The sequence below is a fragment of the Pleuronectes platessa genome, chromosome 5 (assembly GCF_947347685.1).
Source record: "Pleuronectes platessa chromosome 5, fPlePla1.1, whole genome shotgun sequence".
Lineage (NCBI taxonomy): Eukaryota > Metazoa > Chordata > Actinopteri > Pleuronectiformes > Pleuronectidae > Pleuronectes > Pleuronectes platessa.
Window position 1 is genome coordinate 28,575,539 of NC_070630.1, and position 117,775 is coordinate 28,693,313.

At 41.3% G+C, this 117,775-nt stretch overlaps 5 protein-coding genes across 12 annotated transcripts; 2 read left to right on the forward strand and 3 right to left on the reverse strand.

The window, feature by feature from the left end:
• Window positions 1-4,362: 4,362 nt before the first annotated feature.
• On the reverse strand, window positions 4,363-7,124 carry LOC128439755 (uncharacterized). Its single transcript, XM_053422143.1, has 2 exons — window positions 4,777-7,124; window positions 4,363-4,593 (listed from the first exon to the last, which is right to left on the reverse strand). Exon 1 carries the CDS (start codon window positions 7,122-7,124, stop codon window positions 4,917-4,919), a length of 2,208 nt encoding a protein of 735 aa, XP_053278118.1. The 3' UTR covers window positions 4,363-4,593; window positions 4,777-4,916.
• Window positions 4,695-32,382, forward strand: sgcg (sarcoglycan, gamma). 3 transcript variants are annotated; one of them, XM_053423444.1, is made up of 9 exons: window positions 4,695-5,896; window positions 15,264-15,486; window positions 20,235-20,477; window positions 21,523-21,627; window positions 25,345-25,432; window positions 28,313-28,432; window positions 29,834-29,906; window positions 30,189-30,312; window positions 31,068-32,382. In XM_053423444.1, exons 3-9 carry the CDS (start codon window positions 20,283-20,285, stop codon window positions 31,233-31,235), a joined length of 873 nt encoding a protein of 290 aa, XP_053279419.1. In that variant the 5' UTR covers window positions 4,695-5,896; window positions 15,264-15,486; window positions 20,235-20,282; the 3' UTR covers window positions 31,236-32,382. The 3 variants fall into 3 exon arrangements, with proteins under 3 accessions (XP_053279419.1, XP_053279418.1, XP_053279420.1); XM_053423443.1 differs by lacking the exon at window positions 4,695-5,896 and adding an exon at window positions 14,958-15,078; XM_053423445.1 differs by lacking the exon at window positions 4,695-5,896 and adding an exon at window positions 14,958-15,078 and having other exon boundaries at window positions 20,276-20,477.
• A 1,094-nt stretch (window positions 32,383-33,476) lies between these two features.
• sacs (sacsin molecular chaperone) lies at window positions 33,477-57,454 on the reverse strand. 2 transcript variants are annotated; one of them, XM_053423618.1, is made up of 10 exons: window positions 57,305-57,454; window positions 57,012-57,121; window positions 55,797-55,947; window positions 53,494-53,584; window positions 53,333-53,418; window positions 52,630-52,741; window positions 52,222-52,368; window positions 49,809-51,294; window positions 49,462-49,553; window positions 33,477-45,981 (listed from the first exon to the last, which is right to left on the reverse strand). In XM_053423618.1, the coding sequence occupies exons 2-10, from the start codon at window positions 57,032-57,034 to the stop codon at window positions 34,436-34,438; spliced, it is 13,734 nt and encodes a 4,577-aa protein (XP_053279593.1). In that variant the 5' UTR covers window positions 57,035-57,121; window positions 57,305-57,454; the 3' UTR covers window positions 33,477-34,435. The 2 variants fall into 2 exon arrangements, with proteins under 2 accessions (XP_053279593.1, XP_053279592.1); XM_053423617.1 differs by having other exon boundaries at window positions 57,207-57,454.
• A 4,746-nt stretch (window positions 57,455-62,200) lies between these two features.
• On the forward strand, window positions 62,201-80,703 carry tnfrsf19 (tumor necrosis factor receptor superfamily, member 19). 4 transcript variants are annotated; one of them, XM_053422451.1, is made up of 9 exons: window positions 62,201-62,519; window positions 63,157-63,241; window positions 63,544-63,696; window positions 67,710-67,888; window positions 68,079-68,164; window positions 75,385-75,549; window positions 77,890-78,015; window positions 78,201-78,303; window positions 78,752-80,703. In XM_053422451.1, exons 2-9 carry the CDS (start codon window positions 63,176-63,178, stop codon window positions 78,954-78,956), a joined length of 1,083 nt encoding a protein of 360 aa, XP_053278426.1. In that variant the 5' UTR covers window positions 62,201-62,519; window positions 63,157-63,175; the 3' UTR covers window positions 78,957-80,703. The 4 variants fall into 4 exon arrangements, with proteins under 4 accessions (XP_053278426.1, XP_053278425.1, XP_053278427.1 ...); XM_053422450.1 differs by having other exon boundaries at window positions 62,202-62,519; window positions 77,887-78,015; XM_053422452.1 differs by having other exon boundaries at window positions 62,205-62,519; window positions 63,583-63,696; window positions 77,887-78,015.
• A 410-nt stretch (window positions 80,704-81,113) lies between these two features.
• On the reverse strand, window positions 81,114-117,110 carry LOC128439926 (mitochondrial intermediate peptidase). 2 transcript variants are annotated; one of them, XM_053422449.1, is made up of 19 exons: window positions 116,403-117,110; window positions 115,794-115,967; window positions 113,176-113,264; window positions 112,904-112,990; window positions 112,691-112,751; window positions 112,329-112,511; window positions 107,560-107,716; window positions 107,271-107,319; window positions 106,790-106,850; window positions 106,497-106,549; window positions 102,216-102,369; window positions 101,982-102,059; window positions 100,831-101,038; window positions 99,351-99,460; window positions 99,125-99,199; window positions 97,728-97,844; window positions 91,911-92,032; window positions 89,862-89,935; window positions 81,114-81,421 (listed from the first exon to the last, which is right to left on the reverse strand). In XM_053422449.1, exons 1-19 carry the CDS (start codon window positions 116,547-116,549, stop codon window positions 81,321-81,323), a joined length of 2,100 nt encoding a protein of 699 aa, XP_053278424.1. In that variant the 5' UTR covers window positions 116,550-117,110; the 3' UTR covers window positions 81,114-81,320. The 2 variants fall into 2 exon arrangements, with proteins under 2 accessions (XP_053278424.1, XP_053278423.1); XM_053422448.1 differs by having other exon boundaries at window positions 112,691-112,754; window positions 116,403-117,109.
• Between the last annotated feature and the right edge of the window lie 665 nt (window positions 117,111-117,775).

Consider the following 117,775-nt stretch of genomic DNA (forward strand, 5'->3'; position numbering starts at 1 on the left):
CGGCCAATTTTTCTAAATATACGGCAAAGCTCTGCGAGCCTCACGCAGCCCACAAGGCTGTGATTGGTCTGCTAACTACTTCCTTTCCGGAGTAGCATTTCCGGTTTCATGCCCCATAATACCAGCAGAGACAACAGAAGATTTAGAAGAACGAATATGGATCAAATAGAAGAGCGTTTGGCAGAAGAGATCCGAAAGCATGACCACTTGTATAACCCGTAACTGACTGGTGGATTTATCCGCCAGAAAAAGGCTATGAGGAGCCGCCGTGGCGATGTAAATAAACAGTCGACGACGACTGCAACACACAATGAAGGCGTCTCTAAGGCCGTCTTTGACAAAAAACATTACTCCTCCTAGTTCGGGCGGGGAATTTAATTGTAACACGCGCAACGCTTGGATAAGCATGAATGAGAACGAGTCCTTCAACACAGAGGCGTGAAAAGCCGCAAACGCAGTTGCATAAGCATGCGCCGGCCTTAAGCGTGAATTCTGGGAGCGGAGTGCTCTAGTGGGTTGATAGGGTACTAACAGCTCTTTAAGGTAAAATGGTGCCATATTATTCAGGGCCTTGAAGGTGAGGAGGAGAATTTGTAATTCTATTCTAGATTTTAGCGGAAGCCAGTGTAGCGATACAAATACTCTTTTCTTGGTTCTCGTCAGCACACGTGTTGCGGCATTTTTGACAAGCTGTAGAGTCTTTAACGACTCACTGCTGGAGCCTGATAGTAATGAATTACAATAGTCCAGTCTCGATGTAACAAAGGCTTGGACTAGTTTTTCTGCATATTTTTGCGAAAGGACATGTCTAATTTTAGAAATATTATGCAAGTGGAAAAAGGCTGTCCTACAAATTTGTTTTAGGTGTGAATTAAAGGACAAGTCAGGATCAAAGATCACTCCCAAGTTCCTGACTGTTTCATTGGAAGCAAGGACAATGTCGTCTAACGCAGCTACAGTGCCTTGCATAAGTATTCACCCCCCTTGGACTTTTTCCCATTATGTACTGTTACTAACTGGAATTCAAATAGACTTAAATAAACTTTTTCCCGTTTGATCAACAAAACATGCATAGTACTTTGGAGGTGCAAAATAAATTTTATTGTGACACAAACAATAATGAGAACAAAAAAGTTGACATCTGTTGGGTGCATAAGTATTCACCCCCCTGTGTCAATACTTGGTAGAACCCCTTTCGCTGCAATTAGAGCTGCAAGTCTTTTGGGGTATGTCTCTACCAGCTTTGCACATCTAGAGATGGAAAGGTTTGTCCATTCTTCTTGGCAAAAAAGATGAAGCTCAGTCAGATTGGATGGAGACCGTCTGTGAACTGCAATCTTCAAGTCTTGCCATAGATTCTCTATTGGATTGAGGTCTGGGCTTTGACTGGGCCATTTTAAGACATTAACATTCTTTAATCCAAACCATTTCTTTGTAGCTCTGGCTGTATGTTTAGGGTCATTGTCCTGCTGGAAGATGAACCTCCGCCCCAGTCTCAAGTCTTTTGCAGACTGCATCAGATTTTCTTCAAGGATTTCCCTGTATTTGGCTCCATCCATCTTTCCCTCTATTCTGACCAGTTTCCCTGTACCTGCTGAAGAGAAGCATCCCCACAGCATGATGCTACCACCACCATGTTTCACTGTTGGGATGGTGTGCTCAGGGTGATGGGCAGTGTTGGGTTTTCGCCACACATAGCGTTTTGCATTGAGGCCAAAAAGTTCAATTTTGGTCTCATCTGACCAGAGCACCTTCTTCCACATGTTTGCTGTGTCTCTCACATGGCTTCTGGCAAACTCCAAACGGGATTTTTTATGGATCCCTTTCAACAATGGCTTTCTTCTTGCCACTCTTCCATAAAGGCCAGATTTGTGGAGTAGACGACTAATAGTTGTCCTGTGGACAGATTCTCCCACCTCAGCTGTGGATCTCTGCAACTCCTCCAGAGTAACCATGGGCCTCCTGGTTGCTTCTCTGATTAATTTTCTCCTTGTCCGACTCTTCAGTTTGGGTGGACGGCCTCCTCTTGGTAGGTTTGCGGTTGTGCCATATTCTTTCCATTTTCTTATGATGGATTTTACGGTGCTCAGAGAGATGTTCAAAGCTCTGGATATTTTTTTATAACCTAACCCTGCTTCATATTTCTCCACAACTTTATCGCTGACCTGTTTGGTGAGCTCCTTGGTCTTCATGATGCTGTTTGTTCAGTAATGATCTCCAACAAACTCTGAGTCCGTCACAGAACAGGTGTATTTATACTGAGATTAAATTGCAGACAGGTGGACCCTATTTACTAATTATGTGACTTGCAAATGTGACTTGTGAATGCAATTGGTCGCACCAGATCTTTGTTAGGGGTTTCACAGTAAAGGGGGTGAATACATATGCACTCAACACTTTTCAGATTTTTATTTGTAAATAATTGTGAAATCCATGTAATATTTCCCTCCACTTCCAAATGATGCACTATTTTGTGTTGGTCCATTACATAAACTCACGATGAAATAAATTTTAATCTGTGCTTATACCATGACAAAATGTAGAAAAGTCCAAAGGGGGTGAATACTTATGCAAGGCACTGTATATCATGAGATAATGTATCTCTAAGGTGTTTAGGGCCAAGTATTATAACCTCTGTTTTATCTGAGTTTAATAAGAGAAAATTGCGGGTCATCCAGGTTTTTATGTCCTTGAGACATGCTCGAAGTTTAGTTAATTGATTACTTTGTTCAGGTTTTAATGACAAGTATAACTGGGTGTCATCCGCATAGCAGTGGAAATTTACCGAGTGTGTCCTGATAATGTTTCCTAGTGGAAGCATATATAATGAGAATAAAATTGGGCCGAGCACAGAGCCCTGTGGAACACCATGGTTAACTTTGGTACGCACAGATGACTCATCATTAATTTGCACGAATTGGGAGCAATCAGAAAAATAAGATTTAAACCAGTTAAGGGCGGTTCCATTAATGTTAATTAACTGTTTAAGCTTTTGTAATAAAATTTGATGGTCAATTGTGTCGAATGCTGCACTGATATCTAACAGAACGAGGACAGACACAAGTCCCTGATCTGTAGCTAGAAGGTCATTAGTGACTTTTGCTAAGGCTGTCTCTGTGCTGTGATTGGCTCTGAACCCAGACTGAAAGTCTTCATATATATTATTTTCCTAGAGAAACTCACACAGCTGATCTAAGATACAGGTTGTTGGTTTAGAACCTGAGATCATTTTGGTAAACTGATCACGAGTATTTGGATTATTAGTGCCCGAGCACCGAACGGTTGGAGGCCCTATTGAAATTGAAGGCAGTATTAGGGCCCGAGCACCGAAATCGGTGAGAGGCCCTATTGAAATTGAAATGATTATTATTAGGGCCCTATTGAAATTGAAAGGATTATTCTGAGCGTTTTTCAACGTGCTCAAAAAGTTTTAAAAGTTTGCAGTAAATTAGAAATTGGTGAAAATGTACGTATTCTGGAGCATTTGGAAATGGGCGTGGCAAAATGGCTCAACAGCGCCACCTACGGAAAACTTTTCGTAATACTGTCTGACCGTGGCGTGGTGTCAAAGTTTGATGAAACGCCATCAAAACACAAGCTTCTGTATCTCAGACATATTTGGTCCAATCGACTCCAAACTAGACACGTAAGACAAGAGTTGCGATGTGAAGACATCTATACAAAAATCGTGATTAAAATCACAGCGCCTTCTGGTGGCAGCAGGAAATGTCTTGTTTTTGGTATGTGTTACACTTGGAAGTATTTCTCCTCATCCACTTTGCGAAACCATGTCAAACTGTGTCAAATGGGTCTCAAGACATTGATATTGTAGGCATAACGCCGGGTTCACACCGGACGCGGAAGCGACGCCGAAGCGCGGCGTAAGCGCTAATCCCTGGTGCGCCTGTGCTTGGCTGTTCACACCGGACGCGGTAGCGCCGCCAAAGCGCCACGCATTACTAATAATATCACATACTTCTGCTGTTATCAGTCTGCAGTAAAAACGGCATTTAATCATTTATTTCAAGCATATACTTACTTGTTGCTCCAACATTAACTGCAACAGCGTCCCAACATGTGTCTTTTTTGGTGTTGTCTTTATACAACATATGCTGAAAATCATACAACTCAAGTTACTTCTCAACTTCAATTATTAATTCAATGTCATCCATGTTGAAGAACTTCTCCGCTGTTTGCTCCGTTAAATGTCGGGTGTCGAGGGTAAATTACGTATTCTCCACTCAAGCCTATGTGGAGAATACGTAGCCCCCCCCCCCCCCCCTCTCTCTTTTTATCTGTATGACTGCTTGTGTGGCTGTAGTGGATGGGCAGAGGGGGACATTTAATAATGTGTATAGCGTCCGTTTTCCTATAAAAGGCCGCTAAGAGGCTTAAGTGGGCTCCAGGCTGTTACGCGTCGTACAATGAATCCAAGTCCGGTGATGAATATAGTTTGAGAATTTTATTGCTGTAGACCGAATGACAATTGATGAATGCAAACATGGTTGTTTGACGATGACGACGACGACGACGACGGTAAACAGAAAATATAATCAGGTGCGCCACTAACCCCCTTTCTCCCCCTCCGCTGATCTGACTGCCCCGGTATATAGATTAAGCCACACCCATGTGTCAATCAAACGGAAGTGCCATGATCCAAAACAGTGTGACTAACCTTTCAAAGTAAACAATAAACAAACAGACCAAATATGCATTTTGGCCCCTACAATTCCGGCCCCTAATTATTATGTTTCAAATAATAATTACAAATTTGACATAACAATCAACATAGTATGTAAATATATTTTCTTTCTTCATTATTTGTAATCCGATATACGTTGTCCAAGGAAAGAGTGATTAATCAAAGTCAAGTGTTCAGGAACAAAGTCAAGGGGTCAAAAGTCAGTTTGCGTCAGTCAATGATCCGCTGCCTCCAGTAGTAGGCAGACTTTGGTGATGGGCCTGGTCAGAAATCCGGTCTTTGACTTGATCCGAAGCTGACGTACAAGTCCCTTTTTGTCCATAATGGTCTCCACAATCCCTCCAGTCAACCAGGAGTTGCGAGGCGCTGAATCATCCACAATGATGACGATGTCTCCTGGTGTGAAGTTGCGTCTTATGTTGGACCATTTCTGTCGTTCTTGCAGTTGGGGAAGATACTCCTTAATCCACCTTTTCCAAATCCTTTCCTCCTGTTGCTTCTTTTCTTGATCCTGTAGTTTCCTCTTTGCCTCACATTCTTCCACCTCCCGTCTTCTCACTTTCTCTTCCTCAATTATTCTTTCTTCTTCCTTTCTCTTTTCCTGGGCTAACCTACACTCTTCCTCTTGTCTCCTGATACTCTCTTCTCTCCTCCTGTCTTCCTGGACCCTCTCTTCCTCCATCCTAATCCTTTCCTCCTCAACTCTCTTTCTTTCGTGTTCCTCTCGTCTCTTCTTTTCCTCCTCTAGTCTCTCACGCTGTTGTTGTTCTTCTCTCCTAACCTGCTCCTCCTCTTCTTGTCTCTTCCTCAAAATCATTTGCTCTTCCTCCCGTCTAACTTTCTCTTCTTCAATCCTTTTTCTTTCTTCAGCCTGTCTCCGCTTCTCCTCAGCCAACCTCTCAAGAGCTTCTTCTTGGCTCCTCAACCTCTGCTCTTCCTCTCGTCTAACCTTCTCTTCTTCAATCCTTTTTCTTTCTTCCTCATCTTGTCTTCTTTTCTGCTCAGCCAGTCTCTCAACAGCTTCTTCTGGTTTCCTTTCATCTTCTTTTCTTCCCAGAGGTCCGTTAACTGTCCAGCCGAGCATTGTTTTGACGGCATATGGTCCATCTCCCACACTCCTGATGACTTGAAGTGGTTCCAGAGCCTTTGGTACATCGGAGCCAATCAGCAACTCAATCTCACAGTCCAGTTCAGGTAAGTGAATATTCTTTAAATGATGCCACTGATTGATGTCATTTTGATGTGGGATGTTCCCTTTGTGCACAGGCATAGTCTTCTGAGTGTACAAACATGAGAGATCACAGAAATCAGTGCCATGAAGTCCTGTAACCTCTAGGCCTGAAACAATGCTGGTTTCAACGACCTTCCTTTGACCCATTGTTCTCAGAAGAATATTTGATTTTCTTCCCTGGAGATTGAGCTTATTCATTAGCCCCAATGTGCAAAATGACGCAGTGCTTCCCGGGTCAAGGAATGCATATGTATGCACTGTTGTATTCCCCTTCTTGGCCTTTACTTTCACAGGCACTATGGAGAGTTTGCAATTGTCTTCACCGGCCCCAGTAAGACCACTTGTCTGTACCGAGGCTATGGCTCTGATGTCAGCTTCTTCCTTTGTTTGAGCTTGATGTTTGTCCATTTCAAATCTTCTTTGGTGGATATGCAGCATCTGAGGATGCTTCAAATTGCATATGTTGCAGCTGAGTCGCTTCCTGCAGTCCTTGCTCATGTGTCCTTTCTGCAGACAACCAAAGCAGGCTCCATTTTCTTTAAGGAAAGTGATTTTCTCATGATGTGCTTTCTTTTCCAATAGGAAACACACCTCCAAAGCATGTCCACCCTCACAGAACAAACACCTTTTTACAGCCGGCCAACTCTCCATTTTCCTAGGTCCATTTCCATTTTTCTCATGTGCAACTGTCACAGTGGTTGCAAATGTACTTCCTTTGATTTTTGGATGAGGTGGTTTTGACATAAAACCTCTTCCATCCTTGCTAGGTGTGGGAGTGTCTCTGATGTCTCCAAATACTGGATCAGTTGCAATCCTCACCTGTTTTTCAAGGTAATTTACCAGATCCCGGAAGGTAGCTCTTTGGTTGTACCTTTCCTGAAAATCACATGCCACAGATCTCCATTTATCCCTCAGTCGATATGGCAGCTTCTTAATTATAATTAGCAGGTTAGCAGACATGTTGAGCTCTTGCAAGTTGTTGACATCTTCCATGGCATTGCAACATCCTCTTAGAAACAGAGTGTATGCTTGTAGTGTTTTTGTGTCATCTGGTTTAATTGACGACCATGAAAGAGCCTTCTCCATGTAGGCTGTAGCAATTTTATGCTCGTTGCCAAAGTGCTCCTGCAGTAAGGATTTTGCCTTCCTGAATCCTCTATCTGCGGTCATATGAAGGCAGCTCCTCACCATTTCTCTTGGTTGTGGTTCGGTATATTGTTCCAGATAATAAAGACAATCTGTGGGGTTTGGGTTCTTGCTTTCGATGTTGTGTTCAAAGGATTTTATGAATGTTTGAAATTGAAGTGGGTCACCATCAAAACGACGAATCTCCTTCTTGGGCATTAAAGAGAGAGACTGTTGTTGAATCATTAATGCAGTGATGTCATTTTGCTTTTCCATGATGTTAAGCATGTTGCTCTGTTCACCATTGCTTGGAGCAGGCAATGTTGTTGGTATTGTAACATGTGCATCCATAGTTAATGTATTTGACTGAATTGTCACTGGCACTGTGGAGAGAGATTGGGTTTGATTAATGTCTCCGTCAGCAGTGGCAATCATTTGTGTTTTCTTTTCACGTTGTTTTTTCTCCATATACGAGTTCATACCATCTGACACTCCTGATCTGTGGCTACGCACACCAGATCTACTTGAGGCTCCAAGAATCTTCATTTTTGCCATTGTAGCAGCAAGATTTCCATCCAGCTCCAGTTGCTCTTTTTTCCTCCTTAGCTCCTCCTCTTGTGCTTCTATGGCATGTTTATCTTTTAGCATTTGTTGTATTACAATAAGAGCAGCCATTTCAGCCTCAGCCTTGATGCATGCAGATGAGGTGGTGGAAAATCTTGAGCATGAAGAATGTGATTTGTGACTCCTGTTGGTAATATTTGACACACTGTCGCTTGGCTTTATTTCATCCTGCATGTCAGATATTGCTTTATTCTGTTGGGAAGGAATGGCAGCTGGAACATCAGAGTGTGGTATATTTTCCTTTAATTCAACAGGTGCAACAGGTGCTCCCTCTTCAGGTGGAATGGGAGAGATGACTGATTGTGCAGCAAACACATCTTCAGTCACCTTTCTTGCTTGTTGAAAGTGTCTTTCAATCTCAGAGAGCCATGTCTTTACATCATCACTGAAGTCTGTGTTGTGTTTTATTATGCGTCCAAACCACTCCTTTTGTGTTACCTTTTCCTCTTTGGGAAGTAAAACAATCACTGACTCATGTGCTGCATTTGCATTTTCATACAGTTGTTTGAGTTCATTCAGTTTGAATTGCACTTTCTTTGCATTTTCATCATTTTTCATGAGCCCTTTAATTTCACGTGAGAGCTCTTTCATTTTTTTCACATTAGATTGACATTGCTTTTGAAGAGTTTCCATTTTGCAAGCCAGCGCTTTGGCTGTAAGCTTGACCGTTCTCTTCTCCGTAATTTCCATTTCATTTGAGTCACTCATTATGTGAACTTTCAACGTGCACAATTCACCAAAGCACAGAGCAACACACACAATGCAATCTGCAATGACATTGATTCAGTCACAATGCGATTTTCAACACAACAGCACAGCACAGCAAACGGCGGCCACTGCTCATCACGCAGTCCTCCAATCAGCCCAAACAATTGCCGATCGCGACAAACCCAGCACGCGCAACACAAGCCCAAACAAACAGTCCCCAATGGACAAAACGGCAGCCTTTCCAAACTGTGTTCAACTTCAAACAACTACACAGAAGGATCAACAAACATACCGATTCAGTTGGCTGTGATGCGCTGCTGTCACTTCCGCGTTACACCGCTGCTGCAGTCAATTATGTGTCTCTGATCCCAGGCGTCCGCAGAAGAGTCCCCTGTTGCATAGTTCGTTCCGTCCAAAACATCGAGATCCAAGCGATAAGAGCAACGTTGAATCCCGTGGTGTTTTTGGATTATTTCTGTTTACTAAATATAGCGTCCGTTTTCCTATAAAAGGCCGCTAAGAGGCTTAAGTGGGCTCCAGGCTGTTACGCGTCGTACAATGAATCCAAGTCCGGTGATGAATATAGTTTGAGAATTTTATTGCTGTAGACCGAATGACAATTGATGAATGCAAACATGGTTGTTTGACGATGACGACGACGACGACGACGGTAAACAGAAAATATAATCAGGTGCGCCACTAACCCCCTTTCTCCCCCTCCGCTGATCTGACTGCCCCGGTATATAGATTAAGCCACACCCATGTGTCAATCAAACGGAAGTGCCATGATCCAAAACAGTGTGACTAACCTTTCAAAATAAACAATAAACAAACAGACCAAATATGCATTTTGGCCCCTACAATGTGGTTGGTAAAAGTGGTAAAATTAAAACTCCAGGACAACAGAAGGGGAATTCAAAGTATGGGATGCATATTTGATAGTTTATATCATATAAAATATGTCATCTATATCGTTTGAAATAATTTTTCAGTGTGTTTCCTGTCGCGATACGCTCGCGTCAAGTGGAAAAAATAGACTCGACGCCGAAACGATCGCTTCACGGCGCAAGGCAGCCGCGGCGTGGCGCAGCGCTTCAGCGTCCGGTGTGACCGGCACAAAGGTTTAACATGGGAGTGGATGGGAGCCAGAGGCTTGGCGCTGCGCTTACGCCACGCTTCGGCGTCGCTTCCGCGTCCGGTGTGAACCCGGCGTAAGATTACGGTGACTTTTCATCATGCGGATTATTAGTGGCGTGGCATCAAAGTTCATCAGCTCGCAATGACACACAAAATCTATGTAACTTCCGTGATAATGGGTCCATCTGCCTGTGTGTAACAACATCCCCCCCCGAAGATATTCATATGGTTTTAAGGAATGGGCGTGGCAATAAAACTGACTAGCGCCCCCTAACGGGCAGCCCCGGCACTATGATTGGCCAACATGTACAAAAATCTATTTGGGCATGTGTCTTTTCATAACAAACAAATAAGTCTCTTGGATAGATACAGTGCCTTGCATAAGTATTCACCCCCCTTGGACTTTTTCCCATTATGTACTGTTACTAACTGGAATTCAAATAGACTTAAATAAACTTGTTCCCGTTTGATCAACAAAACATGCATAGTACTTTGGAGGTGCAAAATAAATTTTATTGTGACACAAACAATAATGAGAACAAAAAAGTTGACATCTGTTGGGTGCATAAGTATTCACCCCCCTGTGTCAATACTTGGTAGAACCCCCTTTCGCTGCAATTACAGCTGCAAGTCTTTTGGGGTATATCTCTACCAGCTTTGCACATCTAGAGATGGAAAGGTTTGTCCATTCTTCTTGGCAAAAAAGATGAAGCTCAGTCAGATTGGATGGAGACCGTCTGTGAACCACAATCTTCAAGTCTTGCCATAGATTCTCTATTGGATTGAGGTCTGGGCTTTGACTGGGCCATTTTAAGACATTAACATTCTTTAATCCAAACCATTTCTTTGTAGCTCTGGCTGTATGTTTAGGGTCATTGTCCTGCTGGAAGATGAACCTCCGCCCCAGTCTCAAGTCTTTTGCAGACTGCATCAGATTTTCTTCAAGGATTTCCCTGTATTTGGCTCCATCCATCTTTCCCTCTATTCTGACCAGTTTCCCTGTACCTGCTGAAGAGAAGCATCCCCACAGCATGATGCTACCACCACCATGTTTCACTGTTGGGATGGTGTGCTCAGGGTGATGGGCAGTGTTGGGTTTTCGCCACACATAGCGTTTTGCATTGAGGCCAAAAAGTTCAATTTTGGTCTCATCTGACCGGAGCACCTTCTTCCACATGTTTGCTGTGTCTCTCACATGGCTTCTGGCAAACTCCAAACGGGACTTTTTATGGATCCCTTTCAACAATGGCTTTCTTCTTGCCACTCTTCCATAAAGGCCAAATTTGTGGAGTAGACGACTAATAGTTGTCCTGTGGACAGATTCTCCCACCTCAGCTGTGGATCTCTGCAACTCCTCCAGAGTAACCATGGGCCTCCTGGTTGCTACTCTGATTAATTTTCTCCTTGTCCGACTCTTCAGTTTGGGTGGAACCGCAAGCCTCCTCTTGGTAGGTTTGCGGTTGTGCCATATTCTTTCCATTTTCTTATGATGGATTTTATGGTGCTCAGAGAGATGTTCAAAGCTCTGGATATTTTTTTATAACCTAACCCTGCTTCATATTTCTCCACAACTTTATCGCTGACCTGTTTGGTGAGCTCCTTGGTCTTCATGATGCTGTTTGTTCAGTAATGATCTCCAACAAACTCTGAGTCCGTCACAGAACAGGTTTATTTATACTGAGATTAAATTGCAGACAGGTGGACCCTATTTACTAATTATGTGACTTGCAAATGTGACTTGTGAATGCAATTGGTCGCACCAGATCTTTGTTAGGGGTTTCACAGTAAAGGGGGTGAATACATATGCACTCAACACTTTTCAGATTTTTATTTGTAAATAATTGTGAAATCCATGTAATATTTCCCTCCACTTCCAAATGATGCACTATTTTGTGTTGGTCCATAACATAAACTCACGATGAAATAAATTTGAATCTGTGGTTATACCATGACAAAATGTAGAAAAGTCCAAAGGGGGTGAATACTTATGCAAGGCACTGTATGCTAGACCAAACAGAAAGCCCGCCAGTTTGTGCCACATTCACATTTTTACTTTGATGTACTTGTCCCAGGGCTTTCATGAGATTAACTTCAAATTGAGATCAGTTTCATCACAACAAGATGGAGATACAAACTGATTTAGAGATAGATTTTTCGTCAAACCGTGGCGTGGCGTCAAAGTTTGATTAAACACCATCAAAACACGAGCTTCTGTATCTCGGACATACATTGTCCAATCGAGTCCAAACTAGACATGTAAGAAAAGAGTCGCAGCCTGATGACATCTACACAGAAATTATGACTTGAAATCACAGCGCCCCCTGGTGGCTACAGGAAGTGGCATGTTTTATACTTTGATGAACTGCTCCTGGCTGCTTTACAATATACAGCTCAAAAGAGCTCAGGCAAGTCATTGGATCATGGTCAGAATTGTGACGTTTCCTCAAACGGTGTAAACATTGATGTGCGGCGAAGGATTTTCCTTCGCCAAAGGACACGATGTTGTCATAACTCCACTGTGCATTGTCCTATCATTATTAAACTTCATCCTCTCCCTGATTTACTGTTTTCCAATAGAAAGAGAAAGTGTTACAGAAAGTCATACGATGAGAGTAGGCCGTATGTCATGAAGTCCCCTAGCACTGTCATGCTATCCCACATGGAAGAGAGGCCAAAATTTGTGACAGAACTCCAAATCCGGAATGTGCAGCTGTCAACAGACTCATTGGACAGAGCAGGTGTCTTTGCCATGTATGTTCGAAACTCTAGGTGTCACACAAACCTCACCACAGTTTGATAAAAGATTTAAAAGCTTTCTGCAACTGAGCAATGCCAAACAACACCTCTAAAATGTTATATTGTTCCACTAACTATAATTCCTGACATCTTTTGTTGTTCTTGTGAATGATTTTTATCTACTGTCACGTGACCAGTGAACAAATCTAAATTTTAAAAGAGGATTTCCAGCATTTTATGTCACAAATACATTAAATGGTTACATTACAGAACCTACATCTGTGCGGATCTGTGTGCACTTATGCTTGTGTGTGGTTTGTGTGTCCACTGCGGAGCAGACAAAATATTATGAACAGGCAGAGAGGGAGAAGCAGATCCACTCTCAGCTCTTCCCTGAGTGATCAGCCAATGACAATTATGTATGTGCTGTGTACTATGCTCACATACAACTCATACATGTTCATATCATCTTACACTCAATGATGCAACAGCGTCAATGCAGCTGATATCACATGGACAGTCTGACATTGTTTGTCTTTGTGTAGAGGGTAAAAAGATCAAGAGGATGAGGAGGAAGGATCTGACTATGACTGAAGATTCTGCGATTTGAACTCCCCAGGGAGTGAGAATCATCTGAAGACCTTCAGCTGTGCTCCTTTTATACCTTCTGTCCACTAAGTGGATCTTTTTCAATAAATCAAGAATTTTTAATGATTTCCTCCAAACTCATTTTGATCCAAGTCAGGAGAGGCGGTGGACTAGTGGCAGAAACTTGGACTATGGACAGAAAAGGTCTCTGGTTCGTCTCTGGTTCGACGCCACGGAGAAACAACAAAAAGACGCACCTGGATTGATATGTCCAAAAATCCAAGAGGATTCTCCCTACCCTGTCTAGTGCCCCTGAGCAAGGCACCTTACTCCCCCAACATCTGCTCCCCTGGCGCCGTACATGGTCGCTCACTGCTCTGTGTGTCCTTCACCAGATGGGTCAAAAGCAGAGGTTCAATTTCCCTACCTGCATGAGTGTGCCTGTGCATGTCTGTGCATGTGTTTGGGACAAATAAATGCATCTTAATCTTATTCATCAAGTACAAAATCAACTTGTGTTTTCAAATTTCTTTTGACTTTGACATGTGGATGAAATTGAAGCATCTTACAACATTTTCAGTTGGTCATAACTCAAAACCCTGTCATCTTTACTCACATATATCGAAAACAAATGAACGCAAGAAGGAAGAGAACTACACTAATCACTTATGCCTTTCAGAAAAGCTCCATCAGCAGGTGGCAAAGGAAAATAACTTTCACTACTATAAACCGCAATGTAAACAAAGCACTATTTGAGTAAAGATGTTTCAACTGGGCTTTATAGGCTGCACTGCAAAAGAAGGAATCCATTGCATTTCTGCTTCATGCTTAGGTTTATTGTGCATTTTCAAGATCATCCATCCTCCAGTATTTGTGACATTTGATCTTCCAACAGAGCACCTTTCGCTCATCACTGGGCCAGAACTGGATCCTCTTAGTTCAATGAAAACCAGAGGAGGGAGGAGCGAGAGCAGAGATTGGTTAGACTATGTTATAACCTGACTTGATGTGCAGTTGAAAAGAACAGAGAAGAAGTGCCTGAAGGCACTGGGTACATTCAATGAGGCAGTTATTAGAAGAATTTTCACTATAACTTCCACAACAACAGTGTGTTTCTCAATCAAATCTATTCACACACCTTCACTATGGAACTCACCTTTTAGTTCACTGGAGTTTTGAATCCAGAATGTGGTACAGACATAAAAAGGCAGTTCAACAGTTTATTGGCAAACTGAGAAAAGTAACGAGGATCGCACGATGGGGAGGCAGACAGCGGAGGGTTGACAGTGAGGGGTCCAGTGGCCCAGCAGACAGGAGGGGTATAGTGAAGGCAGCTGACAGTAGACAGGCTAACAGGTGGTAGAAGATCAGCAGTTGGAGATTGGTCCTCTCCTAATTTTAAGGCCAAATCTAAATAACTGGAGAAAAAAAAAGCTTTTCTGTATCAATGGATCTGAAGAAGACTCGCCTTGATGTCACTGATCGTTCTCTGGTTTTATAACTTTACTTAACGAGTTTACAAAGTGATTTACAAAAAAGTCCATGGCAAAATGAGGAATCGATAAAATAAAATATATTCTGTCCAGTCCAATTTAAGAGCCAAATCATAACATAATAAGGTTGAGACCTTAAGTTTATAGAGAAAAACCAACAGTTCTTACAATGAGCAGCACTTTGGCAACTGTGGAGAGAAAAAACTCCCTCATTAACTGGGAGAAACCTCTAGCAGAACCAGACTCAGTGTGGGCGACCGTCTGCCTCGACCGGTTGGGGTAAGCAGAGAAAATGGGGAAGAGAGGAGGTGGGTGGCATAGAGAGAGAAATGGGGGTGGGAGAGGGGGAGAGAGAGATCAGGATCATCACACTTGAACTCTGTAAGACTGATTGTTGTAATACAAATAATTCCAAGTTGCATGTTATAAATGCTTTCCTGTAGAAATGCGTTTTGAGCAGTGATGTAAAGAACTTCAAAACCACAAGTCAAACTAAAGTATTTCCAACAACTGCAGCCTTCACCTGCCTCCTGTCTATAAATATGTTGTGTTTGCTGTCTGTCAGTCTGACATACTAGCTGCCCTCCACTATAGTTCCGCCCTTCCTGCCGCCTGTCACCCAGCACAGCTATCTGAACCAGCAGCTTAATTTCATGTTCAGAGCCATGACTAAAGTCCCAAATTAGACCTGGAGAGCATGGAGACCTGGGTTAGGCAGGGAAAGTGACTCACTGGTATGTATGACAAACTTCTGCCTTTATTATGTATGGTCACTCTCTCCCTCACTCCTACTCGCTCTCTCTGACTGTTGTGAGAGAGATTGAACCTCTCCACTGATGGTTATCTTCCTCCTCCTCCCCTATCTCTGTTTCTATCCACTCTCTCTCAGACACTGATGATATTCATATATTGTCTGCAGGAAGGCTCAGGAGCTAGAGAGTGTGCAGGGGGATTGGGAGCGCCGTCTTGTGGTGACTCACAAGGGGAACTGGCACAGCTGAATTTATGGCACACAGCTGTTGAGGGGCTGACAGACTTGTGAGGAGCTCAGGCACCGCCGTTTCTCAAGCTCTTCATACTAGCTTGAGCTCTGCTTACTGCAGCGTACAGGACCGAGGGCTGCTCTGCCTCGACACACGACTGTGAGTATACTCTGCCTTCTCTCACAGCAATAATCCCTCTCATATTAATATCCTCTAAAGATAAAGTTGAAGATTTTTAATATGGCAACCTTTGACCTACACTCCAGTTCTTTTTCATTCTTCCTCATTTCTTTGTGACTCATGCTGTGTAGGGTAACTCTGCTTTCCTCACAGAGATATTTTGGGATTTGGAAAAACATTTTGAGTTGCCAGCTGTCTGCAGCTTTACCATACATGGCCAGAAATAGTGAAATTCAAAAAACAAGTTTGCAACTGGTTTATGAGCTAAACCTGTGTGTCTTATGGTTGCTTATTAGTGTTGTCATACCTAAGCGGTGTATGCGTGTGTGTGCGTGTGTGTCCTTGTCCGGTGGAGCTTTTTTAAATTTAGTTTACAAAGCTGTGTCCTATTTTTAGATTAAGGCAACACAGCAGAGTGAAGACATGTCGGCTGCCACTTATGAGAGAGACAGACAGACACTTCTGCTCAGCTTTCGGTCGCTCCCCATGCTGCTGCTAGTGAACGACAACTTGAACTTTTCGAACTCATTTAAACTTCTGACATTCGATCAGGTCAAGCCTCCTCTCAGAGGAAGGGAACCTGGACTCCTGCCCAGCCCTTGCTCTTGTCCAGAGAGGTCAGAGCCAGAGCCTGGCAGGGAGCATCACTTGTGTGAGGTTAAACAAGATGGTGCCCTGCAGGATAAATAGCCCAAGAGCTCCTCGTCTTAGAGAGCAGAGGACTCTTATTCGAGGTCAACATTGATTTTGAAACCTGCATTTAGCTTCTCCTCTGATGAACAATCCCGATTTGTGAATTTTAAGAATGAAAATCCCATTTAAAAGATTGAGTTTCTATCCCCAGGCAGCTTAAGAACCTCAATGCACAACTTTTCTCTTAAGGCTGAATGGTCAGACTGTATTTCCGGTCAAAATGTGCCATAAATTGAGCATTCCTGGCACTTATGCAGCGAGGCCGTTCGGGGAGTGTTTATTTGGGTTGCTATGGAAGGATCAGTCTGCGGCTTAAGGGCTGGTGCTAACACTGAAACTGGAGCTGGAGGACGCCTTTAAAGATCCAGCCTCAGAGCAGCTTCCTCCTCCAGCTGCTGCTGTTGCTGCAAACGTACGGAGGCCTCCTGATGCTTTCATTTAAACTAATTAGATCAAATTCATTAACATTATAATGAACAAATCCAGAGCGCTTTCCCTTCTCGCCGCTCATTTGCCCAATGAGGCTGATCAACATGTTAACATGCAAATGATCTGTGGTTGGTAACGTGTGGGGATATTGGAATGGTGTCAATTTAACAAACACTGACTCTCAATGGAAAAAAAACAACTCAATCCATGTTAATGAAAGAACTAAAGTTATGACATGTTATAACTTTACCCTCTCCAAAAGTTGCTGTTGCTCTGCTGCGCCGCTAAGATTAAATTTGCCATCATGACTCAGTCTCGCATGAGTTGAGATATGGAGGGCAAAAGAAATGAGCATGTCTTCTCACTTACTCCTTATCACCTTTTGGTTTCCACTTCCCTGTGGAAATCATAATTTTCTTTTCCCTTTTCAAGCAACATCCAACGTTTGGTGGTGAAATAATGGCTATTCATCACAGCTGGGCTCTCAAGCCATGTGACAGGTCCTGTGGAGAGGTGGATTTAGTCATAGAAATACCCTGAGCCTTTAATGCATTGATATCTCCTCTCAGTGTGTACGGCAAATAGCAAGACATAAACCAGGGAGACTGTTGACCCTAACCACCTTTTCTCCAAACATCTTCTCCAGGACCACAGAGAGCCCAGACCTGAGCAGCGAGCACAATTCGTTTTATCAGTCATTCCATGCTTAAAGAGAGAATGGCATTTACCTTCATTATTTGTAGAAACAATTAATTTTGAGTATATTCATATATAGTTTTCACCGTCTTTTGCTTTTATCGTCATAAGAGTCACAGTGGGACAATGTGCCTCGCTGAACATCTGTTGATGTGAAGGAAGAATTAGTTTGTAGTTGGAGAAGTGGCTCCATTAAAGGAGGGGTAAGCGATTGTGGGGAGCGACCAAAACACTCCCTTCACTGGTCCCTCATAAGCTCCACCCCCAAAAGACATGGACGCTCATTGCCAAGGCGAACCACAGATCTCAAAAGCTTGGAAATAGCAATGACAAACATTAGCAAAGGAAATAACATCATATTGACCAAATATGAGCAAAAGTGTATGAAGGTTTGCCACAAGTCAAGCAAAAGCATGATCCCTTTCAACTCCTGGGGTCTCTCCACTGTTGAAAGGCCACATTGATGGTCGGTCTTTGCGCTTTCTTTATTTCTTAGGGTTAGTTGTAAATTGTGGCGCTTCAGCAATTATCATTTGAAGCACTACTTTAAAAATTATTGTTGTTATAACGACCTATGAGAGAGCAGCATTGGCTTTTCCAGTGGCTAAAAGTAGTTGCAAATGTTTAATTAAAAAAAACATTAATGTTAGCATACACTAATTATGTTCCTGGGAAAATAGCTATTTCCAGTTCAGAGACTTCCATCTCGCTCCCACTTCCCCTTCACCATCCATCTGTCCTGTACATGAGCATTAAACCCTTGGTGATGATTGGCTGGAACAGTGTTGTGCTGTTTGGCTCATCCAACTTCATTGTTTCCCAAATACAGTCAGGGCTGTGTGTTTCAACTAGATTTGGTTTCAGGGCACACACAGAACGTACAGCTAGCAGAGGAGATATTAGCAAAATATGATAAAAATTGCTTCCCCCCCATTTAACATAATGGAAAATGCCTCTGCTACGGCAAGAAGATGCAACACCTGTCGTGGGTGTAAATCAGCCTGGGATCAGGAGTCTGGGCCTCATCCAGTTCAGAAAGCCCAGCTGAGAAAACATGAATTCTTTTTCCTTTTGCTATAAAGCTGAGGTTTGGCGGTGCTATACATTTCACACAGATTGTTGCTGAGAGAAAGAAAGAAACAGTGTCTGATCTAAGTGTTTTATTGATTCAGAATTATCTACAGCTCACAGCATTGTCTTCAGGCCTTGTTCTCAGTGAAATCAGCCTTCTCCACAACCTGAGTCTGGTTATTAATACAGATTAATCAACAGAGAGTGACAGCTCCGCTCTCTGCAACCCTTTGAGGCTTTGTGTGCCTTGGCTCCACTGCACTCGAACACACGCTTCCTGGGTCGTTGTGAAATCTTACCCTGAGGTTCCCTGTTGTCACTGTGTTAGATGGTCTAAATCTGCTGACTGAGGGTGAGGTGTAGGGGGGCTGAACCTACGAGGTCAGACAATGCTCACTTGAACTGAATACAGAAAGTTATTGTCGTGTCATGACTTCGATCATTCACTGTTGTTTGAAATATGCTGACTTTGTCCTTGACAGCCTTCTGCTGTGTGGCTGAAATGTCCCCTGCTCTGTTGGCATTTTAGCCTTTTTGTTAAAGACTGATGGAAATGTTGTCAAGTTTTCCATTGGTGAAAGGAGAAAGATAGCCACTGGCTCTGTGTGCGAGCTCTGAGCTCATGCATCACATATTATATGTTTAATGTGTGAACAAGACATCGTGCAGAGGTGCAATTGGGCAGGTGGTTGTGTATACAATTTAGGCTTTAAGGCAGGAAAAATGTTGTCTCTAAACACTGTTAATCTCTGGAGGATGTGTGAGAGCTTTTTTTCAGAGGTGGAAAACCCACCACATGACTCAATTCAGAGGGCAGAGAGACACATTAGACCAGCAGCAGGTCTAGGATTTTTCATAATCAGGGACCATGAAGGGGCCACAATTTGTATACAGCTTTCCAACATACATTGTGCAAATACAAGGAAATACCGGTTTCGGTAACAGGTATTTTCTTGTTATTTCAGGTAACAGAAATACCTGTTACCTGAAATACCTGTTTCGGCCTATATTATACATCATGAAATTGTATTAAAAAAATCCCATTAATGTCTGATGTCTTTCTCCAACCTTATAAACACCTGCATTCAGTAACAATATTTGTCCAATGCTACATATGGTTCTCAAATAAAAATATATTAATATTTCACTCTAACTACTACCAGGCATAAATATATAAATCGAGTAATTGAGGATAACAAGTTGTTCTCTTCTTGAACTGGGAGTTATTTTGTGCAATAATGCAATAACTTTCTCTGTGTCTGTGATCGCAGAGTTTACGGTCATATTCAAAGCCTATATAAAAATATCTATAATATCAATAGTAAACCACATGACCATGTGAAAGGGGTCACTAGAAATGAGAGAGGCGTTGTAAACCAATTGTGCCATTTTCCTCAGCTCTGCAGATTATAGCAACTTTAGGCTGATATTTTAGTTTTTAAGCTTTACTGTTCTGGTTTACTCCATCGCTCTCCTAGCATTGTTACCATCTGATCCTTATAAACTCACTGCACTTTACATGTCCAGCACTAAACAGCAGTAGAATACAACTAGTTGTTGGAGGTAAAGAGACATAAATAAGAGTTACTAGTGGGCTTATATTCCGCAGGTCACCAGAAACATGACTTCAAACTCATGATAATGTTGCTTTGATGGAAATTTCATCCAAGAATATTGTCTGTGAAGCTAATCTATATGACGTTATATAACGTTATTTATACGTAACGTTATATAATGACATGGCAGGTTATTGACTCTCTGAGTCAATAACCTGCCATGTCAAGTCTTTTCGAAGTGCACTGCAGAGTAATGTCTGTTTTTTGTCTTTTCAACATCAGTTTCTATTGCCTGGGCGCCTGGCTCTGTGTGTTGTGCCCAGCCAGCAGATGGTGCGGGAGCAGTATGTCACCACGACCCAGGGCAACAGCGCGCCCAGGCCGCTGCCCGACCATGTCTACAAGATCGGCATCTATGGCTGGAGGAAGCGCTGCCTCTACCTGTTTGTCCTGCTGCTCCTCATCATCCTTGTGGTCAATTTTGCTCTGACCATCTGGATTCTCAGGGTGATGTGGTTCAACACGGTACGCATGACTCACCTTTGTGTTTTTCAGCTGAAGGATTTTGTTTTCTGCCTTTCTTGCTTTCTTGCTTTTGTTTTCAGTTTCTGATCAGTTAGGACCTGAACTAATCAGTTTGTCAGATTCACTATATGACGGATTACAGCATTACAAGATTTTGTTCAAAACAACATTTGAGCTCCACATACTGAGTGTGACATCAGAGGAAAGCGACCGCCATGTGAATGCGGTGGATTGCAGAGGTTGGTGGTAACGAAGTACCAATACATCGTTCCTGTACTTAAATATATTTTTCACATATCTGTACTTTACTAGAGTATTCATTTCCCTGACAACTTTTTACTTTTTAAATTTTTGTACTTCGTACTTCTTATCTTCTCAATACTGGCTCGTTACTTGAGCAGCGGAGGTTGGCGTAACGTGCGCCTTATCGCACGGCGCACCTCAAGTCCCCTCCGCAGGTTCACCTTCAGAAACTTTGTTTTACTTCCTCTAGTCAAGTTTGATCGTCTTCTCCGCGCTCCGCCAGGTTATACTGTGGTCTATTAGTGTTCTCAGGCAGACACAAGAGGCACCTGTTTATTCGATTGTGTTGGTTTTTTGTTGTCCCTAGAAGTTCAGATGTACTAGTCCATTACTATTCTAACCTCAGCATCTGGGGTTCCAAATTTGTAAAATTATACAGTATATGTATTTTTTTGTTATAATTTTTCAGTCAGTTGAATTAAGCCTGAAGATAACTTTGGGTTGTTTTGTGTCTGTATAGGCTATACAAAGCACTTTGCATTTTAAATTTTGGTACTTGTACTTTTACTTTTGATACTTAAGTACATTTCAATGCCGGATACTTTTGATACTTAAGTACAATTAATATGAGCTACTTTAAAGGGGACATATTGTGCACATTTTACCACAAGTTGATATGGTTCCTTGGGGTCTTAATGAAATGTCTGTAACATGTTTTGGTCAAAATACCACAAGGATCATTTTGAAGTGCTCACCTTATACCGTCCATATATTGTCTGAACACATTTCATTTCGGTTGCAGGAAGGGATGGGAAACCTACAAGTTCACTCAGATGGGGTCAAGTTGGAGGAGGGCGAGTCTGAGTTTCTGTTTCCAGTCTACGCTCAGGAGATCCACTCCAGAGAAGTATGATAATCACTCTTCGTCTTCCCACATTCTTCCTCTCTCTGCCTCCCCTTTTTTCCACCTTCTACTTCCCTCCTGGCTCTGTCTTCCAAGCTATTTCTCAGACTGATGTTTGCTCAGCTAAGTAGCCAAATTATTATTTCATCTCATTGTTTAACAAACTGAAATAAGACTGTGAGCTGGATCTGTGCAGACTGCATGTGCTATTATCACCTCGGTTGAATTCCTTGCAGAGGCTCCTGCAGTTTTGATCAAGTTGCAGTGAATGAAGTGCATTTTTCCAGCTGTACTTTTTTTGGTGATGTGTCAGGACAAACTGGATCTGGGAGTCCCACACGGTGAACGTGGTGGTGCAGTGAGCTCCCCATTAACCTCAGAGATATTTGAGGTGGAAAGTAGTTTATGGCCCGCCTGCCAGCAGCAGATGGGAACGCTTTTCTGCAGTTGTTTACATGTTATGGCTTTTCTTGCTCATAGCAGCAATTTTTTAGCATTCTTTCTGACTTTATAGGCCTCGTTAAAAAGGAAATGTATTCCTCATTAATGGATGGACACTCTTTGGATGGATCTCCTAATTAGATTCAGGAGTTTCGCCTTAGTAATGAAAAGTTAGTTTCTTGGATCATTTATATAAACAGGGCTTCCACACAGCTGCAAAATGATTTATTGATAAAGCTGGCTCATTTTAAATGTTTATATATTTTATAAAATCTCACATTTCTGGGTATTTCTGCCATGTCTGTCATATATCCTGCATATATATGCTTAAAACACAATACAACTTTCTAATAACTTTAATTCTTTTTTTTTACAAAGTTTGCATTCAAGATCTAACAAATTCCTTTATTATTTTGAAATAGGTCATGTATTAATGCTTCAGACGCCAGTTAACTTTCGGGTTGCCAGGTTGGTTTGGTTGCTCTGGTTCTCTGATTGGTGTGTGCTCTTCTCCAGCAGATCAATTATAAGTGTTAATAAGCAAATGCTCTATACAATAATACAAGCCTGCAGCTGTGAGTGTTAATATGTCTGTTGATAAACAATGACCCACTGAAGGAAACTTTTTTATGAGGTAAAGGACAAAGCTAGTTTTCTTCTTATTAATCTATTAAATCTCTAAATTTATTGACCACAAACAACCTAAGAATTTCAATTTAGAAATTTTTTAATAAAGGTTATTTACCAGAAAGTGCTAGGGTAGTCAGAAAGCGCAAAATATAAAGTACAGCTGAGGCAATAGTTGGGAAAACTACAGGTCTGACCTGATGGTTGCGCTATATTAAAAGTCAGGGGCATGGACAGTTTATCTTTAAGGTGACTTTAATGCCTGTATCAAATTTCATGGCAATCGATTCCACATTTGTCAAGATAATCCACTGAAAACCACAAAAGCTCTAAATGGTGGCGCAAGAGGAAATATGATTATAAATTACCATGGTAACACACTCTAGATCAGGGGTCTTCAATTAGTTTGGAGCTGGGGCCGGTTCTTGAAACTGAGGCAAAGTCAGGGGCCGGAGGACATGAGTGATCACGGTAACAAGAAATTACAACAACATACTGAAGGAGTCAATATATTTTATTTTGTAAAAGCTTTACGCATAGGCCCAAGGATTCAAAAATCAAACCAAGTGAGCAATAACCAAGCCATATTAACAGACAATTGGAGAAATGAAATTAACTAACAAAAACATGCACTTCATTGTACATAGCTGTACCAACACAACTTTACTGGTCATTATCCTCAATACTTAAGATTAAACTGATTTGAGTGACAGGCAGAATCAAATGTATCTCCACCAACAACATGCATTGCATGGAACTGAATAGAATTGCAACAACTTAAAAGTGCATGGTAGTCTATCAAGGAAATGTGTTTTAAAATGAGTCACTCAGTTCAGGTGTATCAGTTGTTTAGAATTTACTTAGAACAACTTCCAAGTGCACCAACAAATATAAAATAAAACTGCATAGTAGGCCTCTGAATTGAATTACAACATAACAATGCATGACAATTAATGAGGTGAATAACATCATAATTAAATCATACTGTTACAAAAATGAACCTTAATTGCTTGCTTGACTAACATGCCTATTAACTTTCATGTTATTTGCCTACATTTGCCATCTAATGAGAGAAATGGCATCTTTTTGACTTGGCAAGAGCAGTGAAGTCAGGTTTATAAGTTGTCAGGGCAATGCGCATGCAGTCATGTAGATGCTGGTGAGTAAGGGATATGCGATTGTGAGTTTTAATCGCATTCATGTGTGAGAATGATGGGGAGAGCGTGGCCTAGGGGATAGAGTGGGTGCTCTGCAACAAGAAGGTTGCTGGTTCGAATCCCACTCCATCCCATCTGCATGCCTAAGTGTCCTTGGCAAGATACTGAACCCCTAAATGTAATGTAATGTAATGATGACTCACAAGTGTATGTTGAACCAAACATTGTCAGAACAAAAAGTGAACGTTCACAGAGAAAGGATCCTTTACAAATGTCAAAATTTATTTATTATTTTATTCAATTTATTTAAAATTACGAATTAATACCTTAATTAAAAAAAAATCAACCGATGTCAGTAGAGGGGCTCCGTATGTGGCAGATAAATACGACGGAATATAATGATATACGACTAGCATAAAAACTGGGGTATTTTTCTAAATATAATAATAATAAATGTGAAACTGATGTGTATTCTTATGCAACTTTATTAGCAGCGTCCTCTATTGCACCAACAACACAACAGTGAGTAACAATGAATCAATCACAAATAAAAAACAACTATAAAGTGCATGAAAAATATATCTAACCACAACGCTGAATCAGTGGAAGCCCTGAGCCTGTTTCTCTGCAACAAGGCGGTCCCATCTAGGGCTAATAGTGACAATAACACCCGAAGTGTGTTGCTGATGTCCAGTCTACTCCGTAATTTCGTTTTGGTTGCCGTCACAGCAGAAAACTCCGCTTCGCACAGATATGATGTCAGAAATGGCAACAGAGTTTTTAGTGCTCTTGTGGCGATCTCAGGGTATTCTGCCGTGACTTTAATCCAGAACACCGGTAGAGTTGTTTTCTCCAACATACTTTTAAGACCGCCATCATTTGCGATCTCCAGCAGCTGATCTTCTCCTTGCACAGACATGCTGGATTCACCTGGTTTGTTGACAAATGGGTCCGACAAATACCGTCTGGGTTTGTGTTCAGCGAAAACTTGACGTGACCAAGACAAGCGTCTTGAAATGCGTAAAGCATGAGTCATAACGGAGAGGATCCGGTCATTTTTCAAAATAAAACACCGTTCAGAATTAGATTATAAATAAAACGGAAATAATGTAAGTTGTTTATTCTTTCTGGAACGCCTGGTACCAAATGACCCACGGCCCGGTTCAAAATAAAGCAAAACTACAAAGTGCTATGAGTAAGTGCCATTTAAGTGCCACTAAATTGTTAGTTTAAACATTTTTTTGTATTTAAAAAAAAAAAAAAAAAAAAAATTATATATTTTTTTTTTATTCAAGCACTTTTCGAGCACACTCTGGGGGCCAGTCCAAAGCAGTTTGGAGGCCGGATTCGGCCCGCGGGCCGCCTATTGAAGAGCCCTGCTCTAGATCAAAGTGAAACTGACACTAAATGCTTTCACAAACCATGTAGAGTATACCATTTGGTATCTGCACAGCTTTGGTAACATCATGCTGTGGTTGTTTTTGTTGTTTTTCAGGACTCTCCACTTGTAGCGCACTCATCTGAAAATGTGTCCCTTAATGCCCGCAATGAAAATGGTGATGTCACAGGAAGGATATCAGTGGGTGAGAGCCTACACACACACACACACACACACACACACAAACGGCCATACAGTGCTTATGCATAGCGAAGTATCCCATTGATGTATTAGGGGAAGAGTAAAGTCATTGACACACTTGTCCTGCAGCAATTTCTCATCCAACATTAAAGCGACATAAGAGGACATTTTTTCCATTCACCATCACTTAGATTCCATTTAAAACCAATTAAAGGCATCATCCCTCTCTCTACAACTGCTACAAGACCATTCTGTATAACACACAGGGCCCGAGGCCCTGTGGCTGATCATATTTGTGCATCTTTAATGGCTCACCAATGGCTGCATTGGGGTATTTTGTCATAATTAAAAGGCCAACAAATGACCCAACTAATTGCAGTGGTACACAGTAGCGTTGCGTGTCCTTGATCATTAAGCCATAAAAAGCATTGTCTGCATCCTCTCAGCTCTCTGTAAATGAAGCTGAAAAGGCTTTTTAGGAAAGATTACATGCCGGTTCTCAGTTGTAGGTGCTGTTGTGGGTTAAATATCCCACTGGCTGAGGTATGCTTTAAAGGGGACATATTATGCCCATTTCACCACAGTTGATATGGTTCCTTGGGGTCTTAATGAAATGTGTGTAACATTTTTTGGTCAAAATACCACAAGGATCATTTAAAACAGCATCCTTTTTACCCTGTCTAAAACAGCCCTCCTCAGATTGACCTGTTTTGAGTGCACGCACACACATCCAGTTTCACGTCTTAAATCGCCTTAGCATAATTAAAGTTGTTCAAATCATTTTAAGTCACTGTCCTACACATATATTTCTGTATCTGTATCTGTTTGTTGTGTTTCTTCATTGAAGTTACATTTTTCAAACTACTAAACCTTCTGATAAAGATGAACATTATTTAAATACATGCATTAGATATGTGTGTATACAGTATATAATTGTGAAAATGTGTTTATTATTCATACAGGGCATATATTCTGAGCACACACACACACACACACACACAGTGGAGGGGGCTACAGCTCTGGAGGCTAACACTGCTGCAACTTTTGCGGCGAAGTGCACTTAAAATCCCGGTTTATTTTAAAGCGACAAACGGAGGCGGCAACGAGCTGCTTGTGACTGTCACCGGTGTGCAGCTCGGGGTGCGTGGAGCAAATCTGTACGGGCCACAAAAGTTATAAGGCGCAGCTCTCTCGGGGCGACACACACAAGCTACGACTCCGAGACCACTGTTCCTCCACTCCGGACCTGAAATGGGATCTCTCCCCCCACCTCCCAGTCCGATGCATGTTCCACATGCAATACTGCTGTAAAAACGTGCACAAGCATCCATTCCAGAAAGTGCTGCAACTTTAAACACAAACTAACAGCAAGCTAGCGTTAGCTCGCTGCTGCTAACCGTAGCGGGACACACACAGGGGACACACAGGCTGGAGATTTGTCACAGATCGATAATGATCAAGGATGAAAATGAGACATACCCTGCAGCCGTTGAGACGTGTCCGGCTGTCAGGTGTGTGAAGTCAGCGGGAGCACCACCAGCCTCGCAGTGAGCCGCCCGGGTACAGCAGGGATCCAATCCGCCACCGAGCAGCCGTCTGCCCGCTGCCGCTGCCACCGACGCCGGCCGGCAAACCAGGCACTGATTGCTATGAGGCTAACGCCACCTAGCTTACATGTCACCGTCAATTACCGAAACAAAACAACAGCTTTTCTAGTTGAAGACACTCACTGCGACACAAGACACGAACTGTCAACGCTACCCTGTCCGTGGGGAGATCAGTCAGGCGGCTGCTGCTAACCGTAAACAAACACTGACAGGTCCACCAGAAGCAAGCTGCTGACATGGAGCCAGCAGCCCGACGCCATCACCTAGCGAGCCCCAGCTGAGGAGGGGGCTTTGGCTTGTGATTTACCGTGACCGCAGGCTCTGCTTCTCGGCCAGATCTCTGCTGCTTCCCTGTTGGGCTGCCACCTGCAATACTGCTGTAAAAAAGGTGCACAAGCAGCCATTCCAGAAAGTGCTGCAACTTAAAACACAATCTAACAGCAAGCTAGCGTTAGCTCACTGCTGCTTAACGTAAACAAACACCGACACGTCCCCAAGAAGTGAACCGCTGACATGGAGCCAGCAGCCCGCAGACATCACCCAGCAGGCCCGAGCTGAGGAGGGGGCTGTGGCTCTAACTTACCCCGACCGAAGGCTCTGTTTCCTCCGCCTCTCACCCCGCTCCCTGGCTGGTTAGCGTCCACCCTCGGCTAGCTCCCCAGCTAACACCAGCCACCTTGAGTTGAGGAGGGTGCTGTGGCTCGTAATTTACCCTGGTCTCCTCCTCTGCCAGATCTCCGCCTCCGGGGGGGGGGGGCTATGCCATGTAGACCGACTGTGACGTCAATTCTGGTCGTATTCCCATTTGAAGCACTCTATCGTATAGTTTCTGACATAGAGGAATCACAACAAATCGCGGGAGTTGTTTTTTTCCAGAGTTTTTGGGACGGTAGACACGCCAGATACCCAAATTAACGTGTAGAAGCAATACAAAAGTGGAATTTTCATAATATGTCCCCTTTAAATCTGCTCCTTATTGAGTATGAACACTGATGAAGTGAACGGAGTTGTGGTATAACCGCAGATATGTTACCTTTCCACCTGTTCTTTTCTGTCCAGTATTTGGTTCTTTACTCTCACATGTTGGCACCATACTTTTGTGTGTGCGGAGACTGAGGTTTCTACACAGTAAAGCTTGAATGCGTCTCATTATATCCTCTAACTATTGCAGATTTGAAGCAGTATAAGTAAGACAGAGTATTAATCTTGACGATAATATTTTTCCATGTATTATTGCCAGACACCTTCAAGTATTGCTGTTGTTGTTATTGTTGCAGGTCCAAAACAGGCTCAGGGACACATTCGAAATCTACTCATTAGCTCCAACAATGGCAACATGCTGTTTACTGCAGATGGCGACCAGGCTGTGATTGGACCAGACAAACTACGGGTCACAGGTATACCAACAGCCGTCACCCGCTGTTTCCTTGGAAATGACGCACTCCTCTTGGCAAATAACATTTGACAGATTTGAACAGATGTGAACACAACAAGAGCTCTTTGGTTTGATCTGTGCAACAATCTAGCAACCAAAGACAAAGAGAGATACACAGTCACTCATGTCGTACAGCTCAGTGGACATACCTACATATAAATGAAATGAAAATAAAATGAAAATAAATGAGATCAGTTATCAAAACCTGAGCATTCATTCAGTTAATTCAATTTAATTTATTTAGTTGAATTTTCTCAACTAGATTAACTCAAATAAATGTATTTCATTATTTGACTTTCTTAAATTTGTCAAATAAAGAGACATTTAATTTGATTTATTTTTCTGAATTAACTCAATATATTAAATTGAGTTAATTCAATCTATTTACTTTAGTTGAATTGACTCAATTCAATACATGTCAGGTGAGATCCATCACATTAATGAAGGATCCTAATCAAGTGTTTTTGAGGGGAACAAAAGCAGTGTTGCACTCAACACCACACAAAATGTTGTATCAAAGAGTAAAGTGTTAAACTATCAGGCTGAACTACCCCCAATCGTCTCAGTGTCCAGGGTGTGTGGTGGTGGTGCTGTGGGTCACTGACGACACACTGTGATGGCTGATCAATGGCCGTGTCAGCTGATGGCTTCATTAAGCCTGGGGCCATTTTTAGAAAGCAGAGCAGCAGGCAGCAGCAGCAGTAGAGGAGGAGGAGGAGGACGTATTTACTGAATAAAATCCTTGAAGCGAAGCTTCTGTAGCCACAGTTAGGTGAGAGGGTTCTATCACTGCAGCCGAGACTACTTTGTGTGCTCAATGTCAGGGCTCATTATCTTTCTCTTGTGTCTTCCTCTGTTCTTCAGCAATGACAGCTCGGATTTGTCTGTATTCATGCAAGTCTGTTACATTTTATAATAGTTGCTTAGATGAACTAAAGTTGTTGTTTGAATGACAGACCTTCAAATCTACAGCATTTGAATGTACTCAAATGCTGTAGATTTAAAAAGCTCATTATCTCCAAGGAGGTTATGTTTTCACCCCTGTCCATTTGTTGGTTGTTGGAGAGAGTTAAGGCAGAACCAATGGAAGGACCGATTTAATTTAGCTTTGTATCCTCATCAAGGGGTGGATCCAGGATTATCCAAAATTGCAAGAGGGTTTTTTGCCCCATATTTGGGTTGATTTCTCAAAGAATTCTTCATGGATCTTGAAATTGTTTTGAGTGAGTGCAATTTGATGCAGCTCTAAACCAAAATCACTAGATTCGTACATGTCAAGCTCCTCTGACTGCCGCAGAACCTGAAACTCGACTTGATCCGACCTCAGTTAAAGCATATTAATGTGTGTCTCTTCCTCCATCAGGTCCTGAGGGAGCACTGTTCCAGCACTCAGTGGAGACGCCACAGCTGAGGTCGGAGCTCCTCAAAGACCTGAGGTGAGTATTTCACCCGAGTCACTGGACAACACATGAGTCCTGCAAATCATGGGCACGTGTGAGGGGTTTTATTGGGTCAAGTCCCAACATTTGTACGATGTCAGCTGAAGAAATACAGAACCTTAAGGTTATTGACAGAGATTAGTAATATCACCTTCTTCAGCATTACCCCGTCATGACTGTGGTGCACACAACGTCGAATAATCTGTTTTTTGAAGAACAAAAGTTTGTGTTCATTAAAAAAAGAGAGGACAGGTGATATCAATGGATGTTTCTCTTTAGGTTGGAGTCTCCCACTCGCTCTCTCAGTTTCGACGCACCTAAAGGAGTTCACTTCAAAGCTCTGGCCGGCAACATTGAAGCCTCTTCAAACATGGATGTTATTCTGCAGTCTAGTGATGGACTGGTAAGAAAAAACACTTCTTCCTCCTTGATTCCACTCTGCATAATCTTTAAGACTGTTTATCCTCTGGTTAATAACAGGAACCCACCAATATGGATTTTGGGGGCCAGTGCAAATATCTACAAATACAGAAATCTGCATTGTTCATTCTGTAATCCTCTGTAATCTCTGAAGAGTTTTCTGCCAAAACAGCCTCACTTAGTGGAGTTTCACAAAAGCTGTAGTGATGAATCTACTTTGTCTTAGATCTTTACCTTTACACATCTTTATAAAACTAAAAAAGATTACTAAAATGCTGACTCCCTGACCTTGTTACTTTTTTGTATTTCCCAAAATAAGTGTTTTAGCTCTGCAGGTCTGTTGTGGTGTAGTGGAATCAATCAATGATTCAATTATTGTGATGCAACCAACAGGCTAAAGTACAGATAGCATTGTTGTCACAGGCACTTATTTTACCTTTTTACAATGTGGGTGCAGCTGTATCACATTCTTTTTATTATATTTTTCAAATGGACCAAAAGACGGAACATTCCTCTTTAGCTGGGTTTTATTTGTATTATTATTTGATAATTTCACTTGTTGTCAACCTCGTTTTGACGGACTTCTAATGTAACAAGTGAAATTCCCTTATCTTACCTTATTTAATCTTACCTTACCTTATTTTACCTTATCTTACCTTAGCAATGCACCAGATATTTCCTTGTTGATTTACATCACACCTTTACACATCCTTGCTCTCCACACTGTCCGCTGTGCAGCTGGTGCTGGATGCTGAGACGGTGCGCATGCCGAGCCTACCCCTGAGCGAGGGAGGGGTTTCTGGAAACACTCAGAATCTCTTTGAGGTCTGCGTCTGTCCCAGCGGCAAGCTTTTCCTGTCCAAGGCTGAGGTCATTTCCACATGCAGTGAGAATCAGGAGTGCTAGAGACACTCTGATAAGGTAACTGATTTTCCATCTTGGAGTAGATGCATCTTCTGGGAGGCAACAAGCGGAAACTGTTTATATCCGGCCTAAGGTTTTTTAAGGTTTATACCACAGAGAATCTAAGATTGATCCCACAGGCACATTGAGGCCTGCAAAAAGACAAATGCCTGCTGGCAAACATGTTGGAGAAGTCATGCAATGCATCCTTTTAGCTACATTTATGAAGTTTTAACTATTCAGCTGAAACTAATTGGCACTCAGAACCAAAGGTATCTTCATCAGAGTCTTGTGGAGAATGTTTTACACACGTATCATGGCTGGGCAATGAGGAGCTGGAAACAGCTTACATCCTATGCAATATTATCTTGTGGTGCAATAAAAAAGAAAGGGGACACATATCAAGGGCTTGGAAGGACACAAATAAATAGTGACAGGATGTCGACATTTTTTATCATGATTAATGTGTGGCTCCGAGCCCTTGGTATGATGTTTTTTCGTTGTGTTTAGCATGTTTTTTATTTAATTGGAGAAAATGTAAAGAATGGCTGGTCATTGTCATAGTTATTTCAGCGATTCAGAGATGGCTTTAATTAATATAAAAACCTTTTTTTCCAAATTTAGATTTAACTCTAAATTTTGTCTAATTTGCTTCTTAGGGTTGAGATTAAAATACCAAATTCATTTAGTGTAGGTAGTGTAGTAAGTCTTATTAGTGTGATTTCACATGTGTCATTATGTATGATTTTTTTTCCCAGTTTATGATTATTCTCTTTTTTTTAAGCCCTTCATGAGAATGTAATTATGCATTAGCTATAGCCCACCCCACTTTTTCCTATTATGTTGATCTGTGTGTTCCATAACCTCATCTGTAACCAGGGACAAATAAAACAACAAGCAAAAACAAAACGGTTCTATTGGGTCAAATATGCATTGTTTAAGGTCTACTTAATAAAAAAGGGCAATATTTTGCAATCATACTTACACTGAGTTTAGCATTGATTTATTAGTCTGTTTTTATCATATGAACATGGCGTTGTGTTCCCAGTCAGTGGTGATGAGTGGTTAATCTGCACCTCTATTATGGCATATTTTGATAAAGTCTGTCATGTGTATTTATTAATTGTGAATAAACTGTGATATTCTTCTACTGTGTGTGTCAGACATTTTCATCATTGTATGCTTGTTTTACTGAAGATGGCTCTCATGTTTTCTAATCAGATCTTGTGGAGAAAAATACCCTAGAGGAATTGCATTATCATAGTGAGAATTCTAAATATCCAAAATCGCTTGTTTTCTGCGGCGCACTAAAGCTGTATATTGGAGCTGGTGCAGTTTCGATCCATTTTTCCAAAATCGTTGATTGCTCTCCGGTGTACTCTAGTGGATGCAACCTGCTATACCACCTGAAAGCACAAAACAGATCGTGACCAACGAGCCATGATTGCATAATGACTGGCCTTCTTCAGCAGCAAACAAAATGGATTTGTAGAAGTGTAAATCTTTCGCCTATGGGCACACCCACACATGATACAGATACAGTATCAGCTGCCCTGGTTATGGCACAAGCCGAATGCTATTGCTCGATTTAAATAGATATCAAGATTGAGCTCAGAATTCAATAAATATATTTAATTATTTTTGTATTTAATCCTATATTCTAAGTGATTTTATTCCTAAATGAAAGCAGTTGAGTTGTTCCTGCAGCCTCTGACATTCTAATATCAATATTAATACGAAATTACGTTATATCTGAGTTGATATTTCTCTACGTAAGAAAGAAAGTAGTATATGAAATATAAAGAAATGAGGCACTGAATATGAGAATTTCAAAGTACCAACATTTTTTAAATCAAGGCAAGACTGCACTTTCTTTGTTCAATGTCCCATCTTTTATAAACCTACAAACAAAACCGACATCATGTAATTATTAGGCCTTCCTGCTGCACAGTGTACATTAACATGTATGATGCACAAGGTTCTCCAAGGTGGTTATTCTAAGAGACACCCTCAGCTGAGTCACCGAAACCTTGAGGTGTAAAAAACTATAACAATAATTATCTTTCAAAATAACAAGATGTTGTCAATTATATGTTGTCAATAGTTGCATTGTCCTTCAAATAAAAAGGAAACAAAGCTGTGAAAAAAGAACAAGTCTGATTATGGTCTGTGTTCCTTAAACCAGAAACATTCAAATTCCCAAAAATCTATGAACAGGTTTTCATGCTGACAAAACTTAACATGTTGAGGATTGTGCCCAGGTTATAGCATATATATGGCTCTTTATTCACACTGTCCTACTTGCTATTCACAAACATTGCTGAAATAAAAGTACTTTTTGAGAACTCCCTCCCCCCACAACTATAGGGCCCCAGGGAATATGTGGTTGATATGAACAATAAAGAGTTAGTGGATGGAGAGCAACTAACATTTAACATAGCCATTATAAAATATATTAAAAAAAACAACATAAAGAGTTTTCCATTCACAGTCGAAATCTCCCAAATTTGCTGGGGCAACACAAGCGCTGTACAAGTGCAAGTGTGAATACATGAGAAGTTTCAAAAAACTGCTTAGTCCATAAACAAGTGACTGGCTATGTTACAGAAAATTTACAAATGTACAGAAATCATATGAACCTTTCAAAAAAGAACATTTATAAACATGATTGTATTTTCTTGCTTTGTCAACACTCTGCATAACAGTAATTGCAGTTTTGATAGTTTGAGTTGCTCTATTTCCTTATCACAAGCGCAACCTTTAAGTACACCAGACTGGTTTTCTGTAGCAAGAAAATATATTTATATGTTTTATAAAAGATAAAGTAAAAAAAGCAGCATATATTTTAATATAACTCAGTATAACTTGAAGCAAATAGATCTGGTATATGGGGACTTTGGTAAACAAACATTTTGCTGAGGCATTTATACAGCATATGCAGATTTTGTTTACCTATTACAGCAAATCTATAGTGTAACAGCCGAAAGGGGTATGGTAGCCACACAGTTCTTTACTATGCATTACCCACAGAACCATCATCACAGGTAGAATCTGCATATGTACCATAAGCTGCCAGCTGGATTCTTCAGTTTTTATTCTATGAGATATACATGATCTGTACTGCACACAACCAAGGGTGTCCACTGTACCACAGAGGATCAATGCATACTGTTGTTGTTTCACTGTTTCCTTTTACAACAGTGCTATATTTTTTGCTGCACAAAGGTTTCAAGCTTTATGATAATCCGTGCGGTACATTCCATCACTCTCATCGCCACCTCTGATGTGTATCTGTCGTTTGGAATCTGTGGAAAAGGCAGGAGATCGGGGTAGCGAGTTCTGAGGCTGTCCACACCGTATCCCTCCAGGATCTGAACATCGTTGGCAAGGCCTGTTAACTGGGTGTTGTACTCTTCCACTTTCTGAGCCAGAGCAGTTGGTTTCACATCTTTGTCTGACTTTCCTCTGACTGCATAGTCCGCAGCTATCAGTGCAAGTTTTGTGGCGAGGTAGCATTTGAAACAAACCCACTCATTAGCATTTTTATGAAGATCATTGCGAGCAGCAGAGTAGTTTGCTCTTGCTTGCCTAAGCCACCTGCGGGCTTCCACAGGATTTCCAACTGTCTTGAAAGTTGGGGGCACGAAGAAACGATGAGAATGTGATGAACCTGCATAGTTATAATGTTCCCTGAAATGATGCTTTTCTGACTTGTGACTTGTTGCTTCTTGGTTCCACGATGAATAAAACCTTTGAAATGAGGACTTCTCTGAATGGAAGCGGGTTGATGATGTCGAGAAGGATCTCCTGGAAGCTCTGTCTGTATTTTGCTGATCGACCAAAGTCTGTTTCTCCATTCGGCTGATCTCACTCTGCAAGTGCTTGAAGACTTCAGTGGCAACGTCCAGGTTCTCAGCATTTTTGTCTGGATGCCACTTGAGATATAATCGGCGGATTATCTTCTTTCTTTCTGTTTCAGGAAGCTTCCAAGCTTGTTCAATTATTAAGGTCACTTCTTTTAGTATCTCAGGTATTGCATTAAGCTTGATCTTTTTTGGTGATTGTTTTTGAGGAGGAGGCCTGAGGTTTTCCTTGCCAGCAAAAAGAGGAGGGACCATTCGTACACCAGTAGAACGACTGTCCGGGCTTGTAGGAGTCGATGGAGCACTTGTGTCTCGAACATGGGAGCTTTCATCTTGTCTTGAAAATTTGTACAAGTCAAGGGAACTGACTATTTTGTATTCACTGTATCCAATGTCGATCTGGAAGCATTTACCAAGGAAAACTGAGTTTTCCTCCTCTTCTCTTACTACTTCTTGAACAATGATGGCGTAAGTATATGTAGGCTGGTAGGAGCCATATATGTCTCCTCCCTCTGAGTCTACAAGGTAACCCACATATTCTCCTGGATAGAATACATGCATTGGGTCCATGAGAAGTGTATGATGTATCTCGGCTGGTATGGGTGTTCCTGGAAGGGGGAGCTCAAGTTTTGAAGGTTCTGTTGCATCGTACTTAACACCGAGCCTGTCCAGCTTCTCTGTGATTCTGTAGATGTCATTGCAGCCCAGCATGGCGATTAGATAGGATGTGTCAGAAATCAAATTGTCTGTGGCAGATTTTAATGTCATAGCCAATGCTAGGAGAAAATTGATGTCTTTGCTGTCTGAATGCTGGATGTAGAGGTGAATCACGGCTGTCCCGTACCTCTTGAGGAAGGCAAGTGTTTCACTGCGGCTATGTGGGATGGGACTACATCCTTTCACTCTTAATGTTGTCTGGAGTTTCTCAAAACAAGATACTTTGAGTCCTTCACAGAGTGCTTTGCAGAGACGTATGGCTTTTTCCTCATTCACAAGGTATGCATTGTCATTCTCATGTTTCATTATTCGGATTAGTCCTGTGATAAACTGCTCAGAAGACAGCAACAGCTGAAGGCGGCCTTGAAGTGAGCAAAGAGCGCCAAACTGGCACATTTTTGGAGAATCCTCATCGAGTTGCTCCTCAAGAACGCTACTTAACAGTCTAGGCCTTAGTTTCTGTGGAAGTAGCATGATCAGCTTTGTGTGGAAAGCGTGATCTTTGCCCAGATAGCACTGGCTCATGTCCACAAGCATCTGAACTCCAACGTTACCCTGAATCCTGCTTTTATAGTGTGGTGCATCATCAAACACTAAACTGCTGCATTTTGATAATCTTCCATCATGGCTTGGCAAATAAAATAACAAATCTCTGAGATTCTCTAGGTCTTTGCGGATTTCCACTGGATCGTTATGGAGCGATTTAAACAATCCTGAAACAACCCTTTTCACAGTTCTCATTTCATTTGGGTCAAGCTGCTTGCCCTCTGAGTTTCTGTAAATTCGCCACAGCACTTCAACATACTGTTTGGTTGACACAACATCTTCTGTGCCAAGTAGTTTAAAGAGTTGATGATAGGTACCAAGCTCTAGAGGCAATTTGTACAAGTAGGGTTTGAAATCAGATTCGTTGTCCAAATTGATGACAACCTCTTCAGGTTTCAGCAGTTTCCAGCCATCTTCCACCATGACAAAGGGGACCCCACGGAGCTGGAAACGGAAATCTCTTTTATCTGCATTGAGGAACTCATAGGTGGACCTTAAAACTTTGTTCCTGGTTTTCACAATTTCATCATCTGGACTGGATATGTTGCAGATGTTCTTGCAGTTGCTTATTACTTTCTCCAATGGTGGGTCCAGACTAACAGCTAACATGTTCAGCACCTGGTCAAGCTGTTCCTGTCCAGTGACAGCGCTTCCTTCCTGGTCCTTTATGCTTGATGGTGTGGCTTTCTCTGGTAAAATTGGGGAGGATGTCCAAAGCAAGTGTATAATATCTGTTTGCTTGAATTTTGGATTAACCTGAGACCCACTGAAACGAATAAGAGGAAGTGTGCCACTCATCTCTTGGTACTGCGAATGAAGCTTGATGAGTTCTTTGGGCGCTCTCTCAGGACACAGGAATGTTATCATTGAAAGCTCCTTGAGAAAAGCACCCTGGATCAGGTCTGTCCTCTCTTTGAAAATATGGTTCAAGAGAACATCGACAATGGTTTGGACTTTTTCTTTTGTCCAGCTTTCTGTCTGGGATTTTATGCTGACCTCTTTTGCAAACTGGAGAACTTGCTGTTGGGACACTTCATGTTTGAGACCAATATTTCTCAGAAAGGTTATCCACGGAGAGAGCAACAATGTTCCATTCTTTGGTTTTGACACTTGCTCAACTTTCTTGAAAAAGTCACATGGTATGAAAGATTTTGCAGGTAGCATAACTTCAAATACCTTCACAGTCTCATCATAGAAGAACTTGGTTGGCCTAAGTCTGTTTGAGTAGTCATAGATGAATGACACTCCCTCCAGTTTCTCATAGAGCTCATATTTTATCCTGCATGATTCTTCCATTGACAAAAGTGTGTCCTTCAAGTAGACAATGTGTTCAACTTTGGCATTATAGGAAAAGCTCTCAAACTTTGGCAGTAGATGTTGAAGGTAGATTTCTATGTCATCAATTGGCAAACAGCCAAGAAAGCTGTACAGGTCTTTTAGCTGTGGACTGTCAGCAAGAAAGGAAAATGAGGATGTGTGGGCCCATTTGTCAATTTCTGCAGTAGGAATGCCTTTGGCAAGTATGTAGTTTGCCCCATAGCATGCAATGCTGATGTGTTTCCCACTAACTGATTTAAAGCACGGGAGGAGTTTTAGGCTCTGCACATCCTGTTGTGTGAGGTTAACTAGGTTGCAGTTGAAATACAACAGGAGAGCCTCAAAGTCCTTGTCGGTCAGGTTTGCTGCTTTGAATGCAGATGTCTGAATCATGTACTCCAAAGCTTTCAGAACACTTGATGGACTTTCAATGTTTGCTGTATGCTGTGCCAGAAATGGCATGATGGGATTCTCTTTGACACATATTTTGTTCACTCCAAGCTGAATGCACCCTGCTTTCATTAGGGTGTGAAAGACTTTGTCATTTTGGCCATGTGGAAATATTGCAATGTTCATCAAACTCAGAGGTAAAAGCACATCATGCTCAGGGATAACTATCTTATCTCTTGCCATGAATTTGATTCCCGGGAGCAAAGCCCAGTCTTTCAGAATGTCAAGAATTATATCAAAACTTGGTTTGTCTGTCTGATCCCCCTTAAGAGCAATATTCTCACTGATGAAGTTCCAAACATTCTTTAGCCAAGACTCACTTGGAAAGGTGTCTCTCGACTTTACAGGGACCTTTGTTCGATACTCTCTTGGAAGAACGGACCCCAATAGGTCACCAAAGCTGCTGATGTCAAAAATCTTTGCCGCTCCTGCCTTCAACAGCTTGTCGCTGTACCTGATATACAATGGATTCATGAACATTTCGTTCCTTGCTGAAATTAGCTCATGATGTGATGTCAAGAACTTTGGTCTCTTGGTATCAAATACCTGAAGCATGTTGTCCATTGTTATCAACAGGGGCAATCCCTCAATTTTGACTTCATTTACTTCGATGTCTTTGAAGCAGTAGTCAAATAGGAGCTTCAGGCTATGAACTAGCTTGTAGTTGGACTGTTGGAGGCGGCAGGGGAGTTTTCCAACATGGCAAGATGTATCTGGTGATGAGAAAGTGTGGAGAAAGTTGCAGACATCCTCTGGTGTTACATAACTGACTGGTATCCCTGCATCCTCCAGGCAGAGATAGAGATTTGCCGTCTCATCACAGCTGTGAACCAGGTTGAAACCAATATCCAGAAGCAACGTTTTCAGCCTGTACACATTTTCTGCCACAGACTTCCTCGAAGAAATGTTGTACTCTGTGTTTTTCAAGTGCTGAAGTTCATCTTGTAGCAGATTGTCGAAAAAGGCTCTACCTTTGTTTGCTGTGGATGTATTTACCCATGAAATATAAATTACAGAGTGCATGTCTGAATTGTCACTTTGTGCTGCTCGGACTACGGGAAGCAGACGCTTCAGGTCGGCATGGATACAGTTGTACACTGCTTTAACAAGGCAATACCAGTCAGACTGTATATCAATTCTGTTGGCTGGGAAGAAGAACAGATATTTCCGCAGCGTATCTTTAACAAGATGAAGTGGAATCCCTTGGAGTACGGTCATGGTGGGATCAGGGCCTGGGAAGTATCTACGCTTAAGCTGAATCAGCAGCTCCACACAGGCAGGGGCTATCAGTGATGTCATCATATTATTATTCCAGTCACTCCTCACCCCAACTCCATTGTCATCTCTCCACAGGTTTCTTCTAGCAGAGTCTAGAGCAAAGTGACCATTTACATGAAATGGTAATCCAGTCTCCAGTGAAAGGGGCAGAAAGCAGAAGGCTCTGTGAGGTTTTTTGTAGTTGTGGCTTACACATGCAGCTACCCCTCCACGTGGAAACAGAGTTATGTCTTCGTTTTTATGAGCTGAGATCACACTTTTTGAGACATTTTCAATGTTAGGGAAGCCCGATCGGTTACAGATCATCCATGTAGTCAAATTTCCATCAGTGTCCTGTATGTCCATAGTGTAGGTGATCTGTTGCACAGGGATAGCAGTCAGCTGCTTCTTTTTGGTCACACTATCAATGACTGAGGCATGAAACTGTTTGCGTTTCAGCCGATCACCATCTGTTATTTTGGCGGTCACAGAATAAAGGACTTTTAGTTCTCCTGATGCATTATCAATTTCACAGATGGATATTTTCTCCATGTGGTTGAGGAACATCAGAAGCTCTGCACCGTCAGATTTCAGCTTATCCAAAAGGTTTTGCACCATTCTGTCTGATGCAGGGACTGAGCTAATCTCTGAGGTTTTTGCCATATCTTTAGAGCGAATGGGGAATCTGAACATAGTGCTACGTTCCAACTTAAAATGAATTCCTAAGTAAAGGCCTAAGACATCTGAAAACTGAGATCTGAAGTCAGTGTCCAAGTCTCTAAACATTCTTCCAGGACTCACAGATGTAGCCCCTGGTGCATACTGTGCATGAGGATCAAATATGCACAGAATGTCATTGTTTGAGATGAAGGACGGGCAGTCAGTGATGTGATAGACAGAGTTGAATCCTATACCGTATTGACCAGTTTTGCCCGGATTTACCTCTTTTGTTCCTCTTCCAAGATTCTGTATACCTCTGACATCCTCCTCTGTGAAAGGCTGGTTGTTGTACACACAGAGTGCAGGGCCTTGCATCCGGATCCATTTATCATCGAATATTCTTTCTGTAGGGTGTGTCCTTGGATCAAACACAAAGTAAATTTCAGTAGCTTTGGCATCATCTGCATTTTGAAGAAGCTCTTTTAGCATTTCTTTTTCTGATGGGTAGGCATTGAGAATGCTTTTAATTCTGCTTGTGAGTTTTTCTTTCTGTCCAAACTCACTACCAAGTGGAGAGAAACAGACATTGGAAGCATACCTCTCCAAGGCTTTGTGACGTTTAGGGACTGCCCCTAGTTTCACAGCAACCTCTCTTGGAATATCCCCGTGACAGTATTTCACAGAAGAGTCTCTGACTTTTATCCAAGGGCAATCATTGTAGCATAACCCTTTTGATTGCTGTAATGTCAGATTGGAGTCAGGTAACATGATCCCGTCATGATTTGCTTTGCAGTATTCTTGGTTCTTGTCTCGTATCAAGCTCCATATCCCTTCACTTATTATCCTGCGACACAACTGGAAGTTATCCTCAGTGAGTGTCTTTCGACCACATTCCCGCTTCACACTTTCAAGAACTGCTGAGAAATCCTCAACTGCAAAATTTGGCTGTACCCCAACATTTTCAAATAGCTCACGACAGCTGTTTCTGTATTTGTTTGGGAGTTGATAAAGATGTGGGGCTGCATCAAAATTCAGGTGGAATGCAACTTTGGAGGGATTGACATATGTGTTCTCCACCAGGATGGAGTTGAATGCTTTCAGTTCCTCTGTTATTTGTCCTTTTGCATTCTCATCCTGTAGCATTTCTTCATGTAGATACTTATAACAAGCATTTGTTATATTTTCCTGATACAGTGTGACACCGTCAAATGATTGAGACAGTTTCTTGAGCTGACTGATGACCAATCTAATTGATGGTTTTCTTATTAGACAGAGACAGTCTTTTACAGCCAATGACATTGCACCACAGCCTTTGAAAGATGGAGAATTCTCATTGAGGATTGGCTTCATCAGACACACTGTGTCCTGATGTTCAGTTGTGAAGAGTTCTCCAGCAGAAAACATTGTTGTTGGAGAAAAGTTATTTCCATGCCATGGTAGTGAGAACCCTGCAGGTCTTGTCAGATATGGAAGGAACTTGATGTCCTGTAGCTTTTCTAAGAGCTCAGCTGCTGGTGTATCTCTTATCTTTAGTTTCTCATCAATTAGACTGAGTAGGATACTGCTACGGAAGCATGCAGCTGCATGATCACTTTCATTAAGATGGATTACAGATTGAGCTCGTTCCATCAGGTCTTCCCAGCACAGATCATCCTTTACCATACCTAATTGCACTAGCTTCACTAAACATACAGGGTTTAGGTAGTCTCTAGAACTCCCTTCAGGAAATCTTTCATCATCTGCGCTGTAGAGTTTAGCAACTCTTCCCTCCGGGTGAATTAGTCTGGAAGGCAAAACCAGTTCCTTATCAGGGCCAGAGCATGGAATACAAGGAGTAACCCGGAGGATTGATGCAAAATCTTCCAGTTTCTCATTCAAGACATAATGCATCAGGGGATCTCGAAGCTCTCTCTCAATTCCCTGGATGTGAGGGAAAAAGACATCTGAAAAGAACTGCTTCTCTGTCAGGGTGTTTTCCATCAACCTCCCCTTACATCCAGCATCATCGAATCCCTCCTTCACCCAGTCAGGTAGCTCAACAGCACAGAGGTTTTGTGAGCCACTTTTCTTGAGATATTTCAGGAATATCTTGAAAGCAGCCGGACCAATGTCTGGTCTACAGAGTAAAGCATCATCAAGAAATCGAACGTATTGGATTGACACCCAAGTGTTTCCATCTGAGAAAACCTTTGCATGCTCACTATCACTTCCTTTGGCTATTTCTTGGTAGACACCCTGGCTGATCAGTGTGAAGTCATCGTGCACCTGACTTGGATCTGGCCATGCTGCGTAATAGCTATAGTTGAGCAGTTCTCCACTTTCAGCCATTGAACGTAGCATTGTGAGTGCTGCTAAATAGGCCTGGACAATGACATGTCTCATGAACACAGAATTCCATCGTCCTTTGGTGTCGGTCTTCCAGATCTCTTTACGGTTAGAAGTCACAGCGAAGCAGCCATTAATATGGATTGGAAGGCCTGTTTTGATTCTGAGGGGTAAGTAACAAAACACCTCTCCAATTGGTGTAGCATTTATTTTTACTGTCCATTTGCGATTCTCTTCCTCTGACAACAGAACCGCCACACCTCCACAAGGCACCAGTCCAAGTCTTTTTCCACTATCACTGAGGGAAAACTTGAGTGCTTCAGTTACATCCATGCATGAGCAAATGAGCCAGTTAGTGACCTCAACTGCCTTTTGGGGCATTTCATCTGTGAGTCTTCTTGTCTGTCCCCCTTTAGCAGCCATCTCAAAGTACTGGTTAGGATCTTCCTCTGAACCTCTGAACAGTGGGGAGTGCAGGTCGACAATACGTTTGAACACATTGTGAAACTCCTCCACCATAATGCGTATGATGCAGCCAGACTTAGGAACATCAACGGGTACCTTGTTAGTGCTTGCTGCTTTCTTCATAACCTTTGCTGCAGATTTAAGGATACTTAGGGGTCCATATGAGGCTTTGCATGACCACACACTTTTGTTGATGGTCACAACATCTTGTGCTCCAGCTGGATTTGGTTCTTCATATTTCAGGTATTTCAAGACCATACTTCCAACATGCTGCGTGAACAGAATGAACCGATGGCCACATATGCTGAACTCATCAACCAGGGAATAGATGTCTGTGGTGTTGTAGTACAGAGTGCTGATTTCACTTACAGAGGATTCCTGCTCTGTTCTGAATGGAAGTCTGAACAGTGTACCATTGTATTTGTAAGGGGAGTCCTGAGCTAGAGGAAGCTGGCAGTTGAAGACATTAATGAAAGGTTTGAACTGATTAGGGAATTTTCTCAGCCTTTTCTGCTGCTTGCTCCAGTTGATTTTGATCCCTGGATTAGACCTATCTCTGATGTGCTTGCTGATGTGATTGATGTTTGGATCGAACATGATCATGAACTCTCTGCTTATGATGATGGGGATGTCAGTGATGTGATAAACTGAGTTGAAACCCAAGCCAAACTTGCCAACTTTGTCTGCTTCACATCTCTTTACTGATCCACCTAACCTTGTGATATTCAGAAAGTCTGTGTCTGAAAATAAAGAGTTGTTGAAAGACCACAAAGAGGGCCCATGACAAACAATCATGCCAGGGTCAAGGAGATTTTCCCGGATGTCACAGTTTTTTCTCATATCAATGAGGAAACTGCACTCTGTTGCACTTGCATCATCAGCATTCTGGAGGAGCTCTTTAAAAATGTCTGCTACAGAGGGATATTCCTCCAAGATGTTCTTTATTCTTACTGTTAGAGGTTCTTGTTGGCCTGATTGTTCAAAGCCAAGGTTCTCTGGGTTTATCAGCCTTGTACTCAAACATGGCACCTTCAGCCACTCTGCAGTTTTCATTGGGATATCATCGTGGACTAATATAATTGGCTCTGATGCATCCTCAAGTAAGTCATTCAAATCGTCAACCTTGATGTCACAGTAGGTGCATTCTTGAATGAGCTTCATGGCTAATCTACTTGGGTCCTTGTAACAAAGAATTGGGACATGCATGTTAGTATCTACAGGTATCTGATTGTTGTACAGCCATCTCAGGATGTTGATCAAAAGTAGGATATCATGTTTGCTTTCCTCCTTGGTAATCTCTCCCTCACATCTTTGTTGAATGGTGCAGATGACTTCAAACACATGGCTTGGGACAACCTCTTCAACCGACCCACAAAACTTGAAAAGCTTGTGAAACTTTCGGATTGTCTTTGGCAGGGAGTACAGGTAAGGTTGCAAGTCTAGATCGGGGAGAGGTTTAAGGACCGTGTGACCAGGTGATGAGAATGTCTTCCCTGTCCACACCCAATCAAAAGGCAGTGATTTCATAGCTTCTCTTGCATCCTCAAGATGAGCCTGCATAAAGGCATAAATCTCAAACAAGATCTGCTGAAACTGATACCAATCTTCTGTGGTGAATGCTTGGGATTTATGCCAGTCATTCACTGCTTTCAGGTGTTGCAATACCTGATCTACCTGTGGCTCAACAGTTAGTTTCAGAGCTTTCTTCATACCTGCAGATGTGTGTTCAACCAGTGCTACTGAAGATCCCACAAGCACTGCATGGGATATGTCACACATCTCTGACAAAGAGCAGATATTGCGAGTATCTCCAACCCAGGCGAGGGATTTAGGGTAAGTCAGAGGTCTTTCCTTGCAGACAGGTACCCATTTCCATTTTAGCAATGATTTCTGAGCATCAGCTGATTTTACCAGCTTGGTTTGTCTGTTAAGTATCTGCAGGAGTGTTTTTGCCTTTTTGATTACGAAATCCCACTCTGGTTCATCCCTGCTTTGTAACTCCTCTATCTTCTTTGCCACGTGGAGTACATCTTTTTCACTGAGCTGCACTTCATTTCTTAGTCCCAGTTGTCTGAGTGAATGAAGAAGATCTGGGGAGGATGTGAATGTAGTTGTGGGAAACCTGGTTTCCTCTTCCATGTAGAACAGATTTTGTAGAATTTCGAGTTCAGGATCAAAAAGATCAGAGACTTTGACTGAATTTCCACAAGGTAGCTGAATGAATTTAAGAGCAGAGAGCCATCCAATCACAAATGAATTTTCATTCTTTAAAAATGCCAGATTTTTAAGTGCCCAAAGCATGATTTGACATATCTCATCGGTTGTGTAGAAGCCCTTCTCAAGATCCTGAATAATAAATTTCAAACATTCTGTTGTTTTCACCTGTTCCACATTTAGCATCTTGATGAGGCGGATTGATTCTTCATCACAGCATCCCACCAGATTGACAGATAATTTCACATCTGGTGGGTACTTGGCTCTGTGATGTAAAGCTCTAGCTCCTCTCAGTGATGTAAATGCTGAGGTGCCTTCAGTGCGGGTCCCCACTTTCTCAAAGATGGAAAGTTCAAGCAGGGTATGTTTTTCCTTCTCTGTAATGTCAGACAGCCCTGCAAGAAAGTTTCTGAGTACAATCTTCTCATAGACCGAGAAAGAAACGACTTGGCTGGATAATCGCTGTGTTGCCATTCTGTTCATTATTTGTAAGAGCACACTAGGAGAGGAAGGATGGATGTACCTCTTTAGCTGAGGGTGCTGCAAGCTTGAATCCAGCTTTTTTATCACTACTCCTCCAAGCCTTTCCATGATGTCAATAAGGTTTTCAGGAAGCGTTGCCTCTTTCTCATCCACAAAGATTATGGGGGATGGAGTTTTGAGACGTAGAAGCTTAACCGTGTCCATGTTTTCCTCAAGTGGCACACATGGGATCAAAGGCATGTCTTCGAAGGTACTTAGGTCATCAGCAAAATGTATGTAGAGATGCTTCCAGATAATCTTTAGCCAGGAAACTGTAGGATGCTTCAACTCTCTGTTTCCAGGTTCCCATGTGACAATGAAGTCTCTTGTTGGCCAGGCTGTTGACAGGATCTCCTTGATAAGTCGAGCTGATCGTTCAGGATTCAGCACTTGTAGCTGAGTGCAGGCTTTTCCTGTTTAAATAACAAGGAAAAGTTAAAGTCATGTAATTTTCCTTGGTTATTTTTTATGTAGAAGTTACTAAATGCTATATTTCAAAGTACACACTGGAGTTTTATTGTTATTGCATGATGCAGCAACTACATAGGTCAAGTCTCTATCAGGTAAAATGCCTTTCACAATTAGCAGTAGGATGATAGTTTAATTTTGTTTATGCACTTGACCAATTTTCACGTAATTAGGTACATTATAACAATCAGCCCCGTAATAGATGTTTGACAGTTCCCCTTTTCAGAAATAAATAAATAAATCTAAATGCAAACTGTCTAGGCTGTAATTGGTCTTATATTTTCTATCATTTCAAAAACTGATGTGTTTAATGCTTTGTAAAAAACCTCACTGCCCGCTCTTCTTAACAGTCCCACTGCTGTTAAAAAGGCATGCTTTAATAACAGCTTTGTAATTGGCAACACCATAAGAATCTGGAAGCAGATAAAACATTACATTGAGGCTCCAAAAACCTACTTGGATACCCCAATATGTGAAAACCATTCCTTCTTACCAGGTCTGTCTGATAGTGTTTTCCTTCTCTGGAAGCGGAAAGGCATTTGCAACATAGGTGATTTGTACATTAACGGTATTTTTGCCTCATACCCACAACTTGTAGCTAAATATGACATTCCTAAATCTGACCTTTTTCGATTCTTTCAAATTCGGAATTATGTCGGGATGCATTTACCTGGCTTTGAGATACTGGTAGAGCATGAGGCCCTTGAGGCAATAAACAAATTTGAACCTACTGCTAAAGGGGCGGTTTAATTATTTTACCGGATCTTGCACAACAATACACAGTTGAACACAGCGAGTCTTAGGCAGGCATGGACAGATGAGCTGAATGCAGAACTGGAAGATGAAGTATGGGATGAATGTTTAAAAAGTGTACATGATTGCTCTGTGAATGTCAGACATTGCCTTATTCAGTTTAAGACGGTGCATAGGCTCTATTATTCCAGAGAAAAACTGCACAGTTTTTTTCCTGATGTTTCACCCATTTGTAACAGATGCAAGTCTATGACTGGTAACTTAACGCATTCTTTTTGGTTATGCAGCAAACTGTACACATACTGGAAAAGTATTTTTCACTGCTTCTCTACGGCTTATGGGAAATGTTGGGAGCCGGATCCATTTGTAGCCATTCTCAGGGCAACCACCCCTTTGTCTTCTGCCAATAAATATGAGAAAAAAGCTATCCTATTTGGAACTGTGATCGCGAAGAAGATAATTCTTCGTGGGTGGAAGTCTGACATTGCACCCACGTACGATCAGTGGTTGAGAGAAATGGCAAATATGCTTCACCTGGAGCGACTGAGACTTCATAATGAAGACAGGGGAGACATATTTGATAGGATGTGGGACCCTGTACTGCAACTGTTTCAAGGAAAGGACTAAAGTATGGATCATTGTGAAACGCCTGCTGTGTGTATCTGCTAGTTTACTCTTCACTTTGTGTAGTCTTTTGTAAATTTGTATGTTTAATTTATTGTCATGACTGTGGCTTCTGTTAATTCTTTACTAGGATGTGCTGATCCTGTTAGTTTGGGGTGGGTCTTTTTTTTTTCTTATCCTTTTCATTTTTGTTTGTCCTGTGTTCCTTTTTCATTCTGGAAAATAATAAACACATTTAAAAAAAACAAAAAAAACTGATGTGTTTTGGAGTCGTAATCAACATTTAGACTTACAGCAAAACTGCAGCACAAATTGCTGATATAAACCATGCAAACACACTTGGATAAACCATATTGTGCACACACACACCTACAGTTTGTTACATTTGCACAAAAATATGTTTAGCCTTTGCAGGGGACACCATTTTTGAAAGACACAGCCAGTAGTTAAGTGCACCATGAAATATTTATTATATAAGTCCAAATTATGGTGAGATAACAGGTTTCATTTATAGGTTGTAATTATACCAAATCCAACATGTGAGTTGTTGTTTTGTTACTTATGTCTCTGAATGTTATCTGACTGTAGTCTCCATGGCGCTCTTTCATAGCAATGCATTAGTTTTAGGGCCTGACCGATTATTTGAATTGGCTGATAAAAAAAATCTGTCCTATATGAGCCTTTCACAAAGATATCAGGATCAGAGTTTATATTTACTCATGTACGTCAATATGACAACTTTTTCTTACAGAATAGTCCTTTCAGAAAGATTGTGTTTATAAAAATTGTGTTTATTTTCTTTATTCAAGTTCTATATATTTGGTTGCATTAGGGTTTTCTTTTAATTAATACTTATTTATAACTAAGTTAATTGTTTAACTGTAAAATATCAAGTATTAATAACATTTCTTTGTCATAATCACTGCCATTTTGTACATATTATATATATCAATATATAACTTTTATATGATGTGATTTTCTTGATTTTTTTTTGTTGATATTCTGTCTCTCACTGTTACAATAAACCTACTATTACAATAACAGACTGTACATTTCTTTGTCAGTGGGAAAACCTATAAAAAATCACCTAGGGATCAAATTATTATTTCCTTCACTGTATATATATCAGCCAGAATATCGACATATTGAAAATGTTTGACTCTCTCATTGGCATCAGTCAGGCTCTAAATAGTTTAAGTAAATAGAAAAATAATCGATATCTAACACATTTTCAAATACCTACCTGACACATTTTAGAGACTTGAAATTAACTTTACCTTGTTTTTCTATCTTATTTGTATTTAGAAAATGCCATTTTCCAGGGCTTATATTTTTACTTATATTACAATCAGTAAAACACAACATAAATTATGTAATAATTGGAAAATATATGTGGGTTGTGGTGTTCTAACATCATTAGCAGTGTTGGGCCCGCTTCGGAGACTAGAATAGAGATTTCTAATGGATACTAATGAAAGTTGAACTGCTGCAGACACTGCAGAGTGGCAATGCAACAAAAACATTCAACAACTAGATGAAAATGTAGGGCTTCACAAAAAATCTAACAGAAATATTTGTTCCAAATTGTTATGCTACATTACAATATTTTCTGTGGCTTAGATTATGGTTTCAGATGACAGTTATGTTACTCAGCATATTTCCTCTGTCTGGCTCACAACCCTCTTATCATAATCATGGCTGCTTGTGCAGTGAGGGCAGTCAGGTTCTGATCTTATGTATCAAGATGAAACATGTAGCACAAAAACAGGTCTTCCATGAAATAGCATGCTCACGCTCTCCTTTCTGTCTACTGCTTCTAACTGATCTATCAGCAGCGTACCAGATTTAATGCCCTGCTGGCACTGCAGGAGTAAGATGACCACGCACTACTATAATATGCCTGAACAAATATAACCCACATGCCCCACATAGTTATCACATGGACTGAGGTCTTTTCAGTTTCAGTTATAGTTCTGTCAGGAGTCTTACATGTTACAGCCTACTATAAATCATACTTTGCATAGATTACATGTAAATGTGGGTGTTACCTCTGGTTTTGGCTGCTTTCTTCAAACTGACCATTATTGAAGGTTTAATGCTCTCCAATATGAACCGACCTTCCAGTCCAGGATAGAGAACCCTTGGGACAAATAAAACCATCAACAATGATTTAACGTAAAAGACACAGTACTCATAATACTGAAAATACAATCAACTGTAGGTCAAATTAATGTGCAAAATCAAAATCATCCAGGCTGCTGTACCTGTCCCTAAGTGGTAACAATTGTTACCACTTAGTAACTGTGGTAATTGTGCATGAAATACAATTATTTCATATTACTTCCATGATTAATAATTATTCAAGGGTAAAAGGAAAATCTAAATATATCTCTACCTGGGGTATTCTTCTGATGCAATGTAAATTAAATCCTTGTCCGTGACAGAATATGAAAATGTTGTAAAAGTCTCATCTTGCCGTGGTAGGAGTTCCAGTCCGATTAGATCACTGTAATTAGAATCACTAAGCAAGAACTCCAGCAGCAGCAGCTTGTCCTGTGAGGAACCTTTGTGTTTGTACTTCCTGATCACCTTCCGCAAGAAAGATGGGGTCACCTTCCTCACGTCGGTTGACTCATCCATGTGGGCAGCCAAGACAGAGTCCACGGCAGCTGGCACTTTTGCCACCTGCATTCCTGAGCTTTGGAGGTACTTGATCACAGTATCTGAAATGTCCTCATCTGCGTCCAACTCTGAGAACACAGTCTGGTCCACCCTGATCCAGCTCTCACTGAGGGAATAGATGACTTCCTGCTGCAGCAAGTCATGGAACAGTGGCTGAAGAATAGGTTTCCAGCGGGACTTGACCTGCTTGAGGTTCGGCCATGCCTCGTAGGTCCCTGTGGGGGACAATGGAAAGTCTTGGTCCTTTTTTGTCTGTACCCTTTTGATAGTCTCTGTGATGAGTGTGAAGTAAGCCTTAGGGATGACAGTGATTATAAGCAGCTCATTCCACAGAGCAGCTGGATCCCTCCACTGGTCCACCTCCCGCCACTTGATACTCCTACGGTTGTCTGTGAGACCGAAGAATCCACTGACATGAACTGGAAGCCCTGTCTCACTCTCCTCCCCAGGGGGAAGAGGAAGGAAACAAAAAGCCCGTCCTGAGAAACCAGATGTGGCACCTTTGTCCTCTCTGTTTATCAGAGTAAGAGGCAGGGCAATTCCAATGGTGGGCATGAACTTCAAATCATCTGCCAGAGAGTCCAGCTCAGCACACATTCCTCTCCCCCCTACTCCATTACAAACCAGCCAAGTCGTTCTGTGAGTCTCTTTAGCTTTTTCATCCTGAGTCTCGATGTTGACCTGGTAAGTGACACATGTGATGGTAGAATTGGGCACACCGTTATTGTAGCTGTCTATTGCCTGACCCAGAGTCTTAAGTGCGTTTGGTCTTTCTAACTTATCATCAGTATTTTCTGAGGCCGTAACCTGAAACAACATGCGTTCTGTACCGTCGGATTCACGCACATGCAGCGAGATCCTCTGAACGCTTTTGAGGAAGAGGACCACTGTGTCTGCATCTGCTTTGAAAGACTCAAAGAGCTCTAAAATCTTTTCTTTGTTGTAAATGTTGCCACTGAGCTGGGAGGGCTTCATGCGGAGAGGGAAGCGAAAAAGTGTTCCGGGTAAGCTGCCTTCCTGAATGGTTTTCTCGGAGCTCCCAAACATCCCAGTGTAGGGAGCAAACTGGTCAGCCAGCTTTGTGATCTCCTTAATGTCCGTCTTCAGGTTCCAACACTGTCCAGACTCATTCACTCCAAACAGAGTCTGGTGAGGATCCAACATGGCAATCTGGTCTCCACTGAATATACTGGGGGCATCTAAAATATTGAGAGGAAAAACACAGAACTATGAATAAATATACACAAACATTGATCAGCTGCCCAGTACCACTAAAGCCTGACCCACTAGTCACTGTGTAACTCTAATGATGTCAGTTTAAGTTGACGGCATTGCTCAAAGGTAAGATAGGGTAGTTAGCAAGTAATACTTTTTTTTTACAAATTTACATGTTTCATGTTTTAAATTAACATTAAAAAAAAAACAATAACCACCTTGTGGTTGTAGGCCTCCACCAACTGTCAAGTTGCAGTCACAACATCAATCTACCTTTTTTGCAACAAATATGAAGTCATAGCTGACCTTCGACCTTTTGGATATAAAATATCATCACTTTACAATTGTAATATTAATTTGATCCCAAATAGCATATGAATTATTGCGTTATGGTCAAAAATATGTTGTGTAAGTTCAACAAGACTGGAGTTTCCTCCTTTCCTGATATATATATATATATATCTTCACAAGAATCAAACGGAAAGAAGGCCACAGTGGCCTTCGATCCCTAAACCTAGCTGTGAACATTTGAGCCAAATTTGAGGAAATTCCCTCAATGGGGTTCCTGACATATCGACTCTAGCCACATCCGTTGCCAGCGCAGAGACATACAAATGTTTTATTTCTACTAATTACTTGCTTTTGAATGTCATATAGTGATTTTCTGCCAGGGTTTCACAACAAATTGTGTTTTAAGGATCTGAAGAATTTTCTGCTTTGGGGGAAGGACTGAATTGCGCATGCGCATCTCTTTCGAAAAAAATGCCAAATAATCGTTTCAACTCGATTATAGTAGTTTGGAGATCGTTTGACACAATAATCGTAATCACGGTTAAATTTAAATTAATCGATCAGCTCTGAAGTAATCTTTTAGAAATTATTAATAACAGATGAAGACAACAGTTTCAGACCTGTAATGTGATACACAGAGTTGAATCCAATCCCAAACCGTCCCACTTTCAAAGGATCCTCTCTCTTCCTGCTCCTCGCAATCTCCTGAATCCCATTCCAGTCTTCCACAGTGAAAATAGCATCATTGTAGACATACAGTGCTGATGCTGCAATCAGATCAGAACAAAGAAGTTAAAACCAAACAAAAAAGCATATTCGGCAAATGTACAATAATTTAGTAAAGTCAATAATGCACTTTTTAATAAGACAGGGAGCTCAGAGCACAGCATCAACTACAGATTAGCTGCTTCATGACACTTAAGCAGGACAGAAACCTGCTAACGCAAAAGCTTGAAAGTATGCTCACCATTTAAAGCACGGTGTTACTGGATTATCCTGGTGTGCTAAAATAGTCACTGTCTACTAACCTTGATGCTGTGCCATGTCAGGTGACCACAGCGACTCCACTCCATACTCTGTCTCATCGTACATGAACTTTACTTCTGTGGCTCCAGCATCCTCAGCATTTTGAATCAACTCCTTCAAAATAAAACAGAGCAAATACTTGCAACTTTGAAGATAGGGTTTTTACAGTGAAAGTACACAATAATGTTAGTTTAATTGATGGATGCTTTTATCCAGAAAGCTTCACAGTGAAATTAGATCATGATTAGAAGGGATGGCCCAAGTGATACCTCAACTCTTTACCCACGCAACGTTGCTACCATGTAGGGTAATAGCTGGTGCCAGTAATTACAGCCAAAATAAAGCTATTCTCTTAGTTTTTGAACAAGCTTGAGATACTTTATAATTTCAAATCAAATTAATCTGCGTCTCTTTGGTGAGCTCACATAAATCAAAACAGGACATAGAGAATTAGGGATGAAAGCTAGACCACATTTTTCTTGTTGTGCTTATTATACCAATGACTAATAGCCTGAGAATTTTTGGAATAGAAGCCAAAAGTTATATGTAACTATATTCCACCAGTGTGGGGTTAAATAGGTGAATTCCTAAATTAATTTTGATGTAATACTGACCTTATATGGCAAATAAAAAGACATTAATCATGAATTAACTTTTTGGGATTCTAAATATGATTTAATCAGCAAAGTGTCGCCTGACCCTTACCTTCAGAATCTGTCCACCTTCGGGATACCTCCTCAGGATATCTTTCAAGAATTCGACTAGGGGTGGAGTAGTTTGTCCAAACCTCCCTGCAAAATCAGATACAGGTAAGCTTAATTGTTGCAAGAGCTGGTTTATTGCAGATGCAATTATTTTATTCATACCTCCCCCTTTAAGGCCTCCTCCCTCCAGTGTGATAGATACTTCTGGGATTCCTGGGGGCACCAGGGTCCCGATCTGCACACTGTCTTCAAGCTAGAATGGGTTGATAATGAGAAAGGGCATTTTAGAGAAAAGCTTATATGGAAAAACTGTATAGAAATCTCCTCAAATAACAACATAAATCAAGTACAGTTAATAAAAAAAAAGAACTGTTTTTAAGAGACAATAAATAAGTTCATGTGAAGAAAATACTGTGAATTTTGTGTTTTATTACTCAATGCGCACATAAAACATTTTTAAAAGCCCTCTAGAAGTGACTATCATTTTTACACATCAGCACGCTATCTGGCAAACCTTTAGCCATCTTCCTCATCACGATCACTGCACAGTCCTGATCGTCGAAAAATTCAAGATTAAGAAGTTTATGTCTTATCAATATTCCATATGGGAGATTAGAAAGGGCTTATACAGGAAATATACAGTTATATATATATATATATATATATATATAAAGTGATAGAGTTCATCACACAAAAGAGTGTGACGCAGTGTGGTTTCCCAAACCAGGACACCAAAGCCAGACAAAAATCTTAGGGTTAAACACTGTATATGCGTTTAATTTGGGAAAACATCAGGCTCGGGTCTGGTTCAGACACATAAAAAACAGAAGGATAATGCCTGTCAGGTTTGAGTCAAGTTTGGAGTTGTTTTAAGTTCAAGCTGCACTTAAGATCCTTCTAATAAATAGTGTTTTTCTCCTAACAAGAATGTATGTGCACATTGTGCAGCAGTACTATCACTTAAAGTATTTTTCCTCAACTTGGCTTCGAGGCTGAATGTTTTACTGCATTCGATGGCACCCACCAATGGACTCTGGTTTTCAATGAATCATGCTTGTGAAACTCAGAGAGAAGCTAAACTTGCCTCTCAGTTTCTCCTAAAAAAGCATACCACTCCTCCACTACAGTGTCTGGCCCAGTGCCTCATCCATCGGACTGCTGCACAGTAACATTGCATCAGGCATTACAGGAATACAATGTGAAATCTAAACTTAATGTTTAAGAGGAACAAAGGTAAATCTGTGTCTTCATTTTTTACAGGAAACATTTCACACGTGGGACCTGACCTTGTAGTGTATATGCTTTTCATTTGTAGGTGTAGCTTGCGGCTAATTTTTGCATATGAGATCAGGGGGCTGCCAAGCACTGACCACCACCTGGTGCTGTCCATCAGCTAAGCCCCAAGTCATGGGGTCAACTCCAGTCATGTTAGCTCATACACTGACACAGTCACTGACACAGCCATCACAAACTACCAAAAAAGAATCCTACACACCTACAGCACACTCATATACCATAAAACAATCAATTCATAACTTAATTTATCTAACTAATGTCCCTCAGTAAACTATAGAATTGTTTAAAACAGTGTGATTATGAGTGCCTTTCATGTTGTCTAGTGAGAGTCTGAATGTTAAACTGCAAACATCCTTAGCTGATATTGGATAACGCTGCATGGGTGGGCGGGTAGGTTGGTAGGTAGTTCGCTAGGTAAGTAGGATCATAGCCATAAACTAATTAGCCATAAAATCAGAAACAGATTTAATTAATTCCTCATAAAGATGACAAAATTATCCCTAGAAGGGTGGCTCACAGTACTTCTCACAGTGCGGGCACTGTTATCAGTATAAGTGAATGTCACCATTGACATTTTTCATCCTGCAGTTATGGCACAGGGTCATTAAAACAAGCTTCCTCTCTGCTTCTGATGCTGTTGCAATTATCCACCCTCAAACAAGTAGAAATAAACTAAACTAAACTCAAAATGAACCCAACAAGTATTGAACACTGAGAAACCAAGAAAAACACACTGAATATTATGTTTATAATTGACAGTAAAAATAATAAACCTGTGCAATACAACAGATAAACAAATATAAGAATTTAGAAGATTTACAGAACTGGCTTTTATAGATCCTTAAATATGTAAGTGTTTAACAGAAAGAGTACATAGTCATATTCAAACCTGACTTCCTGAATTTTGAAACTGTTTTGAACAAGAGAGGTTCAGTTATGAAATTTTAACACAAATGTATTGCTTTTTCTAAGATCTTATTCCAGTAGCTACAGTGCCTGCTCCATACATGTGAATCCAAAGTGACATACAGTAGTCACACAGTATGAATACAATGAACAGATGAAACATCTATACATAAATCTTGACTAGAAAGTGCTCAATCATTTCATTTTGTATATTTCAATCCTAATTTTACCCTGCTGTTACAAAGAAACAAACAAACACTCACCACTCTCCCATTCTGGGTCAGTCGCTGCTCTTTAACTGGGATATTTGTCTCATCATAGAGCAACTGTTTGACCTCTTGAACAGATGTGAGGGGGGAGACCTGGTAGGACCTCAGGCCAATGCACTCATGACGGACTCTCACCCATGGCAACCTAAAAAGTGGGTTTAAGGTTGTACAACAAATTAAACTATTATGAGAAACATGTCTTCATAAGTTGTTAAAGACTTTGGCCTATACTTCTGATAATTTGTTATGACTTCTTTAACATATATTTCTATATTAAATGCTGACAAGCAACATAGTTGCTGTGATTTAATAGGCATCACAAGTCCTGCTTAAATTAATAATTGACCAAGGATCAGGTCGACAAGAAACATGAGAATGGACAACTCACTAAGTCCATCTATTAATGGTCCATTAGTAGCAGTGAGTAATCTGTATTAATGTTTAGTTTGATTTTCAGTATACTCTGTATAAAGCCTTTAGCCTTACTTCACTGAAGTGCTGCAACCAATTATCAATAAATCAAACAAATGTTCATTTTTCAGGGCCTGAAATCACAGATCAAAATTAACCTCATAAGGCTTAAGAGCAAACGATGTCATGTGTTACTCAGCACATCATGGGTGCATAATGCAGGGTGATTCTTTATTCTTAAAATCTAAAACGAAAAACCCTTGAAGATGTTGTAACAGTGATCAAAGACTGGTTCATTGATCCCTTCATCGAGAGAGAGATGTGCTGTCTCCCATCAGTGGATTGACCATCTCAGTCATTTTATTGCTGGTTAGCTCTGCCTCTGTGGTCATTCCATTACCACCGCACTCTAGAAAAGAACTGCACTGCTATTTAAGGGAACGACATATGTGTTTAACTTATGTAAGGCAAACCTATAAGTTAGCATGTCAGCGCCTTATCAGCAATAAAAGCAAAACATCGCTGCTTATTCAGCATCAGAGGACTGCATGCAGCCTGGGTCCACAGTTGTGCAGTCAGTGGGGCTGGGGTGGGTGTGACAGCCTGCACAGAATGGTTTGAAAAGCCAAAGCCCCTCAGACCACATTAAGCCAAGTCCAGGACAATACATGACAGTGCAATATCCAGAATGGTAAATGCTGTTGTGCCTGTTTCCTCCCTGCAGGACCGGTTGGGCCTATGAGCTGCTAACACTCACAATGCTGCAGGGTTTTATTTCAAAGCACACATGAAACTCACCACGGGTCTGGACAGGTGGCCATGTCGTTGCGATTATGTGTCCCAGAACGGGCACATGTCACCGGACTATCTCTGGCATCGGGCGCAGGGATACTCCATCCGGAAAACGGCTGTGGCGAACAAGAAAACCGTTACTTACATAAAAAGAACCCACCTGACTTGTGTAAAAGACACATAATGAAACATTAAACCAACGTGTTGGAATGGGAGGGGGGTTTGTTTTGACCGTGTGCCGGTGCCGGGTGGTTTGTTCAGCCTCTTTAGGAGCGTTTATCCCGACAAAACCCACTCACTCGAGTCGGTCCTGTGCGCTCCAATAGCGGTCCCCTCACGAAGACGGCTCATTTCACCACAGGTTATTGTTCCAACAACAACAACAACGGCGAGTGACACGACTGTTTCGATCGAACAACATCCCGTCTCCTTCAAAGGCGATGTTCTAAGAATAATGAATTACACAGAGAGCTGCGGCTGAGGACACGGAGCGAGAGGGTTCTCTCCCCCGGTCACTTCCGCGTCGTCTTAAATCCGCACAGCGCTCTCAGTTCACTGTTGTCCAGGTTTGGGCACTGAAACTAAGGAAGATATGTTCTCTTTAAGAGGCTTAATTCGTGTTTTACAACCCTCTGCCATGCTTCAGTAATAATATGGACTAATTTCTCTAGCTGTATGTTAATGCTGTATTGATATCTGCACACTAATGTACACATGTATCCAACTTCTGTGCCATCTTTTGGGTTAGGAGAAAGGTTTGAGGTTAGAGAAATGGGCTGATTCAATATCTCACCCTGACATCCACAGACTGAACTCATGATCCAACTACCTCTGCTTTTCTTGATGTACAGGTGACTGGTGTGAGATCAGGTTCATACTTTGCAAATAACGCTGCACTTTACTGCAGGTTTTAAACAGGGAAGTGCTATTGTTGCTTTTTGATATCATAGGCACATTAGACAATGATGTCAGGCAGGCTCCAAAGTTATTCTCATTGTTAACAAGTTCTACACACACCTGTAAAATGTTGTAATCGCACGAAGAAGCTGTGCATTTGCAATAAATGTTAAAATAAATGTTAAAATAAATGCTAATATTAACGTTATTATAATCTAAGCGATTTTATTTTTAAGACTTGTTATGGAAATGTGCGACCTTTCTCTAAATCTGTACCCCGTCCTATCCCTCTCTAGACCCTGCTCTTAAAGTCATAGTGGTTTACAGAGACTGAAAAAATCACAGACCTCTCATTCTGTACATTTCTACAGGGCCCAGTGTTCCGGAAGTAAAGCTATCAATATTTATTCATTGACAATTCAGTGGCAGCTTGAGCACTTCCAATGGCATCAAACCATCAGTTTAGACAATAAGTATCTCTACTGAAAGGCTCAGATTGAATAGATTCATTATTATTAGTATAGTAATTATTATTAGTAGTAGTTTATGTTTTTATCCAATTTTATTGACTCCTTTTTTAATGTTTAATTGTTATTGTAGAATACGTAGTCATTGTCAGAATTTCTTATTTGCTTTGTCTATTCCTACTCACTTTTAATTGTACTAACCTGTATGAAAGGTGAAACACAAATAAAGTTTGATTGGTTAATTAACATTATTTGATTCGTATGACCAATTGAGGGCAGAAGAACTCCAAGCTGAAACAAATCCATACTGTTGATCAGCGATATGTGTATTGACTGAAGCTGGAATTCAACATACATGGAGCGGCATTAACTCAATGTCATCTTCATGCTTCTTTTAAATCTTTCTTTATTTCCTCCACCAACCCCTGAGATAAATATATAGGTTGCACGGCTCTTAAATAATGTTTATTTAATAAATGGTATGAATTGTTTTGATTGGCACATGAGCGCTAGTAATGAACTAGTAACTATAAGTAATGGGTTACATGAAAATCACACCCAAAAGATATACAAAAGATACAATACAAAATATACAATATAAATATCATAGGTTGGTATTTCATAGAAAACTGCACTTGTCGTGATGGTGCCCAGGTGTATTTGACCATATGCGCATTCTAAAGAAACATACACATACATCAATAACAAAATATCGATGTGAATAGGTACTTTATATCAGTGCATGTGACACTGCAGGTTTTTAATCTGATCTTTGATCTTTTTGCTGCTGCATTTTTTTTCACGAGCACGAGTGATTTATGGCATTGAATTCTGGGACGTGTAGTCAACAAACCAAAAACTGATCAGACGCCAGAGTACTGCAGTCAGAGATGCGCACATCAGGTTAGGATACAGGAACCAGCGATATTAAAGGCCTGTCCACGTCCAGATGATCAGGTTTGTTAAAGCCTATTCGGTCTGTGGTTAGAGCCCACGAGCGGACTCCGATTAAAACCTCTGATACTGCAGCACACAGGCCTCATCAGAAACTGTCTGCTGTTCTTACACGACCTGCTCTGACTATAACCTGACGACTAACCTCCCTGATCACAGCTCTGGTCCTTCAGCTCTGTACCATCCGTTTCACAACATTGTGCTGTGTGGTGCAGTGATTTGTGACAACACGTCGAAAAGTGACGTCATCCCCGCGGCCCTTAAAACATAATGTGACCCCGCTGTCAGAAGCATCGTCGTGAGATTGGAAAACACTTGATCCTGTGCACCAGCCTCTGCAGGAGAACAGCAGGTCTGACAGTTCAAAATATCAATACAATAAGACCCAGTAGTTGTATGTGACAATGGGCGGTTGTGGCTGAGGGGTAGAGTGGTCGTCCTTCAATCTGAAGGTCGGCAATTCGATTCCCAGTCTGACACATCTACATGCCGAAGTGTCCTTGGGCAAGATACTGAACCCTGAATGGCCCCCCATAGAATAACAAAGTGCTGCGAATAGTTGCACTGTATGAATGAATGTGTGTGTGAATGGGTGAATGTAAAACTGTACTGTAAAGTGCTTTGAGTGGTCATCAAGACTAGAAAAGTGCTATATAAATACAAAATCATTTACCATTTACAATATGAAATATTTGAAAAAGTATTAAGATTTAATTTCTTCTATAAATAAAGGAAAAGTTCAGTAGTCTATACAATTTTAACACTGTCAATGCTTAAATAGTCAACGCCTCATTTACTGCCGCATTGAAGAGAGAGAGAGAGGTGCACTCACATTGGGAGAGCATCATGCTGGCAGCAGCAGGCTCAGTGCAGCTCCTCTGTCCTCTGCACCGCAGGGCAGCGCACAAAGTCCTTCAAATAGAAACATACTTAGCATAGTATCCCACTGGAAGACTTCAGGGATGTTGTGATTCTCATGAAATCGACCATAAGATCAGATAACTCAGGGTTGTGGACACCTCCGGACTGTTTACTGCAGCTTTTAACGCATGCACGTCTCTTAAAGCCACAGCTGCTGTGTGAAGACCTGATGGGACACGCCACACCAGGAAATAGAGGCTGGACAAGAGGGTATAGAATATAATATAGTAGAAAAGAATACAATCTACTATACCGAAGTTGTTATAAATAAGGAATGTTATAATAATGCGTCGATACAAATGTGATATAATACATATAATCAATAATCAATCATCATTAGTCAATAATACATTTGTAATAATCAAGTAATCATTACAACAAAACCTACACCTGCTTTCATACTGTAAAGGTGGGGTTGCTTTGCTTGTGTTGCTGTTAATAATCAATTACCAATAGTCAATAATCAATAATCAGCAGTTAATTAGTCAATGCTTCATAACCTAAACCTGCTTTCATACAATTAAAGGTGAATGTTTAAACCATGACATCATTAGACCAGTAGAGGGAGACAACAATCTGTGATCTTTTCCTTTCCAGTCTGTGTCATCCAGTAATGGGTGTAGTATCGTCCACTCACAGCTAGTTGTCTCATATCCCTGGTCATGTGTCTACAGATTTAACCTAAACACAATGTACACATACAAACACTATCAGGACATACAGTAGTCGAATGTATCCATTATAACCTCATCTGCATGAAACTAATCTACATGATTTCATAACAAAGAAAAAAACTCATAAAGGTTATGAACATTTTATGACACTATAAAGTCATAAGAATATGTGTTCTCTGTTGCAAGCTGTATCAAATACATGAAACCATTGAAGCATTAATATTTCACAACAGGTTCTGTAACAGGTAATTACATTTACAAAGTAGTAACTGATTTCCTGGAATTTATATACAACATGTCCTGACATGTGCAATAATTGGCAACTTTTGCTGCAGAGTTGAACTTTTGTCCTCTGTGTCTTTGCCTCGGTTCAGACTCTAAACTTTTTATTTGCTAGAAGTGGATGTCATCATGTAGATTTTGTGTTAATGTAGCCTTTGTCAAATTAGTTGTGAGGCTGCTTCATTTGTTGAAAAATCTGAAGTTGTATCAACAAATATTTTAGGAAAACGTAGAGAAATGTAGACTTTGTCATTAACTAAATGGTTTAAATACACTCTGGGTATAGGTAGACTCTATGTAAGATAATAACTGTGGCTGCCTCTTATACATTAATTTTTTCTTTTTTTGGGGGGGACTCAGTTTTGTGACTGTATAACTTTAATAAAACAAAAGTCACAAGCTAAAATGTTTGTATTAATATGACTGATGTGTCTTTTCTCCACCATGCAGACAAAATCAGTGACTTGACATTGAACCCTGCTCCTATCGGCAGATGTGTTAACAACTCATAGAGATGAACGCTTCCAAATCATTTCAATGTTGACGTCCTCCAAATAGACAGTGAGCAGCAGTCAGTAGATTCGCTTTAGATGTCATAGAGGGAGTGTCACCTTTCAAAAAGAACGAAACGGTTTCAGGGCACTTTACAAGAGGGATTAACATCCAATTACTCAGGAAATATCTTATTAAACATTACAGAGTTAACTACAGGGACCATGTTAGTGAACAGTGGAGGACCCTGGGCCACACACATACACACACACACAGAGAGAGAGAGAGAGAGAGAGAGAGAGAGAGAGAGAGAGAGAGAGAGAGAGAGAATGAGAGAAGTTTGTGTTGGGGGGGGGGGGGGGGGGGGCTCTGATGTAAGCAGGCTGATCACAGATCAGATGAACGCTCTTCTGATCCATAAACCCTAACCCCAGACCCCCCCCCCCCCCCCTTCCCCCCATCCGCTCTCTCTCCCTCTCTGTCTTTGATGTCGGGGTTGAGTTAGTGCTCGGTCTGCTGCTCTCTTTAGCTTTGTGTGTGTGTGTGTGTGTGCGTGTGTGTGTGCGTGTGTGTGTGTGCGTGTGTATGTGTGTGTGTGTGTGTGTGTGTGTGTGTGTGTGTGTGTGTTGTGTATGAGAACTCGGGCGGCAGCAGCTCTCGCTCTCGCTCTCTCTCTTTCTCTCTCTCTCTCTCTGTCTCTCACACACACACACGGTGATCTGCAGACCGGTGGGTAACACACCACCTCACCTCTTGCTCGCCGGTCTGCTTTCGACTCTGGAACCAACACAACCAATACTTTGATTAAGCGGGTCGTTGTTTTACAGGTAAGAAGTAAGTCTTCATTGCTTTTAGACATGAACAGTTTCTGAACTCTAACGACAGAGAGTATTTCGCTTCATCTAGGATACAGTGAGACACGAGCACAGCAAACCTCCCGCCCATAGATGAATATTATTAAGTATTATGAATAAATACAGCCTTTACTGACGATGCTGAACTTTTAGCAACGAGTTCCAGCAACAGATTGTCGCTATGAGCGTAGCAAAGAGAAGAGTTTGCGACTTTGTTTGCCACAGTCACAATATATCGCGTTTTTAACATATCCAACTAAAGTGTGTGGGAGCTGTGAGAGATTAATTCTGATGAGCTTTAATCAGAGAGCATCAATTAAATCTGCGACTGGTTATTTTAAATCTATGCTTCACAACCTACCCCTGATTTAGTACAGTTAAAGGTGAAGTGTTGGGGTTAATAATCAATAATGAATAGTTAATTAATCTGTGCTTGACAACCTACACCTGCTTTACTTGTGTTGCTGTTAATAATCTATCATTTTAAATTCAGTGACCTCAGAAACTGTGCTTTTCTTTTTTATAAGTTATGGAGCGTATATTCATTTATAAACAAAATAATCAAATGATTACGATCTTAAGTCTTTTATTTTTGCTTCGTTTTTTCCAGCCACAAGTGGCCCATCAACATGGTGTGGATGCTTCAACACACCCTCACACTTTTACTAACTGTGAAGGTCATATACTCAACTCTGGTAAGTGTTATATGTGGCATTTTTCCACAAACCTTTTCTGAACCTGTGTTGTGTTCACAATGGGTGTATAGACTGTCTGTTGAGATGTTGTAAATCACAGTTCATTCCTAGATATTCACCAGCACAATTCATCTCAAAAGTTTTATCTTAACTCATCCCCTCTCAGATTTGTTTTCAAGAATAATTCAAGTTTGACTCCTTTAAACTTATTTTGAGATAGATTACTGTATGATGCATATATAGGTCTGGACTGAGTCTGCTATTATCTGATGTGGATAATAATAAATGTTGATGAAATGCAGGAATCTCTAACTTGCCCCAAACGACTGTGTCCCGCTCAGATTCCTCTGAGGGCCGAGGAGGAGACCAGAGAGTGCAGAGAACAGGAGTACAAGGACCGGTTTGGAAACTGTAAACCCTGCAAGCAGTGTGATGCAGGACAGGAGCTTTCAAAGGTGTGAATTATTCAGACTTTTTAATAACCTCATCTGTATGAACTGAAACTTTTGTTCGAAGCAGTTTTGTTTAAAGTGCTGTGTTCAATCAAGAGCATTTTCGACAGAGCCACTCAGGAAAATGTTGTCACTAGTTTATTTATTCTAAAAGGAACATTTGGTAACACAAGGGATCAATTACAGGCCAGTTTAATCAACTTCCTTAAGCTAAAAATAGATGGTTTATGCCTGTGGTAAAAAGTATGAAAGAGTTCATGAACATATTGGACATCAGTGTTTATAAGAGTGTATCTTATCCAGTGACCCAACATTATTTATCACTTCCTCTCTTTCATGCGCAGAGCGGCCAGGCTGTTTGTAGAGCACCGACCCTTCTTTAATCAGTCACACCCATACTTTTGACCTTCTAAAGCTGAATGGCTCCCATTGTTTTTCCCCGTTGTACCCTGTCCAACTTATTGTCTCCCCTGTTTGTAGTTACAGCCGTGCCTAAGCTTGCTGCTCCCTCTGCGGGGAGAACCATCTTTCTCACCAGCTTGGCCACAGGTTTTTGTGTGCTTTGTACAAACAGGCTTCTAGAGTGTCAGTTAAGGTTGGTAAGCAAAGGCCTTCCTCTCTTTTACCCAGGTTGACAAACACAAAAACACCCCATTTAAATTGTTGATGGTCGACTTAATATTAGAATAGTGATATATCGTGAAATACAGGTCCATAGTGACTGAAGCAGCCATGTGAATAAATCAGAACATCTCTGAAACTAAAAGGTGTACCTAATAAACTGGACGTGAATATATCTGGTCTATACTAATATATTAAACATGTTTTTTGGGCCTTAAAACAAGCTCCAGATATAGATTCTGACCCAATAAATTTCACTTAATTTCATTTGACAATGAGGGATGTCATTGTATCAGAAACGTAATGGGAGCCTTAAAGAATATCCTGCAGATGAATAGAAGTCCATTCACTATATGTGGGTTTAACGACACTACATGTTTTAGTGCTGGTGAAAAAAGTCTGTATTACTCTTTACATCTGTTGAACACATGCATTTAAGCCCAGTTGCCTTTAATCTCTGTGCAAACAGACATGCACTTTGTGGTTGATAATACGCTTCAGTAGTCCTCGTGTTTCTCTGCCAGCCCAACAGGCATGAATGCTGCTCGCCACCCTGGGGTCCTGGTTAATAATTGGCTGCCTCATTCTTTCGCTGAAAGTAGCGGGATACTGGCTCACAGTGGATTCCTGGGCCTACACTCAGAGAAAGATTCCCAGAGAAACGACTTCTGATCCAAGCTCTGTGTCACCAAGACAATCTATCTATATTCAGGAAGGCAGGGCTGAGGGTTGGAAGGGAAGCATACTTTTGGAGTCCCTCTGTGCAGCTGCCATAGAGATCCCAGAGGAATGTGTCCCAGTTTGACTCTGGAAGCCTCTCTGAGGCGGACCGACAAACATCAATTAGCCCTCCAAACTTACTGTAGCTAAAAGAACCATCCACACAGAGTGTGCCTTAAGAAGCCAAAAAACGAAAGCGTATTGCGTGAGGGAAGCTAAGGGAGTGGAAGGGTGTTTTGTCCCCCCGTTAAAACGCTGCTTTAACAAACTCCCACTGTTTCATTCCCAGATCAGATGATTGGCTGCCCTCCGTGTGATTCCCCTCTAATCTCAGAAATATCTCTGCGTCTGAACATGCTTTGGGTCTCAGCCAGCCCGACCCCTCTCCGCTCCATCCGGCTGTTATGGTTGGCAGTCTCACCCGAACTAGATCAGGAGATGGGACAGGGAATTTTATCAATTTGCTTTTTTTGAATGGCTCTGAGGTGAAACCACCTAAAAGTTAAATATAACATTAAACTTTACTGATGATTTTCATTGAAATGATATTTAATTGGATGAAAGTTTCCTTACAGGTTTATTATTTGAATATATCCCTGGTAGTTTTCTCCCAAATGCATTGCTTTATCTCATACACTTGCATAGTTTATAAACTATACCTGCAGAGATACAAAAAGATATGGTCTCTAAGCAGCCAGCGATTCATTATGGAGAATATTTTGGCTCAGTCAGTTTGTGCTTGTTTTGTAGTATTTTTTGCCACTATTGTACCATGTACACACCCTGAAATATATGATCTTTTCTAGGAGGATTAACAGATTGAATATGTATTATTTCATTGATGCTGGCAATTTACAATTGAGCAAGGCTTTTACTTTATGTATAATAATACATGTACTCACCTTTTCATATTCACCTCAACACAACAGATTACCACAGAGTAATGTCTTTCTTTTCGCTACTTAACTAGTCTCAGTGAGCTTTGTTAGTGGAGATAAAAGAAGAAAGGGAGAATTCCTTGATGTTCTGTGTGGCCTGGATCAGAGGGGTAGAAGTTGGCTTCACTTTCCTTTTGTTTCAGTGCTCTGACCTGCTCATGTTTACGTGGCATTAGCCCCCATTTTGCCATGTGATGCCCCACAGACAAAGCTTGTGCCAGTCCTGTGGTGAGGACAAACCATCACTGGGCCTCATCTTCCTTCATATGGAAGTGGGCCACAGAATCAATGTGAGGTAGCTTGCGGTGGCTCTTTCTTGAGGACCAGTTTAGTTTTAGGGTTCCTGCCTTTCCTGTCCCAGTCTGAGATAGTTTTCCTTGAGAAAGGCAAGATCATGGTTTGCAACAGATGGGGCGACCGAATCCTCTTTATTCTGCCTTTCCCCATTTAATCACTCATCAGCCCCCCCACCTCCACTGTTCACTGCCCTTCCCTGCTGAAGAGCAAGGCCTAATATGGAGACTTAATAACAACAGCTGCAAAAGTCCAGCCCTAGATGGTCCACCTCGGGCCCCGCTTGGCCCAAGGGTTCAGTGTCAGGCTCACATGTGTTTGGCTGGAAGCACTGAATTCCTCATCTTCCAGCCTGACAGTACGGTGCCATCACACAATCACATCTTTGCCTCTAACTTCCCTTTTAATTTCTTGCCAGTCAGCCTGCTTCCCCAAACCCAACCCCATTCCAGACTCTTGTGCCCACATTCCACTTGGACTGCATGCCCGGGCAGTGAAATGGGACACGGGTGAGGAGAGAATGAGAAGAGAGAAGCCCTGTTTGAAGCTGACCTTCACATTAATGATATATGAGCAACCCCGACCCCCTTCCTTGTCTATCGTTCCGGCTTTGGATTGCAGTGTGGCAACACTAAATAACAGGAGAGCAGCTGCTCTGGAGCTGATAGTGAATGATCAATGTATGATGTCATGCCTTCAGGGTATTTTCACTGTGGTGTAAAATAATATCAGATGTCAAATAAATGTCACTTTGTGGTTGAGGTCACCAATGTAATTTAGGGGATGTGAAGGTGAAAAAGATCACACTTCTTTTCTTATTCCCAGTCAAATAGTAAATTAGTCTCACTTTTCATGTCCTCCTTAAAAAACATCTAAAATTTGTGATTTTGCTTGATTCGGTTGGACAATTTCTCAAAAGGTGGTTTCACATTAGAACACTCACACACTAGTCAGAAGCTGTGGTCTTAAAGTGCACTTTCAAGTGTTGAACACAAAAGAGTATTCATCGTATTTTCTCCATATACCTTTCTATAATCCTTGCCCCATCCCTAAGTGTTTCCTTTGCTTGCTGGCCTCTCCATCAATGGGACACTCACTGAGTCTGCTCGGAGAGAGTCAAACGAAAACACAGCAATAAACTTGCAATAATACAACAGTGGGTGTCCTCCAGGGCCTTTATTATTCAAATGCCAGGCCTTTCTAGGTCTTGCAGCGGAAGGGCGCTCATTCATACTGAGAGAGTCAGGGAGATTATTACCAGTGTAAGATGGACTCTCCAAAGAGGCAGGCCATTGTTCTGCTCTGATCCTGTGAGCCAGTATCATTCTTTAATTCCAGACCCCCGGTAGTCCACATCCAAGCCCTCTTTTCACCAGCTGCACATCATCCCAAATCACCAACCCCACCTCTTACCCGGTGTATTTCTCCTGTTAATCCCCCCAGGAATGTGGCTTTGGTTATGGAGAGGATGCCCGGTGTGTGCCCTGCCGGAGCAGCCGCTTCAAAGAGGACCGGAGCCTGCAGAAGTGCAAGCCCTGCTTGGACTGTGGATTCATCAATCGCTTCCAGAAGGGCAACTGCTCCACAACCAGCAATGCAGTGTGTGGCGACTGTCTGCCGGGGTGAGAGGAGAGATGCACCACCACCACAAACTCATGTTATTTATAAAATGTATTCATCTTAAAAGATTATTTTGATGAAGAAGACAAACATGTCACAACACACATCAGCATCAGAAGTTGTGCACATCTGATGCTCCTATGTCCATGACAGCTTTGAAGGTTAAAACATGTTATTTTGTTTCTTCAACAGACATTACAGGAAGACAAAATTAAGTGGTTTCCAGGACATGGAGTGTATACCCTGTGGGGACCCTCCACCTCCTTATGAGCCTCACTGTAAGCAACTTTTCTTTCTTTCTTTGACTTCTTCTAAGAATTGGCAGTAGACATCACTGGCTGCACGTTTTGTTGAATGGCCATGAATACGGGCTATTCATCCCAGCCCACAATACGTGATGTTTTATGAAACGACAACAGGGATACTGTTTTTGAAAAGCAAATATGACCCGCTACAGCACACTGTTGAACTCCTAGCCAAATGCTACAAGGACCAAAACTCAAGCAGCAGTGCCACAACAAAGCTTGTATACAAACAACATGACAGCACAAGGTCCTCGGAGTAATCAGAACCACAGCCTTTACAGGGTGGAGCGAGCTGCAGTTCATTCACTGAGCCAAGCAGCTATGCTATAAGTGCAAATAAATGCTTGGATTTATAAGCCGAGCAGCTCAAAAGCTGAAAAGGATACTACAAACATAATGGTGGATTTGCCATCACAAGATTACATTAGCTCCAACTATGTCACTCACTTTCAGCACTCAATTTCGATTAAATCAGCAAACCTCCTTGGACAAAACCTCCATTGATATTTTCAGACAAAACTTTACCTAGCACCGCTGCTCTGTTCAACGTGGTTTTGTTTCAGCACCAGAGTAAACACGCTGGTGAGTATGCTGGTCCAAACAGAATTATGCATTGCCTCCTGTACAGATCCATTATGCTAAAAGGAGGCAGGAGGTGTGTCACAGTAAGTTCACAAAGCAGTGCTCACATTCCAGCAGGCTGCACTTCCAATTAACTTTTCTACTCCAGCCATTGTAAGTAGTTAAGCACAACCTTATGATTTCAGGTTTCCACATAAAACCAACAAGCGACTGAACTTATACCTTTGGTAATTGAGTGTGACTTCCTGATGGCAGAGGAGTCTGCAGCTGTTTCTGCGAAGGCTTATTTGGCAGGTTAAGCATCAGAGCGAACTCAGCCAGAGTTACCCCATGTTGAATAAAAGGAGACAGCTCTGGGTCATCAGACGCAGTTTGTTCAGTAGTCGCTCACAAGTGGATCATGATTTCATTGGACCATCTTGTGTTTATTGTAGATTTTTCTCCATATAATATATATTTGCAAGCAGTATCCCCGCTTTTGTAATGAGTGCTAGGCCTGGGACAACTGGCATCTCTCTGTCTGCTCATTTTTACATCTGTGCAGCTTCCCCGTTTTGATACTGGAGGAGACCCTTGAAACAAAATGTCCATTGTGTCTGAGAACATAGTTGGTAGTCAGCCTGTACACAACTCTCATTGGAGCATTTCAAAATGTTTGAAGGTCTGGTTCCCTCCCTCCATTGTTATCTTGAGGAGAGTGGTGAAAACTTAAAGGGCAGATCATTCTAATAGGCCACACTGGCTCGGGGCAACGGTGCAGCTGTGCATGGGAGGCAGTTGTAGTCTGGGGTAGACTGTAAATCTTCAACCACCCCTCCTTTCTCCTCCTCCCTTTTCCCCTTGTGGCTTTTTGGAGTGAAGTAAAAACGAGATTGTGTTTTATGGATTCCTTTAGCCTCTATAATGTGTTTCATCTGCTGGGGTTTTTCACTATCACGGTAGATCTCAGAAGGCTGACTAGACCATACTAAGACATACAGACATGTAGAGATACGTTCATGCCTTCATTCTATCTCATGTGATAATAATCAAAAGTTCTTGGTATAAATTTGTTTGGTTGGTTAGTTTGAACCATTTAAAAAGTCTTCGAATGAAATAGAGCATTGTTTTTGTAGTTCTTAGCTTGAATACGATAAAGAGACATTTCTGTCATTCAGAGTTCAGGATAAAACAGAGAAAGAATACTCTTAAAAGAGTTGGCAGAGACCAAAGTCAAAGTTCCTTCAGAGGTGTAAAGAAGTGCTTCTTTTATTTGGAGTATGTGGAGCTCCATAAAGTCAACAGACAGAGTCTGTGAAAGGCTGTGGTTTATTGGTCTGCCGTGTGTGAAGATAATATCAGCAGGTGAGCTCTCTTCAATGGGCCAGTGTTTATCTGTGTTTGCTGCAGCCACCCGGTCTCTGACAACAGACCGCCTTTGTGTTGTGAGACAGATGATGCTCACATTGGATGAGTTCAGATGGACCCTGACAATGAAGAACAAATATATAAACACAACGGTTAGATATTATGGCTGTGGATCACTAATACAGCACAGCTACATAGTGATCACTGCTTTGACAGACTTTGATGAGAAATGCTAAATAATACAGTTTTCATTTTTCATACACAGCATTTTATTATTTTAATAGTAAGAGAATACCTCTAAATGTGAGAATGTGATTTATGAGTTAGCAGGTGATATTCCCTTTCAGTGTGACTTCATCTTCATCCATAAGCTACACTGAATACAGTGTAACATAGAGTCATTTAATACAAATGTATAAATGTGTAGCTGCAATGATTTTAACATGCTCCTGCTATTAGTTAATTTTTTTTTAATAACTGGTAATAAGTCGTGATCTTGACAGTGTTTACACTTTAATGCTACTCTGTTGTGCTTTCCTTGAGAGCTGCTTTGAGCTTTTCCTCTTTTTTTCCCCCTGAGAAGGAATGTTAATATACCCCTTATCCCTTAACGTGGCTGAATAAAACAAGTGGCCAAAGATAAAGTAATGTTTACATAGCATTACAAAGGGCTCATGGATGTGAAAAGGTCCCCATGATTAATGGACTGAAAAGCAAACAGCAGGACTCACTGAAAAAGATTTGCTCAAAAATAATAGTATTCAAAATATTATAAAACTTTCTCTCACCATTTGTTTTCTTGCATATTGTCACACACATTACGGCCTTTACTTTTACTGTTCTCTGTAAAAACCTTCATCACAAATGCTTTAATCAGGAAAATTAGGTTTTACGACTGATAATGATCATAAACAGTTATGTTAAGGTAAATGAGTCTAGCGTGTGTGTGTTGTGATATGATGAAAAGGGGCAGATCATGGTCTGATGATCTCAGTTTATTCTGACAGAAAGAGCCAAATGACAAAATCCTCCGGTCAATTCAGAATGGTGTTAGTGAACTACGCAATATCTTTAAGCTTGTGACTAAACTCATAAATAGGGATGCACCGATATGGAAATTCTTGGCCGATACCGATATTTAAAATAACAATCTGGCCGAAAGCCGATACCGATATTTGTTTATTTTCTTTTTGTTGTTATTCATTCACCCTTTTGTGCCAGAAAAATAATTAAATCATTATTTAGAAAGCACTATTTAAAAAAATTTCAGCCCTTCATCACTCTTATCTTTTAATGAGCACAGATTGAATCAGATTTATGAAACAATCTTTGATTTAACTAAACTTTATTTAACAGAGACATATTATGCCCATTTTACCGCAAGTTGAAATGGTTCCTTGGGATCTTAATGAAATGTCTGTAACATATTTTGGTCGAAATACCACATGGGTAATTCAAAACAGTACCTTTTTACCCTGTCTAAAACAGCCCTGTTAAAGTATCGCGTCAACACCCTCCGTGGCCCTTCGCGATGCTTGTTTTAATTAAACAGTCGGATTCCCCTGGTCCGCACCAGTTCTCAGTCAGCTGCTAGGCGCCAGCCGGAGGGTTCCCCCAGCGGTCGCCGTAGCTGAGGTGATCCGCGAGAAGGGCCCGACACGCGTCCAGAGTGGCCGCCGCTGACCGCGTACCCAGTCCCCTCCAACGGCCCGCCTTCCGCGCCGGCAATGGACACCGCCCCGCGGTACAAGAGAAAGAAAGCCAGTGACGCTGTGAGGTGCCACTTGATGAGGACCTCCCGGTGCCGCACACTGAGCCTCCGGCGGCGCGGAGAGGAGGGCGAGGGAGGGACTGCTCCCCCAGCCGCGGCACGTGCCCAGCGGTTTTACCACAAATATGAACATCGGCCAATGATATCGGTGAAAGTCAAGTTTATTACCGATAAGCCGATATCAGTAAACGAGGCGAATATCGGCCGCTACCGATGTTCGGCCGATAAATCGGTGCAACCCTACTCATAAATATATTAACATAGAGACTTAAATACGGACATTTGTTGCGTTCCTCTCCTATGTAGTACAACAGCACAAAGGAGGATACGTCCCCCAAAAGTGGATGTAGGAGTACAAACGTTCCACATACTGACTATGGAGAGATAGACATATCAATATCAACTATTTACACAGATTTCAATCAATCAATCAAATTTTATTTGTATAGCCCCTATTCACAAATTACAAATCATCTCATAGGGCTTTAACAGGGTGTGACATCCTCTGTCCTTAACCCTCAGCAAGAGTAAGGAAAAACTACTAAAACCCTTTTAACAGGGTAAAAATACGTAGAAACCTCAGAGAGAGCCACATGTGAGGGATCCCTCTCCAAGGACGGACAGAAGGGCAATAGATGCCACGTGTAGGAAAACATCATCAAGATTAAAGTTTTTAGCAGCATTGATGAGGGTAAACAAGGATAACTTCAATACTATATATCAAGCGGTCCTGCTGCAATCATAGTCTATGGTCAGCAGCCAGCAAGATCATGATCCATCATCAAGATCGGATCCACTATAGTCCACAGTCATTGTCCATTGCCGCCAGTTAGGATCCATCATCAGCTGCCACCTTGGTCGTGGTGGCAACTGATCCGTCATTCCCACTACGATCAGCCGGCACGACATAGAATCCACCATACTGGATCCACCACCGCGACCTCCGACAAGCGATCCACAAATCGCAATCCATGATGATGTGGCCTCAGCTGCGGCCCTGGATCTGCGGGCGATAAGGCACAGGGACTCCGGGGAAGGGGTCAAGTCAGAAACATGTATTGATGTGATATGAATTACTTTGATGTGATAAGGATGGAGAAGAGGAAGGAGAAGCTGGAAAGAGAAGCTCCGTGTGTCATGTGTCATAAATTCCCTCTGCACCATCAGTAGTTTTTGCCTTGTAATCAATGATACAATGATACAGGCCGAACTTGCGGCTACACTGGGGCTCAAGGTAAATCTGACTGGCTACTGTTTTTTTATGGCAGTACTATGAAAGCCATGTGGCCCACTCAGTAGATCAGACCTTAATACCTCTATGCCTTTTTAAACTAAATGCCTCCTATTTTAGAACATAGGACAAGTTAAGTTCTGCCGCACTAATTAATGCATAGCACCAGTTGATGTTATCAACCTTCTAGACCTATAGCAGCATACCTAAGAGCAGGTCTAAGACTGGACCAGCTCTAACTTTAAGCTCTATCAAAAAGGAAGGTGTTAAGCCTACTCTTAAATGTACAGATTATGTCTGTGTCTCGATCTGAAAGTGGTAGATTATTCCACGGGAGAGGAGCTTGATGGCAGAAAGCTCTGGCTCCTACTCTACTTTTAGAGACTTTAGGAACGACAAGTAAGCCTGAATTCTAGGAGCGGAATGCTCTAGTGGGTTGATAGGGTACTAACAGCTCTTAAAGGTATAATGGCGCCATATTATTCAGGGCCTTGAAGGTGAGGAGGAGAATTTGAAATTCTATTCTAGATTTAACTGGAAGCCAGTGTAGCGATGCTAATACTGGAGAAATGTGCTCTCTTCTCTTTGTTCTCGTCAGGACACGTGCTGCGGCATTTTGGACAAGCTGTAGAGTCTTTAACGACTTACTGCTGGAGCCTGATAATAATGAATTACAATAGTCCAGTCTCGATGTAACAAAGGCTGTCCTAGATATTTGTTTTAGGTGTGAATTAAAGGACAAATCAGGATCAAAGATCACTCCCAAGTTCCTGACTATTTCATTGGAAGCAAGGATTTCTGAAATCATATTTGTTTATTTCAGAACAAGAAAGCATAATTGTTTTAATATTTAACTACATATGACCAATCAGTGGATTTAATATGATAGTAATTAGCGATGTCTGTCAAACACAGAGTGGAGTTTCCCCCACTGGAATGTAAGGGATGTAAGGGACACTAGATTTCAGAGGTATGATCCCCTAAGAGTATGTGTTACTCAATCCTTATATCATTTGCACTGTTAAAATGGCAGCTAATCCACATGACTGAAGAGTGGGACTTAAATTTGTTTATATCAGCTGGCCAAACTTAAAAAGAGCAGCCTTTTATGTTATACGTTTCCAAAAATGACCAATGATAAACCTTAAAGCTGCACCAATCAATCATTTCACAATCAATTGATCGATGAATGATGCATCGTGGGGTTGTTCGTAATGATGAATCCAAAGTCCAGAGGCATAGATCAACCATGTCTAGAAAACAGTTGCAGAAACAGGCAACTATTGCTCTGATAAAGCGACTGCACAGTCCCTGCTCAACACACACAATGTTAGTGACTCTCTGGTGAACATAATAACTTTAAAGTAAACTTATTTATATCCCACCTCTCAAAACAGCCAAAATCTAGCATCCGTGTGTTGCTATATGTGTCAATTTGCATCAGAAAACATTCAAAAGTAATTTGTTGTGTTTACCTTTGTTTAAAATGTGTTTATCTCAGATGAGTGTTTGAAAAGAAAATTACATGGACCCAAATATTTCAAACAACTGCGTCAGTTCGTCTGTCTTATATTGTGATATTGAGCAGCACTAAACCCAGGATGTTCTATATTTCTGGAAACTTTTGGCACAGTAACACAAAGATGCGTTAATACACTCCTGACGTCTGTCTGATATGCTTTCCTCCAGCAAATACAGTGCATGCTCACATTTGGCCTATTTCTAAAACCTGACCAAACTCTTAATTTCAGAGCTTGTTGAGCACGTGAGGGAGCCCGTAGGCAGAGGTGGGGTCAAACTCTCTGTAAATCATCTTCTGTGGAGAATGAGAGAGGGAGATAAAGAGAGAATCCACCACAGGCTTTTTAGGGCCCGAGCACCGAATGGTGAGAGGCCCTATTGAATCTGTAAGGATTTTTATTCTCTTTGAACTTGTCTGCTTATTTCATTAAGCCTCAGCGAGGAGATGACTGGCCCAAGGCGAAAAGTAATAATCTGTCTCACGTTACCAGCAACTTCTGATTGGCTGAGGAGTGTTGATTATATGAAGTAACTGCGCCTCATCATGTGTTATTCCCCAGTTTCTTTTCATCACTGCGCCTCATTAAGGATTAGCTGTTGTGTCTGAAACCGTCAAATAGGTCTAGTCTTATATTATCATTCACCACATAACTAAAAGATGTGAACATCTGTGATTATGTTGTTAATCAATTATTTATTTCACATTTCTCATCTGTACTTCACACTCATCTCCCTCCACAGGCAGTGGGCGAGTAGACCTGGTGCCGCTTCCCTCAGTGGTGACCAGCCCGCAGGACATGGCCCTGGCTGCAGTCATCTGCAGCGCTCTGGCCACCGTGCTGCTTGCCCTGCTGGTCCTGTGTGTCATCTACTGCAAGAGACAGCTGCTAGAGAAGAAGCCCAGTGGTGAGTATCAGCACCTGTAAGCACTGTCCAAAACCACATTTGAAATCTGAACAAGAGGTTTCAAAATCAAGTTTTTGTGGATGAAAAGTCCTTTGATTTGAGTCTTCAAACCAAACACAGAGGCTCAAAAAAAGCTTTGCAAACTTTTCAGTTACCACTGCAGATGCTTTCTATGGACGAGCCAGGTTTGCATGTGCAGCGAGAACTGAACCTTGAACCCCTTTCCCCGGGTGCCAATAAATTCCCAGTACAAATTGTTCTCTGATCAAGACTTCCAAAATAAAGGAGTTCCAAAATGTGCTTGACTTATACAGCCTCATTAGAAAAACCCAACAATGAAAATAAGATGGAGATAGTGTATCTCAAATATGTCACCTGTGTTGAGCAGCCAGTTGTGTGGAAGTCGCACAATATTGGAAATGAGTTTTTGCTCATCTCATAATTGTGCTTTTAACACAGTAACTGCAGTAGCTACATATTTTAAGTGGCTTAAAATATGTAGCTACATGCAAGAAGGGGTACGCTCAAGAGCCCCTTGCGTGCCCCTTGCGTGCGTTGCCAAATTTTTGTAACTATACGACAAAGCTACGCAAGCCTCACGCAGCCCGCAAGGCTGTGATTGGTCCGCTAACTACATCCTTTCCGGAGTCACATTTCCGGTTTCATGCCTCATAATACCGGCCGAAACCACAGAAGATTTAGAAGAAAGAATATGGACCAAATAGAAGAGCGTTTGGCAAAAGACGTCCGAAAGTATGACCACTTGTATAACCCGTCATTGACGGAATACAAAGACACGCAGATGGCCTGCAATTCCTGGAAGGACATCTCGGCTAACGTCGGTTTGCATGTGGACGAAGGTATGAAGCTGTGGAGAAAGATCAGGGACAAATTTGTCCTCCAGAAAAAGTAACTAAGTAATAAACAGTCGACGACGACTGCCACACACAAAGAAGGCGTCTCTAAGGTCGTGTTTGACAAAAAACGTTCCTCCACCTAGTGTTCTGGCGGTGAATCGCTTTGCAACACACGCAACCCTTGGAGAACCATAAATTAAAACGGGTCCATCGACACAACTGCGTGAAAAGTTGCAGCCGCAGTTGCAGAACCATGCGCCGGTCTTTATTGTAAGTCGCTTTGGATAAAGGAGTCAGCTAAATGAAATGTAAAGTAATATAATGGACTATGGCCCACTGTATTGCACTACTCAGCCCTGACTTGCCAGCTGTCCCTCAGAAAGCCGCCACATTGCCACGCCCCCCACCCTGAGCGACGCGGTTGAGTCGCACTGTCAACAGTCCGCTCCAAGGCAGTGGGCTTGGCGGCGTGAGTGGCCCAGTCCTTCGGATTTTTTTCTGTATGTGGCCCTCGGGACAAAAAGTTTGGACACCCCTGGATTATATAAAGGTGGATGAGCACGATTTCTTTGCTCTTTTGTCAATTACACAGACAGAGTGCCAATTCATCTGTCAGTCGAATAAGGCAAATAATTAATGACATCATGTTTGTCTGGTAAGCTCACCTGAAACAAAGACTGCGATACAAGCTACCAGGTCTGTATTTTTTTTTTTAAAGTGGTGTTAAGAGAACACGAGTCAAATATTTTGTCAGTAGATTCCACTCAGTCCAAACACGCAGCCCGCCCTTCACCCAAGCTGCTACATCACGCTAACACAGAGGTTTTTAAATTGCCATGAGGCTGATTCTCACACACACACACACACACACACATACACACATAACACACACACACACACACACGAAAATCTAATTCCAGACTGATTTCTGTTATTATTCTTAATAGGAACGTAGAAAAGTGGAGGCTTGCCACATTATAATAAGCATAATTTAGTTTATAAGCCGTCAATAATTGATGTACTGATTTTTAATAAGTCAACCCAGATAGTCAAGGGTATTAATCCTGACTGTTAATCCAGATGTGTGATAACCTCTGACGAGGTGCTCATGTTTTCATCTGCGTATGTTAGCAGAAACTACTCAACCTATTTCCATCAAATCTGGTGGACGGGTGGGCCATGACCTTAGCAAAAACTCAATACATTTTGGTTCTATTCCAGATCAGGGGGCGGACCCAATATTTTAATTCTCAATTTTCAATATTTTCATTGACTTCTCTATTAAGGGGACTGGTATTTATGAGTTTGTGCAGTTCTAATGCATTTAATTGGGACTTGGTGGAGGTATGGACTCTTCCGAATGCCATTCTAGTACTTATTATTATGGAGAAATTATTTAAGTGGTACCAGTAGGGGGTAGATTCTGCACTGGGTAGTTGTAGGTCTCAGTGGTTGATCGTCCTTCACCGTGTTTCCACAGCAGCCTCTCTGAGGTCCCAGGACTGTCCGTATAACGGAGCAGAGCTGTCGTGCTTGGACCCCCGCTGGCTTCACGACTTTCCCCATAGACACTTCTGCCAGTGTCACCTGGGCCCCGGACACTTCTGCGGTAGGACGTGATTCAGACTGATGTGATTTAATGCTACAAACTTCTTGTGAAGCCACAGCCACAATTTTTTTAATGTTTCTGATAACTGAGGATACCTATTATATTCTAAATTCAGCGATTTACTGTCATGTTGGAACAACTGATGATAGTAATGTGTATATCAACATGTCGTGTGAGATGTTCAGGTCCAGTCCAACTTATCCCATCGCTGTGGTGTGATGAAAGGTGCAGTCTGGGCCGCAGCCATGACAACAGTCCCTTCCAGTCCCAGACGAGCCTCAGTGAGGGGTGAGGACTGCAGCTAATTTATTCCCACAAGCAACAAAATATGTCCAATTAAAATCATCATCATCACTATTCAAACTGCCGGTCAACAGCATGACAGGAAACATTTTTCAGTAGTTCAACTGATCCAAACTACACAGGGAATAAACTGTTTCCAGTGAAACACGTACATCTAAGATACTTCACACAATGATGAGAGAACTTGACACAGTTTGGTTCATCTACAGTAAACCTGGAGACAATGCACAGGCTGTGCTGCTCTGCTGCCTTGGGGGCAATGTTCTAATTTCCGTTAATATCAAAGATATAATTTACAGTGGCTAATAACACTCTTTGAGGTGCTGAGAACTAACAGAGGCATATTACCTGTATATGAAACACCACAGGGTGTGGCTGTGAACAGAGATTCACAGTGATATTAACCAAAGCTTTCTTTAACACGTTCCCCCAGGAACCGGGATGAGGAGAGCACACCTGTGCAGCAAGGGGGACACCCAGAGTTTGACACCGTGGAGGCTTGTGGGATAACAAGGAGCTGGGAGCCTGCAGAGCGTTTGCCTCAGTGCAACTCAGAATGTACAGAAAGAATGGAGGAGGATTGTGAGGGTGACAGGGAAGAAGTGGGGTGCAGGTCAGGGTTCTCTCAGTTCACCTGAGAGGAGCAGGCAGATCCACAGTGAAGCTGTGAAAGAAGCACTTCATCCCAAACAGCTCACGTCAACTCAGTTAGGCGAGTCCTTACCTATCTCACATGCAGACCCAACATGACATACCCCAACTGTAAATCATCTTTAAGGATCTGTTTAACTGTTTAATGATCCTGAGCAAAAATAAATCAGCTACTCCAAGTAAATTAAAAATGAGATACCAAAGAGCTGCCTTCACACCTTAAAGCCGTGTTCAGACAAGAACTCCGGATGATGTCCGCAAATTTGGGACTGGACTTTGTCAGGAGTTTGCCTTTAACATATAAACAACCCAGCAGGAGATTCTCCGCTCAGACGCGTCCACAACATCAAAATAAACCCTTCGGCAGATTCAGGAGCGGGGTGGTGCAGCAGCCGGCGGAAGGATATAAAGTATTAAGTCTGCTGAAGAGCTGTTTTTGTTGACAGCACATGAACAACGGCTTCAGCTCTTATCACCTTAAACCCTCTTGACATCTTTGTCGGTGTGTTTCCCCGCTTTTTTATCATCAACTTGCCAACTCTCGGTCACGGTGAATCCTCCGGAGGATCTCTTGCTTACATTGACCCATTAGGACATTCGGTTAGGAGAAACTCTAGAGACAGTGCAGAGCCTCTCAAGGTTTGCGTTCTCAATTACAGCTTCTCTGGAGAATGATTGGAGATTAGTCGGAGTTCAGTGCATGTCTGAAAACTGCTTTAGAGACTGTGAAAGAAGTTTCAACCCCTCTCAAACCCCTGCATATAATTTACCTGTAAAAGACAGACAAGAATAATGTAGGACATCCATTTCATGGACTGGGACATTGCTCTGTGTTTGTGTCCATGCTGAGCAGCTGGTAGAAAAAACGAGAGAGGGCAGCACTAGTTGTTTGATGTGGACGAGACTGTGTTTAAAGTCGGCCGCTGGCTGACTCTGGGTAGATACGTTACTATTCACAGTGTGTCTGCCTTCTTCTTCCTGCTCTCTCTCCAGGATGACATGGACTTGTTTGGCTCGTGTTCCACCCTTGAACCAGCCTGGACTCAACAACAGCCGAAGCCAGATCCCGTTTCAGATTACTCACACCTGCCATTCCCCCTACCACTCCCCCACACACACACTTTTAACTGCCTGCCGCTGACCTCAGAGCCACTGCTCAAAGAAAGAATCTGAATGAGTATGTTCATACATGTAAACAATAGCACTATGGAGTATACTCAAAGCATGAGGGCAAATGCATGCACGCACACACACACACGCACAGACACGCACACAAGCACAGACATACAAAGAATGTGAACTCTCTGGCCCAGAAGGTGAAATTGAAGTTCAATCGCCGACGAGTGTTGAGTCATGAACACGGAGCAAAGATCCTGTACTCTGCCTTGAAAAGGTCTTGCATCTTCAAATGTAGGAAGGAAACTGTACCGCTGAGTTAGCAGCAGGTGTTATGAAGCTTTTTGCACATAAAAGGTAAAAATTTGAGGTGTGAATAGAAGTTTAAAAAGTGATTATGTCGCACATTGAAGACAATCTTGATACTGGACGAGTAAAGAGCAGGAAAGTTTGAGTGATAAATATGTTGTAGATACTGTACAATAGTAAATAGGTCAATATTTTTGTAACATAGACTTGACAGACAGTATGTTTGCTTCTCTTCCAGGTATAATGTTGATGGATGTGAACACTCACTTCCACGTGTCATTTTTGTAAATAAACCATTTGACCAGTTTACATTCTGAGGAATTTATACAATGCACTTCCAGTTGGACGTTCATCTAGAAGATCTGTAAAAAAAACATAGCTTTATGACTAGTGTGGCTGTGCAGCAGGAGCTAGAGTGGGTCATCCAGTAATTGGAAGGTCGGTGCTTCGTTTCCCAGCTCTTCCACTCACATAAGGGCAAGACACTAACCCCCAAATCGCTCTTGATGGCAGAATGTGAATGAGATGCCTGATTAACGAAGCACTGTGTGAATGGGTGAATGTTAACTATGACCTAAACCCCAAACAATGAGCACATTACAGGATGAGCAGATTAGCTATTCTTCCTCACACTGATGTCATCAGGATACGACAATGTTCTGGCAGTATGTGAGCTGTAAATGGATCTTTAATCAAATGTTAAAAAAGAAAAAAACATGTGAATTAAGATACATTTATTAGGAAAATGTTTTTCAAACGTTTAAAAAAAGTCGATGTGACTTTTAGAGAGGGCAGCAGCTTATAAAATGCAGATAATTCATTTACAGAGAAAGTGAAGCTGCTGAGTGTGTGCTACGCTGCTGTAGCCTTCACCTCTCGACTCAGCAGCAAAGGTACAAGTCCGTTTCCATCAGCAGCAGCATCTTTCAGCTCTCAGAGTCCATGATGAAGGTCTCAAAGTTCGGGTTGAGCTCAGACACCAGCGCTTCCACAAACTCCTCGATGGTGGGTCGTCTTTGCAGCATCCCTGTCACACAGAAACACAGCGGCAGGTTTAAGGATGTGTGTGTTTGTGTGTATCAGATGCTAGTGAAGGGAAACGCTATTGTGAGACACTGGGATGACCATGTTTCCATCATTCAACTCATTCTAAGAGGAAAACTGAAGCTGGTATGAACTTTTAAATATTTCCAACCTGAAGTCACTGCAGTGGTTTTATAAAACAGAACTCAGTAACAGGCTAATAAAGGACAGTTTATTGAATCCTTTGAAGCGTGTGACTTTTTTTTTTATAAATGTGAATTTTATTTTGTTTTTCTGGATATTGGAATGTACCATTCTAAGTGTAATTTAAGCTGAAGGTATAAGGACATTTCTAAATTTTTAACAACAAAACATTATTATATTAAATCTGGTCAAAATGGTGTTAACTATTCTGAGAAGAAATGAGAATAGGCTCCTATGCTCACGTTTAACATGACTCTGATGGTGATAACAATCAGCTGACAGTGTGTAGTTAATAACTGCTATGTTCCCCACATCTGAGGTTCTGTCTTTAACTAAAATAAAAGGTATATCTAACATTTTATGGCGCTTTGGAAGGCTGATAGTGAACTCACACACATAAATATATCCACAGCACATTCTACCATCACACCAGACTGTGACTAGTGCTGTACAGCAAATGTGTGTAAGCGCTGGGAATGTGCGTCTGTGTTTCGAGAGCCTGTCTGCCAGTTCATGCATGGAGGACTCCCTTGCTCACTTTACAATTCAGCTGCATGCCTGCTTTGAAGTCACTTCATTTCCCCTTGTGTGGCTGCCAATGTAAATAGGCCCTCTGCCCCTCCCTCCCCCTCCCCGCTTTCCCGCATGGGTCACCTCCAGCGCACACACACTCAAACACACAAAACGCACATAAGCGAGTCTGCACAGGCATGCATGAATGGAGACCTAAGGAGATTCAAACAGCGATCCAGAACATACACACACATAAAGATATGGACAGTCCAATGCACACACAAAAACACACACACACACACACAAAAACACAGGTAAACTGGGGCGTTTGTGTCACCGCCATCCTGAAACTGGCTCAGCAGGTACAAACTGACCTGGCCTACAGTAGATCTCCTGAAATGAGAACAGCAGGGGGATTATCATCTCCTCTTACCCACCGGCTGCACTCTGCCCCGTGGTTACAAAATGATACCAACACACAAGGGTCCCTAATGCTGCAACCGCAAAGCTCCTGCATCCCTGGGAACATGTCAGCCACATAAAAGTGATGATTTCCCACCATAAATGATCCTTGTAATTAAAGCGCTGCCAGATTTTGTTCGCTGTGACCACTGTCTATGGCATCTGAGGACTGCCTTATCTACCTATTTATCTTGTGTTCCTGTTTTTTTATTCTTTCTACCTCAATATTTTTTATTTTATTCTATTGTATTGTATTTTATTGTATTCAAATATACCTGCTACTATGACGACTTAATTTCCCTTCGGGGATGAATAAAGTAATCTATCTATCTATCTTTAAAGTGGATATCCAAATACTACGAGCAGTTCAAGCTGCATTTGTGTTTGTTAATACAGAGACTACTGAGGTCAGCACATCAAGTTACACCTAAGTGCCCTGATCAAAAATGGTCAATGTTAAATGGTTTGTATTTATTGAGCTCTTTTCTAGTCTAGGGTGGTGGGCGATGAGTATCGGGAAAATTAAGACCTATGTGGCTGGCCAACAGCTCTGAGGCCGTGCTAATGAGGTGCTCTGGGGACAAGAATTTAGCTAAAATGTTTAAAAATTGCTCCCCAGCCTGCAGCTACTGCTGGTTAAGTTCATCAAACACGTGAGCTTCTGCCTATCAGGAGCTTTGATGCTGCAGAAAAAAAGACATAGGGAGGACTGTAAGATGACCTACATTCTTGAAAAATAACTTGAAAGATAATTATAATTTAGCCCTATAAACTTTAGTTATTCATTGGAATTTCCAGCAGCATATTTCTGCAGATGCTATACCTTGATTTCTTGGCTTGCGCAAAGACTGTATAGCAAGCAATTCTATATTTACCTTGATCCTACTAATTTACGGCACTAATTACCACCATTGGACAGTGCCTTATCCTATCCCAAAGTTGAGCAGACACTGAATGTTACATAAGAACTATTGATCCCTGCTCCCATGGGCTTGGTGGTTTTGTTTTTTCATGATTTAATTGGTTGCTTTGATGGGCTAATTACACCTACGAACAGTGTGCAGGGAGCAGCAGTGATGTACATTTCCAATGTGAACAAACTGCAGCATGCAGTAACTTGAGCAGCTTCACCTCCTCTGCGGCGTTATGTTCCCTGCATGTTTATAAAACTACGTTCGCACACTCCAATAGAGAGCATGTGATCGTACATTTCAAAACCCATTTCTGGCTGATTCAGTTGGTGTTCAGAATCAGAATCAGAATCAGAATCAGAATCAGAATCAGAATCAGAATCAGAATCAGAATCAGAATCAGAAAGGATTAGGTTTACGCCTACCTGGAATTTTCTTTGGTAAAAAGGTGCATACATTGAACATAAAACATAAAAACACAATAAGTACTTCACATAAAAAAGAAATAACTATATATAAAACAAAAATATATACAAGATATAAAAAGTTAAATAAAAAGTTAAATGCAAAACAGGAGAGAAATGTGGATGTGCAATATGCGATATACTGTTATCTGTGTTAATGTAGCACAGAGGCGTGGGAAAGGGATAAGAGTCCAAGTCAGGTGGGGGTCCCGGGCCTTGTTGATAAGGCCAACTGCAGCCGGGAAGAAGCTGGTCTTGTGGCGGGAGGTTTTGGTCCTGCTGGACCGCAGCCTCCTGCCGGAGGGAAGCACCTCGAAGAGATGGTTTCCCAGTTGGGAAGGATCGGCCACAATCTTGCCTGCACGCCTCAGGGTCCTAGAGGCAAACAGGTCCTGTAGAGATGGCAGATTGCAGCCGATCACCTTCTCATCAGAACGGATGATAAACTGCAGCCTGCCTTTGTCGTTTGCGGTGGCAGCAGCGAACCAGATGGTGATGGAGGAGGTAAGGATGGACTCGATGATGCAGGTGTAGAAGAGCACCATCATTGGCAGGTTGAATTTCTTCAGTCACCGCAGGAAGTACATCCTCTGTAGATCTATTTTGGTGAGGGAGCTGATGTTCAGCTCCCATTTGTGGTCCTGGGAGATGATTGTGCCCAGGAAGTGGAAGGTCTCCCCAGGGACGACTGGGGCGTCTCTCAGGGTGATGGGGGTGGGTGGGGCTGGGTTCCTTCTGAAGTCTACAACCATCTCCACTGTATTCAGAGCATTGAGCTCCAGGTTGTTCTGATCACACCTGGTCACCAGATGGTCAATCTCCCACCTGTAGGCGGACTCATCCCCACCAGAGATGAACCCAATGAGGGTGGTGTCATCCGCGAACTTAAGGAGTTTGACGGACTGGTGACTGTAGGTGCAGCTGTTTGTATACAGTGAGAAGAGTAGAGGGGAAAGAACACAGCCTTGAGGGGAACCAGTTCTTATGGTCCTGGAATCAGAGACATGCTTCCCAAGCCTCACGTGTTGCCTCCTGTCAGACAGGAAGTCTGTGATCCACTTCAGGTGGAGTCAGGCACACTCAGCTGGGAGAGCTTCTTCTGTAGCAGATTCGGAATGATTGTGTTGAAGGCAGAGCTGAAGTCCACAAACAGGATCCTGGCGTAGGTTCCTTAGGAGTCCAGGTGCTGGAGGATGAAGGGAAGGGCCATGTTGACTGCATCGTCTACAGACCTGTTGGCTCTTTAGGCAAACTTCAGGGAGTCCAGGAGAGGGTCAGTGATGGCTTTGAGGTGGAGCACGAGGCGCTCAAATGCCTTCATCACCACAGAGGTCAGGGCGACGGGTCTGTAATCATTGAGTCCAGTGATCTTTGTTTTTTTGGGGCCAGGGATGATGGTGGAGGTCTTGAAGCAGGCTGGTACGTGGCAGGTCTCCAGTGAGGTGTTAAAAATGTCAGTAAACACTGGAGACAGCTGATCAGCACAGTGCTTCAGGATTGATGGAGAGACAGAGTCTGGCCCGGCTGCTTTGCGGGGGTTCTGTCTCCTGAAGAGTCTGTTGTCATCCCTCTCCAGGATGGAGAGAGTCGTCCCTGTGGTAGAGGAGGAGGGGGGGCTCTGAGGTGGGAAGTTGTGGAAAGGCGCAGGCCTTTGCTGTGGTGGGGGAGGTGCAGTTGATGGGCTGGAGGGTGGTGTCACGGGGATGGTGTCAGGACTGTCCCATTGTCTGTCAAAGCGACAGTAAAACTCATTCAAGTCGTGAATGCAATTCAAGTCCGAGCGCCTCGGAGAGATTTTCGTGCACCTCTGATTTTTCAAACTACACGTCAGCATGGCGGAGAGCCTACGGATAGCCCTTAGCTGTGATTGGTCCGCTAACGTCCGCTAACAACATTTACGGACCTCAAACTTCCTGTTTCATTCTCTATAGCACAATAAACCCAAAACACAACTACGACTCTAGGATTAATGTGACAAGTGTGTTAAGCCAGCGGAGTTGTCCAGCTGACGGTGGCTGGTTAGAGCACTAACGGCATGTGTGTACGGTCACATACGGTTATAACGCCCTGTCATAATGGCGCTAGCGGGCTAGCCACCATCCTAACTGCGGTGGTAGCAGCGCAAAAACCCTCTGTCACGACTTTAATTCCACGGCTATCATGACACTGTTTCTCAAATACCGTCAGGTTAAAAGCAAACAATTGGTAGTAGTTAGTATCGGGTGTCTCTGCTGACTGTGTGTGGAAGCTGGGGGGGAAGTTAGCTGCCTCCGTGTAACTTCAAGCTGTTGAATTAGCAACTCAGTTTGGAAACAAGACCGGGGAACCGCTGCGCTAAGAAACGATAACATAAGCATTTTGACCCGCTGGGTGTCACTTTATTTCAGCAAAAACTGTCAGCATCAACAGCCCTTTTCTGTTAGTTGCCATCGTTCACTGTGTGAGAGGAGCCGGGGGGACGTAAATAAACAAGCATGGACTTGTTCTATATACCTCATGAAGTAGGCTTCTCTAAGCTCGTCTTCCGTTGCGCCAACTACTATTCTGGCGGTGAATTGTTTTCAGCACAAACAGCTCGTAGAACCATAAATGAAAAAGAGTCCGTCCGATCCGTCCGTCCGTCCGCGCGTAACGGACTCAGAGAAGCATACTTTAGCTTAGGTTTTTTCTGGGGCTTTTGCACAAACAGGATGTTTTTGTGGTAATCTTTGAGCCTTTTCTGATTGGCTGATTGTTTTCTGAGTGATGCACAGCCAGGCCAACCACAGGTAACGAGCTGACAAAACTGAAATAATTGGATCTATTGGATCCATTGATTGTCTCGTAGCTTGGAAGCTCAGGGACTGCATAAGATCAACTGCTTGGTGATATGTCAATAAAATTAGAAGAAACATTGAGTTTGGGAGGGGCATCTTAAGGGCGTGGCTGATGGCAGTTTCTGAATACAAGATGATGCTTTCATAGTATCTATATAGCCTGTAGACCTGATTTATAATCAAACTAGTAAGACCACACTGCGGTTGTATTTCTTGGCCAACCAGTGCAGTTTCAGTCTACATAGGTTATTTTTGTAATTGTTTAAATATAGGGACAATTTCTCACACTTTCAGCTTCTACTGTAACATATTCCCTCAGCTGTAAACATGGAAAGTGCCAGAAACTAGTTTTCAAATTATAAAAATACAAAGACAGAGGGATAAGCTCAAACTGGAATAGTTGAGACTGTTGTAATCCATTTCAGGAACGTAAAGAATCTATTGGACACTGTTCCTTTAATTCAGATGTAAAACTGGTGTGGAGGAACGGGCAATCATTAGGCCATGCTAGTTTTGCGGCCAAGCATTATGCCATGCTAGTTGTAAGAAAGTGTTGGTCTGTTCGTCCACCACTTTGGTCCACACCGACTGTTTTTAAACAATTATGGTCTGGATCACCATTACATTACATTACATGTCATTTAGCTGACGCTTTTGTCCAAAGCGACTTACAATTAGTACACTCAATATTCATGAGGGGCTTAGGGGTTAAGTATCTTGCCAAGGACACTTCGGCATGCAGATGGGAGAGAGTGGGGTTTGAACCGGCAACCTTCGTGTTGGAGTTTTTATTGACAATTATTTGTCTTAGTCATAAAGATTTGATAACGACATCTTCGAAATGATGTATCTGCCGATATTATCGATTTTGTTTTACCTCAAAATCATCAGTATCAAAATCGGGCCCCAAAGATCCCAAAGATCACTCAAAGACAACAACAAAGTCCCTCTAAAGCTGTGCAGAGTACCTCTTAAAACGTTTCCTCACTATCTTCTTCAAAGCTCTGTGGTCATCAAAAAACAAACACCTCTCAGTAAATCAAGGATAAGACACTTGCACTGTGTGAAGCAGTGAAAGATCATCACATATAATGTCTGCCTTTACCCCAAAGCTATAAATGAGGTATTTTACAGCTTTACGTCTTATTGATGAAGTTTATGCTATTTTCTCTTTCAGTTCAGGCAGAATCATGCATCAATGTCACAGAATTGCTGAGGGACAGTACGGACCACCCTGCTGTTAGGGTTTATTAGGAACTATGCATGCAGTCATAAGAGGTTTTCAGTCGAGCTGCCTCCAGACAAAGCATTAGCAGGGTCCTGGGACTTGGCTGCCTGGCCCAAGTAGATCCATTTTCTGTGCTCAGCAGCCTGAGCTCTGGGAACAGTCAGGCCCATTAAAGCCCTCTCTGTAGCAGGACCCGAGGTTCAGCTCAGCCAGTCTCTCACCTTTCACTCTCCTTCCCTTTCTACCATTTTTTCTTCCCTCTTGCCCTCTCTCTCCCTGCCTCGCTAACTCAGTCCTGGTGCAGCTGGTCTGGATTTAATGCTCAGGTTTACATTTCAACGTCTGTGCTGGGAAACATCCAGTAGCGGGCAGCAAGCCATGCAGATAAAGACTGGCCTCTGATTAAACTTAGCTGGGGCTGATCTGGTCCCCAGTGTGCCCTTGTGTCCCCTCTACCACCTCACCGAAAGGGGACTGCACGGAAATGTTACGCACCTCCATTTATCTTTGCTTGAAAGTGTTTTGTGTTATGAGTTGGCTCTGGATTCAGTGTCCTTCCTCTGATCTCTCGTGGCCATAATCCTCCTTTAGATATAAAAAGGGCCCTTCTCACTGGCTACCAAACCCTTTTCCGTTCTCCAATATGAATTCAAGATGGTTTCTTTGAACCTCTCAAACCCACTGCAAAGAACGGCGAAAAGCTAAATGTTTCAGCACATGCAACGATGTGCTTTTATAACTCTGACTTCAGCGGTCATGATGCTATGGTAAAATATGAGGACACATGTAGCCATCAAAATAGCAAAAAGGGTGAAGGAATCTTCTTTGGATTTAGTTTAAGCATTTCTCCAGACCAAGACTAGATTTTATTATGATATTTTTTAGTGAAAGAAATGTTTTTTTGATGATTATCATATATCATAAACTATACTATAGGACACTGCCAAAAATGCTTCACTGGAACTAACATTTAGCAGTTTCAACGCTATTCTAATTTGATCTGTAGCTTTTATTATAAAATTAAATTCTTTGGACTAACTACTATTTCTACTTTTACAGCCTTGATGCTCATACCATGACTTATGGCAGTCAGAGGGACAATCTGATGGAGGAGGGAGGAAGAGGTGATCTGGTCCCCATATCTATTGAATATTTTACAGTAGGTCCCAAAATGTCACCTGATATTACAACTGCCTCTCATCCTCTCCTCTTTTGTCCTGTTCTGTCCATACATGCCAAAGCGACTTCTCAAGGAGGAGGAGGAGAGGAGGAAGTGACGGGAGGACTAAGTGAGGAGAAAAACGTGAGGAAGTCTATTTTATTTTGCATGACAATCCTACGTAAAAGATAAACAACAGTTTCTACTGCAAGGACATAATTTGATTAACTACAGTTTGATGGTTAAAAACCTGGAGAAAAGCTGAAATACGTAGAGAGACAGATTGTTAAAAGACTAACATTTGATAATTAGTGCATAATGCAAAGTACATCTGTGGTGTGATATTGTTAGTTTTGCATGTATTTAGTTATGAACCAAAGCATTGGACAAATTCAGATTCTGACCTAGTACTGGCATAGATGAAAATACAGCAATCACAAAATCTTAAGGATCCATTGTCTGAGGACCATGCCATTTTGTTAATGTGTGTGTGACTGGTTGTTCGTCTCTGTTGGCCCTGTGACACGCAGGCGATAGACGCTGGAGAGAGAACTTGGCCCTTGATTATTGAGATGTTATTGAGATTAACTAGTAATAAAATTGATTGCTTCACTGATTTATATAATTAAAAGTATTAGGATTTTGTTAACATTTGGTGAAAAAAAATATTTTGACATGGTACTGCACCTTCCACCATTAGCATGGGCTCCTTGGCTCCTCCATGGGACAGCATCTCCCGACGGTAACGTTCTCCCATATCCCTGAAAAAAACCGAGAGCGAGTTAAGGACAGACACAAAAGAGAGAAAGAGATAAGGTTACAGACACCTGTACTCTCCCCTATCGGCTCCTCGCACTCTATCAACCCCTCCACCACTGCTGCTGCAACCACCTGGAGCCCAAGGCCAAGACTCCTAAGCTGTCTGTTTCCAACAGACAAGTGAAACGAAATCTGAGACTGCATGCGGAACTAAAACAATCTCAGAAAAGCAAAGAACAGGAAAACAGAAAGAAAGTGAGGGAGAAGTAAAAGAAAGAATGAGAGAAGTAGAGAGTGAGGGCTGCAGGACTCGAGTCAGGAGTGGTTTTGTTTTTCAAAATAAGCGTCTTTGTGCTATGTCCAGGGGCAAACACTTGTGATAAGGGAGGGTCTGGTAATGTGGGTGCTGGTTGTGTGTCTGTGAATTACAGCAAACACCTCCCAAGCTCCAATTAATGTCATGTTTAATGTCAGGCGGCAGAGACTTAGACAGTATCCAGGGGAGGCAGCCTGTTAGGAGGCATCTGTCTCAGTGCTCCAAGAGCAAAACAGGTTTCTGTTGCGCATGTACTACAATTCTGTAACTCAACTCATGAACACAAGGTTAGAAGTAACTGAACGTCAGAACTGGATGTTAATCAAAATGTCATGATTTAGGAGTACAGGAGCTCAGTGAACCTCATAAAAATAAATTTCTTATCCATGGAACATTATTAAATTCTAACATCATTGTTAATGCTATCAACTGAAAACAAGCAGTATCAAGTTTGCTCAGGTGTTGGTAATTTTTCTCCAAGATTAAAATGTGTTAAAGGTTAAAGATTAAATGTCTTACACAGATTCCTCATTTACTTATTTTATTTTTAACACAATCAATTTAAAAAATCTGTGGACCAAACTGATAGTGGGGCGGAGAGGCACCATGTACGTAGAAACCATTATTGCAAAATAATTTAAATGTAATGGCAACTCAAGTATCTGCAAATGTTGACAATTGAGATGACTATCTCCCCCATGGCCCTGCTCACTTCCTCCCTACCAATCAATTTTTCCAGCTTTACAGGTCATCCTGTGGTGCTGCGTGTCCTTTAAACTTGGCTTCACTTCAGACTTCATTATTAGTTGGTCAGCTTACAACAGGAAGAATTGATGCCACTTACTTGTAGTGAGAGATGAAGCATATGTTTAGGATTTTCTTTCCTCTAGTATGTTACATAAGTTCTTCATGTAAAGGTGTTTCAGAAAATAATTTAGGAATATGTCTGGAAAATTAGGTCTGGGTATTTTCTAGAGTTTTCCTTTCATATATGAAGCAAGTTTATGGACTTGAAAATGTGTGTAACATTCAGGCTGGGTGGCGGCCATGATGCTGAACGTAATGTATAAATTCTGCTGCGGAAAGCACAGTTACGGTGCATGACATGTCTTTTTCTTTTTTCCAGCTGCCCACTCATTCTTGACATTTAACAGGTCGCTGGCGGGAACATTATCAGACAGTCAGTGTCTTGTTGTCCTCCTTGACAAGTCCTGGAGTGATCATTTTGTGATTTTATGATAGTTTCTGGGAGTCTTTAAATAGATTGGGCCTTCTGTGATGATATTTAGGGTCTTTAGTTAGTTCTTCACAGTCAGACAGACATCTCTTTCAGCAAAACAATGAATTTTACTTCTACGGAACACTCCTGATGCTCCACCAGTTCTAGTGAATCTTATATAAGGAAAGTTTAGTTGATTTAGCCAAAGGATAAATTACAAATTAAGTTGTGCAGCTATCGTTAATAACATCATTATATCATACGATTAATATCACTCTTATCATTTTCATCAAATAAAATAAATTAAAAAAACAGTCTGACAGAGCTTAAATATGATGGTTACACAACCGTTCTAAACTGGACCTGAATCTGAATATCATTTCAATATTTTGGTCCGAACCCTTAGGTTGAGTGTCAGCACTCTATCAAGCACACGTTTTACCTGTTTAAAGGATCCTGAACGAAGCACTGTCGCCACACCATTGAGGCCACGGCCCGGGACATGAGGTAAGAGTAATACTTGGCCCCATAGCCAATGAGGTGGCTGAATCTCAGCTGCCATGCCTAAACGATAAATAAAAAAAAAGAAGAAACCTCAACATTATCACCTTCATTTGTGTGAAAAAACACAGGAACTTAAAATAATACAGCCATCAACAGGTTGTACTGAATCAGACTGGATGTGACAAAACAAGCTCAGAGGAGAGAAGTTATAGCAGAATTCTGGCCCCTGAATAAAGCTGTTACACAAAGAGAGCCTGCTATTATCTCCCTTCACTATGAATTAGTTTTGACAAAATGAAACATATAATGGGTTTAATGTGTGTGAATATGCAGTGTGGAGAACGTCACAGCCTTACAAGGCTTGAATTCTGTGGTCGCAAAATTAGTTGAGAGAAGCTGCTCCATGTTGACAGTTAACTATTCCAATAAGAGACTCAATGTATGGCTGTAGACAACTATTAAAGCTGAAAATAAAACTAAAGTTTAACATTGAAAGCATCTCGATTAAGTTTTACTTTATTACAGCAACTCCACCGATATGGATGGAAAGAAAATGATTAATGTCAACATGTTTCATCTTCTCAGCTGCTTACATTTTTTAAATATAAGTGGAATAAATAAATCTGTCATCAAACAAACCTCTTTAACAAAACACGCTATCTCCTAATTTAAAAGGAAGAAACATGGAAATTCCTAAATGGTAAAAAAGCCCTTTCTTCTCCCCTCTTTTTCCCCCTGTAGTTGCCTGAGGTGGGCCCATCTCCATATCTATAAAGACAAGCTCTTTTTTGATCTTTTTTTGAGCGGGGACTGTGGGGGAATTCAGCTGGCAAACACTCAAACATTCAGCCTGTTAGAGGAGACAGCAGCTGCAATAGTTTAAAAACCTATAACAAACTGCAGATGCTTTCTTCCATCTTCACATTAAAATAACATGTTATTGACTCAAACTCCAAATGCAGGTGAACTTATTATCTGAATACAAGGATAACTTGTGCAACTTATGTGCTCTGTTTGATCACAGATGCACGCTTCAGTAGCAATGCCAGAAGAAATCCAGGTACATTTTAATTAAGCTTAGATTTAATTTGGACTTAGTTGTGTCACCCTGCAAATACAAAACTAATATCGAGACAGACTTACAACGTAGCATGTAGCTGCGCTCTGTATTTATTCTTTAAGTATGTCAGGGCTGAGAAAGTCTTTTCACACAAGTCCGACAGCCTTTTTAAACAGTCAGGGTCAGTGAGGTGGTCAGAGAGCTGGGATTCCTGCTGCATCAGAAATATGCGCACCTCGTCCCGCAGTTCATACAGGCGGCTCAGCACATTTCCCTGCAAGAGCAAGTCTGATATTGAGTGGACATGTTTATATGTAGTTGATTTTTATCGCAATGTCAAGAATATTTTTAAGCTTTGGTTCAAGTGTTTTGCTTGCAAGAGATTCTTTGTGAATAATACAGTGTGTGGAATTTACATGCGGTTCCACTTGTAAGACACTCACTTTCAGTCCTGCCCTTTTCCCCAGCATCGCTCCAGCCCTGTCCCGACACACATCAATATAGTTTTCCGAAGATAGTCCCTCTTTTTTTAGCTTTGTTAAAATGTCCTCACCTGTGCACGTCCACTCCGGAGCGCGGAGCACGGAGCAAAACAGCATTAAGTTTTCCGTCAAAACTGTATCTGATGAAAACAAGCAGCTGGCAGAGTTTAATATATATGTGGATTCATCTAACTGTAAAGCATATTTCCCTTTCTTAACTCTATCCACCGGCTTGCACTTTATGTCCTGGGCCATGTCGGTGATGCGCCGGGCAATAGTCCCGTTAAACAGCGGCACTGATTCGTGCTCACAGGCTTATAATTTATCCCCATGCATGGTCAGATTTATAGCTACAGCAGCGGGTTTAATAAACGTTTCGACTATTGTGTGTGGCTTTTCGCCTGTGCAATTAAATATGCCACCTAATATGATGCCCTTTGAGTTGCGGCTGGGTTTGTCTGTTTAGTAAGGACTTTCTTTTGGCCATGCAACTCTCGCTCATTCCGCTAATCCGTGTCGTAATAACATCAAGGGTCAACAAAGAAAAAGGAAAAAACTGATGGAAATGTTTTTATTGCATGGTTTAATTCAAATTTTCAACTCATTATGTAGATATTTATACAATAAAGGGTTAAAAATTCGATTTTAAATTATTTTAAAATTCTCGCAACTTCTTTACACTCCCCTAGCCATGCATCAAATGATTAGTCAACTTCTGTGAGAGAGAGTAAGTGGGTGACGTCAGTGAGGTCTCCTTTTGATCCTTACATACAAAGAAACACAACGTTCTACTTGTTCAGGAGATGAAAGATGGTTTTTGTACTATCCAAACTTGACTCGTGGTGTTTTTGTCTAACTACACAGAATTTGGAAAATTACACAAATTTACATTTACAGCAACATTCTCATATTAAGCTGATGAAGAAAATGCTCTGAATAAGACACTGCCTTGTAAACAACATTTTCTGACCTAAATAAGGTCATACTCAGAATAAACAATAACCAAATTAAGTCATGTGGATTTTTCTATTCTTTGTTTTATTTTGTCACAAATATGTATTTAAAGTCCTATTACGCGTTTTACATCATCGACATGCGCCGGTTATTAACTGCCTGACGACACAAGTCCTGGGTTCAACTGTAAACAAGTATTAGAAGGTTATGTTGATGTGAGTCCCTTCCCCTACTACGTTCCGTAAAATGTTAACAGGAATGTAAATACAACTGAAATAAATTGATCTGAAAAAGTAATTACATTTTCAAATAGCAACTCATATAATCATCATAGTCGAAATTATGTCTCATTCAGTATAAAGTTAATAGTTGAAATATTACTTTCCATGCAATCTAAATATTTAGGCCAGGAATCTGTCTTCCTATCACAATACACTGGTTAAAGTCCGACTAGTTCCTTCTATCGCACGAGTCAAATGTTTCTTACACAAAACACAAACTGTGAAACCTGTAGGTATTTTAGGTCCAGATGAAATTTTGACTAATCTCTATTGACAGCTAACTGCATATGAATGCAGATTAATTAAAAAGCTGATGCATTTCGTTCAATGTGTTCCAGCTCTTCTGCTCTCAACATGTTCTGTTTACCTGCGGGCAGCCAAAGCCTGCACATACATGATAAATAAAACTAGAAATAGAAACGAGAAGGCTTATGGCCCCAAAGTCCTGTCCTGTATTCTGTATATTCACATGTAGAATCTGTTTTAGAGATTACTGCATATGTAAATATAGTCACTGTGAGCAGGCACTTGCATTCAAAAAATAAGAGGGGAACAAACACTTGGTCCTAAAACCAAGAATCGCAGATTACAGAAATGTCAACACAGTCAATAGAACATTTGGCGTTCTGCCATTTATTTCCAAATATTATCCTCAACTCAAGGGTGAGCATGTGGTTTGTGTAACTCACAGCTGATCCTCTCTCTCAGTGCGCAGCCGGACCTCATAGCCCTGCTCTATAAACTATACACATGTCAGTGTCACCCTAATGTTTATAATCCGTGGCTCTCAGTAACCTATTAACCACTATAACATTTGCTTTACTGTGGAAACTTTTCCTCTGCTGCGTTTCCATGAGGATGTGAGGAGAGATGCAGAGGGTGAATTTACTAGAGAGACAAGTTTATGTAGAGTCTGTCACTGGGGGATCTAAACAAATCTGTTTTCACTTACACTGATCCAATGATGATCCGATTCCTGATCGTCAAGGACTACAATCATCCTCATTTCACATGAGGAAAATTATCCGGTTTTGGTTGGCCATGCACATGGAGGTAAAGTGCCTGTTAAAGCTTTCAGTGTGGTTTGAAGATTTGAGGAGTAATAACTCTGACAGTGGGAAACTGTATAACATAAACCACTGTCTCTGGAGAGGGAGCTACAAAGCAGGGCACAGGCAGAAGTGTGGGAGGACGCCTGTGAGTAGAAACTCTGGCTGGGACACAGAGGATTGGGAGAATATACAGCGTTTTGAAATGGCACACCACATAATTACAGAACAGTGTAAATGCTCCATGAAGGCCATTCCTGGCAAAATTATGTCCGTTTTTTAAATTCCCTTCTTCCTCCTATCCTCATCCCCACACCCACAGCTGTAAAAGTGGGGGAAATGGAGGTTTTTCGTTAAAAAAACTGGGACCAACAGTAGGGGAGAGCGGGGTAATGTAGGACATCGGGTAATGTGAGACACCCCCTTTATCTAGGCAACGGAACACGTTTGTGGTCATGTAACCATTATGTTTTCACGCCCCTCCCATTCCCCCCTTGCCATGAAGGAGAAGTTGGTGCTGTTGCTGTCGAAAGTATGTTTTTTCACAAAAATGTGTTTTTTGCATGTAAAAGTAAATTTTATGACTTTGAACTTAATCAACTGTTGTGTCAAAACAAATTGATATAGGTAGAAAAACTTATATCATACATGTTGGTGAACTTCTAACATATAAAACCATGTGATTGATGCTAGCTGAAGATTAGCCTGAATTGCTAAGAGATGTTGTTTTTTCTAAAACGTGGCTGTGGGGTAAAGTGGGACAAATGCTGTGGGGTAAAGTGAGACCATTTTAGTCTTAAACATATTTTAGTGTTATATTACATTATATATGTTTTATTTTTAATGTCATAAACATTGTAGAAAAGCCATCATGCCAAGAAACTATACATCAGGAAGACAACCTGGGGCCAAACAACCCTCGCAGAGATGGAGAGTTTAGCCGCTGAGGTCATGCAAGGAAAGAAGTCCTTAAGAAAAGCTGGAAGGGATACAAATATTGATAAGACAACCCTCAAAAGATTCATAAAGAAAAAAGAGAAAGGGAAAGTAAAATCAGTAGCCTGGGATGCAGTAGCTGAGGTAAAGAGAATTTTCACAGATGAGATGGAGGAGGAGCTTGCCAAACACTTGAAACAACTAGCTGACCAGTTCCATGGCCTTGCTCCAGTTAAGTGCCGTGAACTGGCATTTGTATACTCATAAACAATATCCCTGTCCCTGCCAATTGGACAGAGAAACAATGTGCAGGTAAGCTAGGGTGTGCAAGAGATCACATGAATCCTAATCATCATAAATGTGCTTAATTGACCAATCCCCATGATTCTGTTACTAGTCTGATATTAGTTTTGGAATGTGTGGTTGTCAGGATTTTAACTATTACAACATTTGTTGTAATGGTAGTTTTAAAGTGGAAAAAGTAAGTGGATCACTTTACCCCGTAGCCGGGGTAAAGTGAGACACAAGACCACTTTTTTAAAAACAATCATATTTTCACTGCCCTTTGTCCTGAAGACATTCTGATAATTCCCATTGCTAGAAAACATCCTGAATTAATGGGAAATGTGTACATTTTACTGACATAGCATTTTAGCTCGCCTAGAGGGGAGCAAATGTAAAAAATGTCCCACATTACCCCGCTCTCCCCTATCAGATATTTCCCCCGGGGAGGGCTCTTTCAAAGTATGCCTCTGCTTTGTTATTTTAGCAGGGCTTCAAAAAAAGACTAATCCCTTAAATTCTGCTGAGCCAGGGTAAAAGGTATAAAAGCAAAGAGAAAGAAAAGAAGGAGACTAGAGCGCAAAAGAAGATCAACTGGGTAGTGAAACGAGAGTCATCATGGAATCATGAGCAGAACTTTCCCCAAATCATCAACAACCTCGAACTCTCAAACTGATCTAATGATATAAGAGTTATGAGCAGCTTCTTTACCGTATTGGGAGTATAAGGCAAGCCATAGAATTTCTCCTGCATATCTTTCAGGATATCCGTGGTGGAGCAGTTTTGGGGTTTGCTGTGATAGATCTGGTCCAAGACTGCGTAGAAAATCTGTCCAGTAAGAAAAACAACACAAATCACACTTGCTACTGAATCAGTCCTGCACATACAGTACAGTACTTACATACAGTACTTGTAATAAAATTATAAAATGCTCATTGCTTTATTTAACCTCTTTAATGAATTTAATAACTAATAATAATTAATTGGTTGTGGTTTGATAAGCACTAAAAAGAAAAAGTTTGTTTAACCTCTTCAACTACTAGCTGCTGTTAAATGTTTATGATAAGTAACGTTTCTGCATCCTTCATCCTTAATGCTCTGGAGGCTCTTGACCTTAAAGGAATGTTCATTATGAAAACATTGAATCTTCTGCTTTCTGTCATGACTTTAAGAGACATTGAAGCTGAAGCTCAAACAATGCTCTGTTCCTCAGTGATTAGGTTATATCTGTAATGTAATGCATTTATCCCCTCATTTCCTAGCCATATTCACAGCTTTTAAGGAGAGAACTGAGTATTCATTTATGGAGAGGCGGTGGACTAGTGGCAGAAACTTGGACTATGGGCAGAAAAGGGCTCTGGTTTGTCTCTGGTTCGACTCCACGGAGAAACAACAAAAAGACGAACCTGGATTGATCTGTCCAAAAATCCAAGAGGATTCTCCCTACCCTGTCTAGTGACCCTGAGCAAGGCTCCTTACTCCCCAAACATCTGCTCCCCAGGCGCCGTACATGGTCGCTCACTGCTCTGTGTGTCCTGCACCAGATGGGTCAGTGCATGTCTGTGCATGTGTTTGGGACAAGTAAATGTATCTTAATCTTAATCTTAATTCAAAAATAAAATGTAAGGCTCATTTATGCTGCTTGTATGAAAAGTGATTCGTCCATTTCTATCTATGTAACCATCACTGTAAAGGACGTTGATGAGTCCTTTACGTACGTGTGATTGTTAAGCAATACATGCATCTCTTAAGAAAGAGAAGAAAGTGACCCCATTGTAAACTGCAGTCATCTGTGAGGCCATTCAATACATTGTGACACGTGCACTGTGAGTTCTTTGATTAAATGTCTTCCTTGTGTCTAATGGTTGTCTCTCTATTGGCTACACTGCCTACCCAGGATTTATATAGGTACTGCTCCGCTTCATCTGTTTTCTTCGTATCAATAAGCTTTCACAAGAGGGCTCCATAAATTTTCGGATCTAACATTGAGCATAAATGAGCCTTAACAGTGAAAGGTCGAGGCCGAATCCTCTGGATTGTCATTAAAAAAAAGTTTCACAAACTATCTGACTGGATTTTTACAGTAATGTGTGTAGGACTAGGCGTACCTGCAGCTGGGTGTCTGCAGCTCCGCATACCTTCTTTGACTCACACAGTCGAGCCACCATACTCTGCGGTAGAGGCTATAGAGTGATCAAAAATTCAAGTCCACATTATTAGATTATAATACGTATGTATAAAATGACTAGAATGGACATAGTTGACAAAAAAGCCATTGAGTAACACAAAATCTGTCTTCTTATGGATCTCAATTTTGAGGGTTTAGTTTAGTACCTGTCCAGTTTCATAATGGCGTGCAAACTGGCTGATGACTCGATAGTCAGTTGCAAAGTACTCCATGAGGATGGATGGGACTTCGGCAAAGTCTGTTGCACATCTGGTTCCTGGAGGAGAGACAACAAAGGAAAAAAAAGAAATAAGGGAAGGTATGGCTTAGTTCAGTCTTCCTATGTTTGGGTTGATACTGAACTACACGTAGCACTCACTCTGTGCCTTGGCAGGCTGCTTCTCAAGATGCACTCATTCTTTTAGGCCACAAAATTAAGCAAATAACTAGATTTACTGCCTCGTGGTGGTTTCCCTCCCCCAACCAGTGCAGTTTCAGTCTACATAAAAATCTGTGAGACTAAGTGAATTTATGCCAAATTTGAAAGAATTACTTTCATCAGGCAAAATGTGTTTTGTAAGATCACAGTGACCTTGACATTTTACACCAAATCCTAATAATTTCATCCATGAGTTGTACTGAACATTTGTATAAAATTTGAAGACAATCCTTCAGGGTATTCTTGAGGTATCATGTTCACATGAATGGGACAGACAATCCAAACAAATGGATCTGGCTGTCATTGGCATGGAGTCATAACTACAGCATTAAGTTAACTGTAACGAAACTGTTGTTAGCGACATGTCTAAACTGGCATAAACATGGTTGCCACTGAAGAAACAAGATCTCAAGATACATTTACTGGTCCCACACACATGCAAATGGGGGAAAATTTGTCCTCTGCTTTTGACCCATCTGGTTAACACAGGAGGACACACAGAGCAGTGGGCAGCCATGCACGGCGCCATGGGAGCAGGTGTTGGGGAGTAAGGTGCCTTGCTCAGGGGCACTTAGACAGTTGGGTAGGGAGAGTCCTCTTGGACTTTTGAACAGATCCAGGTGTTGTCCATCGAGATATGTTTTTGTTGTCACTCCATGGAGTCGAACCAGAGACCATCCAGTCGGATTTTCTGCCCATAGTCCAATTTTTCTGCCACTAGTCTACCGCCTCTCCAAACAGCCTCCAGTTTAATCAAGGGATACTGTTATTAGTGTCAATAAATACTTTAGGGATCTTAAATTACTCGTGAAGGAATCCAGCAACTTTATATGACAAGTGAAGCAGTATTAAGTAACAGGTTTGGCACCTGAAGATGATCTAAACCTCTCCTCAGGGCTTTTCAACTTTCCAATTCACGCCCAATACGCTAAACTGTAATTTAACAACCTATAGCAACATCATTCTTATCTGTGACATTTGAGAACAGCAAAGCCATAATTTTCTGAATTTTCATAAAGTGTCAAACATCAATCATCTCCCACGTTGCTGGATGTTCTCAGTTCTCTAATTCCTCTGTGAGTTAAATAAAACCTAATGAATGATGTGAACAATCAAGGCCCCATTATAAAGCAATGGTGGGTAAATCTGACTTTTTAGTTGCCCAAGGTTACAGTATCCAGGATGTTCTGTGTGTATTCACACCTCACCTGTGACATGCTGGTAGCGAGTGCGACCCAGCATGGAGTGCATGGCGTGCCCCATCTCATGGAAAAGGTTCTCCATCATGCCTGGGGTGAGTAGGGTGGGGGCGCTCTTGGACGGTAGGGGCAGACTTAGCATCAGCACCACGACAGGCAGCTGGTACTGACCCACTTCCTCGCACCAGCGGCCACCGCGGATGGTGAAGTGACAGTCCTGGGAGGGTGAGGTGGACATGAGGCCAGAAGTGGGCAGAAAAAATTTCAGTCAATATCACTGACTGTGCCACTTCATTGTTTTTTTCTGTTTCTACTGACTTGTTAGCACCCGCAGCTGCTGCAGGAGGATTTAAACCTCTGCATTCAGCTCACTAGTTGAGCTGGTAGCCAGTAACCCGCAACTTATATGATGTCTTTTACTACTATTCCTGTATGGAAGGTATGATTGCTTAGATTTCTGTATGGCCTATTGCATCCCTGTTTAATGTAAATGGTAAATGGATTTGTATTTATATAGCGCTTTTCTAGTCTTGATGACCACTCAAAGCACTTTATATTACAGTTTCACATTCACCCATTCACACACACATTCATACAGTGCATCTACTTGCAGCACTTTTGTTATTCTATGGGGGGCCATTCGGGGTTCAGCATCTTGCCCAAGGACACTTCGGAATGCAGATGGTTCAGACTGGGGATCGAACCGCCGACCTTCAGGTTGGAGGACGACCACTCTACCCCTCAGCCACAGCCGCCTGTGGGACTTCCGAGTTTGAAATGCTGCCTGCGAGTCCCTGAAGGTGTACCTGAGTCCTCGAGCAGTGGCAGCGGGTTGCTTCCAACATTAACCTCAAATAACGAAATATCAGACAGAACAGCTTTGCATTCACTCGAGAAAACAAAAGTGCAACATCTAAAATAAAAATTACTTATTTTTGCCGATTTTGTTCTTGCAATTTGACTCAATTGACTAGCTCTATTGTGTGATCCTTGTTTACTGTAAAATAGTAATAATTAAATAAAATATTATATCATTGTTTTTTTAATATAGTTCTTCCAATAAGAACATTTAGTTGTATCAGTATGTATTTTATTCCGAAAACAGAACTGGTAGTAAGAAGAGAAGTGTAGATGAAATGAATGAATGTTTTTTTGCAAACCTGGTGAGGTTTATTTGAACGATGGAAAAAGTCACAGTAGATATATCCCAGTAGTCCCTCCGTCTCGTGTACAACAGCCTAGAAGCACACACACACACAAACTATTTAACAACTGTATTTGCAACCAACAACATAAAATCAAATCATAAAACACATTACAAAGAGGCATTGAAATGTCATTAACATAAAGACTGAACGCAATAACAGACTGTTTGCAGTGTAAGGGAGATTCACCAGTTTGCGGACGTCCTCGCTCCACACCTCTCCAGCACTGGGATGTTCAGACATCAGGGAAACACCGTACAGCTGAGAGAAGAGGTTGTTCAAACCCTCCATACAGGCACCCAGAGACAGGTAGGGACTGTACAGACTGGGCTCTATGTTGTACCTAATAAAAATACAAAATAGATTATAGAATTCGAAGATGCAAGACGCAGCTGTTTGGAATCTTGAGTGTCATGATGTGATTAAGCTTTTTCAAAGAAATGATTCAATAAATCAAAAGACAAAAGATTTAAGGGATTAATATAAAAGTATTCGAGTGAGTGAGATTTCTCAGCATATGAGTGTGTGTGTGTGTGTGTGTGTGTGTGTGTGTGTGTGTGTGTGTGTGTGTGCGTAAACTGGAGGCAGCTCTAGATTTTTAAAGCAATCAGACTGTATCTTTAATTTATTTTTGGATCTCCTGCCAACAAGCATAACCACAAACAGGAGAAGACTGGATCGTCCTTCTCTGGATGAGTGGCAGCACGAGAGTGGAGGACAAGAAGTACTCCTCCTCCTCAGGAAACCCTAGGAACAGTCACTGATACATGGTAATGCACACACACACGCAACTTGGTGGCCGCTTAAATCCAAAGGACACATGAGGGATCTATATTATCTGTAATAAAGATTTAGCTCAAACTTCTCCAGAAAGTTTGGCTCAGTATATTACCAGTCTCTGTTGAGTGCTAGGAAGGGAAATTATAGTTCATTAAGAACTGATATCTATAAAAAAAAAAGTTGGAGACACTCAACAACCACATTTAGTGGGTGGCTGCATGGATTTTTTTAAAGACTTAACTATTTTAAAGTGTTTGAAACGAGGAAAAACTGTAGGTAACCGAGTGCTCTGTTGGACTTATGGTTTAAATAATGAGGGAGAAAAGTGAAATCTCATCAAGAATAACAAAATAAAACATGATCAAGTCAAATTAGGTGAAAAACGAGAGGAAGTAAAGATCATCACATGCCCCCTAATACATCACAGCCAGAGAAAAATATTAGATTAAAATGTGTAGTTCTTCTGTTAATGAGCTACAGTTTTGCCACAGTGATTATTTTTACAGTCTTATTCTGAATAAGAAATTATTTCAATTAAGATATTTACTTGAGTTACATATATACGAGAATATTCCATTAATATTCTCGTATATATGTCAAGTCTATATTTTACATGTCAATATACTTCAACTACGTCATACATCCAATGTTCCCACCAGAGTTTTAAAACCCCAACCTGAAGTAGTTTTATGCACGATGCAAATTTTTCACATTTTGAGTGTTTTTAACCATACAGAAGCCTAAACTCCTTGAAATCACTTGAACCCCAAGCATGTGTCGTCAAACAATTGGTAACTGCCGTATCTTGTTGTAAAAAAATGCTTTGAAAACTCCAATAGTATGCTAGAATGTGATTAAGACATATACATGTCTACATAATGTGACCATGGTCAAAATAGTCTCATGTCTTATTGTGATTATTACTTTTTTATTCAGATTATGACCTTATTCTGGGTAAGTTAATCAGAAAATGCTGCTTACATGGCGCTGTCTTATTCAGACTTCTATCTTAATCTGGTTAAACGTACAATATGTAAGGGGGTCTCTAGGGGTCTCTAGGGGACTCATAATCTAAACAAGAAAGACGACATAGTTTGATGATTTTGTGAAGCAGCGTGGAGCCCTGTGAGTTGTTGTATTTACCACCCAATAGACGAAAATCTACCTCAGGTGCAAAACATGTTCAAGAATGAGATGCACACACCAAACAGGACAGGAACAGAAAATCAGGTCTGCCCCCCAAAGATTTTAAAGATTTATCAATTACATTTCTTTCAAAGAGCAAGATCCTGCCTTGGATGATTTATTTTTGAGTTGAGTGAAACAAAAAATCAACACAGAAAATGCATGATGCAGTATTTATGTGTAACAGTATACTTTGTTAGCCGTGTCACAATTATTCAACCCTGATATAATATTGTTGTTTTTAAAGCTGTCCGACAGTTTTTTTGTCCTAAAGTTGAGTTGAAACCTTATTAAGCCTTTGGGAACTCTATACTGATCCTTCATTTGCTTCAGCTGTGATGCATATATAAACCCCACCCATGAAGGTATTCAAGGTGAGTTGCAATCATGGGAAAGACAAAGGAGCTTCCACAAAAGCTGAGAGAGGAGATTATTTCATCACACCTGAAAGGCCTTGGGTAGAAGAAGATTTCCCCCAAAAATTATATTCCAAGAGACACAATTGGGAACATTATAAGGAAGTTTAAAACTGATGGAGCAGCTTCAAACCTGCCTGGCCGTGGAAGAAAGCCCAACATTTCATCAAGGAGCCTCAGCAACTTAGTCAGAACAACTCAGAGAAACCCCTGTGTGACTGCAAGACACCTACAGGATGACCTGATGAAGGCTGGTACAAATGCGTCAGTGGCAAATATAAGACGTGCACTGAATAAAAAACGACTTCATGGCCGGCTTCAAGACACACTCAGCTCTTGACCAAAAGGAACATCAAAAGTCGACTAGAATATGCCAGGAGGAATTTGGATAAGACTACGGAGTTTTGGGTGACAGTTCTATGGACTGATGAAACCAAACTGGAACTGTTTGGACGTATGGACCAGCGGTATGTCTGGCGTGTCAAAGGCCAGGCTTAGGACCAGAAGAATACCATCCCCACAGTCCAGCATGGAGGTTGGTCAAAGATGATGTTGGGCTGTTTTCTGCGGCAGGAACTAGCAATCTTTATTGTGTACATGGCATCATGGATTCAAAGAAATACCAGGCCATTTTAAAAAGGAATGTGATGCCTTCTGTTGACAAATTAAACCTTGGTGATCATTGGACTTTCCAGCAAGACAATGATCCAAAGCAAAACCTCCAAAGCTTGGTTGAGAAAAAGATCCTGGAACGCCTGGAGTGGCATTCACAGTCACCAGATCAAATTTGATTGAAAATCTTTGGTGGGATTTAAAGAAGGCAGTTGCAGCATGGAAGCCATCAAACATCACTGATCTAGAGGCTTTTGCACTTGAAAAATGGGCAAAGATTCCAATCGAGAGGTGTAAGAAGCTTGTCCGCACTTACCGAAAACATTTTTTAGAAGTTATAAAAGCTAGAGGATGCGCCACAAAGTACTGAAGCTGGGGGGGTTGAATAATACTGCACATACACATGTGTTGAAAGAGTTACATTTTTCATTTGAACTTCAAAGTTAACTCAACTTCTGTTGTCAAAATAACTAAAATATGCATCAATAAATATCTTTTTATGTTTGATGAGGTTTTTTTTGTCATTTATTGTAATTATCTGTCATCCACATCACTATAATGTCTATTGCGGTGAGGGGGTTGAATATTTCTGATTGCAACTGTATATATATATATATATATTTCATACTTGTACATAGTAGATACATTTTTGCTGAACCTTGTTCTTCTTTGTTGTCCAGTTATTTGTCTATTTCTGTACATTGAGAGCAATGGCAAAACTGGATTCAATTTCCTTCTATGTGTACGAATACATGGCCAATAAAGCTGATTCTGATGATGCGTCAAAGTTTTACTCATGTTACGCAGCAAACTGCAACGAATAACCGTAATCTATAATGAGTGACCAATACAAACAGTGGAAGGAAAAAACTGAAAACAGGCTACCTGGCTAGTATAGTGTTATTCCTTCATCATCAATGTTTGCCACGGTAGTTATAGCAGAGATGGTTAAAGTCATGGGTGAAGTGGATGTGATGCAATTAAAAGGCAAAATATCAAACATAAGGTCTAGTTGATTTTAGATGTTTTCATCAAGAATTGTTACACATCATATTTTAAAGATCGAAACATTGGTGTCCATGAGTGTAGTGACGTAGCTGTCAAATGCTTTGAAACTCAAAACTCAATATCAATACTTTGTGTAAGGGACATTGTAAAACAGAGCTCAACATTGAAACAGCCCAAAATGCCACAGCTACTAACACCAACAAAGAAGAGCCAAAGACTGAAGCTGTCTGATAATATCAGACTGTATTCTCCTGAATCAGAAAGGTAATATGAGAGAACAGCTCGACTACTCCCATGCTTCTCCCTTAACACCTTTTGTAACATCTGTGACCTGAGGAAGAGCTTGGTTGCAATAACACTTTGTACTATGCCAGAATATAAATAACTGTCACAAAGACACTGATCAAGACAACTCTATCAAATGACAGCAGGCTAGAAGATATGTCTCATAAAGATGGCAGACACCCACCTTTCAGCACGCAAGACACCGCTGAGGAACGGATGATCCCAGGGCATGAGCTCCTTTAAGATGACAACAGGAGCTGTTTTATTTACAGGCAATATCAAACTAATGAAAATGATTTATAGGCAACATGAAGCTCATTAATATTTAAAAGGCTCATGTTAAACTTTTAGGCACTTTATACCGTCAACATGCTGACTGAGGAAACTGTGTGATATTTCAGGATTCTATAATGTTGTAGTGGAGAACGGGAGAATATGCTTGTGTGTAAAGAGTATTTATGCACAGAGATCACTCACAGAATTACGAGGGTTGAGTTTCTTCTTCATGTCGCTCATCATCTTGAAGTCTGTCGCTGTTCTGTGAGATAAAAAGAAAAACACCAAAACAAGCCTTGAGCTAATTAACTGGAGGCATTCATTCCGGTCTTCACGCTGCAGTCTCTGCTCAGGGTCAAGAGGGGGCAGAGCCTATCCCAGCATGCATTTGGCATTTCACACCTGTGGGTAATTTCAAGTGTCGAGGGGCCACCTGACGTGTGTGTTTAAGGAATCCCAAGCACAAAGAATCCACATTAATAAAAACACAAAGAACGCAAATAATAAGCCTGAGATCTCTTGGACATCCTGTTGTGTTAAATGACCCACTAACTTATATTATACTTAACGATAAAGGAAAGTAGGGAGCTAATGGGGTCTTTAACTACACAGCCAATTAAAAAAAAACAAAAGTCAGGTCATGACAACAATCTGTAGACAAGCTTAGAAGAGGAGACTGTACCTGTCTGACAGCTTGTCTGTTAACAACTGCAGAAAGCTCATCACAGTCTCTGCAAAGGGTAATGAAAAATAAAGTTGTAGCATGTAAAACTACCGTAGATCAGTGGCCAAGGCGCAGAAAGAGCAGCTTAGAAAAAACATTTCTGTATATCTGTAAATGTATAGTCATCTTTTAGAATTACTATATTCTTTGCAAATATTCAAAATGAGTTAAAACTTGTATCACTCATACAGCTACAGCACTGACTTATGATAACTACACTCATGCTGAAGCAAAACAATTGATGAACCTGGTGTTTTGGCCATCGTTCCCTTCAGGGCTCTGTGACCGTACGACTCGTAGCCCACCAGTTTGGCCATTTGGTATCTGCACTCCAGCAGCTCTTCCAGACACCTCATCAGGTCAGCATTAGGATAGAGGAAAATCCTGTAAGCAATCTCCCGCACCTATGGGTGATAGAGAGGATAAGATTCATGATTAAAAAAAATCTATTGATCAATAGTTACAGGCCAGGTTGAGACCATTTGATGATCCAGTGAACAGTTTTTACTTCACCTATACCTGCACTGTCTAATGTGTTATGATTTTCTTAATTTCTTTAACTGATTTAGGCAGTAACTCAACTTTACACATTGTTGGATTATTCTAATCTCGCTGTTTATTAGGGCCCGAGCACCGAGCGGTGGGATGCCCTATTGAAATTTAAAGATTTGACTTATTATCATGATTTGCCTTTAGGGGGCTTTTTCAGGGCCTAGACATGCTCAAAAATTCATGAAACTTTGCAGGAAATTCAAGGTCTATGTTTTTTTTGTATTCTGGAGTAATTTGAATTGGGCATTGCAAAATGGCTCAACAGCGCCCCCTGAAACCAGCACCCAGGTTTCCCATTGACCGATCTTCACCATAATCTAAACAAAGGTGTATCGTGACCAGTCATAAAAAAAAAGGCTCAAGGGGCATTATGAAAAACGCCGCCGGAAGCCGCCATTTTGCATTTAGTGGCCATTTTGGCTATATTCCATATTTTTACTTTGACATACTTGTCCCAGAGCTTTTATCAGATCAACTTCAAATTGAGATGAGTGTCATCACAACAAGAGGTTCTGTATCTCGGACATACAGTGGATATAAAAAGTCTACACACCCCTGTTCAATTTCAAGGTTTTTGTGATGTAAACAAATGAGACAAAGATAAATCCTGTCCAAACTTTTCCCACCTTTAATGTGACCTATAAGGTGAACAATTCAGTTGCAAAACAATCTGAAATCTTTTAGGAGGAAAATAAAATAAAATAAACTACAATCACCTGGTTGCATAAGTGTGCACACCCTAGCCTAATACTTTGTTGAAGCACCTTTTGATTTTATTACAGCACTCAGTCTTTTGGGGTAGGAGTCTATTAGCATGGCACATCTTGACTTGGCAATATTTTCCCACTCTTCTTTGCAAAAGGGCTCCAAATCTGTCAAATTACGAGCACATCTCCTGTGCACAGCCCTCTTCCGATCACCCCACAGATGTTCAATTGGAATCAGGTCTGGGGTCTGGCTGGGTCATTCCAAAACATGAATCTTCTTCTAGTGAAGCCATGCTTTTGTTGATTTGGATGTGTGCTTTGGGTCATTGTCATGCTGATAGGTGAAATTCTTCTTCATCTTCAGCTTTCTAACGGAAGCCTGAAGGTTTTGTGCCAAAACTGACTGGTTTTTCTTAACTGTTCATAATTCCCTCCACCTTGACTAAGGCCCCTGTTCCAGCTGAAGTAAAACAGCCCCAAAGCATGATGCTGCCACCACCATGCTTCACTGTGGGTAGGGTGTTCTTTAGGTGAATGTGCAGTGTTGTTTTTGCGCCAAACATACCTTTTGGAATTATGGCCAAAAAGTTCAACCTTGGTTTCATAAGACCATAACACATTTCCCCACATGCTTTTGGAGACTTCGTGTATGTTTTTGCAAAATTTAGCCGGACTTGGATGTTTTTCTTGGTAAGAAAAGCTTCTGTCTTGCCACCCTACCCCATAGCCCAAACATATGAAGAATACAGAAGATTGTTGTCACATGTAGTACACAGCCAGTCCTTGCCAGAAATTCCTTTAATGTTGCTGTCGGCCTCTTGGAAGCCTCCCTGACAGGTTTTCATCTTGTCTTTTCATCAATTTTGGAGGGATGTCCAGTTCTTGGTAATGTCAATGTTGTGCCATACTTTCTCCACTTGATAATGGCTGTCTTCACTGTGTTTCGTGGTATATCTAATACCTTGGAAATTATTTTGTACCCTTCTCCTGACCGATACCTTTCAATAATGAGATCCCTTTAATGCTTAGGCAGCTCTCTGCGAAGCAAGGCTCTTGCTGTAAGTTGCAACTAAGAGAATGTCAGGAAAATCCTACTAGAACAGCTGAACTTTATTTAGGATTAATCAGAGTCACTGTAAATGATGGTAGGTGTGTACAGACTACTATTTAACATGAGTTTGAATGTGATTGGTTAACTTTGAATACAGCCACATTCCCAGTTATAAGAGGGTGTGCAGACTTATGCAACCACATTATTTTAGTTTTTTATTTGTATTTTTCCCTCTAAAAGATTTCAGTTTGTTTTTTCAATTGAATTGTTCACGTAAAAGGTCTGATTAAAGGTGGAAAAAGTTCAGACAGGATTTATCTTTGTCTCATTTGTTTACATCACAAAAACCTTGCATTTTAACAGGGGTGTGTAGACTTTTTATATCCACTGTACATGGTCCAATGGAGTCCAAACTAGACATGTAAGACAAGAGTCCCGGCTCAAGACATAGATAATTTAGGCGTAAGATTTCGTCAAACGTCATTTTAATGGCATGGCATCAAAGTTCATCAACTCGCCGTGAAACACGAAATTGCTGTAACTTCAGTGTTCATGGTTCTATCTCACACAAACTACATGTCTTTAACAACAGCCCCCCACGATATGGTTTTAAGGAATGGGCGTGGCAAAATAACTGACTAGCGCCCCCTAAAGTGCAGCCCTGGTACTACGATTGGCCAACATTTTGGCTTTAGTGGCCATTTTATGCCGTATTACACATTCCTACTTTGACATACTTGTCCCAGGGCTTTCATCAGATCAACTTCAAATTGAGATGAGTGTCATCACAACAAGACGGAGATAAAAACTGACCCAAAGATCGTTTTTTCGTAACACGTTGTGCTCGTGGCGTGGTGTCAAAGCTTGATGACACTCCATCAAAACACAAGGTTCTGTATCTTTGGACATAAATGGTCCAATGGAGTCCAAACTAATCATGTTAGACAAGAGTCCCGGTCTGATGACATCTACACAGAAATTATGACTTGAAATCACAGCGCCCACTGGTGGCTACAGGAAGTGACATGTTTTATACTTTGATGAACTGCTCCTGGCTGCTTTACAATATACAGCTCAAAAGAGCTCAGTCAAGTCATTGGATCATGGTCAGAATTGTGACATTTCCTCAAACCGTGTAAACATTGAGGTGCGGCGAAGGATCATCCTTCGCCAAAGGACACAATGTTGTCATAACTCCACTGTGCATTGTCCTATCACTACCAAACTTCTGTCAAATGATCAGAGACTAAGCCTGAACAGCTCTATGTGTCAATATTTCCCTCAGTGTCATTGCGCCACCTACTGATTCACCATGAAACAGGAAGTACTTTGTAAATCCACACTACATTATCCAACCAGCTCTGAACTACTGACCTATGATCATAATCCTGACCTGAACAGCTGCATATATAAATATTAGTTCAGGGTCATTGCGCCACCTACTGATCAGTGTGAAAATGAAGTTGTTGTTACATTGTCCAATTGACACAAAATTGCTCACGCTACATCAGAGCCCCTAGTTGAACAGATCAACATGTCTGTGCGTAATAATAGTGATGCCGTCACCTACTGGCAACAGGAAGTAAGCTTTGTTTTACAACTATCATTCGATTTAGATAAAATGTTCACAGTGTGATGTGCAATTGATAGCGTGGACCGTAATGAGCAATTAGCAGGCAAAGATCGACATCGCGTGACGGACGCAGGAAGTGAAGCATTTATCTTGCCGCAGTGTGCAAAATGCATGCAACACGGAGACGTGCGCTTGGTCATTGACTGCTCTCTCCACCGACCACAACAGGCTTCAACGTGCGGGTGCTCGGGCCCGTCAGTGCTACAACTTAGCCCTAGTTATTTTATATTTATTATTATTTTTAATCATGCCATTAATGTTATTATAGTAAGATGATATCAAATATAAGTAAAACCTGCTCACAACACTGTATAAAATGATGTTCAAAATGGTCAAAGACACTTTAAATAGGTTAAAAAGCTGAAAAAGCAAATACAAGCAAACTATAAATATATACATATACATATATTTATGTCTATGCCCCTTAGTTTAAAAAGGCATAGAATAGAAATAATGATGTCTGATCTACTGAGCAAGCCACATGGTTTTCATAGTACTGCCATACAACCCAGTAGCCTGTCAGATTTACCTTTAGCCTCAGCATACTCTCAAGTTCAGCCTGTATTATTGATTACAAGACAAAACACTTGATGGTGCTATGGTGCACAACTGAAGTTATGTCCCCAACATGCGCTAGTGGCCACAAACACCTGCTAACATCTACTGGTAGTTGGTAACTTAATCTAGTCCTAATTCTAATTTCCACATCTAGTCCTAATTCTGATATATTAGATATTAGAATATATCTTATATATTAGATATTAGAATTAGGACTAGATGTTGAAATGACCTTGTATATATATATATATATTAACTGTAATTGTAAAGCAAATAACTAGAAAGGTGAAGAGAAATAAATGTTGAGAATATATTGGCTATAATTTTAAAGCTACGACAATGCTCACTGTAAGAGTAGGTAGGAGAGAGTATAGAATATTTATTAACAAAACTGCAAGCTTTTTTACAGATCTTAATGCCTTTACGTTCAGTCTCATGCACTGCGAGACAAAGGTAAAGGTGCCACCTGCTGGACAACAACGGATAAACATTCAGGCGGGCATGCAAACACCTACCAAGTCATCAGGAGAGTCTGCATGCAGTCCTCCAACTTGGATGAAGCTTCCTTCACTTGCAAAGTGCAGGTGAAGATGTTCAGGAATAACAGATCTCGCAATTCTGTTGGGCATGTGAGAGCTGACCAAAAACTCATTGCTCAGATCCAAAAGCTTCACGTGTAGAGCGACCGCCTCTTTCCTCTGCAGGGACAAGAGTAACGGGTTCAGTAAATATAGAGGGAGAAGTCTGATCACAATGTGAGACCAGGAAGAGGTTTTGGACACTGTACACTGATGTTTTTATTATGTATTTTCGTCATAATCTTTTCTTATACAGGTGATTATGAAGTTGGAGCAACCAGACTTTATGATGAACTCACCAGTTTGTCATCCAGATGAATTCCACTGATTTCAAAGTCGAACATGAATAACTCTGCTACTCTTCTAGAGAGAAACATCAAGGAACATTAAACCTTAAATCGCCCGTCATGAGATAATAATTAGATATTGATACAATGGTGAAAAGAGATAATACTTTATCCATTGTGGTTCCAACCACTTCTACAATCAAACTAAATAAGTAGTAACGTTACCTTGTTTCAGGTTCCAGCTGGGCCACAACATCTGGGTTGTCCAGCAAATTCTTCAGACTCTTGCATAACTCAACATTAGTGTTCAGTCTGAAAATATACAGTTTGCAATCTTTTAATAGCTTCCAAGATCTGTCTAAACTAAAGCCCACAGTGGTCTTTCAATGAACATAGGAATCATACTGCTGCAGTAGTGTAATGTAATAGGTTCCTTGGTAACTATTCTTGGCTATAAAAGACATTTGTGAAGATGAGATACATATGTTGCCTCTTACTTCTCCACAACTGTGCCGATCGCTATGCAGGTCTTCTCTGCAGCTTCGCGGAAAGCTGGATCTGGATGAGCCACTTTTACAAAGTCGGCCTGGGGAGGTGAGAATAATTACATACAGTGCCTTGCATAAGTATTCACCCCCTTTGGACTTTTCTACATTTTGTCATGGTATAACCACAGATAAAAATTTATTTCATTGTGAGTTTATGTAATGGACCAACACAAAATAGTGCATCATTTGGAAGTGGGGGGAAATATTCCATGGATTTCACAATTATTTACAAATAAAAATCTGAAAAGTGTTGAGTGCATATGTATTCACCCCTTTTACTGTGAAACCCCTAACAAAGATCTGGTGCGACCAATTGCATTCACAAGTCACATTTGCAAGTCACATAATTAGTAAATAGGGTCCACCTGTCTGCAATTTAATCTCAGTATAAATACACCTGTTCTGTGACGGACTCAGAGTTTGTTGGAGATCATTACTGAACAAACAGCATCATGAAGACCAAGCAGCTCACCAAACAGGTCAGGGATAAAGTTGTGGAGAAATATGAAGCAGGGTTAGGTTATAAAAAAATATCCAGAGCTTTGAACATCTCTCTGAGCACCATAAAATCCATCATAAGAAAATGGAAAGAATATGGCACAACCGCAAACCTACCAAGAGGAGGCCGTCCACCCAAACTGAAGAGTCGGACAAGGAGAAAATTAATCAGAGAAGCAACCAGGAGGCCCATGGTTACTCTGGAGGAGTTGCAGAGATCCACAGCTGAGGTGGGAGAATCTGTCCACAGGACAACTATTAGTCGTCTACTCCACAAATCTGGCCTTTATGGAAGAGTGGCAAGAAGAAAGCCATTGTTGAAAGGGATCCATAAAAAATCCTGTTTGGAGTTTGCCAGAAGCCATGTGGGAGACACAGCAAACATGTGGAAGAAGGTGCTCTGGTCAGATGAGACCAAAATTGAACTTTTTGGCCTCAATGCAAAACGCTATGTGTGGCGAAAACCCAACACTGCCCATCACCCTGAGCACACCATCCCAACAGTGAAACATGGTGGTGGTAGCATCATGCTGTGGGGATGCTTCTCTTCAGCAGGTACAGGGAAACTGGTCAGAATAGAGGGAAAGATGGATGGAGCCAAATACAGGGAAATCCTTGAAGAAAATCTGATGCAGTCTGCAAAATACTTGAGACTGGGGCGGAGGTTCATCTTCCAGCAGGACAATGACCCTAAACATACAGCCAGAGCTACAAAGGAATGGTTTGGATTAAAGAATGTTAATGTCTTAAAATGGCCCAGTCAAAGCCCAGACCTCAATCCAATAGAGAATCTATGGCAAGACTTGAAGATTGCGGTTCACAGACGGTCTCCATCCAATCTGACTGAGCTTCATCTTTTTTGCCAAGAAGAATGGACAAACCTTTCCATCTCTAGATGTGCAAAGCTGGTAGAGACATACCCCAAAAGACTTGCAGCTGTAATTGCAGCGAAAGGGGGTTCTACCAAGTATTGACACAGGGGGGTGAATACTTATGCACCCAACAGATGTCAACTTTTTTGTTCTCATTATTGTTTGTGTCACAATAAAATTTATTTTGCACCTCCAAAGTACTATGCATGTTTTGTTGATCAAACGGGAAAAAGTTTATTTAAGTCTATTTGAATTCCAGTTAGTAACAGTACATAATGGGAAAAAGTCCAAGGGGGGTGAATACATATGCAAGGCACTGTATCACTTACAGCTCATTAAAATAATGACCAAAACCAGCCAGACTGTTTATATGCTCTCTGTGAAACATATCACAAATTATTGCGACTACCATAGTTAACTGAGCCAAGGAGGTTATGTTTGGTTTGCTCTACTGTCATTTAGCAACATTATACAAAAATGCTGGAAATATTACCACTAAACTTAGTGAAAGGATGCGGTAAGAATTAAAAAATGATCCATTAAATGTTGGTACAGATCCCAGGCTTTTTTCACTTTTTCTAACACTATGAAATATTGGGCATTTTTCTGCATTTTTTACCTCTCAGAGGATTACGTTTGAATCTTGATGAAAAAATTCTGACATATTTAGGAGGTTGATATCTATGAGAGTGTGGACATTTTGTGTGGATGTATCTGCGCAATCTTCTTTATCTTATCATCTCCCCTGTGTGTTCTTTCTGTGCTGAACTTCTGTGTGTATGCCTCAGTAACTAACAACACAACACAGAGTCGGAGCAGAACGTGCTCTGCTAGACAGATCCAAATAAAAATCGAGATCTAGAGGATTTAAATGTGGTTACATCCCTATGTAACCACATTTAAATCCTCAACAAATAGAGCTAGAAACCTGTATTACCATCAATGTGAAGATGATAAACTTAAGGTGGCCTACGCTATAAGGTTTGTTGGAATTAAGAAGACAGTTGGGCCTTTCTAGTTTGTATTGGATTGATTATAACATAGGAGCAGCAACTATTCAGAGCATGACTGCAAACTAATACTGATGGATACATTTCTAAATCTCCACTGGGTAAGTAAACTATCTGTAAAATGACACTGTCGTATTTGCACAGTTGTAAAGCACAGTTTCTGTACATGTTTAAGCATTGAACTCACCAGATCGGCCACTTTACACAACCCATCTGACAGCTGGTCAAAAGACTCCACAGTTTGGGCACCTGGAGGACAAGAACAAACTTTTTCCACCAGCAGCTCCGTGTTTTTCAGAGACGTCTTGGTGGCGATCTGGAAACCTGCAGGACAGCTCAGCTCTGGCACTCCAAACAAACCCTGTTAAACACAGACAGACAGAAAGAGAAGTACAGAGGCAGATAGAGAGACAGACAGAGAGGCAGACAGAGAAAGAAGAGACAGACAGACAGGGAGGGAGAGAGAGAGACACCAACGGATAGAGAGACCAAGAGACATACAGAGAGAGAGAGCGATTGACAGGCAGACAGAGAGATAGACATATAGACAGAGACAGAGACAGAGAAACAAGAAGAAATAGACAGAGAGAGAGAGAGACCAAGAGACAGACAGACAGAAAGAGAGTAGAGATAGAGAAACAGACATACAAACAGACACAGAGAGAGAGACACACGGACAGAGAGACAAAAAGTCAGACAGACAGGGTCATATCAATGTTACAACTGACTAATACAACATTGGTGTATAACATGCTGCAGTGCTGTGATACTTCAGTCATATAAGACAAATACGAACCACGCTCTTGCCCAACATGTCAAGTCTCCGGACAGGCTTGGCATTGAACGCGGCTCCCACAGGAGACCAAGTGGTGACACGTCTCCGGACACTTGTCCAAAGACTCCTGTGCTTCACAAAGTGTAGCAGTCCTTTACACGTAGACATGGTGTCCTCTCTCAGCTTTGTATCCTGTTGTTGTCTACTGGGGTTTGTATTGCTCACAGTGACTGACAGAGGACATGCTAATCTTTAGCTTTAGCGTCAACCTGTTAACAAAAGCCGGAAACGCAAATAACCAATCTAAACAACGTTAGTATATTCTACACGCTTCTCTGTACTTAAATTACAGACTAGACATTTTAAGTGACATGTGAAACGTAACTGTCAGTCTAAAACATAACCTCTCACATGTTGGCTCACTGGCTATGAATGGAAGTAAATACGAGAGCCGGTTGAAGTTGGTATTTTCGTGAAAAGATATAAATATATATTCATGCTTATTGAAGGACTTAATTCCACAAAAGCAAATAGTGATTATATAGTATCATATAAAAACTGCAGCAATATTATTTAGTAAAGAAACCCTCATTACAAACTGTACAATCAGATCCGTCGAAAGTGCGAGTAACTATCGATATGAAAACATGACGTCATCACGCAGACGCTCCGTTTGGTCATTAAAGGCCTCAAGTATGCTTCTCCGAGTCCGTTGCGGACTGACGGACGGACGGATCGGACGGACCCTTTTTGATTTATAGTTCTACGAGCCTTTTTGTTGTGAAAACAATTCACCACCAGAACAGTAGATGGCGCAACTGAAGTCGAGCTTAGAGAAGCCTACCTCATGAGGTATATAGAAGAAGTCCACGCTGGTTTATTTACGTCCTCCCGGCTCCTCACACACAGTGAACGATGGCAACTAACAGAAAAAGGATGTTGATGACGCGACCGTTTTTGCTGAATAAAGTGACACCCAGCGGGTCAAAATGCTGATGTTAGGGTAAAAGCAGGCGAGTTTGGTACTCACTCAAAACACATAAGTTAATCTTTACCTCAGTATTCATATCATTTACATTATGGCATCTTATTTATACTTTATTTGTATTTATACATTGTAAGATGTGCAAAGAAATATTTCAAAAAGTAATTAATGGACCACAATGGTCAGAAGACAAAATTGATTATTTCGAGCTTAACTGCAAATTTGAATCGTTTTATCCACACAATTAACTACGTGTATATCTTGTGTGGTAGTAAAGGATCTTGAATCTCTTGACACTTGAGTTAAAGAACACTTAAATCTTAAATATACACAACACAAAAAGAAAAAGAGACAATCTCTTTGAGATGTTTTATTTAGAAACTGATATACCAAATTGTTACAAAAATTT

Bases quoted from the DNA above. Each gene is read 5' to 3' on its own strand.
- LOC128439755 (XM_053422143.1), bottom strand. From the start codon at position 7,124: ATGGTGAGGAGCTGCCTTCATATGACCGCAGATAGAGGATTCAGGAAG.
- sgcg (XM_053423444.1), top strand. From the start codon at position 20,283: ATGGTGCGGGAGCAGTATGTCACCACGACCCAGGGCAACAGCGCGCCC. The intron at 25,433-28,312 runs GTGAGAGCCTAC...TTATTGTTGCAG, and splicing joins CACAGGAAGGATATCAGTGG to GTCCAAAACAGGCTCAGGGA. The intron at 30,313-31,067 runs GTAAGAAAAAAC...TCCGCTGTGCAG, and splicing joins TGCAGTCTAGTGATGGACTG to CTGGTGCTGGATGCTGAGAC.
- sacs (XM_053423618.1), bottom strand. From the start codon at position 57,034: ATGGCCACCTGTCCAGACCCGTG. The intron at 49,554-49,808 runs GTAGAGATATAT...ATTTGTCCCAAG, and splicing joins GCATCAGAAGAATACCCCAG to GGTTCTCTATCCTGGACTGG. The intron at 45,982-49,461 runs GTAACACCCACA...TTATTTAAACAG, and splicing joins GAAAGCAGCCAAAACCAGAG to GAAAAGCCTGCACTCAGCTA.
- tnfrsf19 (XM_053422450.1), top strand. From the start codon at position 63,176: ATGGTGTGGATGCTTCAACACACCCTCACACTTTTACTAACTGTGAAG. The intron at 67,889-68,078 runs GTGAGAGGAGAG...TTTCTTCAACAG, and splicing joins TGTGGCGACTGTCTGCCGGG to ACATTACAGGAAGACAAAAT. The intron at 68,165-75,384 runs GTAAGCAACTTT...CTCCCTCCACAG, and splicing joins ACCTCCTTATGAGCCTCACT to GCAGTGGGCGAGTAGACCTG.
- LOC128439926 (XM_053422448.1), bottom strand. From the start codon at position 116,549: ATGTCTACGTGTAAAGGACTGCTACACTTTGTGAAGCACAGGAGTCTT. The intron at 112,755-112,903 runs GTAACGTTACTA...GTTTCTCTCTAG, and splicing joins CAGCTGGAACCTGAAACAAG to AAGAGTAGCAGAGTTATTCA. The intron at 106,851-107,270 runs GTACAGTCTCCT...TTTATCTCACAG, and splicing joins ACAGACAAGCTGTCAGACAG to AACAGCGACAGACTTCAAGA.